We start from the raw sequence: 108,764 nt of genomic DNA, 5'->3' as shown, positions 1-108,764 counted from the left end.
ATAATTTCATGGTTTCTATCACATCATCATGCACCATTTTTTTACTTTTCCTCCACAAACCTCGGGTCTCGAAAGAAATCACGACCCCCCTATCAGTTAAATGTATTGTGAGAAGGGGCTGAATTAATGTCTTAGGCAATACTGAACCTTTAAATGTCAGCTGAAAATTAAATGAAAATGAAATTAACTAAGTGTGCAGTATAGTATACAATATAATGTATAAAATATTCTGAAAAATATATGTCTATGTGAGAAAAATTGAACCTGTTTGAACCGATTTTTCGTCGACAGCATGATATTACACTTATTGCCTTTGGATTGTTAGTGATCACCTATGACCTTCAAAACATTGTTTCGACACGCTTTGTTCTCTACACACAATTAATTTGACACATTGTATCAAATTAAAGGCTGTAGACCAGCCGACGAACTATTGTAAGTGTTGAGGGAGAAATGCAATCATCTTGTCACATAAATGTCGACCTACACTGCAGTGGAAAAGAGCTCTCATATCGGCCGGAGGACTTTAATTTCTACCATTTTTGAACGATGTAAATGATTGCTTTCAGTTTAAGTACATGTAGTGTTCGAAATACGCACTAAAAAATAAAGGGATTATCATCCAAAGCCCTTCCCTCAACCCATCCATTGTGTTTGGACTCATAGACCGTCTCAATACATAAAATTATAATTATATATCTTCGCCTCTAGAGTCCAACGTGGAATCTTATATGCGCGATATTTAATAGGTTTTGCTTATTTGTTTTACCCCAGCCAGAAATAAATTGTTGGCGTCCAATCGATGCTTTATTAATATAAATGACAATTATCAGACGCATGGGCTCTTCTCTTACAACGAAAACAATCTCATCTTAACCGGGCATATCTTTGTGTCCGCGATGCACGAATATGTCCATTGTTTTAAAGCAAACATAACGATGGAAACTTGCCAGATAAGGAAGTTGTCAAGGCCTGTGTACCGCAATGATGATTGAAATATCCGGGTATAATCAAATCATGTAGATTTATTATCATTCCTCATATCTAGGTAGACAGAAGAAATGCTCCAAATATGTTTTGCACCTGTAATCTGCATTCAGTTTCTGCCAAGTTTGTATAATCGTAATAACTTTTATGAATTGTTTTGTTCAGTTATTTACATGTAACTAAGAAACATGGAAGATAACTGATAAGAAAACAAAAACTAAAGTTAAAGATTTCCATGGTTAGACCGTGGGAATCGTGACAAGACACATATTTTCAAGACTCGACTTTACGGTAGCCTTGGCCGCTGTTTGCCAAAATACTTCTGCGAATAGGCCGAAAAGCCAATTTAAGCATACTTTGCGGGTTTCGTAACGTTTCCTTGCATGCAATATTCTCGATGCAAGAAAGATTATCGACAATATAATGAATATCACTAAAAATCGATTGATACAGTTTAAATAAAACACTGTTTACAATTATCATCAGTAACAGTTTCAAACGGGTTACGTCGTTTATTGAGACATAAATCTTTCATGGCTAAAATGTTTCACCTACTGCTGTTATAAAATTGTAACATGGAATAAATACATATTTTACATATAGTTTGTTGATAAAAATGCATTTTTATAGGGTTGTTTTGAAGATATATTGCAACCAGATGAATCATATATTCTCAGGTATAGATAGGCATTATTTGTTAAGTCCATAAAATCTATATTGTAATGATATGTATGATTATGTTTTTCTAAAATAAAAATGTAGAGATTTGCGGAGCACCGATAAAACGTGCATGCTGATAGTAATTTCCCAATGCAAACCACGACATGAGACTACGCTGAACTTGTGTGGCCGCACAGATATTTTGGTACCGACACTGGTTGAAGAATCCAGAAATTAAGGGAGTCGCATGCATTCAGCACTGCCTGTATTACCTATCTGAATGGTCGTCCCTGTCGGTATACACGTGTGATAATCTGCGGGAACTCTATGTCCGATCAACACTTAAAACCTTTTGGTGTAAAAACAAAGGTTTACTTGGTGAAATGCCCAAGATTCATCGCAAGTTCTTACATATTTCGTTAAAATGCACTTGTCATAGAGATTACCTGGATAATCCGTTTTTCCATTTTTTCAATTTTATGTAAAATCAATATGTGCACATATGAAATTATTGTCACGAAGGGAAAATAGCCGTCAACCCTAAATTTTTAACCAAATAGAATACTACGTAGACTGGTACTTCAAGATTTTCTTGATGATAAGTTCATTTGATGTATTTGTTTATTTGTTTAGATTGGTATGAAACTGCTTGAAGATACAGATCGAGGGCAGCACTGTCAATTACTCATCAGAAGTATCGTGTATTACCTACATTCACCTAATGCAGACGAAGGTACGTGTGATCTAATTTGACTTAACGAGTAGAGATAATAATAAATACTTGTATGTATGTTTTGAAGATAACAGTTGGGCTCTTAAAGCTTTTAATTTCAATTCGAACTATCATCGGTCTAATGCCATCATTTGCACGTAATGAAAGATTTAAGACTTTGTGGTAACGATAGTAATTTTTGTTTTCTTTGGCGTCACTCATTCGCAGAAACTCTCGGAAAATATAACAACATAACCGAATTTTCTAAATGGTGAGTATAAAATGTCAATTTCTACTCTGATTGTAAACTAATAACACGTGACTTGAATACAGAACATGAGGGTACATTTCAAATAACTATTTTGCTATGACAACTCTGCCTTACTTTTTTGCACATTTGAATCTACTTTAAATAGCAATTTTCTCTTGTCTATATTTTTATTTTCTATCTTGATATGCTTTCATACCCTTGACATAGAAATTGATATATAAAAGGTCGCTGATTATTGTTTTCAGGTAAACTGATTATGGTAGCTAAAGTACTCAAGAAGTAGTCTCGATCGATCAATAAACGATTAAAAAATACGTCATTTTACTTTCTATACAATATTAATTAAAATGTTTAACTCTGTACAATCGTCGCTTTTTCAGGTTTTCTTTCATACTTTCTGACTACGGCGAGATCCACACCGTCTACTATCCTGAAAATGACCAAGCCTGGGTGATCATCGTGAAGAAACTGCTCATTGGGGCCTATTCTGCCAAGCTTCATTCGACAGAGGGCACCCTATCCAAAGGAGTACCATGGTCCTATCGAGTGAATGAAACTGGCCATGAAGGTGGTATAATTTCTTTATCGGAACAGTTTGACACCTCGGTCACTCAAATGATTATTACAGTGATTACTGTATCATTTCATACAATATTTAGACAATTTTGGGACCAATCCTGACGGGTGTAGCATGCTAGCAGGGTACGCTTACCTATTCCGGACACCTGGTACCACCACAAACTATCAGTGGTTCAGGATGTTCCTACTTAAAGTTGTAAATACAAATGTCTCAAGGACCTGGTAATGTATTACCTTGAATGGAAATTATTATTAAACCAGTTTAATGTCATATTACATGCCGTTACCCTCACTCCCCAACTATCCAAGTAAGCTAGTGCATATGAAACATCTGATTTTAATTATTTTGCGAGAATTTCATCTTTACTATGTCCTTGGAAACGCTACCTATCTACAAATATTATAATCTTTTATCATATTTAAATACTCGTTTTACTCGCTCAGCGATGGGTTATATTATATCGGTGTGTCAAGTACGCCACTAGAATGTGTCGATCTCATTGCACGAGAGATTACGCCGGTTTCGGTAACATAGTAACGAACCTGTGACAAAAACGAGTCTCTCAGCAGGCATAAAAGGTTATTGCTGGGACTACAGCGTTTCCATAACAGTATAAAATACAAATACATGGAGATGATTAAAAGATCAGTTTCAAATTTAGATTAGATTTTTTTTGAGTGCTTAAAGGGGCAGTCCTTATTCCCTTGTTCTTGCATTGAACTCTTGTTGACGTTGAGTATTTAAACGATGTTAGCTCTTACTTTTCCATAATTGTATTTTTATCAGGTGGGTCAATTGCTTTTAGATAAATCTGATAAACAACCCGCTCTGTAAGCACTGGTAATAGAACATTTAGAATCCGCTTCGCAATGACAGCGATGTAACTTTTGGTCGTCTGCGCGACTTACGCTTCACTGCCAATTACGTGTGCCAACAATGTGTCAACAATGGCATTGTCAATGCTCGCTCCCGGGTGACGATGATTGTTCAATTTTTATTCTCCTTTCTCAATTTGGATGCTTAAACCGCAGATAAAAGATTACAATATAGGAAACACAAACTCTGATATAATTGAATGGCGACAAGCAGGTATATTGAATTGCCATGCTATTGGGTACAATTCGCCAGTAGTAGTTTGTGCAACATGTCGAACTTTGTAATTATTGTATTTTCGCCTGCGTCGAGATATACTGCGTCAATGATAAACGGACATTTCATCATTTGTTTCCTAAATATAATGTATTTCTTATGCAGGCGGGCACGAGGCGATATACACGGTCAAGCAAGTTGATAAGGGTCTGCTGTTTCGAAAGACCAAGTACGGTCACGTGGTCCCGCGTGCAAACGCGTCTCTCGATAAGGTACGTACCATTCATGAAAACGAAAAAGCATCAACACTTTTGGTGGATACATGGCAATAAGTAATTTAATGAACTGCTAAGAGTATAATGTAGGTTTACAAAGTAAACTGTGACAGAAAGTTAATCCTTAATATCAAAATATTGCAAACATTACAACGCAAAGCACTGTGGCTGTGAAGCGCATCTTGCTAGATACATTGAAGTCTTCCTTATTCCCCTATCTATGAATCTGCTCAACTGCGAACACTGTTTCTGTTGACAGGAAATTTTCTACGAAAATTCACTGCAATTACCGCATACTATCAACATACAGGAGCATTTCACGGCACCAAGAGGAGATGATTGGCAAAGGTGTGATAGCTAATTTAGTTTTATTTTATCTAAATTCTAGTCCGTTTTCAACAACATTATTGGACGTTACAGTCATACATGCTGTATTGACAGCATTTTCATATGAATTTAGGAGCTGAAGTGCAAAAAATACTACAGGCAGCACGCACATACACAGACAGACAGGCAGACATATATAAACAGACAAACAGACATTGGACATTATAGTCAAACATGCTGTATTGACAATATTTTCATTGAATTTAGGAGCTGAAGTGCAAAAAATAACTTACAGGCAGCACGCACATATAGACAGACAGACAGACAAACAGACAGACAGAGACGGACAGACAGACTGACTGAGACAGGCAGACCGACCGAGAGACACGCCGGAAAACACATCAGTCGTTACAGGTAATTGAGCCCTTAGAACGAGGTTTAGGACAGGGGTTTGAATGGTGCTGGTAGTGGAAAAAGGTGCTCTGTAGAGTTGTTCACTTTATATATAATATACAGTTTGTAAGTAATACTTAGTTTGTGCATGATTTAGGCTTGATAAAGTGAGGAAATGTAATGGTGTGAATACCTAAAACTGGTATTGCATATACGAGACTCAATATTAAATCCTCCTCCTTCTTCTTCTTCTTAGGGGAAGCGCGGGGTCACAGGAAACGAGTACAGGTGAAGGCCCGAGTACCAAAAACCTAAAGGTAATTGAAGGAATTGAAATAACAGAAAGCTACTTTTAATTGTAACGACAGTTAACGGTTTGTTTGATAAAATACCATATTGACAGCCATTCGAACAATATATTGAAGGATGGTGAAATTACGTGCTCTCGATTTAAAAGATAAAGTTACCATGACAGCAGCCCTTGCTAACACAAACTGATATTTTGGATTGAGCGATCGTGTGTCAGTTGTGCGTTTATAAACTTTGTTTCGATGTGTTATTGCTCAACAAATTCTCTGGTAATAGAGGACCAGTACAGACTAATATAAAATTGCAATCGACATGGCGATTCATAATCACACAGAACAAAATGAAAATGAAGCGATTATAATCTATAACATGCATTCGAAAATATCTCGCAGACGCAGAAACACCTCGTCCCGACATGCATGCTAACTCAGAGAGCACAATAAAATACATCGGGCAATCCACTCAAGACTTTTATCACGTCGAAAATGAGCTAGATCTGAAAGAGGATACCCTAAAAGTCGACACAGTAAGTCATTTTAAATGTATCAAAACCTTTTCTGGAGAGTGAGAGTTATCATCTGTGCATGGAAGGAGTTCGACTTGAACATCTAATAGCAGTACTTCGTTTGAGCTAGATTTATTTCGTATTTTTATGGAACACAACGCTGACTGAATTGTACTCGTATGGTAGAAAGGAAAATAACATTGTCAGTGAGGTATTGATGTATATATTGATCGAAAACGAGTAATAGGTGCCAGGTTGTACATGACTAGTTGACAAGAATATCAGGCTTCTGACGAAATCAACCAGGTGGATGCGTAATTTCGATATATGTGTAAATATACTTTGGGACAAGATCAAAATTTGCAAATGGTGGCAAAGGGACTTCATTAGTTACAATAATTATGGTCTCTATTGGATTCAATACAGCATGTATCATGTGTATCTCGAGTATACAGTATTCACATTTTCAACATTTCATATTGGTTTGAAATACTTTTCTTGCAGTTTCCAATACCGAGAACTCCATTGTCAGAAATTCAAATGGACATCGAGAGTAACATGACCTGTATGCAGATGCATCAACACTCTCGTGAGTACAAATTGAAATAAATCAAATTAAAGGAAAAGTATAAAAATTCTGTATTCATCACAATTTTGCTTTTTGTAAATTATAGAACACCTGTATCACGAGAAAATATATTGCCATGATAAAATAATTGATAACTAAAATGACTAAAAGCTCCGCTATGTTTAGATTTCATTTTGCAATACGCATAATATTGATTCAGAACAAGCTCTTGAAGTCAGTCCCCGTACACAAAATGTATGTATGTATGTATGTATGTATGTATGTATGTATGTATGTATGTATGTATGTATGTATGTATGTATGTATGTATGTATGTATGTATGTATGTATGAATTAATGCATGTCCGAATGCGTACGTAAGTACATAATGCATGCATGCATGTACATGTATGTACGTATGTACGCAGAGTGTAGGTATGTTCATGTTGTTCGTGAATGCATAACGATGCATAATTTATGACTGAAGCATTCAATTACTTCCATACGTCTTTCACATAGAGCGAGAGAAGCGATCTGGTTGCTTTATGAATATATTGAAAATGGTACAAAGTCTTTCTGATGATGATGTCATTATCTTCGGAAAACGCCACATATTGCAAGGTTCCCTGTCAGTTAATATGACGTCGAAGCGGGAGATAGCCATCGATGTTTTAGGAGCTTCTGCAACGCGCATAGCCCAGGATCTGCTCGTCGACCTGGTGCTGTTGTCCCCGTCACCGAACGCTACTCTGGTCACGCGAGCACTGACCCATTTTGTTGGATTAGACAAACCGCCCTCTAGGAAGTCAATTCAGGCAATTTACAAATTGGCATTTCAAAAAATCGATCCTTCTGAGGGTAAGTATCCCTTGGTATGTATAATAGTTTGTTGGCAAGCAAAATCTTAAACTGCTTATGAAAACTGTTGTCATATGACATTCAATTCTGTGATAATGATTATCATGTGCAATTCACAGCATGTATGTTTTCATATCCTTATTATATAGAATACATTTTTTTATCAATTTGTTTTGGATGCGCATATTAATTGATGTTATGACAATATACGTGTATTAGGCTTAATTTAATCCCATTATTAATATGAGGATATAAACAGCGATTTGAAAGAATGTTAAAACATTAAACGCAACTATGACGCTATTCTAATCCTAGAATCTAACAACAATCTATTCCCCCATAGATCTTGCAGAAGAAAACATCGTGCACAATCGTGCCGTCCTAGTGCTTGGATCTGTTGCCAAATGTCTCCGGTCGGCTGATCAGGGTGATGACAGGCAGAAGGGTGATCAGATCGTGAGAGAAATGGAAGATCTGCTGGGCGTTCATGGTAATCTCATAAAATTTTGACGTTAAAGTGTAGACTCTTGATCGTAAGAAAAGTCACATTAGATGACTGCGGTATGAAATATGAATATATCCTCGTTGTTAAAGTATTTTCCTCAATCCCGTTTTCTCGTTGATTTATTTAAAATTATCAATAACTTTTTACATGGTCTTCGTCCAATTTTTTTAAAGTGTTATCAAAGTTATAAATAAATCAATTTGTGGTGAGATAAACCTTAGAACGATTTCATCATCTCGACCGATGGTTGTTTTTGTCTTTACAGATCCGTGGCATCAACGTCGAAAACGAGCAACGCTCACACCAGAAGACTTCAGGGATTTTCTCGAAAAGAAGGCCACCCTGATATATTCTCTGGGCAATGCAGTTTACCTATCATCCTTTGAACACTTGTTTTCTTATTTAAATGACTCTGAAAGTCACCCGATGCTGCGAAGAAGTGCCGTACATGCTATCTCAAGGTTTGAGCTACAAGAGGTAATTAGAGAAGTAATCAATTTTTCTTATATAACTTATCAATTTCCAAATTTTACATACTGGCAATAGTATAATCCAGTAATTTTTAATGAAGAAAAATGTCTTGGTTTTATTGGCGGTTTGCCTAACAAAGGCAGATAAACATAAAACTTGAGTAACCGACATACATACTTAAGTAATTATATTATTATTGTTTGCATGAGGCACAATATATATATATATATATATATATATATATATATATATATATATATATATATATATATATATATATATATATAATATATATATATATATATATATATATATATATATCTATCATACATAGGGGAGGGAAAGAGAAAGGAAACTTTGCAGCAGTAGCTTGGTATGGATACAATACTTCAAACTTAATAAATTTACTTCTTGTTATGCCATGTAAAGGCTGTCGAAACTCTGATGATGTCTGCTCTATATGACGATGATAAGACTGTTCGTCATCTTGCGCGTATCGAATATTTCCGGCATCCATTTGTCATCGAAGATGACGAAATCACTGGAATGTTTAACAGGTAGGGTCAGATTATGTTATTTAAAAATGTACATAATGCTATCGAAAAATATCTGAAGGTTGATGAGGGGCTTTCCCTTGCACATGGGCTGTCAAGTATCAACGTTTCCGCCATCGTTTTTCAAAACATCCCGTAGATTGTTTTCGAAGAGGCGCCCTTTTCCTAAGATGAAGTTCTTAAAGGTGTGATTTAATCTTAGACTATTATTTTAAAATTTCGCCATCTTTTTTTTCACAAATTACACAGAAACGTTTCAAGGGCAGCCACTGTACCAAGACTCGAGCGAATTCGCCGCAGCATTTTGACAAGGCTGTCGTTTGACTTTAAATTGGAAATTCCCGGTATTCATTGGACGAAATCCGTCGGGAACAAAGACATCGGTGCAGACGTAGGCTTAATTCTGAGGAACAAATTTGAACTCAAGATAAGTAAGTACCTAAATGGGTTCATATACCTTCTGTGTGCAACAGTAACGGGGAGTCATCACATATTTGAAATCGGATTTATCACATACATTCAGTCTTTTGGTCTAGGAATACTACTTAACCATTGGCCATTTTTGATACCTTCATATCTAATCATTCGCAAACGTCTATACCTACAGGCCCATCGGAAGGCCACGCAGAGATTGACATTTACGACCACGCGTATGCCAAAGCGCACGTTGGTTTCTTCAATTGGGAGTACAGCCTTCTCGACGCAAAAGTTTGCTTTTATGGAAAGGTTGGCTACAATATCAATATTTTACAGGTAAAGTTTGTAAATCCTCAATTCAATTTGGAATCCTAATCATATGTTTTGCTGTCTACGTCTATGCTAAACTTACTAGTGCTTCTCGGTTGAGTAAAATTGTTTACCGGTGTTTGGGTAGCGAAGGCTTTCAACGGCATTTTGCAGTTGTACCTTAGCGCTAGGCTACATTACAATACCGGTAAATCTGCTTACGAATTAGTAAGAAAAAGTAACACGCATGAGTGGTTTTTTGTTCATCAGATGCAAATTAAGATATAGTCGTCTTAAAAAGTCATGTAAAGCGTTTTTCCTGAGCTGAGCAGCTGGGTCGGAGTCCGCATCAGAACTATTAGTTTTACATGATTATCATTAACACTTATGATCCTTTCGTTACAGGAATTCGGATACGAAGATATAGCAGAATTAGCTAAGTTATTCGATGAAGTAGTCAATGACATCATACCACCATTAAAGCAGTCGATTGTCTCATTCAAAGAGGCACTCGCTCCAGACTCGGTACCGATCACCGAGATATTTCGGGACCTAATAGATGCAGTCAGAGACCTCCCAGTTCAAGTCGGAGATTTCAGAAATGTGTCGAAGGATGCTGTTTCAATGATTGGAAAATACAGAGGTCTTCCTGACTCTGTTTATGAGCTTCAAGAGGTCATTCTTCGCCTATCAAGTTTGTTCAGCGCTGTTAAGACCGATGCAATGGACCTTTATCACGTATGTTTTACCGTTCATTCTCTCCTGAATTGAGCACACAAAGAAATTGAATGAATTATATCATGAATCAAATTTGACTTCTGTTTCACTGTCTTTAACTTCTTGGGGTCAATTTCATAACAAAGTCAGTGTGTATACAAATGTTGATGCTCTTCCGATTTGTGAAAGGAAATGAGAAACAGGAATGTACTTTATGGTGATTTATGGGTGATTGTCGATCATTGAAAGCCTTCACTAAAGTCTTCTTTGTTCGCAGGATATCAACGAGGCAGTTACAGTCATTTTGCCCTGGGCTGCTGAACAGATACAGAAGTCACTAAAAGCATCTTCAGACGCCCTGAATGAGATGTTCAAGTCTCCTGTGTCTTCTATTAGAGATATCTCGAGATTTTTCAGACTGTAAGTATTTGAGCAATGGATCCATGTGCATTTTCTCAGCTTATTTGTTTATAAAAGTCCCTAATTACAACCTCTGTATCATTTTCGACCTTCTTTTGGCATCCTGCTTCTTTATCTAGTACCCGTAGGATGTGTTCACGGTCACAATGTCTGTGTACGTCAGACTGTGTAGAAAAGTGCTGTCATATAATTACCGCAGCGAGTTGATTAGGTTGGTAAACTGAGTCTCTCTAAAAATACGTCTATATGCTAATTTGATATTGATGGAGTCACTTTTTATCCAGCACGTGTATCCCTGATATGTCACTTAGAGAACAAGATTCTTAGGGACTTGATAGAAACTAAAGGGAAAGGGCTGTTTTTCAAAATGATGCTGCTTTAAAAATAGTGCAAGAAAAAGTGACACTCCCCCATTTTTATTGCAAAAATCAGCGACCCTCCCTCAACGTATCATAGTGCATATCAATAAAATCATTTCTCATTTGACCTTTGAACTTTCAGCGAATACTATTACTCATTACCAGTAATCTCTTTTATGCAAGGTTTCAAGTAATTTGATGACAAAAGATCACATTTACAATAAATAATTCTATCAACAACATGCAGGGCAATTCGCTACTCAAAATCAAAAGGGACAGTCGCTGAGTTATAGCTTGTCTTGTAATTGTACGAGGAGCACTATTATTGTCTATCAAGAGACGTATCTAAGCCTATACGTCACTATTGAATAACATTTAACCATAAATGCACAGATATAGCAAATTTTGTCGAGGGAAATGTTTTGTAGTTTACTCCTAGACTACAGTCCCTTAAGTGTCCATTTAAGCAAAATTATTCTTATTCTTATTAGATAATATATATATATATATATATATATATATATATATATATATATATATATATATTTATATATATATATATTTATATATTATGTATATATGCCAACATCTGTGTAACTCTCTCATAGATTTCCCTGTTTCTTTCCCTTTGTCTATTTGCCTCTCTGTCACACTTCGTCCCTTACTCTATTTGTGTGTCAGTTTGTTCTGTGTCTGCCTGTCGGTCTAATACATCTCTGTTCCCAATATCTCTTGCCCCATGTGACCAAAAGTAAAGTCAACCATATAATTTACAAGGGAGAACACGGCGTGACATGAGTCTTTGTAACACATTCCAGACTATTTGAATGATTACTCCTGATCAAGAATACAATTAAAATGTAGGATGTAATGCACTGCCATTGTGTGGGAAATCTCTAAGTTACACGAGACAGTCTGGTAAGAAATTTCATGAAGATTGATCCTCGTGAAAAGCATTAGACTGACCATTTTAATTAAAATCATTATCATATGAATTTTTCTTAGCATTAAAGAAGTCATCTCAGCCCTTGTGAAAGAAGTAATCAACAAAATTGAAGCCGCGTTGGCCTTTAGTGACGGCGACAAACCATTCTGGTTTGACCTTGACGCACAGATAGACGTTATATGGAATGATCTCCAAGCTGTTGCGAACCACGTCGAGATAGAGAATTCGAAAAATTGGACATCTAGGGACGACGACGCCATCAAGCAACTCACAGGGATATCAGAAGTACGTAAACATACATTTAAATTCCCCTACCTTTCTGAAACATATAAATTACAAATTTCTACGTCCAGGTTCAAAGGTCTTGGGATGGAATGTGACAATAGTGAGTCTAAGGTTGTTACAGGTTTACATTCCATTCAACTGAAACTGAATAGCAAACATTTACGGTAACAATGACGTCATCACTGAAATATCTTAAAGGGTGTGGCTTTCATTAGATTCCCATGGCGAATTCTTACGAACGGCTGTCCGTTCGATCAGATATCACGGTTCATAAGTTCACATAATTCGAATCTGGTAGAAATATTACACTACACTAAATACGTGCCTTGTAAGATCAATGTACTGGTATTGTGATTGATGCTGTCTGAAGCCTAGATGATCAATTTCTGAATAGCCTTGAGTTTTAGTGATTTTAAAGTCAGTAAACCACATAACAGTCTTGCAATTATATTACTGCGCCATTCGATCTAGAAAATAGTTTTATTTGTCACAGGTTTTTGTGTATCATCGAAACCAAGATAATATTGCCATTTAGGCCTACATATAAAGTAAAATTGAATCGCCATAAAAGTATGTGAGAGAGGCATATTTAAGTATCATGAACTATGTGCCCTCGAGGCACACGGTCATTTTCTCTCCTGACGCAGAGCAAACGGTCACCTGCCCGCTTACAATTGGTCCCTTTAACTTACCAGTATATTGATGGCGAAAATAAAGTGATCTGATTGGTCGAGACGTGAAAATGACAGTACTACATTCGCTATATAGCACAGGTGTAACGCGCACGAACTCTCAGTCTAATAAAATAATCCTTTTGACATTTCATGCGGGAATGTACTGTTGTGATGTGATAGAAATAAGCCATCCAGGTAACGAGTATACCGCTCGGTTTTGGCGAGTTCACTCCATATATGAACCGCTGTCGCTCGTGCATATATATGGCGTCGTGAACTGGTCAAAATCTCATGGTAGTCATCGCTCGGTGTAGTTTATCGCCTATGATTACTTTTGAAATCTGTCGTGTGGACGGTCAGACTCGGAGCTTCGGTAGCGGTAGGTAGATGAAGTAACAATGCATTTGAGATGCAGATAAAGCTATTTAGGGCGCCGACACCTTGTTTCGTTACTGAGAGTAATGAAAACGTAGTATAGCAGGTCTAATTAGACAGGAATATACAATTGCAAGATGTAAATGTATCGTATATCTGTGTCAAGTATGCATCTTTCTGATTGCAGAAAAGCTCTTCCTGCTGCATTATCATGTCGATATGCTGGTGAAAAAAACGGATTCCTCGGCCAGCATAGAAGATTAATGCTGAAATAGCTAGCCTTTAGATAACTGATAAAATTTAGGGTTAGAACAGATAAAAACGATAACATATTATGCGAGGGGATTAGTAAAACGCATCGTAAAAGTATTGAAATTAAGCAAGAACTCCGCTGCAGACTGGTATACACGAGATTTGGGTTCACTGTACGCGGCGTATAGCACAAGCCGCTAGCCCAGTGCTATGCTGCAGCTTTATGTAAGGCGTTCTTTGTCCTGATAAATCATAGAAGTTCAAGAGCTTGGCACATTACGAAATTATGAATATCAACTTTTGTCATTTTTGTCTGTCATTAAACTAAGAGACCGCGCGTTGTTAATGGTATAAAATCAGATATTTCATGAAATATCTGCATGCATGTCGTGCGATTTGTATTGTGGCTATTTTTATGAGCGTAATGTTAATTCAATAGTCTACATAATGGACCTTACGACATATTTTGAATCGCCCATGGTCACGATCGTGAGGACCACACTTATCAACGGCCATATGTATGGTTGACCTTCCTCTAAAGGTCATTGACGTATAATGTAAAATTTTGTCATTTTTATTTTGATGAAAATACAACTATCTGTTTAGCGTCGGAAAGATGTAACGCTACCCTGATAACACTCATTCAATCATTAACTTTAACGGCACGATTTTTATGTCCGACATTTGATTCACATACCAAAAGTTCAAGAAGTCGAATGATGATACTAGCAACGTGCTGATAATGCCTATTGGTGAAAAATGATATATGTATCAACCGTATACGTGTCAGCATAAGGCGAGCATTAAGTAGATTAAGTCAATAGATGCGACTGATATATTCTTGCCTACGAGGACACATGTTAAGTCATGCTATCGAAACCATGGATTTTACACGTTGTTTTTTCCACAAATTCATGCGTTCTGATAGTGTCAAATGCACATTCCTTGCGAGAGATCTCTGAAACATCGATAAGTTTTAAAACATTTCAGAAAGTGAAATCAATATTACTGTTGTCAAAATGCTACATTTAAGGTTGGAAGTTTATCAATGAGTGTCAAGTACAATTAAGTATTAATTACAGTCGTTGACTTACCGATCAAGAGAAACTATTAAATTGTTGTCCACTAGGATTTAGATCTTTACAGTAGCAATGTTTGGGGTACAGAGGCTTCGTAACTTTAAGTCAGCAGTTTGTCCGCAGTTATATCGACATTTTCGCAGTGGTGTCCTGCAGGTCGTCGTTGTAATATAAGATCCAGTCCCATGATGGCCTTCTCCAACGTTGACTATGTTACTTTATTACCGTTCGCGTACATTTGTCAAAGAGCTGCCAAAGGAAAGGACCAGCAAAATGATAAGGTCCATGATGGAAATTGCTCGTAGAACTGATACGTTGATATTGTTGACGGTGTAGTACGAGGGGCGTGGAGCTTCATTTTATCATATTCAAAGCTTTATAGAACTTGTTTGCGCCGTAAGGTAAAGTCCGCCAGCGACCCAAATAAACTTGATTACACAGTGTCACATGGGTGGCGCTCGTTATAATATCGCAACAGGAAGCTAGGTTCATGCTAAGATGTATCCGCAGGAACAGAATATGATTTGCAAAAGTACAATTTCGTTGCAGAAGCTGATTCAGAACATTCAACTTTTTGTTACCGTTTCAGGAGACTGTAAGAGAGCAAATCATTGATGATGTTCGTGGATTGGTTGAAATCCTCGCTGAACCAACTGACAGACTAAAGAGTATTTCCGAACCGTTTCAAAGAGCCTATGATGCAGTATACGTTCTCGTCGAAACCTTGAAGAAAGAGTATGATAATTTGCGTAAAACGTAGGTACTATATACGATTATTCTTTAAGATACTTCTAAGAGACGAGAGCATATTAAAAGCTAATGCACATGCGCACAATAATTCCTGATTGTAATAATTCACGGGATGCAACGCATTTGTCACGAGTATACGAGTCACCTTGTACCATTCTCCGTTTAGTCTTATCATAATCAAATCGCTGGGAGTATGTTTTTTTTTACTCAACATTCGACATTTTGTTGCAAGTTGCTGAGCAGCGTGCATATACACCTGTCAGTTTCCGTATCATAGAAGTACAATGTAGCATGCGGCCAGTGCCAATTGGCGATCAAGTACCGAAATAAAGGCAAGCAACTCTCTTTCCTCCCCTAAACTTCAAAGTTTTTTGTCATGTTTTACCAACGGCCCTTGAAGTTATTAACGTAGTTCATTGAGGCCGACACATCACTTGACCCACAGGTATTTATTTGCAAGTTCACTTGAACTTGCACAACTGGAAAACATGACACAATGTTGTGATGCACGTTTCTAGGGTGACAAACCCATCAAATTAAACGGCCTTATTTTTCATGGAAGGTTGCATTGCGCGTTTCGAGGGGCACAAATAGAGGGCGCACTATATTCTGCTCAGATTTAGGTTGCTAAGAAGCAGCGCATTGCCGCAAGGGAGGGCTACTCATCTCTGCGAAGTGGTAAATATCACAAACGAAAGCAAATGCAGAAAATATGAAATAAAACGTGAGGTATAAATAGATCGAAGGAATAAAAAGCATAAAAAGCAAAGAATAGCAAAAAGCATAGCAAAGCATAAAAGCATAACAAAGCATAAAAGCTTTGATAAAGTTTTTGGTCCTCACCGAGTCCTGGTAGCAAAGACAATAAGACGAATAACCTCGATGAGGACAAAGTAAATCAAAACTTGCATCTTTTTAGTCATTAACCAATAATACTTTGTCTGGTTATTCATTTCTTGGACATAGTGTGATGTTCAGGGTTGATAGGAGATTAAAGTATAAGTGTACTCACAAACATGCTCTTTCGTTGCTTTCTTTATATGTACGAAGATATGATTCCGCCAAATCGCTTATTGACAAAGTCTTTGGGGTAAAAGCAGCGAAATCCTTTCCTCGGAAGATCGCGGAAGGTTCCTGTGGCGATGGCTATTACCCAAGTGAGATCGGAAACACTCCTCCTGGCATTGATTTAGAAATTGACGTTGGAAACGAGGCAAGTGTGGAGTCTAATTTTTCATCCTTCTTTTGAGTTTTTGTTTTTAAAAGACCTAAGCTAATAATGACACAAAATGGTTGAGTATTGGGGTTACACTATTTTAAACGCTGGGAAATAAAAATTACATGTACAATCGGAAACAAGAATATTGACACTGACATACCATCCTACTAGTATCAAGGGTTGCATGCTATGATATCTCATGCTCAGGGTGTAGTATATAATTAAGCAGCTGTACCTTGATACAATTTTGTATTATCATATCTAAAATTTCCCTATTTTGTCTGAGTATGTTACAACTTTTGTGTGATATTTTTACAGATATTTTAAATGTTGTATAAGTGACTCAAGGCATTATATATCGAAAAGGAAATAAGCACGACAGCAACGAAATTTTATTCTGATCGTAGTTTCAGTAATTTTAATTGTTCCTTCTTCTTCCACAGCTTTCTGCACCATTCACCGGCACAGTCACGCAAAGTGGACCTACTCAAGTGATCATTGAACTATTTGAAGAACTACCACACACTGAAATAATTATCGATCACGTCGACGTATCGAAAGATGTTCTTGAAAGTGGGGAAGTAAGAATTGAATGCGATACATAAATTTGCACGCATTGTGTATGAATGTGCATGCCTGGTTATATATGAACATGTGCATTGATGCCGTCTATTTTCTACTCGAGCGTCATCTTCTATTGTTCACCGATGAAATATATCCTAAGATATTAATGTATACTATTATTTTGTGTTGTAATTATTCAAGTACTTTGCTAATCTTTGTTTCATGGTAAAGGAAGCGAAACCTGTGAGGTCACTTAACTTTGTCAATTCACCATTGTTAATGATGACATTGCGAGTGAACTGAATGTAAACGTAATCTCATGGAGGAGAATTCAAATTTGTCTGGCGGTTTGAATAAATCTATATATTATCATTCAGCAGAATTACTACATATTAACTTTATCATTTCAAAAGGGGTTGACATTTTTGCGACTCGTGAAAATTTGTTTGTCATCACAGGTGTCCAAAGGTCTCGAATTAGGTACCGTTACTGACTCTGGCTGCCGCCCAAATGCGATACATCTGGCCATGAGAAGAATAGGTACCGAGGAATACATAGACCCAACTGAGTACATTGAAAATCGTGATATGGATACAAGTACTGTCTATTGGAATCAGGGATGTGACGAATACGTACTTATCCTTAAGGTATATAGGGAGCTATTTCTCTTCTTATCGTCATGAACTATTTTTTATATTTCAACTTTTAAATATTCTTAGAGCAATATTGAAGATATATGTTACTTTTTTCAGAACGATGTGATAGCAGGTCCTAAACCGTTGGTGGGAGGAAGCGTAATGTCAGATGAAAGTCCAGAACGCATTGACGAACCAGATTTAAGTGATCTCGGCCACTTCGGTGACTTAGAAGAGACGGATAAAGAACACCAAGGTAATCTTATTAGCCATTCAACATGAGGTCATGCATCCTTTAAAATGTCAAAAATATACGGTATGTACATGTTTGTATGTAAGGATGGATGTATGTATGGATGGATGGATAGATGGATGGATAGATGTCTATCGATCTATCTATCTATCTATCTGTCTGTCTGTCTTTGTGTCTATGTTTTTATGTAATGTGTGTTTATATGTTTGTTATATCTATGTAAGTATCAATGTATCTATAATCACCCATGTTAGTTTGAATTGATGATAAAGAGGGTTTCATGGAATACTATAAAGTGTCACGCAACAACGTCCGCATACCCATGATCTTTCAGATATTCCAAAATTTTCAACTGTACAAACCAAGAAGACGAAGGACAATAGTATCGAAACAGCTTTCGACTTGCATGTGAAACAAGTCTCAGAGTTGTCCTTGGAGGAGGCGTTGGAACTTCTCGATGATGTCGGTCAAACTCATATGAAAAAGCAGCTGGAGGATTTAATATCACAGTTACAGGTAATGTTAAACACAACAACTGTGCTAATACTAAAAAAACATTCCACTCGAACATTTTCTCATACCTTATTAGTCGGAGAGAATAATTATCGTTTTCAGACGCCGTTCAATTACTCTGTATATGTAATTGTGGGAACATTTAAGAACTAAGTTTGCATTTGTATGGTATTTTATTACTTAAGGATTCTGGTACAATCTGACGTATATGTCATTTTATAAACTATATCAGAGTTGCCTGTTGTCCCATGATTTCAAACGACCCGAAAAGATGATATATGAGGAGTTGAGTTTATCCTCGAAGACAAGAGAGGTCGAATCTGGAAATTCATCTCGATCGATGCTTCAGTGGCAATATCGTCAACCGCAAAACAGTAAGTATCACACTTTGTGCCGTTTTTAAAGGTATAATGTGCCCCAGGGATAGATATTCGAACTCTTAGATTTGTAATTTTGCTTTCTGATGCACCACTTGTTGGGTCTCATTTTAAAAGTTTTGGAGCAAGAAATAAATAACCTTTCTAGTGTTCTGAAAATTTTAGTTTCAGAATTATCACAGTGATGGCGGTCATTTTAAAATTCAAATATCAGTAAATGCTAGGTAATTTGTTTCTCTAGTTCCAAACTCTGCACGATGACCCCGATATATATTCTCGATTAGGTAAGAAGTCATTGAATATTTCATAGAGAAAAGTCTGAGCAAAAGTTTAAGTCCTTCTCGTTAGAGGCGCGCACTACCTCAACTTAATTTATATCGAATATTCGACGAAGACGGTCTATAAAGTGAGATGTTTTCTTCAAAAAAATCAGATAAGACTTATGTGATATCAATTATTTTAGAAGAACAGGTAAAAACAGTGATCAACACTTTGTGAATTACTGACTGCGAACTTTCCACACTCACTGAACACGTACGATAACTTGTATGTTTATGTTGTATTTCAGGGTGTTCTCATCTCTGGACGTACCTACCCAGTGAGACTTTCTGTAACTTTGATATCGACTGTTTAGGAATTTATTGCGACGTGGAAATGGATCTCTTCTACTTCCCCGTGCATTTCCCCGTCTCACTTCGCGTTCAGAATTGTCAGTTAATTGCCGATCTTGCAGGCGTCGAGGAGATCTTTGATATAATTGATCTAGCTTCAGGTCAGTGCACATTAAAGGATACTTAAAACAGATCAAGGTCTGCAGCTGAGCTCACATTATAGCTTCTTTAATTGGTCTACGATAAGTTTTTATATTTCTTTATAGACGCATAAAAGTGAGCAAGACAAAAAACTTGGTCTTTAAAGGATTTAAGAAACTATTTTAAGTATTAAGTATTTTAAGTATTAAGTATTGTATGTTACAATGTAACTGCAACCGTCAGGTTATACTGATATGGCAACCCTTTTATTCTACACCAGAGGGACCTGTTGAGTACAAGGATGTAGCAATGGATGGCATAAAGATCTTTGAAGATGTCATACTTGAATATAGTTTAACCGTGGCAATGAATGACACTGACAGTGAGAGTCACTTGGCAAAGGTATGAACACAGCATTACAGCTTTGGTGTATTTCTTCCTCGTGTGGGATGCTTGCCTCTCGCTCAAATAAAATAATATAAAGTATATTCGAAATGTTAAATGCAATATACGGGACCCAGTTTGGGTGACGAAGTATAGATTGTGAGCCTCCGTTTCCACATGTTTTTGATCGTAATATGTTGTTTATATTTACGCAGGTGATGTTAAAGGCAAGAATTTGTTCCAACATCTCAGACTACTGCCTAAGCCAGGTATCAATATTCGAAGAACTTACTTTAGTTGTTGACGAATGTTCTGAAATTTTGAGACCAGTGGAAGATCCACAAGGTAAGTATTGATCGTGTTATGTATAACAAATTCATGCAACTCAAAAAGACGAACAGTGTTACTAATGACCCATTCAAGAAAGCTTCAAAGTACACTCATATGAAACACGAGGAAAGGCCAACAGTAAAATCGGTGCGTACAGGATACATTTTTGATATCGTTTGAGGCGGTAAATATGAAAATAGTATTTGAAAATCCAAATAGCATCTGTTATCCATGCCAACAATTTGAGAAACAGTTTAGTTTCGATTTCAAGAAAAACAAGACAGTATCGACTTAAATTCCTCTGACGAATCGGTCGATGTCAAGATAAGTTCCCTTGGGAATTCTGCAGGCTTTTGAAATGTATATCTGAGGTCACCTTATTGTCAAATTGTCTTCCAAATTTAACAACAATTGATAAGTTGTATCAAATGAATTTGATATTTAGTGACATGGACCACGCAAAATCATGTATTAGTTTTTCAACTCTTTACGATATGTCAGCTTTTCATTCATGTGAAATACGAGATTGAAATTTCATGCCAAATTTGAACCATTTAATAGTATTTGGTAGTGTTCGGCAAATGCAAACACAAGGCTAGCGTTCACCGTACCAACTTAAAATACTTAAAAAAAGGCATGCGTAAGTCAATTTCTGACCCGGTACAGACGAAATTCAGTGCAGGTTTTTAAGAATTTGTCTGCTTGATCAATTGCTTAAACCAAAGAGGCGACATTGTTATATTTTTCAGATATTTTCCAATTATCTCTCCGACAATTTGAAGATCTGTTTGACATAATAGGTCTAGATGATTCCTTGGTTACCGAGCTGATGAATGACATGGTAGACTCTGTGCTCTTAAGGTAATAGAGAAAGTGACATCATCCCGCCCAACCTTTTATCGCCAAGCTGAAGTTCAAACCCTTTACTGTGGCAATCTGCGATTTCTGCGATTGAAATTTAAGATGAAAGGTTGGGTAGATTGTGATTGACGAAGATCAATGTGAATCTGTATAACCTTTTCTTTATTCTGCTAGCATGAACCTGGTAAAAGAATACAATACTTTTTGTCACGAAATGCAAGGATGGATAATTTACTTTCTTTGTGTAAGATGCCGGAATGCTTGGAAATTTACAGGTTGGGCCGCTGTGCAGTTTTATGATGCATCTTGCTAGCAATTGTTCTTTGACTTTTGTTGTAGAAAATGCGAAACAATACATTGGAAAAACGGATATTAAGTAAAGTACATTTATTTTCTAAATCGGAGAAAAGAAGTTACAAAATTGAAGTGTGCGAAATTCGTCTTCATCTGCTTGCAGGTCTCTGTACTCACGAGGACATCAATTTTCCCAATAATTTCTGCACCATATAACGTTAGAGTCTTAAAGTAATCTACTGATACATTCTTATTGCAGAAATTAGCCTCAATAGACATTAAACTCCTAGATGACTACAAAAACGAGTTTTATAGGTTTGATATCAAGCTGAGCGGATTTGTAACTTTTGGTCAAGATGTGAAATACTTCGATGTAACCTTCAGATTTCCTATAGGATTCTTTTTTATCCATTTCGGTGAGTGTACATGATCAACTATATATGTACTTCATACACTCCTTGTGGACTAATGCAGACAGGTAAATGCTTAGATTTGCCAAAGACATTATTCAAAGTCATGGTAAACATCACCGTGATCTCTTAATAGTCATCTTCGTGTATATAAAACGTATGAGAATGTTTTTCAATCACATATTTTCTTGATCTGTTCAAGTGGTGTTTTTTTAGAGTTTGCCTCCATTATTGAATTATATGACACAATACATCTTGTAAAAGCACATCGCAATTTAATCTAAACATCTATGCCACTCTTTTGCTCAAAGATAAGTATCACCAATCTTTATCGGCATTTTACAGGCTTTGGATGTGGAGGGCCTTATGAAGTCATGATGTCTGCCGAAGTTGGCTTGCTATCGATGGCTCCTCGCGTAAGATTGAAGGCGTTCATTTTTAAGAAATTCATATTGTAAAACGACTGTGCATGGTTATATGCTATTAAACAGCATATACTGAGATTACATCAAGAATTAGCTAAGGCTATATTACAAGCATTGTCAATGTATTCTGCGGAATTTGAATTCTATTATGTTACTTTTAGCTTAAATATGACTGTAAAATAATGATAATGATGATGATGATGATGATGATGATGATGATGATGATGATGATGATGATGAATTTATGCACCGGAAGACGCTGCCACACTGCAATTAAAGTGTATAACGATCTTCTGAAGCAATCTTGATCATGTAAATCAGCGTTGTAAGTATTAAAGATGTACGAGCCCTTTTATAATGACAGCTTCGGAAGCCCTGGCTTATGTTCGACAATAAACCGAGAAAAATATCCTTTCTTCATTTTTTTCCCTTTCCGTAGCACTATTAAATAATAGTATATTACGTATAATCCCTTTAGGTAACAGTGACACCAGCTATAAGCGCCGCAGTGTCGGGAGCCTTAGGAATGGGTATACCCTTTTTCGCCGTAGAAATGAGGATTACTGGTTATATTCTGACAATTTCATTTCCGACACAAGCACAGCTTCTGTTCTTAAGGTTTCCGATGGAATTCCAGTAAGTGCAACCTATATAGAACTTGATGATTTGGGTAGTCCTTAGCGGACTTTTCAAAGGTCCCATGCAAGAGACTGCATATTTTAAAGCAAACGGAAAAAATCGAAAAGAGAACAGGGTTCCGTAGAGAAAACGAATTATACATTGTAAAATATAACAGGGGACTGTGTAGCAAATGCGATAAAATTTATTTCTTTATTTAACACAGACGCTATTCAAGGTATATGTGGAAACGACAATCAATTATTTTAAAAATGACTGCTGAACAAATATAAGGATGTTGTATTTCCATATATTTTGCATTCATGATCTTTTTAATCATGACAAACGAATAAACCTGGCAAATTAAGCAACTTTGCTTGTGATATCGATCTTTTAACGGTTCGTTTCATAATGATTACTGACAGTGCCGCTGAACAAGTGTAGACTACAGTGCATTTCAGATGAATACCACAAGCCAGTGTCTGAGATAGACACGTCACATGTATAATATTTGTGATTATTTTGGTATCACAACATAATTTGATGGTTGCCTACTCATTCATTAATTGCATTAAACCATCGTGGGCAACTCTTATATTTAGCTTTGTTTAGTAACAGCAGCTGAATGTTGCAATACCACGAATTTTACTGCACCTCACATAATAGCATGATGCAAAAGTCCAAACACCTAAACACTCCTTTTAACATGTATTCTATTAATACGAATAGAGTCAGTTTTACCTTAGAACAATATCTTCTAACAGCTACACAGTATGTCAAGTGCAATCAACCGATTCGTCAGTTTTCTATCTAGACAGACCCACCGTATGCTAATTTACCATAATTATGAACGAGGCGGTAACTTTGAAATGGGCGTGATACCTAAGCCAATCGTGTATATTGTACATGCATCGTATCTATCTCACATTCTTAGTATAGTGGTATCAATCTGAATTGTATCTTTCCTTACGATGATGCAGCAGATATATTCGAAAATTAATAGTAAAGTTTTTTTTAATTATGAAAACCCTCCTTTTCGTGATTGCCAGTTTGTAGCTTTGAACCTTCTCGGAACACGCTTACACTCATTATTATATTTTTCAAACAATTATCAAGAATAGTAGGTGATATGATCGTGATAGCATGATTTCCTTGAAGGAGATTTTATAAGAATGTTTTAATCACATGACATTGACTCAGCATAACAATTTTTGTGCGTGTACCTGCATTTCAAGGTTAATGGTTTACATTTACAGTGAATTTGATTAAAATTGTAGCTGGTAGACTGTTACTTATCATCGATATTTAGTCTTTGCAGAGTTTATACTTCTGGAAAAAACCTTTAAACAGTAAAATTCCGGCTTCATTAGAATATTGCATTTTAAGACTAGGCAGTGGTTTACCTTTTAAGTTCCATCTTCAAGATTTCTTTATATATTTTCATTGAAAGTCCTTCTTTGAAAGAAATATCAACCTTATTATTTCTTATAGCACAAGGGTGGATGTCAATCTAGTTCCTTTTAAGTTAGAACTCCGAACTCTTATCATGATACGGATTAAGATACTTAGGATTGAAAAGTCTTGGATCATCATCAACATTCTTATATGGAGTTACACAACACCAACGGTCAGTGGGAATATATTGAACAAGGGCGATTTGGAACCAGACGATACTCCACCATCATTTACGAAGGTTTCAAAGGAAAAGGTGAGATACAAAATATTTTTCTGTGTGTGAAATATAAATTACAGGTAGTTACATTTAAATTGAAACGACAATGCAAGATCAAAATGTTTATCTATAACATTAAACATCCTGTTCTATACATAGTATAGAACATGTAATATTAAGCGGAAATTCAATTGACGGATCAGTTTGAGAATATTTTTAGCCTATATTGTTACCCAAGGCAATCTATAATAAGTATTAAACTATTATCTACGATCCACGCAATATAATCTCTATTATAGTACCAATTAATGTTATTTTGAGTTCAAACCCATTGTAAACACAGCAGATTTCAATCCTGAAAGCAATATGAGGACATGTGAAGCAATGCATTTTTGATATACACTTAGGATGGCAAGCGTTGACCAATTTTATCGATAACACAATATCTAGTTGCCTATTTCCAGTGTTTTTGTAAATAAATGCTTAAGGTCAATAGACCGACTGTCAATGGTGAGAAACAAGTTAAATTATATGAGTCTGCCATGCTGTAAAGGGACATGTTGGCAAGAAATTTATTGAGGCATCTTCTTTATAAAGTCGCACGTTTATAATTATCTGAAAACTACTGATTTACTGTTATCTTGCGCGATTTTCTAATATCATGTCGGTCGACTACGTTGCTTCCATATCGATAGGAATTGACCATACTCAACAGAATTGATACATCGGATGACGTCACTGAGTGCGACGTTTACCAACTTCCTGGCAGAGATTATATCGACCCGGCATTCTCACTTGAGGTAGCTGTCGGCGACGAATACAGCGAGGTGGAATTGACATTTTGCGTTGGGTCTTACAAGAGTGGTTGTGACGTGTTGAGGGACCAGCCAATGGGAGGAGCTGCTGTTGTCATCGCTGAAGTAAGAATATAGCTTGTATTTTATATTGACACGGCAAGATGCTCTGCCGAAAAACATATTTTTTTTCAATGGCTTACTAACAAGAAAATTAGGTTCATCCTCAAAAATAGTTCCAAATGATTCTCAAGACCTAATATTATTCAAATGATTAATTTTGTTTTATTTCAATCATTATTCATTAAACAGCTTCAATTAATTATTCATCTTCCTCCGATTTTCTGAACCAGATGTTACCAGGAGGAGTCGTCACACACTTCACTGTGACAGCAACTGACTCTGCTAATAATGCCGCCATAGCAACATGTTATTTGCCGACGTATGACGTATCTTTACCCGAGGGAAGAGTCACGTCCGAATTCCAAGCAACTAGCAGGCATGATATACTGAGGGCTAGTGCTGTGGTGTACGATGACAGTGAACTTAAGAGCCAAAAGGTGAAGACTGATATAAATTGCAAAACTTACAATTTGGTTAATGTAAAAGAAAACCAAATATTGTGAATGACCAAGGTCAAGCGTTTCAGACCAACATGATTATTTGAATCCGTAAGAGACTAAGCCCACTGCAGCAATTTATGTAGTTTTATGCATTTTTGGAAGTTGTTTGTAGGTGTACCTCAATGCATAATGTTTGAATGTGTATCCCTTACGTTCATATTATTTCTACCATAGGAAGGAGTAGGCTTTGGGTATGGCATATTTTCGGATCAGATTGTACCTTGGACTGACGTACACGTCGGTGGAAAATTCGCGTCTGTTGCTAATCAAAATGATGATCCACTGACAGAATTTACAAGAGAAAGGCTAGGCCGTCTCATATTGTCCCCTTTCGAGGTGGCATCCTACTCCAGAGTATCAGACTGCGCTTCCCATTGTTTAAATGTGATATCCACGACATGTCTCAGCTTCAACTATGATTTCGGAACCAGTGGTACCTGCGAGATACTCTTAGGTATAGAAGGGAGTGCTGCAGAGCTTCATGAGGTTTGACATATTTCATCGTTTCTCCAAATTTTCAAATTTACTGTAATTTAACTTTTAGTATCAGAGAACAATACTTATCTCATAATGTTCAATTGCAGATAGATAGACGGATAGAACGACAGATAGATAACTATCTAGCTATCTAGCTAGCAAGACTAAGTATTGTTAGACAGACAGACAGATAGACAGACAGACAGACAGACAGACCCTCTTTATCATCAATTCAAACCAATATGGGTGATTATAGACACGTTGATACATACATAGATAGAACATACATATAAACACACATACATAAAACATAGATAAATACAAAGACAAACAGACAGATAGATAGATAAATAGATAGATAGATAGATAGATAGATAGATAGATAGATAGATAGATAGATAGATAGATAGATAGATAGATAGATAGATAGATAAATGCATCCATGCATGCATGCATGCATCCATACATCCTTTCATCCATCCATCCATCCATCCATCCATCCATTCATCCATCCATCCATCCATCCATCCATCCATTCGTCCGTCCGTCCGTCCGTCCGTCCGTCCGTCCGTCCGCCCGCCCGCCCGTCCGTCCGTCCGTCCGTCCGTACGTACGTACATACATACATACATACATACATACATACATACATACATACATACATACATACATACATACATACATACATACATACATACATACATACGTACGTACGTACGTACGTACGTACGTACGTACGTACAGACAGACAGACAGACAGACAGACATGTTTGAGGCATATCTTAGGCATCCAATTGTATACTTGGCATTTTCAAGACTTTTTGCTTCTTATCTTCATCTTAGACGACAGAGGGTACTGTTTGTTAGTTGCTCGTCAAAATGGTACATTGCTTCGTCAGGTGTGCCCCAGGGTTCACTCTCAGGGCCACTACTTTTTGTTATGTTTATTAACGATATTTCACTGTTAGATATTTCTGCAAAGCTCAGCTTGTATGCCGACGATGCCAAGATCTATCGCACCATCACATCCCTCGCTGACTGTGTCATGTTACAGCAAGATCTTGACAAATTTGCACAATGGTGTAACAACTGGACACTGTCACCTAATATCAGTAAATGTAAATTTATCAGTTTTACACTTAAGAAAAGAATCATTTCCTCTCTTGATTACTCCATCAATGGTACCCCTCTTCAACGGGTCTCTGTTGTCAAGGATTTGGGCATTTACCTTACTTCCAACCTTAATTATTCTTTTCACATCAATAACATTGTTTCAAGAGCCTTCAAATCTCTTGGTTTTATTAAGCGTCTCTGCCAGCCATTCAATGACATTTCAGCAATTATTCTCTCGTATTTTGTTTATGTAAGATCTATTCTAGAGTATGGCTCTGTTGTGTGGTCACCCCACCAGCAGGGCCGGTCAGAAAAAATCGAGAGAGTACAAATTAAATTTGTGAAATACATTTGTCGCAAACTCAATGTTCACTGCAGTAAATCCAGCTACCCATTTTACTGCAGAATTCTGAACATTCCAAAGTTACACAATAGAAGACTAACCCTTGACATGTGCTTTTTGTACAAAATAATTCATTCACATTATGATGCTCCAGATATTCTAAATCAAATCTGCTTTTATGCCCCCAGTAGAAATTTACGCAGGAAACCCCTTTTTAAACCAGACTTGTGTTCTGTTTATTGCAGAAAATTCTCGACAGTGCCCAGATGCATGTCTGATTTTCATGATATCTCTTTTAAATGTAATATAGATATTTTTTCTACGCTGAGTAGTTTTAAAACTATTTTATCCAGTCATTTTAACAGTTCTCCTTTTTGATTCGTGTATGTTTTTTTTTAATTTAATGTATCATGCTACTTTTATGGTTGTCTTGTACATTTGTCTTGTGATTGTGTGACTTTTTTGTTTCGCAGATCTGTTAGTGGGTTTGCCCGTTGATCTGTGTATCAAATAAAATAAAAAATAAAAATAAAATAAAATAAAATACGATGAATTTGTCTAATATGCAATTGCAGCCCCTTTTGTGATACATCATGGTCTATCACAAATACATGATAACATCAAGAAGTTTTACGTCCCAGAACCTAATCAATTAAATACGATGTTTACTTCTTACTTTTCAGTCCGGGAGGTTTCATTACTATGAAAGGCTTGGTGTTGGGCATTCACTGGAGTTCTATCATGACGACTTGTTACTACGCCATGGTGATGTATACTACATGCAACTACAAGTAGAGAATGACCTTGGTAAGTAAATATATCACCTAATCTTATTTAGCTACAGGATTGATCTACATTTACCTCCCCTCTTTGTAACCCCTCGAAAGTTTGGATTATAATAATTATCATAGTCATAATATGTTGATAATTCGTATAGGCATTAGTTGTATTCCATTGTCGTTCTAGGCTACGAGAACATCATATCGTCAGAGCCAATAATTGCTGATTTCAGTCCACCGAATCCCGGTATCATCGAGAACGAGTTGATCGACCAGATTTCAAACGAACCCTGCTTAAACTTTGTGCCAGATGAATGGCAATTTAGATGTGTTGAAACTACAGAATTGGCCAACTACAGGTAAGAATACCATGGTAATGCAAAATTGTCTTTGAACTTGTCAAAGGAAAATGGCGCATAGTGGGTACTGCAAATATTCTAAACTAAACAGGCCTTATAACCCTTTTTGGTAACTAACAAACTTACACTTTATGGTGATTTGTATATTACACTGCGCTCTTTGCGTCTATATAAAGACACATAAACCCATTTCCCTTCGAATAAAGTAAATATTGTTTTTAATTTACTTCACAGAATTATTGTCGACGGAGACGGTTCAGCATGTGTTTTCAATGGGCATACCCCGTACGTGGACTTGCTATACACAAGAGCAAATACATACGTATCTGGTAATTGCTTACGTCTATTTAATTTGTTCGTAATCTGTTTTTACACAAACCGTTGCTTTAACATTGATACAAAAGATGAAAAAAGTCTACACGAGAATGATAAACCCATACAATAAAACAATACATGCTACATGTATGCTTTTATGTTGTGTGACGTCATGATATGCTGTTTCGCATTTATTGTAAATAAAAACATCCTGATAATCGTCATATCTTTAAGCTTTGCTCGTGACTTTTACTGTAGCAAACTGGGATGGTTTCCACGACGATGAGACTGGTATCTATGGTTACACTTGGACAATCGGTACAGAGCCGTGTTTAGACGATATCCACCCACACAAAGACCCGCATGCCCATTTATTTGATGAAAGTGAGTGGACACACATCGGATTGGCGGACTCCTTCGAAAAAGAACTGGCGGGTAAGTGTAACAGTGGCTGCCACGTGCAAAACACACTTATAGACTATAAGATGATATGTTGTCTTATCAACATACCATAATTCATTGTTTTATTTTGAATACCAACATTAATATGTTTGTAAACCTACTTAACTTAGAAAATGTCACTTAATGTTGCAGTTTATTTGTTTTCTATTTTGCGTGGTTCTGTTTGGATCGTAATAATGAAGTATGAAGTGGGATATTTTATACCACCTATGCATCTTAGCCTAGTGAGATTGTTGACATAATTTATATTGTGAAGAGTGTTGGTAGTCTTGCTTATTTCAGTTTAGCTACTGTACTAATTTTCTTTATTTCCAAAACACCCTGGTGTTTTCTACAGATGGCAAGTATCATGTGTCAGTTCGAGCAATAAATAAAGTGGATTTCGGCGGACCCATGGCGACAACAGTGTGCCATTCCATTTCGTATACAATTGACCGATCTCCTCCGCTCGTTCATGAAGTCACAGTTCTCGGATATGATGAAGATGATTGTATCATAACAGCAACATACAATCTAAGGTTGGTGAATGTTAATCTCCTGTTTAGAAATAAGCTCAATATTTTTTATTTAATTTATCCATCCACGTGCCCCAATTTCTTAGTTATTGCTGAAATGATTTCATTTCGACAGATAATATTGGCATGAATATGTGCTGCCATTCATATGGTCACCTGGCGGCAATTTGGTCACACTGGCTTATGTCTACCGCTATGACACGGATAGTTCTCAACTGGTATTGTGCAAGAGCGATACACAATTATTATATCATGGCTCCACTTCAAACTTTATTTGACGATTTTGTCCAATATCGCTTCCTTGCGGCCATTTTCTTGTTTTTTATTAGTATCGGGTGCCATGCCAGATTCACTCAGACACGGCACAATGACTAGGGCAACCTGCATACTATACTTGTCTGTCGAGATGCGACAGTATAGGGCAACTGAACAATGTCCAGTTTGTTAAAAGAAGGCGTTTTTTCGTCGGTGCCATTCCACAGATATGCGACCACAACTGCTTTGTTCAAAGTTGCATCTACATGCACAAAGTATTTCACACATCTATGGCCCTGGCAACGTATCCGAAAACGAAAATGTTGAATATGGTGAACTGCTAGATTTTGAAAGATACTTCAATGCTTTCATCTGGTGATTGATAAAGGATTACGCACTTCTACCATACACATCTTTATATTTTAGTACTTGATTGGTAGACACTTAAGATATTAAGTCACGACATATTTGTATTTGCTTGTAGATGGCAAGGGAGCCCAACTCCTTGGACTACAGTCGCGTTCATTAGTTTTGCCTCGCGTTTTAGTCCCCCCAAGTAAAATGATTGTTGGCGTCTAACGATAAGGCGAGAAAATTCCGTGTAGCCTTATCCTGCGTCAAATATAGCAAGTTTTACAGGCCATTTGACCATTATTATATTTCTTCGTCTAAATTAATTAAAACACCAATCAGATTTTCACCGAAAGGTTTGATTGTCGTGGATATTGTTCAAACCTATTGCCAAGCGGGACGGGAGGTCCAAAATATTTTGTGTTTGTTTTGCATTTCAGTGACGATTTATCCCACATCCGGGAAATCAGTTTTGGTCTTGGAAAAGTCCAAGAGATGTGTATTTGTTGGACTGGAAGAGAGAAAGCAACATTACCCACATTGCATATCCATTTTGCGTTCCTGACGGCGTGCCTACCTGGGTTAAAATTAGAGCCATGAATCACGGTAAGGATCGCCAGACTTATTTTATATCACGAAGATTGTTTTGCATTCAATAAGTTAAACACAATACAGTAAAATGACCAATCATATATAGGGAGGATATTATCAGACACTTATAGACTTGATGGAAAAAGAAAATTGATATATCTACCCGATATATACGTTGCTTCCCCATGTAACTGACTCTACAAATTACAATGATAATTTGTAGCGTCATTTTCACGTCGTGGAGAATTAATCATAAATGCAACACCAACGCATAAGGTTGTAACTCAAAACTGAAAGACGTTAACCTTTTCTCAAACGTTACTAAAGAGGCTTTTAACAATTTTCTTTTAGTCGAAATAAGACTAGGGGGTCACTGTACAACTCATAGTGATTGTATTTTTGGTATTTTGGTACTTAAGGAAAATACGTAGTTTTGCAACAATAAGACGCAGTGTTCTTCATTTTACTTTAAGAACTTGAATGAGACAAGACAAGTAGTAGACCAGCAAAATATTTTAACTGTTCGATAGTTCGAATATCTGTCCCTAAGGGCATTCTAACGCATTGAATGTAGTAGACCTATATTATTTGCAGATGCCACTATTAAGGCGAGGCAATTTTATCCAAAGGACTTCAGTCCCTAACCTTCGTTCTTTCACATTTATTCCTCCTCGATTTAGTTGAACTAACCACAGTCGGTCATGCAGAATCCCCGATCATCGTCGATACAAGCCCTCCAATTCCGGGAGAAGTATTTGACGGAACAGTACTTGATCACGACATTGATTACCAGTCTTCACCAGACGAGTTATGCGTCAGCTGGAAAGGATTCTACGATGAAGAAAGTGGCATAGGTATGACCGGGATAGCTCATCATTGCTAGCCTTATGAATTTCCATTTATCTCAGTCTCGAGCCCCTGCCGTACAATTAGATTTTTGTTAATGTACAACCAGACGATGCAACATTAAGTTTTCAAATAACCGTTATGTTATTTATTGGAAGAAATAAGGTTTACGAATCTTCGTATTCTTATTGATTTCTTCTCTTCTTCTCTGTTCCATTTATCTACAGAGAAATATATATGGTACGCAGGCGTCACCCCGGGAAGTAACGACACTATTGAAAGCATTGAACTAAGTCACTCCGATTCAGAGCGTGCAAAAGTGACATAGAGCTGAAACACAACGAAAGATACTACTCAACAATCGTTGCGTTCAATGCAGGCCACAAGAAGTTGAGAACAGCTGTCACAACAGACGGCGGTATGTTACGTTTTTTTCAGTATATACATGTTCTGCTCGTAGATCAACAAAGAACTTTCGTGTATCATCACATCAAGGTTTGTGCATAGTTGTGTGAGTTATTTTGCAATTTCGAGTGTGACTTTGTTTAAAATATTTCAAAAGCATAAACATATTAGAATCTCGGCTTCATGTTTAATAGTACATCTCGAAGGCTTATACCTCAAGTGCTTGTATGTCAAGGTTTGACTCTATCAAGAAGCCAAAGTGAACGCAAACTTTACTGTGGAAGTACTGACGGCGTCGCGTCACATGTCACACTACAAAAAAATGCACCAATTCGCAAACAAAGTTGCAGAATATGGCAGACGAAGACAAAATTATATAGAAACTTATAATTGTTATCCAAAGAACAAGGGTTTAAGTTTTTCACTTCATCGGGTTCTCTTAGTATTGCGACTCAATGTACAGTTATTTTCAATTCCGTGCTTTATATGAAGTCATATGATTTGTTCTGCTGACAGTGCTAGTTGACACGACTCCTCCAGTAGAGGGTTGGATCATTGATGGTTTACAACGAGAATACGATATGATATATTCACCTGTCGCAACGACCGTATCTGCTTCTTGGGACGATTTTGCAGACCCAGAGTCTAATATAAAGGAATACTTGGCAAGGATATGGAGAAAAAAAGAGGGAAAAGGTACATAAATATTGTGCTGGCGTGGACCAAGATGTATATTTATTGTTAATTAATACAAAGTTTACCGTTGCTAGGAACCTTTAGTTATATTAATATAACATGAGAAATTCTATGTCTATATGACATTCTATCGTCTTTATAGTTGATTACACTTTTCTTTTCCCCAAAACACAATTGAACTAATTGTGGGATAATTTGATGGTAAAGTAAGGTCGTTTTAACTTCAAATGTAAGCTCATAAGTTATACACTTGTTTTATGAGTAATTTGTAATATTGCAACATTCAGCTATATAACAGCTAACACTTTTGAGAAATTCGAAAATTGTTAAGATCCAGTTATCCCAAATCAGTTTCAATCCTGTTTCAAACATCATGTAAGTTTGAAGTGCAGAAATTCGTACATGAATACAATGTCTAGCGTACAAAACTATATATTACTCTTACTATATTACACTTTGGCTGATATATATTTTCCATCGATAAAATCGTTATAGCTTTGATTTGCATACTCGACTCGGACGTTTATTTAGAAGATTCCGTGCTTAAAAGATAATTTGCCTGTTGCACATCGCAGCTGGCTGCCATACCCCCATAATTCTTAATGAATACAGTGGCAACAGAATATATGAGTTATGTGTTCCAAAATAAGGTTGCATCCAATATGCAAATGTCATGTTGCAGTTCCTTTTTATATCTAGGACTACGTTAAATGTCGGTACCAGCGTTTACTGATAAGTTTCACCCCATATTTTCCCAGGAAATCCATCACAAGCTGAAAATATATACTCCAGGGGATCTTTGCCTGCCGAAAGCAATTCTATAAACTGGCATCATTTTCATCTCCATCATGGTGATTATGTTTATACTGAGATCGAAGCTATAAACAACGCCCTCACAGGAACCAAAGTGGCTTCTACTGGATTCATAGTTGATTTGACAGAACCAATTTTCAACTTCATTGGCGATGGTGATGCAATAGGGGTTGATAGAAGCTACACAGTAAGTGATCTATTACTGTTTAATTGAATAAACTAATAACCAATAACTATGTTTACAGCGGCTTCGGAGAGCAAAACACTACATTTGACCTCGATAAATAAGGTAAAAGAGCTTATGGTCAAATAATAAACGACGCATATGTAAGGCTTCCATTCTACCAGATATGAACTGAAAATGCTCACGTGTTTCATTATATACCGGTTATGTGTAAATTTGAACCTTTGCCACATGTTTGCAACTTCATTGAAAGTATTATGATCAACAAAATGAACAATAATCACCGCCGATTAATTCTAAAAGGTCATGAAGTATACAAATATGTAGTTAGCTGAAATAAAAATATTAAAGTTCTTTGACTGCTGTCATTGTATCACCATTTTATATAGCAAGTGTAATTACCGTTGGCCAAGTCCTTCAAGCCATATATGCCGAGCTGTGAAAGCTCATTAGGTATGCAAATTATAAATTAGCTGACATGAAAATGTGAAATGACTTTCGATATTGTTTTAAACTGGTATAATCATCATTTACATAGCATGTTTTGCCAACTTTGATCACAAGTAAATCCCAGTATATATCCCTAATAAGCAAAGTTCATTAAATATGTAAATTAGGAATTGACTTAAGTAAAAATGCTTAATGATTGTCAATAATGTTGTATTATGGTATCTGCAATATATGTAGCAAGTTTTGTCAACTTTGGTCAAGTCAATTCTGATGTATATCTCTAATTAGGAAAGTTCATTAAATATGCAAATTAGGAATTGGCTGAAGAGAAAATGCTTAATGACTTTCAATAATATTGTATTATAGTGTCTTTAATGTACATAGCAACTTTCATCAATTTTGATCAAGTCAATTCAGATAAATATCCCTAATTATGAAAATTCATTTAATATGCAAATTAGGAATTTGTTGAATAAAAAAATGTCTTTTGACTTTCAATAATGTTATATCACAGTATCTTTGATGTATATAGCAAGTTTCAACAACTACAATCAAGCTATATCCCTTAACGGGAAAGTTCATTAAATATGCAAATTCGGAATTGGCTGAAGTAAACATGCTTAAAGACTTTCAAAAATGTTGTATCATAGTAGCTCCAAATACATGTAGCAAGTTTCATCAACGTCGGTCCAGTCAATTCAAATATATATCCCTAATTAGCAAAGTTCATTAAATATGCAAATTAGGAATTGGCTAAAGTTAAAACGGTTAATGACTTTCAATAATGTTAAATAATAGTATCTTTAATATACATACCAAGTTTGGTCAAGTTTGATCGAGTCAAATCAGACATATATCCCTAATTAGCAAAGTTCATTAAATATGCAAATTAGGAATTGGCTAAAGTTAAAACGCTTAATGACTTTCAATAATGTTAAATCATAGTATCTTTAATATACATACCAAGTTTGGTCAAGTTTGATCGAGTCAAATCAGACATATATCCCTAATTAGGAAAGTTCATTAAATATGCAAATTAGCAACTATCTTTCATGTCACCCCTTAATGCTTCCCAATGCTGATATATCTTGGTGTGATCAACATTTGTAGCAAATCTCATCAAATTGTGTGCAGTCGTTTTTAATGTATATCCGTTTTTTCTAAAATCATTAATTATGCAAATGAGCAAAAAGTATGCAAGCCACACCCACCAAAAACTAATCAGTTCTTGCCATATGCTAACTGAATATATGTACCAGATTTGATTCTGATCTGATAAGCCGTTTTTGAGATATCTGACCAACAGACAGACAGACAGACAGACACACAGACAGACAGACAGACAGACAGACAGACAGACAGACAGACATCGCTGCGACATATGCTCACGTGTGTAAACACGTGAGCAAAAAATGGGGTTATCTTATGAGGTGGAATGAATTTGTATTAGTCCAATGAATGGATTGTACCATCGGAACATTTTTATGTCGTCTGTAGAGTACCTTGTTGAAAAGATAATACATTCTTTTCATGTAGGAGAGTTTAACTCAACTTGCTGCTAACTGGGACTGCGAGGATCATGAATCCAGTTTGGATCACTACAAAGTCACAGTCTACCAGACGTACGGAGGATCGCGAAGGCAGTTTTATCCAAATGATGGGTAAATATGATCACTTGTATTTTCTAAGATTCATTTGTACTTCTAATCACTAAAAATAATGTTAAAGAAGTTTGAAAAGAACGTTGTTAACATATCATTTGTAACAGATAAAGTAATTCTATATGACATGAAAGTTATAATGTACACTCTGGGGTTTCTTAGCTCAATGATGATAATGATAATTAGTGGATGCATTTAGTTTTGCAGTCGAATCAAAACGGTATGGCTGTCTGTCTCAGTCATCATGAAAGCATGGATGTACCCCCAGTCTATATTTACCAAAATTGTTCCATTTTGCGTTTTTCAGTGAATCACACGAAATAGTCGACGGGGACACAGTTGTATGGCACTCCCCGTCCACACTGAAACTTATCAATGGTGGCTACTATAGTATTCGAGTATCGGCGGTCAACGGAGCAGGTCTTGGAAGTGTTCGAGATACTAGTGGCGTTATCGTTGATTCGACTCCTCCTCAGGTTCGGACATCAGTTCTAAGCTCTCTATAATATTCTAAGATACTGTAAAGTTGCGCGTGTGAAGAGAGAGCGTTACGCTACAGAGAGAGAGAGAGAGAGAGAGAGAGAGAGAGAGAGAGAGAGAGAGAGAGAGAGAGAGAGAGAGAGAGAGAGAGAGGTTTGAAAAGTACGGTCATCGTGAAGGGGAACATACTTATGATATATGCTAGTGAGTCATTTGTAGCTATTATACAATGAGTTTTGACCAATTTTGACTGTTTGATATTTATGCTCACTACATCAATAGATGTTGCAATTAAGCATCGGGGTGTTGACAGCTGACGAAGAGGAGGAGCTCATTGACGGCTACGTCATGCAAACAGACACAGAAGGCATCAGGGCGTATTGGGAAGCCATAGACTTTGAAAGTGGTATAATGGCATATTGGATTGCAGTCGGGACCAGTGGTGGTGAGTATTAACTTTTTTCACATCAACTTACGTGAAAATCTTGTTACAATATCAGTGCGTGTGCATACGTTCATGACTCCGTCCTTAAATTTTTAAGGGGGTCGTGTTGGAATAGGAAGAAAGGCTTGTCGTCTTCACAGTTCATTGAAATCCACTATACGACTACATACGACAACATTAATGAAAGTTATTTCTCAAGGAAAAAATACAATGTACAGAGGTTTTTTATTGATTTTCCAAATACTACGTCAAGTACGCTAGATTGTGCCAAATATCTGTTTGCTTCTGACAATCTCACAGGAGCAACAGATGTGCAAGACTTCACAAAGTATGATCCTACCAATGGTGGCTACATTGACGATTTGGTTCTGAAGAAATACAGCGATGAAGAAAATCCTGGAACGCTTTACTTTGTCACGTGTAAAGCAGAAAACGGTGCCGGAACGATATCAGAAGCTTTGGTTTCAAGGTGAGCGCAATAAAATATCTACCTCAGAAAACTCTGGGCCCTCTACACTAACGTGTGAAATGAAGATTTTTTTCTGAATTGCATGACCCAGGAAAGTATCGCTATTTTAACATGATTTTTCACCTTCCGCATCGCACTGAAATTGCCAATTTGGGAATTTGATTCCAGTGCAATCAAGGTTGTGTCTGCTGACAAGGTCGGTTTCGTAACTGATGGCCCTGAAATCGAGACGAATTATGAAGTGGAGCAAATGGCTGTAGACATTGACTATCAGAAAGAGATTGGCACAGTCACTGCGCAGTTTACTGGTTTTGAAAGTGAACAGCATGGCATTGTTCACTATGAGTGGGCTGTTGGAACAACGCCAAGATCTGACGACGTTCAGCCGTATATCAGTGATGGTATCGTCACAGATGACGAGGGATACCATGTTGGCGAAGGCAAGTTTACCGACGACTATATTATTTAACTTATTTTGAATATGAAGTTCATAGACCAAGCACAAGTATAGGGGATTGTGAATCTAACATTTACTTCCTGTTATATCTCGTCCAAAGTCATCGTATCTCTTTCATTAGAGCCAAACGAGGCAATTCTCTCGTACATCAGCTGTACGCTGCGTGATTCGCGTCCTTACGATTGGTCCGTAAAAGCGGGTTTTAAAACGTGCTGAAGTGTGTGTATGCTGTTAATAGTGTTGCTTTAAGTCTGGCCTAATGCATCCATATGCTATTAATTTTAATGACTCTATAAAACACAGAATATCCCGTGCTAAAATCATCATCCTTAAAACTGCCCCTTATATTAGTTTACCAAATTCTACATTGATATTCTCGTCCCCAGCCTGAGTAGCATTACTCTCATTTCGAACATTGCGCCACCAACGTTAAAAGTGAAAAAATATTAATAAAATTGTTCCAAGGATCAACTTCGAAAATTTGAAAGTTATTATTATTCGTTATACAGAATTAAAAACTCAACACATTGTACTACTACTAAATGTATCTTCTTTATTAAAACCTTGGGGCCATTTTATTTCCTGTCCAGGCATAAGTAGTTCAGGAGCGGCGCAGTCCCTTCTATCACTTGTTCATGGGAAACAGTACTTTGCAACAATAAGAGCAATCACTGGTGCTGGGAATGTACTGGATTCATCATCAGACGGATTCACTGTTGACGTCACTGCTCCACATATCAGCATACACACTTTGGAGGGAAGAAATGAGAGTGACCCGGCCACGGACTCTAGCAAGTATCAGGTAAAATCAATCAAAAGTCATCCATTTTTCGAATTTTTAACAGAAAAGGGAGATGCGTCTAATACCTAAAATGTTAATACCTAGGTCTTCCTGGTTATTCTGTAAATTGAATGGCCTATAAGTTGATATCGTATATGGCAAGGTCGTTTAAAGCGCAGAAAATGTAAATGAATACAATCTGCAAAAACAGAATCGCCAACATAGCCAACACAGTTTATGATGTTGCAATGTACGTCATAAAAATAACAACACGTTTTTCATATCTTAGTGAGAACAATTTTGTGAAAGCTTATTATGACTGGAGCATTTTGATCATTTTAGTCACACTGATAGTATGTACTTGCTATAAACGAGAAATAACCAAAATGACTTATGAAGATTAAATATTGTTTACATTTAGAAATCAGAGCAGACGATAGAGTCATCGTGGACCATTTCTGAAGAAGAAAGCGAATTAATCCACACTGAGTTCTGTTACGGCAGTTTCCCTGGTTCATCTGACATTTTTAATTGCACTGATACTACCGGAATTGATCAAACACCGAGTTCCATGGTGGAGCCAAATGTACAGGGTCTTCCCAATATACTGACACTTAGGACAACCAATCAGGTATAAATCCACTTTGCTGAATTCGAAGTACGATAACATTTATCGAATTTCGAAAGATTTTGCGTTATTAAGTTGACCTTCCACTAATTGTTGTCGAAGGCAAGTTCTTAGATAATTGTTTTTTTATTATTATTAATGGCAAAATTTACATGCTGTATAAATAAATATTCACATCCTGCGCTTTCTTCACAAATTCACAGGTTGGACTAATGGCAGAAGCACACTCTGACGGCATTACTGTTGATACAACGCCACCAACGCCGGGCAACATCAGCTGTCCACAATCGATAAGAACCACAGATGATCTGATTTGTTCGTGGGGCAACTTCAACGACATGGAGAGTGGAATAGCGCACTACGAAGTTGCATTGGGTTTTGCTGAGGGTGACGACGCTGTCTACCCTTCCACAGTGGTTGATTCCTCCTTTCATGAATATAAATTCAATGGTAAGTTATTGTTATTTAAGTTGTAAAATGGCTGCGCGATTAGAAACGGTAAACAAGGTGACCAAAATGATGGCAATCTCGAAAAACATTCCAAACTTATTTTTTAAGAATACGAAGTGCGTCATCCAAAGCCTACCTTTACCATTTTTATTGACGCTTCCGCATTTAATTGTTTGCAAGAGAATAATCATTAAAAGAAGATCCTTAACTTTTTATAACAATTTCACTATTCTTGTTCCACGAAGGATTAGATTTTTTTCTTTTGTCCCACGTATATTGAAATTCAAAATATTACCAAACTTGGCAATATAACGTCTAGTGCACAATATACAATGTAATGGTTGACTATTGAATTCAAGTACAAACTAAAAGTTAGATTTCAACAAGTCGAACAGTGGTTAATTTGACATAATGTTTGGGTAGAACACAAAGTTTTCATAATGCAAACCGTCTGGTCAAAAGTTACAGGTAATATTAGAGCTTTCATTTCGGAAAGTTTGTAGTATTACATTTTGCACGGGAGGGTGGCTTCCTGTATTTTATCAACGCCTTTCTTCTAATATTCGACAGGTGCGTTTCTCGACGTGCAACACTACGTAACACTGATAGTCACAAACAATGCTGGCGGCGAAACAAGGAGTTACTCCGACCCAGTTTACGTGGACGACACTCCGCCTATTCCAGGCAGTGTTGTACATCTAGACGGCGTCGATGAAGTCGATTACAGTGGAAGCCCATCTGTGAAATGTGACGCTCTCAAAGACAACGGTAAGTATAACCTAAATAAAAAGTGCGATTTTGATATCACCGAGGTATACTACGCATCGGGCTTTGCATGGATGGATCAATTTTGTTATCGTGGTCAAAGGCGTGATCCGCTATAGCGCATCATCCTTTTTATTATTATCATTATTTTAATAATTCTGAAATATAGATAATTCATAATATAATTATGATTTACATAAAACTTAAAGCACGCAAATGTGTAATTAATCTCCCTTTCTTGACCTTTGTCGCTGCTGTGTAAGCCTATATGTATGCATGTAACCACACGTACAGATGACGCTTTCCTGAAATTCATAAAATCGTCAATTATTATTGTCAACGAGTGGTTATCCCATCAATTTTTGAGGGTTTGTAAAAGAGACACACCAATACGTGTATGAACTGTAGTGACTAAAACACTTTCACCTTTTTTGTATTCACAAACAACAAACATCTGATGCATATATGTGTCTTCCACAAAGACCAGTCTTCTCAGAGTGACAAGCTGCCCCCGGGGGTGCTACCTAAAATATTCACCAGAAGCTATATAGCTTTTCGTTTAACTTTTCTACACAAACAGTCACCATACTGTATCTACATATTTATTATTACAACTCTTGAGTCAGTGTGTTAACGAAAATAATCTTTTACGTAAAAACTATAGATTGTGCTACCAACGATGCAGTCTGTCAAAAATCAGTGGATCGATTATTTGTTGCTTGGGAAGGCTTTGATGATCCGGAGAGTATTGTCACGAGGTAAGTGTAAATATGGAAGCGTGATTTTTACGATGATATATGCCAACTGACCAGATATACAAACTGACCCTTCATCATTTCAGAGGTATTGTGGAAGTGTCACCCTGAGCTGATTTTTATAAACAACCTAGCGTTCCTAAATGATCGGAATTTCATTCGCAATTATTACTCATGATTTGTTACTATGTATTGGCTGTGAGTATTGTGATAGAGGGAGCTGTACGTACAGCAATGACTGGACAGTCTGGCTTCATACGGTATTCATGACATTGTTGAAACACTCTCGGAGGCTTTCCGTAGGAAATAAAACCATGTTTGAACTAATTTGCTCGTGGCACTTGTAATTACTTGATTCTGCATTACAGATACCAAGTGGCAGTCGGTACAAATCCGGGTACAACGGACATACTAGACTTTGCAGACGTTGATGTGTCTTTAGGGAATTTTGCTTTTATCGATGGAGTTGATTTGTATGACGTCAGACGGGCATTTGTATCTGTCCGAGGATACAATCTGGCTGGGATGCACACCACAGCGGTATCAAATGGTGTTTACATCAGTAGGGTAAGCGCTGGCCTAGCTCCACTCGAAGGAACTTATATCTGGGATGGACGACAGGATTCTGATGTGTAAGTAGCAGCATGATGTTCTAGGGCGAAGGGTTCATTTTATTCAAAGTTAAAAATATTGACTCTTTTTGGCATGGGAAAACGTAAAAAAACAAACAAACAAGGTGTCAGATGTATATGCACTAATTGGCTGTTTCAGTAAAGAAGAGTTAACGTTCAAGTGCCAGAGTGAATATATCACAGAAGTCACCACTGAATTTAATCCTTCATTTCGATTTTCAAATGACAATTTAATTTTGGACTCCGAGGTTTACTATCCTAAAGATCACTGAGAGGTGACAAGTTTTTATGAACTTTTATGTGTAAATCAAAATGGGTACGTTTATATTAGTCTTGTTTTCCTTTCGTTCCTTCTGAAATGCTCAGGCTCTGAAGACCGGTCCATATCTTACCTTTTAGCTAGTTCTTCCAACATTCTCAGTCGCCCTCTGTCCACCCTGTTTGTATGATGTGTGGTATTGTAGACAATCGTTGTCGCATTTTCACGACTCATAGCTGCTACATTTCAGTATAGTTAACGGTTAAAATGTAAGAGGAGAGACATTTATTAGTCAGAAATTATACAATACTCTATCTTTTTTTGAAACCACAGAGACTTTCAGGACAGCAATGAAATGCTAGAGGCTCAGTGGAGTTTTCAAGGAGACCCTTGTCCGAAAATTCACTATGAATGGGCGATATTTAGATTCGATGGCTTGCGAATGCAGAATTTCACAACAACCACGGATGGTAGGTCAATATGTTTTACATGCCACAGAAGCAAAAAAAAGCAACTTAAATTTAATAGTATATATTTGACTTTGACAATTCGCCAATTATAATGTCTTTTTTGCTGTTCGTATCAACGTTGCAAAGATCGTTTGAAACATTATTGCAATAATTATTGTAATGTATTTTACGAAAGCGAAGAGCGTTCCATATCATATATCTCTAGATCTGTAATACAGTAAAGTGAAATGCTTGATCTGGAAGAACGCCTATACGTGGAAAAGATCTACCACAAGTCACATTTTTTCTGATCGAACACCAGATAGTCGCATCTCTGTATTTTTATTCCATGACTAGGCACGGCTTACAAATACATGTTAACGAGAAACTTAATTATGTGTTCTGACTTGAAGTAACGACACGTTCTGTCTTCTACAGACTTCGGAATGAACGATGGTCTTGACATGAAAAATGAAGAGTCATATTACTCGGTTGTGAAGGCTACCAACCTCCTAGGATACACTGAAGTCATTAGATCTGACGGAATCACTATACAGCTGGAACCTCTGTTGCCTAGAGATGTGAGGGATGGTGACGTGTACGGGATTGACTTGAACTTTCAAGATTCGATTACGTCACTGTCTGCCAATTGGGAACCTTTTGGTGACCACTGCAGTGGGAGCTATGCTCAAGGAGAGGGTAATGATTTCTAATTTTACAAAATCCAATCCACGAGAAATATTCGACAATAAAGAGAACCTTCCTCGCCCGGAAAAAAAGAAGCACAAAGTCGGCAGCTTGTTACATGCTGGGTTATCAAGAATCTGTTTGCAAAGATACTAACAGTATTTCTTCGATGTGGTTCAAATTAGTATATATGAACGGGTTATGGGTTAACAATCAGTATATCATTTTAATGTGAATTATTTTCTCATGCCAGAAACCTCAACTAGCCAGACAATTGATCACTATGAATTGGCGATGGGTACGGACAATCGGTATCCTGACACAAGAGAAGACATCCACTCATTCGTAGACATAGGATGCAACGTCTCATACACCTATGACAATCTGCAGCTTGTCCCTCGAACACAAACCTACTACGCCACCGTGAGGGCGTATAGTGTATCTTCATCGATGACCGAGGTGACCTCCAACGGTATCAAGGTTGGCTACGGTGGTGAGGTAGTGTCGGAAGGGGAAATTACTCTACAAAGGTAAATCCAAATCCTTTCTATTTGCACTTGCCACAATTCTACATGATGTATTCTATTCTGACTTTCATTTCAAAAGTATTACTGCACTCTAGTTGTTTCAAAACAAGGTGGTTTCAGTATTTGTTTCAATACAACATAAATATTTCTCTCTATTCCTTATCATAGATACATATCTTCAGTGGACAAGGTATCTCTGTCATGGGCGGGTTTTGAATTTGGAATGCCTGTGATGTTCTATACATGGGGAATTACTGGTATCAAAGACTCTCCTTTAAACATGTCTTGTTTTGATTTAGTAAGTTTCAACGTTCTCATTTTGAAAATTAATAAGATGACTTGCCCGTATTTAATGCTAGCTTCAAATCGTTCACGAAACAAAGTACACAGAATAATATGGAAATCCTGATTTCATGTATACATCTATCGAAAGAAAGATTGATAGAAATATGTAATCTGTAAATTCAATTAATTAGAGTAGCAAAAGTACATTGAATCAACTGATAGATAGGAGAACAATGATTCCTTAATCTGAGTTTGATAGATTAAAGAATTTTAAAGAGTACCATAACTTCTGTGCCACAGCAAAATTTCCACGAAACTGATGAGGGTGGAACAGACGGAGAGAATGAAGACCTATTTGACATCCATCCTTGGACTAACGTAGGAAAAGACACCATGGTGGAAGCTACAGGGCTTTCATTGGCCGACAAGGAGACGTACCGTGCAGTCGTTATGGCGACAGATGAATCTGGTTTTTGTTCTCTGGCCTTGGCTGACTTCACTGTAGACTTAACACCACCTGTTCCTGGTCATATTCGAGTGGGACCCTTTACAGACGAGGTATGGGGCAATTGGGAGAACAAAATTATGTAATATGAAAACGTATATTCCGATGTGTATATTGTCTGTCTGTATATGTGACTATGTATTTATGTATGTTGTACGTACTTACGTACGTACGTACGTACGTACGTACGTACGTACGTATGTATGTATGTATGTATGTATGTATGTATGTATGTATGTATGTATGTATGTATGTATGTATGTATGTATGTATGTATGTATGTATGTATGTATGCATGCAAGTGGACGTGTCGGTTTGCAGATATGTGTTTGTACATATATATATAACCGTAACACAGAGATTAGAAAAATACTGCTTTCGATATTACTATTTTATATTTCATGTATTGTATGATGAAACACTATGTTTTCTTAAAAGGCTGTAACGTACATAACTCGTGGAGATTTGCTACCAGTTGCATGGAGTGATTTTTACGATGACGAAAGTGGATTAGACAAGTACTCACTATCTCTCCATGACGGATTATCCTGTGATGGTAAAACTGATCCAGTACTTTTGATAGACTTCATCGATGTCCCTGCCAATGACACTAGCTACACTTTTGTCGATCTTGACTTGGAGGTAAGTATCCCAATAAAAGCTGTGGCGCATGGCAAGTTGAACATCGGGTATATTACGCTTCCCAGAATTCGTTAAAGTAGCTGGTTAAAGGTAGAAGTGTCGTAATGAAGTCTTGCAAATGCATTATTTCAATACTTCATGGTTTTCAGTGGTCACAATATGCACTTAATGTAAGCTAATTCAGGCAACGGTGTATATGAATGGCATAATTGGTCGTCACAGTTTAAGCTCATGTATATTGTTTCATTTCGCAGACCAATCGGCCATACTACGTTCACCTACGGGTGACCAACACAGCTGGCCTGTCGACCACCGTGGTGTCTCAGCCTGTATTTGTGGACCTGACAGACCCAACTGCTGGTGTCGTAAAAGATACGGACGACTTTCGTGTAGACAACGACTATCAAAGTTCAAAAACGTCTCTCGATGGTAGGCAATAGTCTAAAAACACTTACATATATGATATAAGTGATATTTGTCCTGTAATTTTTTCACATATTTAATGTTTATGAACTATATTTAAAACTATGTCCTGTTTCCAATTTGACAATCTGAGCATGTAAATCGATATTTTAAAATTCCTTTTGTGCATTGCAAACATTTCATATTCGTCATAATTTTTTCCAGGTTTCTTTCTGCATTTACCGACTTCGGAGGGAGCTGCATGTCCTAGTCGGGTCGTCAGTGATGATTTCACTGCTGACGGTGGTTGGTTTGCTGTCAACAGCCAAGGTGTATGGGGAACAAAGTACGAAGATACCGTGATGTTCACGCCAAACCAGGTACATCAGAACAACTCAGTCCTATAGTATAAGGTTAAGCATGGCTTCGTTTTCAAAACACACACATTGTGTCACAAGTCTTGCAACTTTATCAGACACGACTGTTAATGTGACTCATATATGTTTAATCACTTTTCTTGTGTTTCTGTCTCTATTTACATAAAAGGTATCAACCGGAAACGCAAACGATGAACTATTAATCACCATGACACGTGACGTCACCATGGATAGAATGCTCGCAGGTGCATATTACCAAAGCCGTACGGATGTCTCTTCAGGAGGAAGATATTCGGTAAAATTTGTCATATTGCATATACTAAGACAGCTTTAAAAAGCAAGCACTCAAAATCGTATTTTTGCAATGAAAACCACCCCCAAAAATCAACAATGTACACGAGATTTCGAATTCAAAGAGTGTATTTTTCTATGAATATCATGCGTTATTACATTGTTTACACCGCCAAACTGTGAAGCTTACATTAAAATTTCAAAGTCTAAAATTCTAAACGTGCGACGGTCACTGTAAGCATACATTTTGTGTTCACAAATATTAGCATCCAGATTTAGCTTTTATAGCATTTGTTTCCGTCATAACTTCAAGAACACAGAAGACACGGAATATGAAACACATACAGTTTTAATTGAAAAGACATGATTCTTTCCGTAAGAAATGTGAAATTGGATGATATATGTATATTCGACAGCTTGACATCAAAGCTGCGTCGGGGAATTTATCGAGTATCACCAGCATTGTGTTCTGGGATGGACCAGATGGTGTGGCTGGCGACTTTGAAGTTCCTTTCCTTGCTGAGGACTGGTTGGACGAAGAGCGCGAGTACGATGATTGTGGAATGTGTTGCAACCAAAAGAAAGAATTCGCAGACGAAGGTAATACATTTACAAGTTAAACCCTATGTCTGTCTGCCTGTCTGTCTGTTTCTCTGTGTCTCTGGCTCTCATTTTCTGGGTTCTTTAACGATCGTATGATATTAAGTGAATTCTTCGGTAAAAAAAGTGAATGTTTGGTACAGAAGGTTCAGAAATAATCGTGAAAATATTGATATGTTTTTCAAATTTGTAAATGATTGTTGAAAATGTATTTATTTGTACGGAAAACGTAAAGTACATTCTCATTAGACTGTTGACAGCTCCTCGTTTTTTTCTTTGCCGAAAAAGCTGACGTTGAAGATATGTTATGTGCCGTGCAGTTTGCTTCACCCAACAACCGAGACTTGGTCTAAGTGTCGACTTCATTGATGCGAAACGTATGAACTGCACTAGCCGTCAAGCGGGTATCCGGCAGTCGACATTCTACTATAAATAGATAAATTAATAAAGAAAATTATATTTCAGATATAAATTGCCTGTGTAACTGCACAGAATATTTTGAAAATCTTGAGCCGACTACACCAATGCCTACTACTACTACCAGCATGTCGACAACGGCCGTACACACTACAGCGGTACCCTGGGATATGGTCCAGGACGACGATCCAGATGATACATTTCAAGGTGACATTGAACTGAAGTCTATCGTCTACCAATCAATGGGAATTCAGATTTATCCAGGTAAGACTGCTTCTCGTTAAAATTCAACTATAGAGTTATTGGCAGTCAGAATATGGTTTTATACTTGCTAGTCACTAATTCGATGTCAATAAATACATGTAAATGGAATATTCTGCCGACTGAGAGTAATCGACACCTACCAACCAATATGATACGCTCTTACTGCATCGGTCATTTTGTTCTGTGCAACGTTCATGATATGTGAAAACTGTTAAGACCGTGACTCTTATTCAAAGGCATAAAAGCATTTCTACGTTTCTTGGAACTATGTTCAATGTCACTGAACATTGTCATTGTCATTAATCGTTGACAATGATTAATGACATTCGAATAAGTTCAATATCTCCCATGCTTACGCACTATGCTAACGTTAATATGAACATTTGAAGCATGTACATGTTGCATTTATTCATATAGTATCGACTGTGCTGCGATGAAAGCTGTTTATAATTAACCCCCGCATTCTGATAGCTTACACTGTCAAGCCGCACCTCGTAAACAAGCAGTTAGTCAGCTGCAGATAAAAAAGATACAACAAATTGGATTTACTAAATATCGCTCTAGCTGCTAGCTCTCCTTTTTCTTTTTCTGCATCCGGATTGTGTAACTATTCATGTTCGCCATCACATCTACAAATACGTAATGCGATTATCCATTCAATTTCCACATACCCTTCACTTGCATAAGCGTGTCTCATGTTACCGCATAAATCCAACATTTGTCTAACCGTATCTTAAACCATCAATTTACCAGAGAAGTCACAAATTACCGTAATTTCTTCACAGGCGCAGAGAAGAACGGCGAAGTGAAACATTTTGTAGGACTGTGGTTCCGATATTACAACAACTCTGAACCAGAGATGTATGACATCGCTGAGTTGGACTTTGATCCTTCCGAAGCGTGGCATTCGTATGTATTGGAAGTTACAGCAAGTCAGGTATGGACATCAGTTATATATGTACATATCTCTCAATGCTTTTTATGTCGTATATTTTGAATCTACATTATATACATTTAACATTTTGTAAGTTCAGCGATTTATTTTCAGTATTGAAAACGAAGTAAGTGGAGGCATAAGTAAATCGTTCATATCCTGTCATTTATATTAAGTATTACATGCACTTATGATATGCTTTCTAGATTGGATACATTTAGTAGCATGATTATATTTGAGAACAAGGTACTCTACACTTAGATTACCATACATTTTGGCATTAACTAATATCTGGTCTTTACATGCAAGCATCGAGAAACTGTGGAGGTACGTTAAGGGCCTTACTGCAACTCAAACTTGTGACGTTGTTTTGCGAACCGACATCTGAATACATAGTACGTCCATAGATGACTGTCATAACTAATCACGTGATCTCTTCGCAGAATGAGATGACACTCGAACTGTTTGTTGATGGCACAGCATTGTCGTTCATGGTTGGACTTGAACCCTTCTCCATGGATCCCAAATTCATTCTATCTGTGTGGAACGCCGAAGGCAAAATTTCTCCCTTTGACGATGTATTCACTCTTCCGGAATCTACGGCCTTCTTCAGAAACATAAGGTAAACCCATATGTTAAAGTGCGTATGACTTGGATAGCAGTGAGATGACCAAATCAGTTTGTACAGAGTTGCCCTCGGGTGACTGACTTGTGAAGTATTTTGGCACTACTTAGTCAGAGAAACTTTGTACGTGCAAAGTTTTCTCTATCATATATGCAAGCATTTAACCAATGGATCCCATTTTTCTGTTTTACACAAGCAACTGTTTGTCCAAACAAATTTAGGTGACGCTTATTTTGATCGTAGCGATGTCGGAGTTACTATGTTTCACTTTTAATGCAAAGTTCAACTCGACAATGCAGTTGTTACAGCCGTAGGGCATCATTATGGTTCCGAAAGCGTACGAAAGATCCATTTCTTTGTGTTCTGTTTTCTCATGAGACACATGGTTTCCAATTCACAAAAAGTAAAACTCTTTGTCACAGTTTTACCGTCGATCAAGCAGTGGGTTCATTGACATCAATGATAGCAAAACACATTCTTACACATGTTGCTTATAACTGTCAACAGATCCACTATACAAGAACAGAGTTTGCCTTACATTTATTATATAGTTATATATGCTGGTAACGATCCACCCCAATGTGATTTATTCATTTTAGTTTTTATTTCAAAATAGACATATTTTCACTTACTTGTGTCCTGTAACAGATTTCCACCATCAGCCGATGCAATGTGTAGATTCGGTGATCCATTTCGTAGTGGTGACAACCCGATCGTTGCGTACTTTGCCGGTGTTGGTTCTGAACACCTTTTGGATGATGTTGTTCCCTTTTATGAGGTAAAGTATGTTAATAATGCACTGCTTAGTTATTCAGGTTTGAACTATATTGCAATTCTTGTCTATGTTGGCAATACTGAGCATGTGCAAAGTCACTTCACTTGTTGATGCAGTACGTTCTATACGTCTGCCAAGTGACTCATCCACTTATTTTCCTTGATAACATTACCGATGGTCTACAATATACCGCTTGTGTTCGCTTATTTAATTCTTGTTGAAATTTCGAAAATTATGCTTATTTCCATATGTGTTCAATTATTCTTATTTCCTGGACTTGTTAAATGTTGTTAAAAGGAAATTAAGTTTATTCTGTTGTGGTTGTTCTCTCTATACGCAGGTATACCGACCATGTATACCGTGCAGTAGCCAGTGTCTCGGCGAGTCGTGTGACAGCGAGTGTTCGCAAAGAGACACGACTGAATACCATGTCAAAATGACTGACCTCGCTCTGAATACAACAAGAACTATCGAAGAAGATGGCGAAACAGAATCTGTAACTGCAGTGTATTACTTTACGGTGAAGGCTGTCACAGGTAAAAAAATTATAGTTTTTCATTATAATATGTAACAGGTCTGACCTGAGAGCGAGCGCAGCGTAGTATATCGTCATTGATGTTTTCAGGCAATAGCATGCTAATTTCTGTGTTTGATGCATGATTCATAACTTACCCATTGACTCGTTGAGGTTGAATTGTTGTCAATTGTTTTCTAGAATAACATTTATAGCAATTTAACTCGGAAATGCCAAGTTCACTAACGAAAATTATTTAAAACTGGTAAATTATATGATTCCGATCAGTTTATTATATTAAACAGGGAGGGGAACAGAGGCAGTCTAATGTAAAACACGTACTTGATATTCCCGTTGGTAGCACACTATTTTTAATTCTCGTGTGAGTTGACCGTTCGTTCTCGCGAGAGTAGGCTTGTTTCAAATGGCGGCGCCTAGTGATGACCGATCCGGGCCTTCAAAAGTGATCGAAAATAGTCATTTTGAAACAAATTTCACACTTTCTTTGGAAGAGAGAGATTCTTTTGTCGGCAATACACATTGTCAAGTAGTTTTTGTGGTAGATAATATCTTTAATTTCACGCAATCAGTGTAAAAGTATTCAATATGGCCGCCTCCATGGAACTGTGCTCTCTTTTCAAACTCGTAGGTATATAGAGATTCCATTCTAAATTTCTTGTACACGCATTAGTCTTAATGCTCGCTTCGCGAGCGGCCTTTGGCCGCTCTCGCTGCGCTCGCTATTAAGTACCTAACCCCCCCCCTTCCCACACACGCTGAAGACCCAAGAAATTTATTGCTCAAAAACAACTCAATAGAATACGCATTTTGGACTGGTTGTGGCATTCACTGGTCGTCACTCATGTGAATTCTTTGATGAAAATAGATGACACTAGATTTCCCATTACGCAAAATTTGATGATAATGATGATGATCGCGTATCTTACCGCATACGCGCCGATGCGCGACCCAGCGCCCACCCTTAATGTTAAATGAAAGTTGCAAATCGAGGGAACAATAACATTGCAAAGGGTCTTTAATCATATTTTCACTCACAAGGGTCTGGAAGATATGCCCTGGCCTCGTCCGATGGTATATACATAGATGACACACCTCCCGTGTTTGACTATCTGTACCACGTTGATCTGTCATGGTCGGAAGACGAACCAGTGACTTATCAAGGCTGTAACTCGACTATTGCTGTACGATGGGATGTGTACGATATTGGCAGTCAGGTAAGCGAGATCTAGTGCTGACTCATCGCCGACAGGGTTTCATTCCACGTATCCGTCTATTTTAAATGACCAAAGACGTGTATCAGATCGGAAAGAGTCAATGCAGGTTTTGCCAAGGCAGCAATTGACTGTGAACGGGCGTTCCGCAACCCCGACCTTCGACCCTACACCACAATGCACATTGGTATCGACACAGACACATAAAAACACAGTGTTTCTATTTGTCTGTGGTATAGGTCGCGGAGCGCCGCAGCGCCCGCGAACGACCGAAATCGCCAGGCAAAGGCTACTGTATGAAGTGTGGCGATATCAGCCAGTTACCAACACAGAGAGTACTTTTCGGTACAGATAGTGGCTGATCATCTACCGAACGATGTATCCATCGTTTTCGGTATACATGTTAGGGTCATAATTGGTTTATTTAAAATCGCTAGTGCCGATGCTTTACAGCACAGAATCACCAACAGAATCTGCGTATTATTTTCAGGTTGAAGAATGCAAATGGGCCATAGGAACTTGGCCGAACGCTACAGATATCCAGGAGTTCGTGTCGGTTGGACTTGATAACTTTGTGTGGAACGATGAACTTCTAGGGCTATTGGAAGATGAGAAAACTTACTATGTGACGGTGTGGTCTATTAATAGTGCTGGACTAGTCACGGTCAAGTCGACATCAGGTAAGTGATCTAGTAACTGCAAAACCGTTCATTGATATCCCGGCAGTTTATCTTATCTTTCTAGTCGATTAGATCGAAAGTTTCCATGTGTGATCTAATATGATTGTCCTGGACGATGCGAATCAACTCATTACCAGCATTGACGAGTGATCTGCTTTTCTCAAAGTGTAACGTACCTTGGTATAATATGAACGATAAGGTACAATTACAGTTATTTTTATGGCATTACGATATGATTAAATTCTTCTACCTGGTTAAATGAACACTATGCTCTATCTCAGGAGTTGCCATGGTACTATCACCACCCGATGTCACAGAAAGCAATACTACCTCTCTATGTGGAGACAGCGATTCGCCACCTTCTGGTCTATGTGGTGATCAGTCCAGTACTGGTTTGACGTGGACAGCTGTCGACGATGTCTCCGTCGACGCCTACTGTAAGTATAAGATACGAACAGTGTGCTTTGTATACTAGCACTCAGTGCAATCTCTTCAAGCGTTGACATTACAGTTTAGCCACGAATCTTATTATCCAAACTCTCTCTCTCCAGATTACTCAATCGGGAGTTCAGAAGGTATGGTGGACATCTTTCCGAAGACTCAGGTCGGCTTCAACGAATCAGGAACAGTTACTGTAAAAGATGGGGCCATTTACGTCGAAGACGAACCCATCTCAAACATATCAGATATCAGAGAGGCTGCTGAAAAAACAGGGGGCGCAGATCTCGATGATGACACAGTTTATGAAGACAGGTTTCATATGGAACCTGGAAGGTAAATTTTCTTCGAAAAACGATGAAACTGAATACTTCTCCCTTCACTTATTTGTTTCATCCCGTTGAAAAACTGCATGTATCGTTTCTTAAACTTAATTCTTCCACGACAATGTACGTATTATTTATTCTGTAGGACTTTGGTGTCTAGAATAACAGTGTGCACGAAGGGTCACCTCTGTGAAGATATGCAATCCTCGAAAACGACAATAACGAGTAAGATTGTACTTGAGAACACCTACAACCAGAAAACTGATCATAGGCTTACTTATGTTTATATTTTGAGAAACGTAAATAATGAAAAAAAAAACAGTCATAAAAACATTTAATGTACTTCTGACACTTTGCGAACATGAATATATATATATATATATATATATATATATATATATATATATATATATATATATATATATATATATATATATATATATACTGAGAATCTAGGAACTTGTAGTTGTCACTCTACAGGCTGTTTCATGCGCTAAGCAATCATCAGGAGTGAAGGTTTGGCGGCAATTGAACTGTTTATATTGTGTTGCAGGTGGGCATGCATATTCAAATAAGCGGTTGTGGCCAATGGCAAGTCAGTTATTACAGAGGAGGAATTTGCTGCGGTGTCTGCATTTTGAGAGGAATTCAGCACGTTTGTTGAGGTTGATTTGCTATCTGAATAAATTATATGGAGTTTTACTGTTATGCAAAGGTTGCAGCGTTTGGTTTTATTTGAATAGGGGGAGCTCTGTCGATAATTGACCATTTGATATCGTAGTTTGGGCCGACTCGCAGCGATTTCGAAGCTGTTATCCAATTGGTTGGCAGAATCGTACCGTTATAATGAAATAATACAAATAAACTCCTAAGTTGCTGTGAATAGTGACAATCGACCAATCAGATATAACCTTGCAAACACGCTGCGAGTCAGCCGCGTAGTTTCTGTTGTTGTCTTTGAGCTTCCATATGAATTTTGAGAGCTCTGTGCTATTTCTGTGCTTGGGAGTTTTGAAAGTGTACTTGTGATACGTGTATCTTTGTTTGAAGGTTGAGTCCGTGAGTCCAATGTAGTGTTTCTGATCGTTGCTTGTGGTGACAGTGGCTTTGTATATTACTGAAGAGGTGAGGCAGTTTCCTGAAAGTGGACAATCACGGACTCACCTTCAAACAAAGATACACGTATCACAAGTACACTTTCAAAACTCCCAAGCACAGAAATAGCACAGAGCTCTCAAAATTCATATGGAAGCTCAAAGACAACAACAGAAACTACGACATCAAATGGTCAATCATCGACAGAGCTCCCCCCTATTCAAATAAAACCAAACGCTGCAACCTTTGCATAACAGAAAAACTCCATATAATTTATTCAGATAGCAAATCAACCCTCAACAAACGTGCTGAATTCCTCTCAAAATGCAGACACCGCAGCAAATTCCTCCTCTGTAATAACTGACTTGCCATTGGCCACAACCGCTTATTTGAATATGCATGCCCACCTGCAACACAATATAAACAGTTCAATTGCCGCCAAACCTTCACTCCTGATGATTGCTTAGCGCATGAAACAGCCTGTAGAGTGACAACTACAAGTTCCTAGATTCTCAGTATTACCGCCCTGCAGAAATGCATTGATCACTATAGTTTGCCTGCATTGACAAGCAAACCATTTTCGTATATATACATATATATATATATATATAGGCCTACCACTTGCGGGCGCTCATTTTGAAGATTATGAACTAAATAAAGTCTTCACTGGCTTATTTTTGTTAAATTGATTTCGAAAATTTATTTTCGCCCATACAGATAACGCAGGGATGGTGGTTATTTTAACTTTCCAGTACCAGTAAATATTTCATTCGTTTGTCTAATAGTAAAATTTGCACGAGGACCCGTGATTTTTATTCTTGATTAAAGAGAATGGATGAAAGTTTCCCTCAGGAAAGTTTTGGCAAAAGTTTAAGCCTTCGATTTTAGTTTTTGCTGTCCTCAGGCTGTGTTTTCGTATGCTGCACATGTAATTGAAATTTACTACAGAGACACTACTAAGCTAGGTTATTGACTAATTAAAAGAGTGGGGATTTGGCCGAGTGGTTTTGATTGCGATGCCTTTGCTAGGTTACCAGATGCTGTACGTTGTGGGTTCCAATCCGATCGAAAATCTGTTTAATTCCCCCTGTTTTATTTCTACTTTTGAAGGAGCGGAAGATCATCTGTTAAAAGCAGAAGATGGTTTACAAATCGACAAGGGTGGTGTGAAAACTCTTCATCAACACGGTGACTCGGTCAAATCGGCAGGTTTTAAGGAAAATGGTGAATGCTTTTTATTTTCGCATCCAAATGTACTCCTAATTACGGACCAATATACGAATAATAGAAATGTTATACGTGTGATGGCACAATTACGCTTCAAAATTACTGGTTTGATCGTTATATGAAACAGATGTTGTTTGGTCCACAGTTTCATGCTTCCTCCTTGCCAAAGCCCACGTGGTCAAATGTTTGAAATAGATTGATTTTTTGCCTTCAAACCACAAATGATGTCATATAAATGTCTTTATTTCGCCTCCAAATACCTTTGCAAAAACAAATGGTACCCCTGACCTTATCTAAATTCCAGGCCCACCTCCATCGAAATGTTAGGTTTCCACATCTTAGGCGGAGAACCATAATAATGGAGATAAGATTGATAATAGAAGTTAAACATTACAGTTCTAGCAGTCGCGCTATCTGTGACAATTCTTTTATCTTGCCACACTACACTTCACCTTTTGACGTACACATTCTCTCCATTCCGTTGCGAGAAAAAGAAGAAAACTCGTAGCATTAGAGTAAGCTAAACGTGATTGTGAATTTTCAACGAACTCAAAATAGCATGCTATATAGATAGATAAGTCGAAGAAACGTCTGACCATGACAACAAATATTTTATTGATCAGGGGAAACGGGAGAGAACGTGATTGTCGGCTTGCTGAATCATGATGACGTCACTGATGAGTATGTATCTGACGCGTCAACTAGTTTCACACCGTACATAGTTGACCCCGAAACAACGATGGCTGACACAGACAGGTATCTGCACAGAAGGTATGCTAAATATTCATGGCTTGGTGTACAGAGAATTCGGTACGCTGAACACTCCTGCACTTTACCATCGTGAATGTTCCATTATGATTTGGCGATTCCTAAAGACTTCGATTACGTTTCAGCTGCCGAAGAAATCTATTTTGTCTCCTTAAAAAGTTAATGTGACATAACATTTTTTTAAGAATTTTATCAATGTATCCCAGTTAATGTACGCATTTACCAAATGTATCGCAATCATCACAATTTAATTACACAGAATTCGCAGTATCATTGGACCAACATTTTACGTCACAACTATTGGTGGCACGCCGTTAACAGAACCCTTCGAGTTATCTGTTGGATATGATTCGTCTTCATTTGCCAGCGACAGCAGCGAAACGGAGCCGGCGATTTTGTACTGGGATAGCGGTAGGTCCGGTGTAGTATTGTTCTTGATATTTCTCAAACCGAAATAAAAATGTCAGCATTAGAACTCGTACCATGCACCTAGATATTGGTAGACAATTAATTACAATTTTCAGATGGCAAATTTATCAAACTTTAAAGCGATTTTGATACTGAACACTGTACATTTTAACCGTCAACGTTAACTTTCACGAGACATAGGGGTTCGATACCAGACTGATACTAAAATTTCTCTGTTTTCTGCTATAGAGATGCATCAATGGAAAGATGTAAGCCATACTTGCTCGGAAAGTTTCGGAGAATACAAACACGACCAAGAAAACAATCTGTTGACGGTACAGGTAAATACCGTAAGAATCTCCTTTCGTAATATTTTGTTCAAAATCACCGGTCGTTATAATTATTTATGTGACAGCTGATTTTAAACCTAGTACCATATCATACCATACCATACCATACCATACCATACCATACCATAACATAACATAACATAACATAACATAACATAACATAACATAACATAACATGACATAACATAACATACTGCTTCAATATTTCGTTCAGGTGTGTGCAACAACGAGCGTAAGTGAGTCATACACAGGGCGACGACGGAAAGATGTCAACCAAGGATTCTTTTCTGGTCCCACTGAATTTACATTGGCGATCATAGGACCGTTCAGCAATTCTCCTCCTGTGTTTACCTCAGCCTCTAATCTATGGATGTGGGAAGATGGAGGCACTCTAAGATATCAACTTACGGCCTTTGATGCGGATGATGACGTCATAACGTTTCATCTCGATCCAGCATCACCGCATTCTGCTGAGAGTGTGAAAGTGTCCGCTGATGGTGAGTTCACGTACAGGCCGTGTCTAGATTGTTACGGCGTCGACTATGTTACAGTTATTGCACGAGAAGACAGAGATGACGACTTTGAAGAACTCTCGACAGTCTCAACCATTGAGATGGATATAAGGGGAGTTAATGACAATCCGGAACTGCTGTTTTCTGTCAATCACAGAAGTGTTCTCAACAACGATCACAACGCGCCAACAACAACGACAGCTGAACAGCGTCATGCTGATGATGACTTCTACCTTGGACTTGAAGCTGTTGTTGGAGCATTTGATCCCGACACATCTGACGTGCTTGCATTAACCTTTGATCCCCCAGAACATGGTGAACTTGTAATTGGATCGCAGCACACCCAAGTTACCTTCATTGATGGTGACTGCAGTGGTCCAATGAACATAACCGACGAACACCTCTCTGTCCAAACACCCGACGTACCAATAGTCGTGTTTCCTTGCGGACTCGTGATTCCTCATCATCGAGACAGACTGGCTTGGGTTTTTAGCGCCTTAGAGTACACGCCTTTCGTTGACTTCACTGGTAAAGACTCGTTCAAAATCAATGCGGTCGATCAAGACGGTGCATATTCTCAGGTTGCCATGATTGACGTGTTTGTCCTTGTCAACCCATGTATGAATGATGGAATATGCACCGGAGCAGAGCATGATCCAGATTGCTCCAGCACAGAGAGAACAAGTGGATTCGACGGGTATTCGTGCAGCTGCCCTCCAGGTTTTACTGGAACACTGTGTGAGACTGAACTTAGCTTGTGTTATTCAAATCCATGCCCTTACAACTACACATGTGTCGATCTGGTAAGATCCGTTATTCTCCTCTAATAGTTATTCCACAGTAACCGATTTTCAAATTTAACAAGGCGACATGCTAGACTTCAGTACCAAAAAATGTAACAGGCTGGCTTTCATTCATGTGTAAGATTATTTTGTTTAGAAACGTCCGTAAATTACTGAAAAAAATTTTGAATTTTTAACTTTCCTTTGTAGGGAGAAGCTCATTCTTGTCATTGTGAAAATGTCAACTGGCCATGTAGCGGGGCAACACCAGCTTCGTACACTGCTTTGATTGGCGTTGTATTTGTTGTTATCATCCTCATCGCACTTACAATCATTGGATGTCGCAGACTTCACCAAAAGAAGAAAAAGATGACGGTTGTTGCGTAAGCACTTGGTACTCTCTCTGTCTTTTCTGATTTTTTTCTCTTAAGAAAAGGATTCTAGTAATCCTAACCTATTCCATAAAATTCTTCGAAAATGTCTTTCCTCCGTTTCACTTAATACTGCAGACCTGAACCAATCGAGACAACATGTCACCTAGTTTTGGGCGAAACGGAAATGAAGAATTTGACCACAAGATCTCCGTCTCCCGCTCAAGACGAACAACAAAGTATACATGAAGATCGACGAGAACTCGAAACTGAAGACACCACGATCGTGTCTAATGCTCAAGAGGATAATTGTGAACTTGAAGAGGAAGAGGAAGAGATAGTTGAGACGATCTTCCTGGAAGCAACACATTCCAAAGAGGAGACACAAGTTGACAAGAATGATGGCAAGGTGGAGGAGAGTGCCATGGTGGCTACTGGCACAAACAATAACAATATGGTAAGAGATCTGGTCTTGATATTAAAAGTATTTCCTATTATTTGCTCATCTAACTATTCCAATAAGTTTACTGAAGTTCACTTCATGAAAGATTGTTTTTTATGGTCATGACTTCCAGATACCTCATCAAGGAGAGAAGCTTGAAGTAGCTCCCATTACACTTGAACGATTTGGATTCGTCAACAGACCATTCGCGCCGGTATGTTAACACTTTACTGTTGTCTCTCCATGATCATTTCTACAAAGCTTGCGATAAGCAGGTTTTTTAAATGTAGTTGGTAATTACAACGCTGAAATGACTTCATACATTCTCTACTAGGATTCAATTGCCGGAAGACGGAACTGAATGTCTCTCACTGCAAGCCACTCACTGCAAGCCGCTATTGCGCGCAACTTCAAAACTGGCGTAATTTCTGTGTCATCAATATGAAAGTAAAATATCCAACGAATATCACATAATACCAAAATTGTCATTTTATCTTTCAGAGAACTGCATGGGCACTTGCTGGCAATGATGAACAACCTTAACACTGAAGATCTTGAAACAGAGGCCTAAGCTTTGATTTGCCGATATGTAACCTCACTTTTAGTAGTTTTGCAAGAATATTGTTACCATTGAGTAATTCATAGTTAACAGAAAATTTTTATTGATTGTGGTGTTTGCATATATTTGCCATTCTAGAGAGTAGCCCGCTTAGGTGATCTGTCCTGAACACTTTCTTTAACCCTATAGATTTCCGCTATAATTAGAACAAACACCGGTTTACCTATTCAAATGCCGCACTTCACTTTGAACTTGACAGATAAATAAAGAAACGTGTCGACATTACATAACCTGAATGTAAATTAGTCGACATGAATAACAATTTCATTGATGATAACTGTAATGTTTTCAAAATTTGACTTTTTAGCTGTCTTTGCAATTGTGTCTAGATGTTTGTTGACTTTTTTATAATTTGATAAATGCTATAGCACTTGTGAGTACTGATTTATAGGTATATATGCATATTGAGGTCAAAGGTCATCGAGATCATGTGACATTTTGTCAAAAAACTCTTCCAATAGTTATTTGTGTGTACCAAAAATCAGACGTCTAGTTCTATTGGCTAGCCCATTATTAGGTATGAGCATAATTAACGAGGTACAGGATATATCGCCATAAGGTCCCCATCATACCGAATATGACGGGTATAACATTTGTGGTTACTGATTTATAGGCAGATATGCATATGTGAGGACAAAGGTTGTCGAGGTCACATGACATTTTGTCAAAAGACATCCCTCCTCTACTCATGCCTGTGTACCAAAATCAGACCTCTAGGTGTATTGTCAAGCCAAGAATTGGATATATGCATAATTAATGAATTGCAGTATGGTGTGAGGGTCCATTTGAATTGGCATACCTGGAATTGTTCAATTGACACATGCCCTTGAAATTTGCCATGAAGGAGCCTTGCCCTATGGTCTACAAATACTGTTAATCGAATTTTGATTGATTACTTTCATGCAAATGAGATTGATTTAAAGGTTTCAATCGAAGATGATCCCTAGATCATATGACCAGTCGGCAAGTCAGCATGGTAACAAAAATGTTAAATTAGGTGTTTAAGTTTTACACATATGCCAAAGTGCAAGTCATTTCGTACGACAGTCTTGAGTGGGAGCCATTATGTATAAAGCATGTCCAAGAACATTCAAGATCATGAATCATTTGTCAAAATAAATTGGTCTTATACTGGCTCATATGAACCATGAGCCAAACCTGTAGCCTATGTATAGTTCCTGAGATACAGGCATTTTTGCATAATTAGTAATGGAAAAATATAAATTTAATCACTTAAAATCATCTTCTCAGAAACGGTAAGGTCTTGAAATTTTTACTAGTCGCTTAAAGAAAAATGGAAGTGACACGGTGGACATATTGGCCTCATGAAAATGAGAAATCGTTTTACTACTGTAAGATATATTTAAAAACATTGCCTAAACTAAAAGCATAAAAATGATCATAAATAGTTATTATAACATGTTACCTTGTCTCCTAAATTACTCTCGTAAATAGATCATCAACATTAAGTTTGCACAGAATCCATATCCATTTTTGTGCATTTTGGTATTTTGTATCTTCTGCAAAACTTCATTAAAGTTTAAGTAAATCATATCCTTGACACCACTGAATTGTACGCTGAAAAAATAGTTCTAATGCTCTTGTTTGAACAGAATAGTCATTTATTGGTCAAGTGAAGGAGAAGTGGTATGATGGCCATATTGGAGTTATGTAAATAAGAAATCTTAGATGTTATGATACATTGCTTACACTAAAAACGCATTAAATAATCAAATTGCTTTAATAAAATGTTAATAGGTATCACCGTAATTATATTTGAAAGAATGTTCCTCAGGATTGTCCGAGGCTATAGGGGTTCTGGTAAATCTTAACCGAAAGAATATCAAAGTCCGAATATAGCCATCCTCGTAAGATAAAATAATATTCAAAATTTGAGAAGTATATGAACATTTTGATAACACTATGCTGGCTTAAATACATTAACGCCCTGCATATCAACAAGCGCTCACGGTATACCGTTTTAATGGCAACAGACGTTCAGTTGGAGAAGCAAGTATTCGCCGAGTATATATTTCTGTCTCAAGTTTAAAAACAAGTAAGCGCGAAAACGATGAGAAATTACTATACCAGTTACGTTTTATCGGATTTGATCGGAAATCTAGTTCTTTGAGTTAGCAACTTGCAAAACATTGTTCAGCTCCTGCCACTATGAAGATTGCAAAGAACTTTATGAATACCAAAATTCTGTGTTGTAGCTTTCAAAGAGGCCAGCCTCGTTCGCAGCAACTATTGTAAGGTAGTATTTCAACGACGGATCCACACCAGTCAAGAGATAATCCGAGGCGCGAGTTTCAAACCATTTAAGAACATTACTTCCTCCAGGTACCGAACTGATTGACAGCTCATAGGTGAGAGACGAGTTGCTGATGAACAGTTCGGTCCAGTCTAAATGTACTGTGTTGTCGCTTAACCAGACGTGGTTGACGTCATGACCTGATGAATGATAAAAAATCAATAAGCTGCGTTAGCTACAATGCTATCAATAGCTATGTAAGCGGAAATAGTTTGCAAGGTATAAAACCGAGGCTAAAACACTGTTTAGATGAACACCACATTATTGATAATATCTGCTCAGCATAGTCCATTGTCAATCCATCAAACATCATAGCACCAATCGCTTTGATGTATCTACTAGCATTGCTTCTCTACTTCAATGTTACAGTATTCCTTTCTCTATAATTTACCTGTGAGATATGGCGGACACGTCTCTATGGTGACATTCGATATGACGGGGTCACTCTTAAACCCGCCATAGTTAACGGCCAGTAACTGTATTTGATAGGTTTCATAGGAATTCAAGGAAAGACCCTTCAACACCGCAGTGTTTTCACCTCTTTCTCCGACTGTCCTCGAACCCTCTAGCGTCTGCCCTTTGTCGGACATCAAATTACACTAGAAAAGGAATAGACGCAAATGAGAAAATAATTTTTAAAAAAAGAAAGAAATAAAGGTTACATTTTTTGACCCTTAATAATTTGTTATATACGAAAGTACATTGTAAATAAGATATTTTTTGCGAGCAGTTTTCATTAATTCAAAAACACAGATCATTGTAAATCTCACCTCGAAGTTGGATATACCGGACAAATCGGAAAATCCATCCCATGCAATGCTGATACTACTAACTTCTTTTTGATGATTATCCCGCGCATCGTACACGGTTGGGGAGGAAATGACGACACGAAGCGTTGCATCACGGGAGTGAGGTGCCTCCTTGACGATGGTGACTCCACTGGACACAATCTCAGTAACAAGCCCTGCGAAGTTTTTACATCGCACAGTGCAGTACACTGTCTCTGCATGATGTAGGTGATTTTCAAGATCTACTGAAGCAGAATACAAGGTTGCTGTTCTCGTGAAGGGAGATAGGGTGAAGACGATGGTGCTCTTCCTATCAACCATGAAAGAGAACAAAATTAAATACTGATATGAATATATATATATATAATATATATATATATATATATATATATATATATATATATATATATATATATATATATATATATATATATATATATATATATATATATATATCCAGTTTGGTAATAATTATTCCGATTTACAACGTTCCACATTCAGCTTCTTCTGACGTCAGACGTAGGTTGGTTGTTAGGGTGGCAAACGCAGATTTCAGTTGTTGGCAAAGTTCTTGCATAGAGGAAAATGGAGTTCGTGGAGTAGGTTCCGAAGACGTTTAAGGGAAATAAAGTAACTGCACATAATCATGTTATTAAAATGTAGACACTGACAATGATGATTTTGGCGGGTAATTTTCATCCATCTTCTGCCACTTCTAGTGTCGCCAACGGGTCCGTAAACCGGTGAATCACCGGTCGTAAAAGATGAATAATTATCACTAAACAGTATGCATCGAATACTGAGAGAAGAATCTACAAAAAGTTAGTCAAGCAAAATCGTTAAAATGTAAGCATCAACAGAGGATGAATATTTGTCCATATCGATCTTACCTACAGCCCATTCACAATATTCAATTCCACTCTCTTGGTCACTAACCCTCCAATGCACTGAGATCACAGACAATGTTTGGTGAGTGAGGTCTTCATCTTCATTAGGACCATCCTATTTAAGATATGCACACGCAGATATGGTAAAGCATACTCGACTTAAATAAGTGAAATTGTTGAAATATTATACACATATTGACTGGCCATGAGGGCAACGGCATACGTCTGTACCCCGAGGGACTGTGAGTAACCAAAAAAACAGACTCTTTCCCGAGGCCGTAGGCCGAGGGAAACAGTCTGTTTTTGGGGCTGACTCACAGGCCCGAGGGGTTAAAGACGCTATGCTGTTGCCCGCATGGCCAGTCAATATGTGTTTTATAACACACCTCATCCGTAGCCATGCATGAGAACGTAATATACACAAAACTTGTCGCATGAATGATGTAGGCCTAATGTGTTGGATGTAGGCCTAATATGTTGAAGTTGTTCGGCAAAAAAACCCGTTTTCCCGACAGGGTCGCAATACTTCTGCAAAACGTTCAATGCACCTTTGATTATCGTTTCCGTTCGTTTCGAGTCCTTGTTGGAAACCAGAGCATTCAGTTCTTCTTCAGAAAGTCGGATAAACCGAGAAATTTCTCGACTATCGTTTCGCTCGTCCGCAGAAGACACCTTTGTTTACATTTCAGTTCGCGCATGCGCCAATGGTTTTTTGACGTCAGCGGGCATCATTTTTCGGAACTGATGCCTGGCAAGCAACAGTTCCGACAAATGATTCCCGATGACATCGTTTACGTGGATCAGCACCAAAAGAACGCATCCCACGTGACTATCAATTGGCGAATTATAACACAGACTGCGGATGAGGGGTGTTATAATACTCTTTAACTCCTGAAATATTATACCGGTCCAGTTTCACATGACAACTGTGCAACATTTTAGACTATAACACACCTCATCCGCAGTATGTATACTTATTCGCCAATTGATAGTCACGTGGGATGCGTTTTATTTGTGCTGATCCACGTAAACGACGTCATCAGACAGCATTTGTTGGAACTGTTGCCTGCCAGGCATCAGTTCCGAAAAAATGATGCCGACATTGACGCATGCGCGAACCGGAATGTAAACAAAGATGTCGTCTGCGGCCGATCAAAACGATAGTCGAGAAATTTCTAGGTTTATCCTACTTTCTGAAGAAGAACTGAATGCTCTGGTTTCAAACAAGGACTCGAAATGGATGAAAACGATAATCAAAGGTGCATTGAATGTTTTGCAGAAGTATTGCGATCCTGTCGGGAAAAACTTTTTCTTGCCGAACCACTCCAACGTATAAGTACATGCGACAAGTTTTGTGTATGGTACGTTCTTATGCATGACTGCGGATGAGGTGTGTTATAAAACACATATTGACTGGCCATGAGGGCAACAGCATACGTCTTTAACCCCTCGGGCCTGTGAGTCACCCCCCAAAAAACAGACTGTTTCCCTTGGCCTTCGGCCTCGGGAAACAGTCTGTTAATGGGGTGACTCACAGTCCCACCGAGTACAGACGTATGCTGTTGCCCTCATGGCCAGTCAATATGTGTATACTGTAATGTTTCACACTCTATCCATTAATAGCATAATGCTCCATGATGTGTTGCCACAGATCGAAGTGACGACCTTACACTAAACTTGTCATGAAGCTGAACCTACTCACCCCGATACAGCAAATGTCTGGAGGTGTGATGTCAACCATGATTGGTTCAGAGTAGAACACTGCAGTCAGATCGGCGGCATTCTTTGCAACTACGGTGACGTAAACTGGTAAACCATGCGTCAATGAAAGGTTATTTAACAATACTTGAGACGACCGACCAACAGATCGAAATTCTTGTAACTGTATCCCTCCTACATGAAATGGGTATGAATATAGGAGGTAATATGTGAAAGCACAACATTAATATTTACCTGCGCTTATTTTTTAAGGTGTACACATTTTATGAGCAAGAAAATGTTTTAAAAATTTCAAATCGGAAAAATGATTTCGTAGGATAGTCGTAATTATCGGCCCCAATTACAAGGTTATACTTTTTCAATGTTTTTTCGTGTTATCGTTGTTGTACTCTTTACAGTCTGAAGAGCTTATTTTTCAATGATCGCATTGAAGTTAAACGAACTGGACGAGCGATCACACATGTATGTGTAGTACGCAGTTCTGGTCTATTACCTTTAACAGTACCAATTGCGATCATGTAGTCTACTATCGGACTTTCTGGGTCAGTTATAGTCCAGCTTGCATGCAGAGAAAATTCCTTGCCATCTGTACGCAGATGCACATGGATGGGATCAGGTGATTCGATACTCTCTTGTTTAGAGTTTGATTGCAGGAGAAAAAGATGTACGTCATCTAGTGAAATACCTGAAAGGAAATGGGAATGAAAATGATTTTAGCTTGGCCGGTCGACATATAGTGCACTTGTAAATAACGTTTTACATTTTTATATGCAGATTGTGTATATTAAATAGCTGCTACTGGTAATGTCGGTTTCGTTGACGTGATAACAATACAATGTGTATACGGTAAATGTGAATTTATGACAGTGACTGAATGCTATAATTTGAATTATAATTTCGCAAATATAATAATCGATTATAATACTGGCCATTACAGCAAACGAACACTTAGCGCAATTCAAGCGATAAGTTGTGATTGAAATTCTGCCAATCATGCCTCTAACATGTGTTATAGTCATTTGCCTAAAAATGATCAATGCTAGCAAAACATTAACACAAACAGAAGAAGAGGTCATAGCTAAGTGTACGTGAATATCTAACATTTGAAGAAGTTATGGAAACAGTAAAAATATCGGTACATAAATCTGACATTTTACAAATTAAATAAAGCAAATGCATCTTCTCAGTTTTAGTGTATCTGATTTGGTTTATTTGCATTAGTTCCAAATTGGTGATATTCAAAACGAGAAAAAATATAGCTTACCATTTTTGTCTCCGAAGGAGCCAATAGTAATGTCTGATAACGCTGCTGGAGCTGTGAAGTAATAGACATGCTCGTACCAGTCCAACTGACTCTGAGTCCTGACACTTCTTTGGAACAATTTGAAGACTCGTTGTACACCCGGAAAGCGAATATATCCCTCTTGCGAGAGAAGTGAAGTGGTCGACCCGGGCAAATGACTCGCGTAAAAGGAAATTCTGTATTTTCTGCCAGCTGTGGTTATGACAGTCTGTGACACGCTACCATAGATATTCATAAAGGCATGACCTGAGTTTGCATTAGCTCCGGAACCAGTGAAAACATGTCCCGTTCCTTGCACCTGCCACGCTGTCGGCAGACAGATGATTATTTCTGGATCATTGCAATCTATCTCGTTGACAATGTGCCCATCGTGTGTCTCAAATTCTTCAAATGAAGGATTACCGATCAAGTTCGTGCCCTTGACGATGCTTTCTACCGCCTCCGGGGCTGTCGTATCCACGGTGATACCGTTTGAAAAGGCCGGTTTGGACGGAAGGCCGGCAGCGTCGACAGCCGTGACCTTCGAGAAGTAACTTTGACCTGTAGTTCAGAAATATTTCTCAATGTTAATTTTAAATCAAAGGTTAACAAAGAAAAGATTCGGACAACAAAATTACTCCCTACACTGTTGAGGTTTCATTATAACATTGAACTATTCTATATGGTCTATCACAGCGTTTTGAAGAACCTGCGTAAGTACACGGTCGCATCAAATATTGATTTTCATTTCGGCCTTTTTAATATTACTATAATAAAATGCTAATCGAATTGGTAAATATTTCAAAAAGCACACAAAGTGCAAGTAGCTGCGACTGCACTTTTCCCTTTTTTCAATCACAGCACAGTCATCAAACTAGTGCGGAGAACACATTTGAAAACGGTATATAGACATTCATCACCTGCAACAAGGCTTTGCTCCATCGATATCGCCTTTGACAGATAAAGGCCAACGTCATTGCAAGCAAGAATGTCTTCTGCTCCGGGCGTGGTACCAACACACCATATGTAATGATGAATTGATGACTGCAAGTCAGAGAAACCATGCCACGACGCAGCTACAATATTGCTCGAGTTTTGATACCCTGAATCGTGAATTCCGAGACCGTCGTGCACCACGCCGACCTCTGGCGGCACTGTATCAATCTGGAAAAGTAACAAGTTTTCTCATTATCAACGGAATAACTTCAATGCAATTGCGCTTGCGCATAACTGCACTCAAAACCATGACTTAGATACATGTTTGTAGTCTTAATCGACGAAACCATTTCGACAAGTTCGAAAATACACTCAATGAAAAAGCTATTATATTCTCACCATGAATCCATCAGATGATGCAATCGATATTAGTCCAGCATTATTTACAGCCTTGACGTTGGAGTAGTACTTGAATCCTGGCTGAAGATTTAACCCGGTCAACATCACTTTGTATTCATCTGGTTGCTGCGTATTTGTACTGTAAGATATGACATCTTCACCTGGAATACAGAATGATGGTAAGATTTAACATGAAATGCGCCCGCTTAATAAATGTGAACAAAGAACGTCTTCACGCAATGTCTATGTTAAATTCAGATGTAAGCAAAACTAAACATGTTACTAAGGTCATTCAACTGCACGTACCTCCAACATGTGTTCCGATTGACACTGAGAATTCTCTGATATCAGAATCCTTATCTGAGAAGACGTTTCTCCATGATATTCCGATGTATGTTTGTGATGTCGAAAAGTCGACATCAACCAGTTTGTCGAGGTCGAGTACATCTTTAACCTATCGATGGTCAGAACACGCGAGTAAGAAGATAAAGTATACATAGTTAGGGTAAAACACCAAATAAGATCAACGAATTCATAAATTTGCAAAGTACTGTTCTAAAGAAATATCCAACTTGTACCTTACGAGACGTTGATATCGCTGGCGGAGTGGTGTCCGATTTTATTCCGTCAGATGTAAATATGGCGTACCTCATATCGTCATACCATGCTTTGACGTAGAAAACATACTCCAATTTCGTATTCAGAGATACTGAAATGCAAGGATATGCGCGTTGATATATGTCTACCTTTGTCTTTTGCATAAATATTCATTCAAGGAGCCAAAGAAAAGTAAGCATCGGTAGAAAAAATATAGCTGACTTACTTCCTTTAATGGTAAATACAGCAAGGGTGTCAAGACCGGCCTCGTGCCATATTCTGTCAAGCGTTGGATCTAACAATCCTGTTCCCGGCGCCGCGCCTTTGCTTCCAACACTCCACTCATAACGTTGAATTGATATACCTACAAAGGGTGATTATACTGTCATATACATATGCTATGTAATGTGATATTATCTATGAAACTTTATCTCATCGTTTGCTTTTTAAAATCATCCTTTTAGTCATTGGCACTTTAACCTTTACACAACCACGAATTCCCAAAGCCCGTTGTTGTCAATGATGATTGTTGACTTGTTTATAGGGTGATTGGGTGAATGTGTGACGGGTTTGTAACATGTATAAACTAAATCCTAAGCACACGAACATTTACCTCCTTTTCGCATTTATTTGCCTGGCTGAATTGTGTCATATGGATATAGTTAATAGTTGTATTAGTTATCGAAATGGAATAATTACAATTTTTGTCAAAAATGATAGCACAGTCCCAATGGTGTTTCATCATTGGCAACTGATGGCAGTATTGTTAATATGCGAACACATGTAGAATTTATTGTGATTACGTAGACATTCTATCGCCAAACTTTAAACTCAATATTCGCTGTGTGACGATTAAATATATATGTTTCAGTTATAAATTGTGGTTCATCATCGCATGGAAAACAATTGCGTAGTAAAATTAGACATTGGGCTGAAAACAATAGACTTTTTAACCCATCTACACACAGGAAGTATTCATGCATTTTGCTTGTGACAAGAATCATGGATTAATTATGTTGGATTAGAGATATGTGTAATGGTCCTAGAAGAAACTGTTCTATAAGAAAGTGAGTGCCGACATACAGCGATATTTGATTGTATCACAAACAAATTTAAGGCATGTGTATGTTATTGTTCATCGAGCCTATACTAAGTTACAGCGAAGTCATGCACTCTATTCATCCGTAATCATCATCATCATCATCATCATCATCATCATCGCCATCTCCATTTCTTACCATTGTTCAATATTCTCCATCTCGCCGATAAAGCACAAGTTGAAGCTGTAAAATTGACATCTTGAAAAGCATCACCAATTAAGTCTGTATCTCTGTAGTCAATTACGTCGAAAACCTTGATCTGCTCATACTGATCACTTCCTGTCGATAGAATGTTCAACCAAAACTAAGGAATGAGCTACACAATACCATATTCAAATTAATTTTTTGTTTGAACATACAGGAATAAAGTAAATCCCATGAATCTGAAAAATGAGATTCAAAGCTCTCTGAAGAGCAGCGACAAAGAACATTTTTCGTATTTTACTTTGAGAGAAATGAGCAAAAACTTACATACTCAAATTTCATGGTGATTTCAGTAATAGAAATAGAAATATACCAAATATATGAGGAATCAGGCCAATACTTCAAGTTTTTACAATTTTTTTCTTCTTCTATGATTATTTGTATATTTCTGCGGCTCACACATTTATTTTAACAAATTTTGATCAGCAACTCACGACACATCTGCACACATGGAATCTCTAGCAATTTTCAGTTTTTGCAACATACATACATACATACAGGCGTACATACATACATACATACATACATACATACATACATACATACATACATACATACATACATACATACAGACATGTATAGATACATGTACATAGATATATACATATAGATAAAGACAGACAAGACAGAAACACATACATACAGGCGTACGTACTGTACGTGTGTATATGTGTTGACTGACCCTGTTTTATACTATAGTAAATGAGCGTTAATGATGAATGATCATAAGAGAAGACACAAGTCCCACCTGTGACGTCAGAGCATTCAAAACCTGTATGGTCACATGGTTGATTTTGTGGTCCGCATGTGCAGTCACCTTGACATGTCTGTATGTCACATCGTCTCAATAACGACAGAATTCCGCTGTGGTCATTAGATTTTGTCACCACAAATGTTTCGTGGGCCTCATAGCTCCGTAACCCAACCTGAATGACATTATAATAAAGATCGTGGATATTAGAGATATGTTTAAAAACTTGAATTGACAACTTTGTTCCAATAAACAATTCAAAGATCTTATGGAAAAGCATCGATTATAATGTAATGGGCATTACAATGCAAAATTGGTTTTTTATTGTCAGGGAATCAAACTAGTTGATTGCTTATCGATGTGCACATAATAGAGTAATGTTAATCGGTGAAAAATTACTATATTACAGCAGCGAATGTGAAACCGTCAAACTATAACTCACCTGTTCATTCATTTTAAAAAGTCTCCAAATATTTACTGTACCTCATTGACTGCCCACAGTGAACAGTAAATGTATTCGCCTGGAACAAGGTCTCTGTTGATATCGATAATTGCCGTTTGTATGCTACCTTCATCGAAATGGGAAGTCCCATTAGAGTGAGGGACTTGTACTGTGATATTCTGCATGGAAATAAACGATGAACACAAGAGTTGTGTTTGCTGTTTTCAAAGAATGTTTCTATTGTCATATCCGACTTGATTGGTCTAAATTAGGTATTAGGCTACTTTAAGCTCGTCTATAAACTGCGCCTAATGCACATTATTGTGATGCCAGAATGCGCTAGTTCAAGTCGTTTTCTGATTCTTATTTCATATTTTACCAAACTGAGTACCTTTGGTAGACGGAGTATATGTAAGGCGGGAAAATGCCTATTACGTTAACTCTATGGACACGACAACGTCAAATAGTGAAGGGTGAAATAAGCTTAAGACAAGAGAAGTGGATTGAACTCGGCAACTTCGAGGCATAAGATTCTGTGTCAAATAAACACATATATTGATGCCTCACTTACCCCAGTCACATCACATGAAGCATATCTACTGCCTACACCAACATGGTAATGTCTTATTCCTGTGTGAATATCGGCAAATCCTAACCAAGCTAGTTTAACATTTGCCGAGTTTTGCCCCTGGCTTTGATGATACGTCATCCAGCCTTCCTGATGACGTGTTAAACCAGCCGCGTGGTCGGTCTCCACAGCGAATGTGCCAACAGTTGGAGGACTCGAATCAACCTGAAAAAACAGCAGGCAGCTTTTTTATAGATTGGCAAACAAACTGTTGGATTTATTATTATCTTGAAATTAAAACACTGTAGAAAACAAGCAGAAAAAGCAGTGATCTTTACAACGTTGAGAATGATGTACATTAACCTTCAACTTCTATTGGAAATATAGGCGTATGTTTACATAATGAAACATAGCCATTATAGAAGTTATTCTTACCAGGATATCGTCCGTATCGCTGGAAGTACAAAGTTTAGCTGCATTGCATACTATCACGTGGACAAAGTAGGTGTTACCATCGTGCAGTGATAGGTTGGTGAACGTATACTGGTGAAGATTGCCTTGAACCTGTTAATAATTAGAGTTACATTGGTGTTAAATAGGAAATTACAAAGTCACAAGTGCCCACTCATAAGCTTTACATACAAACACACAGCAACCTATACATGTTTACATGAGTAGTAATTTTTTCCGATTTATAATAGCTGTACCTATTTCTGCTGCACAAATATGAAATGTTTACCTTCACAGACGGAACAGTCATATCAGACTGGCGATGAGTGGAGAGAGACAGCAGCTGAGTTTCTATCGGACTGTCAGGATCGTAAAACTCCCATGATACCGTGAGTAGTGAAACCCATACCTGAATAAATACGGAATGGGTTACATGTAGATTTCCCAGAGACAATTTAATGTTAAAATTATCGATATGAGCAGCCATCTAGACTTATTGACTGCCTGCTTCATGATTTTTTTTTCAGATAAGAAATGTTACCATAAAAAAACGAAAAAACTGAAATTCATGATTCGAAAATAATTCATGATGAGTCAAGTGTATGGTCACGATACATGTTGTACCTGAGTTCCATTAAATATTGATCCCATGGTGTTATCACATCTAGGCTTCTTAATCAGGGTAGGCGGAGTGTCGTCGACGATAATCCCATTAGATGACTGTTCAGTAAAGAGGCCTAATAATAAACGACACATTTTATTGCCAATAAATGTTTAGTTATCAGAGGTAGGCGAATCACTTACGCTTCAGGAACACAGAGACTGGCATTCACACATCACTTCGTTCGTGTTCAGAGGACCCGCCTAGGACCTGCCTCAGAAGCTATGGAAACACAACTTTAAACCTATGTATGGCAGGGAGGATGGACGGTTGCATGGTCACAATCTTAGTTTAAACCCTTTCAGTGTTGTCGAAAACAATCGTTTAAATTAAATGATATATGGATACTGGAAAATGAATATACCTGCTTTATTGAATGCTCTAACGGTAACATAAATCGGGGTGGCAATTTGTAATTGGTTTGGTAACTGTGATATAAATGCCTTCTCTGTCAGATGTAATCTAGTCCTTGGTAAAGTATCGTTACCGCCGGGTGTTGTTCCTGCTTGAAGTTCGTAGTGTGACAGTTGAGAGTGAGGATCGTGAAAATTATACCAGTGAGCCGACAGTGATGTCCTAGAAATCAAGCAAAGTTGATTGTATAAACTTACAAATAAACTTATAGAAATATGTATTAACATTCATATATTATTTTATACGAATCGAGAACTTATTTTGCTGTATCCATTGTATCTTGCTGAATTTTCCTTATCAAAGCAACGTAAAGATTTGTGCATTGGCACACAGGAATAAAGATAACCAGAGACCAACGACGGTAAAAATACCTTCGGAAGGGGGTTTCAACACTTAAGAGCGAACACTTTCCTGTATTTACCTTGAAGACTGGAAGGCCTGGTCTCCGTGACTCACTCCGTCGTACACTTTGCCAGCAATGGGTGGAGAGTTATCTGGTATGATACCATCAGACGTTACAGTCGTACACAGTCCGGCAGCGTTACATGCAGTGACAGTTGTGTAGTATCTTATGCCAGGTTCCAAGTTGAGGTTTGAGAATCTCATTTCTAAAAGTATAATAAAAAGGGGTGTGTCTTCAAGAAAATGGTATATCTGTAAATGTTTTCAGAAATAATACCTACATGGCGACAAATACTTAAAGATACAGATACCTCAGACCTTCGTACTTTTGATATGCATACAAAGCATTACAGCTGAATCATTATATTTTCCGATCACGGGATAGAAGGTTAGTTTGGTAAAGCTTTTGACTAGTATCTATGATTTTTCACTTATCGTATTTTACCTAAAGATAATCCAACATCATCTCCTTTCATGACATCGTCACAATTCAAACAAGTTCCAATTTTCAATGAATATCCAGCGATGGAAGAATGCGGATCGTAGAAACCACCCCAGTGTACTGCAAGGTAGTCCAAGTGAGTCTGGCGAAAAGTCAAACAATCTATCAACTTATATATACAAATTAAAAAATTTGAGAAAAGATGTTTTGTTAAAGGTTTGCCGACGTATGACGTTGGAGGGATGTGTCCTCCTCATATCAATTACTGATGAACAAATTGAGAGCATCGATATCATGACGAATATGCTGTAGCAGACCTTCAAAACAATTTGAAAATGTTTACTTTTGCAATTTCATATCATGAATCTGGTGTAGACTAGATGGTGCTCAAGTTTGTGCAGCAAAGGTGACTTTTCCCGCAAAACATTATCTTAAGCAAGTTTTTTGAAGGTTGTTCGTCAAACTGAAACGCCGTACCTGGTAATCTTGATCGACATTCTTATCATCTCCATCATAGACGAATCCATCGCGAGGAGGCGATGCATCTACCAACACACCCCAGGATACGGCAGCGGTCGAAAGCCCCGCTCCATTGTAAGCCTGCAAAATCACATTAACCTTTACTATCTTTCACGTCGCACTACCTGTGTAAGTGTTACCTTATAAGAACATTTTATTTTACCTACTTACCGTCAAGGCATATTACTTATCACATTTCTCTGACTACATTGCTGATATACCTGATTTAAGAGTGGAGTGCTAATATATTTTCACCTTGTACGGACTAAATATAAAGCAATAGGGGTGCATTCAAAGTTATGCTGTTCAAAAAAATATGTCAAAAATTACCTCATAGTATTGAGTGTATCGCAATGTTCACTGTCAGTTCAATTCAATATCATTTTCAGTTTCCTGTTTTGTGCCTGAGCGCGAAAAAATCGATCATTGTATAGCTTGCTACAAATGAAGACTTGTATCGAAAATCAATGTTCTATTCAACGACATCTGAAATATCAATTGTTATCTAACGGATATTATACTGTACTTTCATCATACCTTGACCATAACATAGTTACTATGGCCTTCGATTAGTTCAAGATCCTCATCTGATTGGATGCTTGGCTGTTTTTCAGTAGTTGTACATGGATAAACGTCTGAATTCAAAGGGTTTGAGCCAACACACCATTCGTACTCAGCAATACCTTAAAGTGTTGTAAAATTTGAAATTTATGTCTCATGATAGTAATTTGTGTGACAGTCTATGCCGCTATTGGTACAAATAATTCACTGGCCTTTTTTCTTGTTATTTCAGTAATCTTCAGATTTAGACAATAACACATTCGACAATCCTTGGTCACTACAGACTTCCATTAATTGAAGCAAAATTTAAGTACACGGCCGACATTTCCTCCCCTTTTTCATTCTATTCCCTTGCATTTCATTGACACATTTGTCATGTTAATATTCATAATTGTTTTTGACCACTTTATTCTTTGTCTTATTTAATCAAAAGTCATTCAAAGTTTCAGTATTGTGACAATGCATACCGCTTTCGTCATCAGTAAACAAACCATTCCACGTTGCCGCTATGGATGACGTGGAGGTAAGGAAGTGACCGCCAAAGTCTATTGATCTGTCTGACGTCATCGGTGGAGTGACGTCAATTGTAACGCCCACAGAAACAGCTTGAGATGTCAACCCAACGTAGTCCGTAGCTACGGAATAAATTGTTAATAATCAGTTAATTTTTTTTTAATTAAATGCATCTTTTAACTGAATCTTAAATCTCAATTATTTGGCATGCTATCAGATGAACATTGATTTATATCTTCATATGCTGACCAGAACATATAGAAAATCTCATATTTCTCTATATGTGCTTCCTTATGGCAGATACGTAAATTTAGATGGAAGTAATCAATTCAAAGGCCGCAATATATTGCCTATATCACACAAACCTCTGGCAGCGGCATAGTATGTCAGACCTCCTTGAAGATTAAGACCGGTAACAACAACCCAGTTCAGTATTCCAACGGATTGGTAATCTTGCACGTCTACACCACCGGGAAATGAGCCTGTTAAAGAAAATTCAATAATCTTTCTATCGGATTTAAACTAGTAACCAGTATCTATACTCAAATCTAGCATAGACCCTGGTGTTCAAAACCATTAGTCTATACATTGGTATTACAAACGCGTTGACAATTACATAAAAAATAGTGACTGGCCCGCGATGTGTGTATTTTTTAGGGAACAAAATCTACAAAATACGCCATTATTTCTGCAGAATTTTATATCATCACTATTTACTCTTTGAACAACGTTTATTTAACCTGCGCTGAGGCAATATCGTACCTATTGCGATTTCGTATTTCTTAATTCCGGTGCCGTGAGATGTCCTTCCGTGTTCCTCAACATCGTAGAATCCTTCCCAGTGAACGATGAGTGACGAACTAGACGTCTACAGATGTGAAAAGGGAATGTGAAGTTAAAACGTATGACGAAGCAATGTAGCAAACAGGCCTTTAGAGTGATAACCATTTAGAATACACGTCCCTATGTTTGTTCACACAGTATTCTTTAGTTTCACAAATGCAGGACACTGTATACAATATGCTGAACTCCAGTCTTTCCAAATTTTAAAGACTTTAAGATACTAACGTAATTCGTATACAAATAAAAAGAAAGTTTTAATAACCTGATATTGCTGACCCTCTCTGCCAATTCTCACTGTACCAACAGTGGGTGGCGTATGATCAGCAACGATTCCATCCGAACAGGCTGACACTTCCGGTAGGATAACTTCAAAGTTGCCATCATACATCACTGTTTCATTAGCATGCATGCAGATGTAGTAACGCCAGCCATGTTCAAGTTGAAGGCCATCGACATTAACGTACTGCGACTGTAAGAAAGGGAAAAGCAGAACTTTGATGACAATTTGTTTCTTGAGTATGATAAGACAATTTAAAAATTCATAGTTTGCCGTTCTAGGATTTAAAAAAACAAAACCTACCAGTCAGCAAGGCAAAAAACAAACAAAGACAAAAAGCAAAAGAGTATTAACATAAGCTCATGTTTTAAATTTTTTTGAAAAATAAAAAAGCTTTTATTTGTGATAGTGTTAACTCTATGTTTGTTGTCTTAATTTTCTCAGAAAACCTAACAGCACGGCAAACAAAGCGCCTAACTTTCTGACAAATATTGGTACTGTTAGTAGAAACACAAAATTGTTCACTCACATTTGTTTCACCACAGGCCTCAACATCTGGCGAAGAGCATTCGTAAGAATCGTAAACGATTTGTTGCACCGGTTTCTGATATGCGTAACGGTCCAAAGTTTGATCAGAGATGACCTTCCAGCTGAAATTTCCATGTCCAAGGTTTGGCCACACTGCAGAAAGCTTGTGCTTTGAACGAGTGTACTCCGCATCTGAATTTTTCCATTCTGAATCTTCTGAGAGTTCCACATCTCTTTAAAAATTACAATCACGTGATGGAATTGCTACTAAATATGTATATAATAACTGTTTTCGGTTCGCATGCTTTACTTTCGTAAGATTGTCAGCAATACAGGTAGTAACAATATAAAAAAGTATAAATCTGGACCATGGACTCGCATTAATGCAGGTCAAATGATCCAGATTCTTAATTTCTACAATATTATTATTTTGTTATTAGAGTTCGAAACTTCGATGGCCATAATGATTATCGATTTGAAAAGGAATAAAAATGAGATGATAAAAACAATAATTTCTGGGGCTCATAAGAGACACGATGATGATGATGACGATGATGATGATAGTATGATTGTAGCGGCGGAAGCAGTATCAACTTCAACGAAAGCAGTAATGATATAGTGATTATAATTAACGGCATTTCAGTCCGTTTGGACAACATAGAATACTTAATGTTTGGCAAATTAATGAATAATGAATACCTGACATCCTCAATGCCATCGTCGTATTCTCCTACAGCATCGATAATGATGTTCTTTGTGATGTGACCAATCACATTGCAATCTTTTATCTCTTTGTAGATTGTAGAGCTGAGTCCAGCTTTGTTGTATCCACGCAATCCAAGTCGAAGACAATCGCTGAAGTCAAGTTCTACCGCGAGCATTGTGGTGTACTGTAACTATTAAATGGTCATGGAATTATATAGATAGAAAGGATAAGTTTGACTACAGGTCATGTGTGTAGAGCAATGGAGTAACATAATAATAATAATAATTTTTATTGACATTAAAAGTCTTTTTGTTAATTAGGTATTTATAAAACACTGTCTTTTACATGTAATTCTGCCAAGGTCAGACCGCATAAAAAGTTCACGGAAAATGATTAATTAATTCATTAAGTTCAAGTGAAGAAATTCATATTGACGCTTTGTTAGGGGTGTGTGATTATTGTGCGGTTATTTATCAGTGCCTGTTTTCCAATACTGCAATTGCTAATTAAAAGCAGTGTCCCGAAGTAACATGTGATAAATTATTGCCGTACTTGACCTGACATATGCGTTGAATCAATCCGTTGCCATGGTAATATCAGATGGCCGTCCTGTGTGTCTTCATCAGCTGTCATGACATTAATGCTCCATTCATAGTAATCGATTGCATCTTCCGTAATCTCCTCATCTAACTCTTCTTGCTGGAAAGATTTCCAGGTAAAACTCAGATCTCGCAGGGCACTAAAGAATATAATTCAAGCACACTTAAAACATCGATAAATATTATTCAAAATATATTAAAATCTCGGCGGCATACATAATCTACAAATATATTTATTAATCAAAAAATTAAAAGTTCTGCTATAAAGAGTCATCCATAACCTCACCCATCATAAATGACTTCATCGATTCCAAAAGGTATCGGTTGGTATGGGGTTACCCAGAATCCACTGCTGACAATAGGTTTAAAACATCCAGCTGGATGACAAAACTTCATGCTTGATCGGTATTTGCCGCCTGGTCGCAACGTCATACCCGTTACCGGGATGTCACTCTCTCCATACACAGGCATGTACTCGACGACAAAATCCCACATTTTCACAGTGCTTGAAATTCAAAATTAGTGAATATTATTATTATTACTTCCAAACACGTTACTAAAACTATAAACTGATGACTCCTACGTGCTCGACAGATAAGAAAAAAAAAAATGAATGGGGTCTCGAAAATGAGCAGTGTCAGGTATCTTACTGTCGTTTTAGACTTCTCACCTGTTTTGAATAAGCTCACTTTGTAAAGCCCATTTCAATTCAGTGATATAATCAGTCATGTTCTCGGGGACAGTCCAATGAGCGTTGACCGTGGTGACTGAGGCCTGGAAATTTATGTCATCTAAACATGATTTCCTTTTATCGTAGTCATGATGAATACTGTCACCAATAGCAGTGTCATTTGAACCTATGAATAGAAAATGCTAAATAAGGATAATGAATCTTATCAAATAGTTACAATAAGTTTTGTTTTGTGTCAAGTGTGATTAAATTAATGACGCAACGGTCTTTAAGAATTTCACTTTTTTTCTCGCCGTATACACATATTTGTAGAAAACGTATGAAGATCGAGCTCCTCGTATTATCGTACTTGTTATTTTCAATATGATTTGCATGACAGCATTCATCTTTGCAATCGGACTCTCATATACTGTCCTATTTGCTTACCACACGACTGACCATCATATACGTGAGCATTTGTCAGGGAATCTCCGTCAGATATTACCATGACTCCGTCTGAACTTACAGACACCGACCCAAGCTCACTCTCTGCTTCTACAGTCACAAAATATCTCTAAAAAGTAATGACAAAAGAGCAATATCAACAGCCCTCTTAATGATGAAACCAGCGAAATGGTGTTGGTTTCAGAATAAAAATATTTCATCTTTCAATTTTAATAATAATAAATAAATGCTTTATGCCCATTCCAAAAGGGCGTGAAAAATCCCCTAATTACAAAATCAGTGACATAAAGAAAGTGACGACATGTCTGGGAAAACGATGAAAATGGAAATATTTGTGAAAATGAAAACGAAGGATTCAATGTACATTAATGGCTGGTGAGACTGTTCTGAAGATAATTTTTATATTCCTGTTTAAAGCGATTATACTAGGTATTTCTCTTATGTTAGTGGGTATATCATTCCAGACCTTTGTTGCAGCATATGTTACGGTAAACTCACCTGCCTTATGTCTAATTTTTGCTATGGCTAAATGGTTACGAACGCTTTGTCTTGTACTATACATATGTCGAATCGGAAGAAAAACAATCTTTAAAAGAATCTTGTAGTCAATGACTTAAATCGCAGTCTTTAGATTATTTGATGTCAATAAGTGTCAGACATTTAAGAATGTTGTTTACAACATGCCTCACATATCGAACGTTGCGTCCCATAGGATACTTGTTGATAACGTTGCGGGCTGCATGGTTATCATTTGACTGAAATCGACCTATTGTCACTGTGACATGTCTTTCCCGACTGTCTGTCTGTTTGTCCTGTCTATCTATCCATCCTGTCTGACTTACTTGGTAAACGTTCAGTGTTAGTCCTTGGAAGGAATACGTTGATACTGATGAATCTACATCAGTAAAATTGACAACGTTGTCTGAGCCTGGGAGACTTCCAAGCGCCACTCGGTATTGAACACCCTGGTGAGGATGGGAGAATCCCGTCCACCAACAGTGGAAATCTGTTACGCTCGTCTGGAAGTCGATATCTTCAAAATTCTACAAGATGAAACATGATATGTTCAAATAAATGCTTTTACATTTGCATAGCGATTCAAACATTATTAATAATATATCTAGGCGAAAGGCATTGTGTCGACATCTTGCAATTATAAAAACAGTGCAATCGCCTGTCACTGCAGATTTTATAATTGTCTTAATTGTTCGAATCAGGTTTCATTTGCAGTTACTGTAACGAATACTTGTCAAGTAAATCCCAAAAATACATAACCAAGAAAATTGACACTTGACAGTCAGAATAAAGCGGGTTTTACGTAACAAAAGAGAAACGTACTAAGTCTTCCTGGATTCATGGTATATTCGTGGTTGTCCCTGCATTGAGTTTTTTTGAGAACTATACGCTCGTCACACAAAGAGAATAATTGGATCCCACACTCTAAAGGGGTAAGATGGAATATGGAAGAGTGAGCATTCCATCAAAGCCACTGGTTTTTGAGATTATCTTCCGGACGTCCCTTCAATACTTGCCACGATTTAAGTTATTGTATTTTGCCGTAGAAAGCACTGTATTTATGTCATTTCAGTTCCAGAAATGTTGTCCATATTCATCCACAACAAGTTCTATGCGAAAGTTCCTGCTGTTTTGCCTCTTACAGCATTACGTTTTCGCTCAGCAGCAGTTTGAATAACAACGTCAAATTGTGCTTCGGGTCTATTTTACAGTATTGTCACCGACTGGGAAGTAAACAAACCCGATTCACTTTGAAGAGTGTCGTTGGCCTTTGCTATTACGCGACTGCGCGTTCGTCAAATAATAAGTACGCGAATGCGCCAATCAGTATTCATCAAACGAAAATGTACTTTAAAAACTTGAGCGATGATATAGTGTCAAAGTGTGAGAACAGATCGTTCGAATAACACGATTGGAACAAATTTGGGATAATTGGATTTTCATGTCTTTCAAATTTCTCAAAAGCTGAATGTTGCAATATTGCATAATACTCATAGTGTTTAATGTAAAAAGAAAAGCAGATGAGATTCCTTTTGTAGATTAAATCGACATTACTCTGTCATCCAATTATCCCAAATTTGTTCCAATCGTGTTCAATAATGTTGTTTTTACCATCTTAGCTTAGCAGGCATGCTAATTCCCTTACCTTGAATGAAACTCCAGCTTCATCCGGTAAAGTGATGTCATATACAACCCCTTCTCTCGGTAACAAAACAATGTGTCTGTACGGAAGTGATGATGCAACCACGCTAAGGCCAGCCACATTGGTGACTTTGAATGAAATGTAATAGGTTTGTTCGCCGTGCAGATGCCAATCTAACATATCCGTCGGTACGGCCACGCAGCTTGGAGGGACTGTTACTTCACAAATGTCGATTTCAAGAGTTGATACGGGTACATATGGCATTATCCATGAATCACCCTGGATTTCACCTAATATGTGTGTGAGGAATGACATTAAACAAGTCAACGTCCATAACATAGTCCCCCACTTGATCAAATGTGTTTTGGAAGCTATGAATCCCTGTTCCGCGCAGATTGACGTACCCTGTAGTCAAAGCGAAATTCAACCTAATACAAAAAGGACTGATACAAAATAATTCAGGTGTACCAATTTCCATCATAATGAATAATATTGAGATTTTTAATATTTTCAAACCTCTTTGGGGAAAATGTGTTCTCAGAAATATGTTATAAGTTATATAAGTTAGTTCTTAGGGCCTTTAGTTGTCGAAGTGACACCCCTCATGAGTGCGATGACACGATAATAAGTTATTTCTCAAATTTATAATGTTCGTCGTACTCTGAAAAATCGACAAAACCCTTCGCCTTTTTCAGACTGACAGCAGATAATAACAGCTTGCCGCATGATACTATACCATAACGGGCATTTGTAAGAACTACTAACATCACGTAAGACATTATGCTGTAGTCCCCAAAGTTTTCAAGGGCGTAAGGTTATGCTTTGTATTGCACCTATATTTGGATGTCATGTCATATGACAGTGAACTCGCCATTGCACAAATCTGTTGTTTTTCATAGACTAAGTAGTTGTTCTTGAGGTACAAAAGAACTGAAGCATTAGATTGACCTACCTACGGCAACTTGATAATCTTCCAATGGATCTAAATCATCGTCATCATAAAAAGCGTCTTGGCTCCAACGGGCAACTAGGTAACTGTTTCCGTGATCATCGTCTTCTAATGTTACCGTGATTTCACCATCGAACTCAGGGGGCGTCACTTCGACAACCAAAGGCCCTAAGAACTAATTAGTATAAACAACCCAGAAAAACAAATGACACTTCCGAGTTCTGAGAAATTTCATTTTTGATTTGCATGTCGTCATCGCAATTGTTTGTCCGAAAATACATTCAAAGTCTGTGATCATTCTCTCATAAAACAGTGAGAGATATTCAGTTTCTTTATTATGCTGCAGCTGTTTGACAATTCCATCACGTTTTGCTTCTACTATGGAAACTCTCTACATCGTTATTATATATAATCCAGTGATATTTTTCTCCGTGACGTCATCGTATACGAGTGTTATTCACGGAACTGTATAACTTCGAGCCGAAGGCGAGAAGTTGCGCAAAGCATACACGAGTATACGATGACGTCAAACAGAGAAAAGATCCATGGCAGGGGTTTTATATTTATCACATGAACAGCCTAATTTTTCGTTTGATGTGGATGGATCAAAATTATTGTCGAAGATTGTAAAAATATCGGTGCGATCTGTGTTTTATTTCCCGGGATTACTTTCATTTTAATGAGTAAAACGGCCCATCACCCTGGAGATATGCAAATATTGACCGGGTACTTTTATTCATAAAATCCCGGCGATCAGGTTGAAATTTTGATACACAGATTGCCATCATTACCAACCGACATTCATGAACTTGTCAATCATTGTTTCTCGCTGTATCGACGCCAAAGGAAGTCAGCATCGGGCTGGTAGCTGGTAGGGAGGCTTCACTGCGCTTGCGCCTGGCAGCCATAGTAATCTGATTTATTTAGAATATTTTCATACATATTTATGAAGGGAAGGCAAGGCAACAACCAGATCGAAAAAGTAGAATAAGAACTATTCTAGGAGATGCCGTAGCTTTCAAAATATCACAGACTTACGATCTTGGCGATCACTTCGTTGGTACTCACAGTGACCCGGACTACGTACCCGGCCACTACGGACTGCGGCCTTCACCGGTCTCCGCCGATGTCAACTCGTCAATCCCGGTCTAGGTCGTTATTATTGACGTACTACGGACTTTGATGTTTGCAGTGACACATATCTTGCCCGTAGATACCTCCAAATTTTGTCACTCGGCGGAAACTCTGTTAGTCTGTTGTCTGAGCTAACTTTCGATAATACAATCACAGCGCTATTCTGCACAGTTCAGGCGCCGGCTCCATCGGGCTGATAGCTGATGTCTTCGCTATCTACAACACTACTATACTCTGCAAGTTTGTTTCCGATAGGGAGTTTACGTAATTTTTATGTGATGAATGAAATTTATCGTTCTTCGACGAATGACCGGATGTTTTGTGCTTTCTGTGTCGCTTTCCCCAAATTCATACGGTACGTATTTATTCATTTCAACTTAAGTGGCGGTTTAGCTTTCGGGTTTGTCGCCAGGTACGACGTATACATTGACCCGTACGAGTGGAGCCGCGACGTTACTGAGCTAGTTAATCGATCGACGACACCCCTATTCAATTCTTGGGAATAGCTGAGGCTTTAGCGACTCGAAAATTCTTTGACATGCTTTCAATGTCTGAATTTATCGCATCACCTTTTCGTAATAATGTCATGACAGCACGGCATCGATCGCGACAAATCGGTCTGCACGCAAGCGTCGCGACGTGCATGTATGTAGGAATATCCGTAGTATGAAAGGTACTGGTGTAGGAAAAAAGTTCCGGTTGCAATTGATGATGTAGAACAGGGGTAATTCAGATTTTTATCCGTCCAGTTCTACGTCAAACAGGTGGCGATTTAGGCCAGTTCAAGTGATAAAATAGAAAACTGTTTTATAGTCCCATTCTTTGGAAGAGATCATTGTCATTCTTTTCATTTCCTCTGTAAGCTCACGTTTCTTCCTTCTGCTCTTGTTTGGAAATCTGACATAAAGTTCAAAGTTTGAGCATGATTTTTAACTCCTGCCCTGAGTTTCTAATGAAATGTTTTTCATCTCAAGATGTTCAGGATGTTTCTATTTACCTCATTTGTGACTAATCCTGCTCTGTTGATGGCTTTAATGACGACATAGAATTCAACCCCTTCTCCGAGATTAGGATGATAGGTCAGAAAAGCGGGATTGGACTTGGTTGATGTGAATGGTAGGATATCAGGAATCAACCCTGAGGGCACACTACTCAGGCCAACTTCATAATCGTAGATGCCACTTTCTGCGTCTTCTCCTTGCCATTTAAAGGACAGCTGAAACGAATCAATTCATTAGTTCACAGGTGTAAAGATCATTTGATTAAAGTGGATTATTACTGCAATTATCACGTGCTTTGTGTATGTCTGTTTTCAGTTTTTATATTGACAAACCAGACACGCATCTGTTCAAAATAGTGTGTCTCAAATACCGTTGCATTTCCACAATATATAGGGCCTGTCTCACTAATCTTATGCAGTATCAATGCCGGGACAATGGAAGATACTTGGACTAAAACGTACTTGTGTTCGGATCTTCCTTGACCACGATTGGAACTAATTTGGGATAACTGGATTTTAATATTTAAATTTCTCAAAAATGTTAGGTGCCAGATAGTTGAATCTTGCAATAATACAAATTACTCATCAAAAAAGTGTGTAATGTAAAAAGAAAAGCAGATGAAATTATATTTGTAGATTAAATCGGCATTATTTTACCATCAAATTATCCCAAATTAGTTCCAATCGTGTCCTTGGCAGACCAGAAAAGATAGATGATAAGTGAACATAGTCAAAAGGAAAAACTCACATGGTTTTCTTTTCTCAAAAACGAACGCTCAGATAAAGCTCCTATCGACAAACATTCGGAATCATCAAGGATTATGGAAAGATTTTCTTCTGACCTAGGATAGGACCCAAAGTCCGATGCAAATCTTGATATATTCCTTTAAAATATTAACGTGCAAAGTGTAAGGTAGGGCTGATGAAAAGGTGTTAAGAAACCAGGTCTTCAGTATGATATATTCAAAACTCTATAAAGTAAAACAGAGAATGTAAAAGAGAATGTAAAACACACGTTTGTTTGATTTTCAGTGTACTGGGCTTCACTGAATGACACAAAACACACCAGTAAACTTACATGCACGCCTGTGATGCATTCTTTACTTCCTGTCTGTACCTCTGTTGGTCGATAAACCAGACTGTGCCATCACCGTCGTTCACTAAACCGGGTCGGACGAATACATCATCGAAAATAATGTCTGTTATGATAGGTTCGCTGACGTCAATCGTGACACCGTCAGAACACACGGGTTTTGATGGTTCCATTGCTCGGTTGTAGGCGATAACCGAGCAGAAATATCGACCAGGCGAGGGCGCTGTCCATTCAGCTTGGGTGGATGTTGCAGTAAATAGCTGGGAAAATAAATTTATAGACTGATTGCAGTCTCTCATTTTACTGGAATGATATACTATTACATTTTGAAAGATGCAACTTCAGTCCGAGCGATCGCTCCTCGTCTACTTTTTTAGATCAAAAAGACGAAACGTAGGAGTAAATTAAAGCCCGTCGGGTTTCAAAACTAAGCGCTATAATCAAGCGTTGACGTAGGGTGACAGCACTGGTTTTTGTCATTTTCTTCACGTAACACACTCAAAAACTAACTTACGGGACAACTGTTATTGAGATATTTTTATTAAAGACATGATTGCACCGAAAGATCTAGAGCTGCTGTGTTAGTTGTCTGTGATTTAATCAAATGTAAATGACAAAAATCCCTCGAAACCAAAACTCTCCCTCAGTGTGGACGGTAACAAGGCACTTACTGGTTCTTGGATAGGAAATTGTATTTCGTTGTCATACAAACAGTCCCTTCCAAAGTAGTAGGCGTATAACATTACGCCACTCTCTCTATCAAAGAAGCCGTCCCATGATGCAAATATCACCAAACTCTGCTGGAAGTCTACATCCGGATAGTCAGGCAAACTGTCATGAACACTGCCCTCACGAGGCGGACTGTTGTCGACTGTTATCTGTAAAATAATAATGCATGGCTCACTATATAGTTAATGTCCACAAGAGATTTTCAGCATTTACGAGGGCGATAAATTCAATTTTCAAGGCTGTGAGATATTTCCTGATGTGTCCCCTCGATGGAAATCGTTTTAGGCGTGTTATGTTTAAGTGAATATCTAATGATTGAAATGCAAGAGTAAGTTTTCATTCATACCGACTACGCCATTTTGAGTCTGTTCAGACAGCATATCTAGAGAAAAACACTCGTACCTCGGATCTTGCACTGCACATGAGTGAACGCTATCGTCGATATTATGATTAAGACAGTTTACCAATCTTAAATGCTGCAGTTCATTAATTGTAAAATCAGATGATTACGGAACTATTACAATCTTTGTTGCGAATAATTATGCAGTACAAATATCAAACGGCATCGATATCGACCAAGAAAATAGTACTACCTATATTGACCATAATACATGTACATATCATTCACATACTAATAATTGTATGATTACCGTTTAGAATACTTTATAACACGCCACATGCTCATTCCGTGTCGCGATTCGCTAGAATACGTCACGTGACGAGAAAATAGATACGTCTAATCCCCATCGGATCGACAAAAGTGACGTCAGAGGGTATTTTTTTGGAAAGCTATTTCCCTAGGGAAATAGTCCTGACCAAATTTGGAAAAGTGTCTGGTCACGTGACCGCAGTGTCGTCTGCAGCTTTGCAACAATGGCGGGTGACTGGAACGTGATGTGCGTCCGGGATACGTGACGACACATTCTCTAAAACATATTTTCCAACATTTTCCAACATTCCAACAGCGTAGGAACTTGAACAGCTCATCGACGGAAAAGATTAAAGTGCAACTAAGGATGTCGCTTGGTATGCTTAGAATATTTTTGAAAGAAAGTGGTACTACCACGTACAACTATAACCGCTGTGGAAACATCGCCCAGTAAACTTGTTACAATGGATTGTTGTGGTGCAAAATATCAAAAAACATTAAAAACTATATAACAATACAACATGAGCATGTGGTGTGTTATAAAACACCTATCATCGCTTTGTCTTTATTCGGGCTATAGCGCTCGTCTATTGAACCCCTCGTGGCCGTGTGTTACCAGAAACACATCGCTATAGCACTCGGCCTACGGCCTCGGGGAATAACGATGTGTTTCTGGTAACACACGGCCCCTCGGGGTAATAGACGGGCGCTATAGCCCTCATGACCAAGCAATAGGTGTTTACTAACGCACATAAGGAAGTGATAATTGTTAACTTTAGCAGAAGCACCGTTTTAAATTTCTCAGTATGAATCGATTCATTAAATACTTTTAAAATGTTGAGATATGAAAAATATTCTACAACAAACCTGAAAGTTACGAGTTGATTGCAACATCGCGTTATTGGTCACAGTCACCGAAAACACGTAATCGTAGTCGTGAATTCCGATCGGTATTGACATCAGTTCTTTGTTCATTTCGATGGTGAAATACCTGTAGTAACATTCACCCAACGGAATGCATGTACATTCAGGAGGGTTGCAGTCGTTTGAATCCTACCAAAATATACATCATGAATTTGAAAGACGGTACATTTGAATGACTTTTTACAGAAACTGGCGGGCCTTACCGCTGCGGTTAACCACCACGAACTTCAAACTTAGGTTGACGTTAAATTGACCATGGATATGGTGAGTTGTTTTTCATATATACACGAATTTGCATTGTCAGTGTAAATTTATAAGCCTATACACTTTTTAGCATCCACAAAAATAGTTTGCTTGTTACCATGTTTATGCTTTTCAGAAGCAACAGTATATAATAGACAAATGTTGTATGCACAAGAGTCACCGTTACTAAATGATCATGTATGGTCATATACTTACAGGTCTGACAACAGGAAGGTGACCTTCACCATGTATCAAGCTGTTGTTAGTCATGTCGAATAACTCCCAATGGACAAGTGAGAGACCACTGTGATCATCAAAAGCATCGAATACCACTCTGTAGAAAGTTTTTTTTAAATATTGCAAATTTAAAGCAGTTATATTTCATGTTAAAAGTGCTGTTCCGTGCATACAATGCAGAAAGAGCACAATGACCTTGCACTTATTGCCAAGTTTGAAAAACATCTTCCTTGTTTATGAAAAAATCCAAACGTTTCCATCTGGAAACTATGACAAATCATTATATGATTACACGAAACTGCATTGTTATAGGGATTTGGAAATACATACATCATTTCATACAGATCTTCTGAATTGTGAACAGCGAGGTAGTCAACTCCATTTCGAGTTAGGTACATCTCACCAATTTCAGGCGGGGTAGAATCTGAATGAACTGTGACGTTATCCTCGACTGTGTTTTCCATCACATCTGACCCCTTTATCCAGATTCTAATGGTATCGCCATCTCGATAATTAATGTCCAACTCAACTATTTCTGCCTAAAAGATGCAAAGAAATCAACGAATTTGTGCTGGTGTTTTTTAATATTAATGACATTGTTTCTGTTGGCGGTTATGCCTAAGCAAATAAGACTATCAAACCGTAAACTAAGCACCTACCTCAACATTATCCACAGAATACCATCTCGTAGGACCCGTCAAGGACATTCCTCCCTGTTGGTCAACCCCGAACGCAACCACAAACTTTATGATTCCGTGGGCGTTTGGTATTGCTTCGCGTGACCTAGTATCTGGTGGTTGTCCCGTCATTTCGTCATATGCCGGCAATATATCGAGCGAATAATCGTTGATTGCATCCAACTGTCCGGTATTTTTGTGGAATTCGTTCAGAAAGTGGCGATACCAATGAACTTCAACCTGCAGAGGAAATATGGAAAGTAACCTGAAAAGTATTCCAGTGAAATAAGAACTAAACTTATTCTAATAACGTGCTGATCTCAAATAATATAAAACTAAAAAGTGTTCGGAATATAGTGTATTTCATTACAGCATTTGTTAACATCCAGTCTTATCGTTACGAATGATTCATAAGACCTAGGTACGTAATTAAGAAACAATAATGTAGCGAAGTTCGAGTAATGCTGCTGTAAGCAATGTTTACTCCTACTGTGTCCGATATGGCCTAGGGAACTTTTCGATATATTAAAGATATACTGTCACTTTTTCCAATTTTGCCACAGTTACCATGGAAAGAGAAAATCTAACCGATTTCAGATTTTAAGCGGGTGGCCGCTTTTTAAAAACATGCCCTCACATGGGCATTTTGAATACAAAGGAACGCCCCTTTGACCATATGTGGGCATATTTAGATTACAGGTGACTGTATACCTTTAATGAAGTGACTAGTATATATCGCGTGATGTTGACCGATTTATTTACACCTGGTTAAGGGCAACACAGAAAACAATTAGGTAATGTGTGTGGACAGAATGATAATGGTGTGTGACGAAGTGATCGGGGACCGCAATTTCTGTGTACAGGACAGTGAGCGAACACTTGATAGCAATAAATGTCTTCTTGAGTATCACAGGTTAAAGAGGGAGAATAGAGCTTAATTCTCTCTTTCCTTTAAAGGTCCTTGTAGTAATTCTCAATGACATAGCAAAACATTATTAGCGTAATGTACATTGCAGTATTTGTCCAGGGGCAAGTATCACACAGCCGCCCGAGATATAGTCTTCGACTGTAGGAGTTGTTTCGTTCCATTTTTCAATTCCTGTTTCTTCAAGGGCACATATGTGACGACGTGATTGTGAGTGACGACGACAAGATCTTGTTGAAATTTTGCAACAATGGCGACGTCATGACTCAAATAATGAGAAAACGCAAAATTCCTTTGCTGAGCCTACGAAATGGACACTGCACGGAAACAGCGTTTTCAGCGTTTCTTTTCCTTGATTACCCAGCCTTGCCATACCGGGAACGTTACTCGGTTGATATTCGGTATTGTTCGGCAATGGTCGGTTACCCATAGGCACAAGGAATTATTCATGCTCGGAAAGACACGATTCAAACGTTGGGGAAAATCGTTCAGTGATCTTGGCTGCTCAGTTACGTCGTCACTTGTCAATGGTGGCAAAATAGTTACATCAGAAGATATTTCAATTCACAAAAGGTGAAACAGCCCTGAAAAACTGCGGTCAAATTCAATAAGTAGCCATAACGGTCAATTTTACTTGTGTTCAGCTAATCATAAGCCTGCCGCTCCGGTCAGCTTTGTTAGTACTTTTCACAGGGGCTTTGCTCCACGTCGTCTATTTTGCATCAGTTGATCTCTCATTCACAATTTGGAAATGGCATTGCCACTGTGGACGTCTTTTTACATTCATATTCAAACAGACCAAGCTTTGAAAGTGTGAACACTGCACTATTAATTAAATTAAAATACGATCATGGAGGTGCCTCTGTGATACGATAAAAGAAAGTGACGTACGAATAATTAAAGGAACAAGGACAGACGTGAACAACTTAAGTAACCGGAGTCTATTAATAGGCTATCAGATATGTTATCGGGTTGATTGACCCGATATCGGCAAAATAAACACTATCGGGCCCGTTACGCTACAAAACCCGTGCACTACATACAAACTGCCGGAATCAGCAGGAGCAGAACTTTATCTGGAAAACAGACAATTGAAAAGTGGATGGTTCATGTAAACGCCCCCGATTATGATTAAATTTAGCGCCAAGTTCTGGTAAACGTCGAAGTTATACATTTATTAACATGTAAAATGTATCTGTGATGATAAAACTTTCATTTGTGTAAAATCCTGTACACGGAAAGAACCTTCTTTTGTGCACTTGTATGGAGCATGAGAGATACAGGTTTCTCGCACTTACAGCGTACAAACAAGTTGAGAAACGTCAGTGAGGCCTGTCATTATCTAACGTCATATTTTGACCGGTTATATTTGACAATCATTAATTACTAAAGATTAATTCATATTGTTGGCAGTGCAAATGTAAAATATGGTATACCCTGCCAAAATATTTAGGAATCAGAAAAACCACGCAATTTGAGTGTTCAAAGTGACTCAGTTACTTGTACCTTTGAGTCTGATTTTGTAATCCACGTGTAGCTGGTGTTCTGAGCTGCTGATTCCACTCTTATAGGATAGTGACCAGTGTTGTCAATGTGAGGTGTGTTCACGTTGTCAAACATAAGGTATCTCATCGCATTTTCGGGATTTCCTGCCTTGTCTGTAACCGTCAGGAGAACGCAGTATACACCTGATAATTTACGAACGTTTGTACAAACAAAGTTCCACGATCAATATTACTTCGATTCGTAGTATAAATCTCAAATATTTTCTCAGACATATTGGTCTGAAATAATCATTCGCAGTGGGAGATTTTGACATATTTTAAATCACATACACAGGCCAACGTGTTTGTCCTTTCCCTACAGTTGAAACAAACTAACAAAAAGTATATATATTGTGTACTCTGGTCGTTTTATGTCACGACGACTCACATTTATTGCATCGGAACTTTCTTGCCATGTGGGCCGTATGCATCATCTTATGCTACAGCCATGTCAATGCTAATTAAAGCGACAGGATTGCTTCCAACGTTAAGCAGTCTATTGCTGTCTTTACAAGCTGGCTGTATTTCCGGCCCGCTGAGAACTAACTCTGAAAACAGTAACGCGATGTTAACACTTACTTTTTTGTGGGTTTGTAGCTTCCGTTAGGTATTCTAATTCTTTCATGGGCAGGATCTTTAGAGAAATACCGCTTTTTTGTTTTTGTGGAACGTGAGATAAAAAAAACCTGATGTTTTGGAACATGCATTATCACTCATTTTCCCAATGTGCCACAATCGACTCGTGGTGACACGGTCTAATAGAAAAAAAAATGTAAACTGGGCACATAAAACACAGAACATATTACAGTCTATAAGTTTCTCCTAAAGATACTTTTGCAAGTATAGATCTGTATACTCACCGGGGTCAGAGAGAACTATGGAACAGTTCGACGCAGGCGCAAAGCCGTCCCATGTTTCTGCAAGAGATCTGTCCTCAGAGCATGTCAATCTCCCATTGTTAGACTGGGTTGGTAGGATATGAATTTCGTAATGGTGGACTTGTGATATGTCATCCAACCAGCCAGACCAAGAAATGTCTATAGTTGGCTGAAAAAAGTACCTTAAAATATAGTTTTTTTTTCTGGGGAATAGTATAAATTACATCGAAAGAGTTACATTTCGTCACACTAACTTTTAAGAAATTGAAATGTACAGCTAAGGTAAAAGATGGAAATCCGATAAAAATAATACAGATGCCTATGTTATTAGGTAATTAATTATGTAAGTGTTGCAATTTGGTAATATTAAAAGCGTATGACAGATTACATTTCTTTGATACGCGACTCGTCGGTACGACATATCTTGGTATATAAACTTTGAAATGTCTTGGTGTTTTTTTTAATGTACTTGGTTAGTTTTTACCTCTTTTGTGTATGGTTGGTCTCGTTCAAGGAGACTGGAAGCGTCGCAAGACGTTTCTAGGAAGCAATGATACGGCTCGTCAAAGTCGAAGGTGAACGAAGCACTGGTGTTAAATATCCGTCCCTCGTAGTACGTGCGATCGGTTTGGTTGACATCCGGGAATCCTACCGTATCTAAGTAACCACCGTTTTTTATCGATGTGCTGAGCAAGAGTCTGCAAAGAGAAGATGCGTTCGGTTGTTAGATCAGTCTATGTTGTTGATACACAAGGCAAATAAAGTTCCTTGACCTTTTGTGTGCTGTCCCGCTTTTGTAATAGCTTTCAACTCCTTATATTCAATGTTCTTCACAAGCTTCTTTTGCTTTCTACATATTTACAAATTCACTGAACCTCTGGACGTACATAAGTGATCGGTCTTTCTGTTCAAATTTGGCGGTGATTTGTATTGCTCGATTTATTGCTGAACAACGGACCCTGAATTTTCAACACCAAACGAAAAATGACCCATAGCCTTGGCGAAACTCTCAAATATGACCTCCACTCATGCATTCAAAACAGGCAACTGAATACACACTCTGGCAACTAAGTGGACTGATGTCAATGGCATAGTTGGCTCCATGAATACCCACATTGAGTCAGCCCCATAAAACAGTTAATAAGTATTATATGTTTTGCGCACATCAACCAATTTTGTAAAATTGAAACGGTTCATACTATCGGTATTGCCCTTCCCGTCTTCAAGTGTCACTTTCATCACACGCTATATCACTATCAATACCACTGCTACATTATGGGGACTGTTATTCGGATGCTCATAGGACAATTACTCATAGGGCGTTGTGTTGAGCAACTCAACTTCAAGATTGGATTTGCTGCTTCTTTTGTTGCCATAAATTCAATATGTGCCTCCGAAATATTGGCAACTTGTGGTCTCTTTGATATGTTCCTCCAACGTTTTGCTCAGCTTCAATATTCGCAACGACTGTAATTTGCGCTGTTCACGGAGATTGTCACAAAGACATGAATAATATGACTTTTTGCAAGCTTAAGTGTCTCTTCTACATAATCCTCTTTTTTATCTCTTTGTAAATTATATTTTGTATTCATGTTATGAAACTAGCTCGGGTATTGTCTGAGAACAGCAGTCTTCATTATAGCAGTGATATCATAGCAAGAAATGAAAGTGATATTTGGGTGGGGAATGGGATTTTTTTACAATTTGCGTTATTTCAATTTGTAGACTTAAAAAAATGTGGTGTGGCTTATGATTGGCATTATTTGTCTCATTCTGCAAACTGACAATATTGGAAACAACGGTAATAATTATAAATATATATCACAAGGTCTTTATGTAATAAAAAACTTATAACTAAACCATAAAAATAGTTGTAGAGCTTTGTTTTCTGTTGACCTGAAACGGAAAATTAAAAATGAGGATGGCATAAACTATTGAAAGCTTTATTCACATCATACAATTCTGAATTGATAAATCAATTTCAATAGATCCAAACATGACCGAAAAAATAGATTAATAGCCTATAATAGATTTATAATACATTTTACTATTTGGAGTCATCATAGTCGATCCGTAAACAGCTTCCACGGATTAGTCAATCAGAAGTTGTTTCGTAGGAAACTCGATAGCTTACACCTTAGTTTATGTGAGTTGACATTGGAGAATTTATTATATATATATATATATATATATATATATATATATATATATATATATATATATATATATATATATATATATATATATATATATATCAAATGTTTTTATCTGCGTTTCGAAGACGTGGAAAGGGCAAAACAAAAATGGCTACGGTGCAACAATAAGTTAATATTGTCCTTCGGCTTGTGTGGAAACAATGGAATAGATATGGTATACACGTCACTGAAAGGGAATGAATTTTTGTGCACAGTCTGTTGAACAGCGTTTTGGTATAATTTCTAAAGTGAATTATTCAAACTGACATGTGTAAATACCAGTACTTACGTATCTCCATTCTGAAATACATATTCCGTATCTTCAGAAAGCAGACAATCGACAGGTAGTGCAACCGATGGTTTATCAGCAGAATTGTTCATCAGCGAACTGCATTCTCTCGTAACTGAAAAACTGGTATTGGGGTGTGAGGTGTTCCCGTTTTCGACTGTATTGTAGATAAAAAAGCGATCGTATCAGGCATCATTAGGTAAATTGACATTTGAATGTGACGAGGTCGACCGGCATGTTACGTAAGAGCCGAAATAATACCTACATGCGGCATCTTGCATAAATGGCTGAAAATCATTACCGTCGGTATATCATTATCTTGTACGAGGTCTAACTTTTGAGAGCTACCGGAGTACTTTAATACAACTTACTTGAAGAGAACAATTTGAAGACCGTTCTTGAGAAGATTACGCCTACTTTAAAGTCTTGTACATACACAGGCATTGTTGGATAGCGCTCCGCACCACGAAAGAATGTAGTCAATTTCATTTCGATGCGATTAATTCCCGGGTCATTCACATACTTAGTTTGCTCGTGCAATCTCATACATTCAGCTTCTACTTTGTCGATTACGTTTTCTCCCTCTACTCGCATGACTTGTGCAAGGCATTGGAGAGGTACTGCGTAATTGTCAACTAGAAAACAAATAATAAAATTAAAAATAAATATCATTACAAAAAATATATTTGATTCATCAACAAATCTCTTCACAGAAATGCAAGTATTACACTGACTATGACAAACGCATACTAGAGTCTCTATCTGTATGTCCGGGACACTGTCTGTCTGTCTGTCTGTCTGTCTGTCTGTCTGTCTGTCTGTCTGTCTGTTTGTTCGTACCTGCAAGGTGTGTCTCTGTGTGTCTTTAGAGGTAATCATCCCCGAAAGCACGCCATATTTACACTTTACACAGCTTTCCGTTATGATTAAGGTGCGTTAGATGTATGGAAACAAAATGTAAGACTTAATTTCCGGTAGGAAATTTAATTTTAACAGTCTCTAGGATTACATGGAGTTTTAATTTGGCGTTATATGAACGGTTAAACATACTTGTCAAACAGCCCTCTCCTGAAAATCCGACAGTGCAGTTACAAGTGCTTGGAGGTCCGTCTGGATGACAATCTCCCGGATAACAGAGTACATCCCTTGAAATCCATGAGCATCGAGCTGAAAATGACATCCGAATTCGAAAACTGATAATAGCAAAGCTATCAACTTGAATTAAAATAAGTGAGAGGATGATAGGAATTTTAAGTAACACAGTATAAAATACAAAGAACCATGTTGCATTATCATCGTAATCAATATCGAGTATGTTTAAATTAAATTAAATGTTTATTTGTTGTCATTTCATTCCGAGGTATTTGAATATCTTGTATCGGCTGTGACACGGGTTATGCAGGAATCTTTTCCCAGGAACTTCTTAACTTGTCAGCATTAGGCAGCATTCTATCAGGGCAATTTGAGTTAGTGTAATCAAAATCGCCGCCTGTATATCACATTTAGCCTCAGAGAGAGGATTCAAATAGTCTATATATTTTGTAATATCGCTTTGACTGATTTTTCTATACTTAATGTTTTGTTAAAAAATATAAATATATACAACCATTTAATAATTTTGTAAGATATGTTAATTTGCATAATTCAAGATGGCGACCAGCTGTATACACTACTTATATTAAATAGTTCAACATTCGCTTTCATCGTTTGTTTCGTCATTACGATTTTTCTTTGTTTTACAAGCTACTTTGCATAATTTTAAGGTGGCGGCCAGCTGTAAACTCATATTTATGATGAACGATGCAACATACACTTCTTTGTTTTGCTAAGGGTTGGTAAAGACAATTTAGAAAGCATATCCTACTACATAATATTTGAATGAAACGCTAATTTGTAATATTTCAAGATGGCAGCCAGCTGTATACCCTTCTTTATGTTGAATAACTTAACATTAAAAAATGATATGATTTCTTATGTTTTTTTGAGTAGTTGTTTTAATTGAGCATATTTCTCATTGTCTTTTATATTATACAGTACATATTCCCCTTGTTAAAACACGCATTTAATGTGTTTACAAACATACATAAATGCTGGCAACATTTTAGTCATTGCCGTTTTCATAAGTCACTTATTTGTCATGTCTGATGTAGCTCGAGCTCTGTTACATGCATTTAAGCGTTTCAAGCTATTATGTCAGAAAATAATGTGCACATAAAGTAAACCAGACTTGATTTAATTTATGGAAATCGGTATCCAAATATGATAATTTACGGTGCCTTACTTTTTCTAGTGAAGCATTAGGAACAAACAAGTTAACAGCAGTTTTACCATATGAAGTCTGTTTATATATCTTCCTGTAGAAATCTTTGATGATATACCGGCCATTTTGTTTATGCTAATCATCTCAAATTGCCCGAAGCTGACAGAGAGCCAGTTGCTTTCAATTTGATGATCTTGACAAGGAAAATCCGTTTTGAAAAATACTTTAGAAAACTAAACCAAGGTTTAGTAAAAAAAATAGACTTGGCTGCAGGACTAATATTCATCATAAATTGAAAGAGTAGCGTTTCCCTCTAAACTGCTTACTCTGTAAATGACATCATCTTAAAATGAGTATGGCTTTTATATCATTTCTTCCCTTCACAACAAAACTTAAACCAGTATCAATGTGGGGTTGTGGTCGCTGCATAGGGCTCTGTACGTTTGACAGTTCCTACACCGGAATCATGCTCATAATTCCATTTTCACAGGAATCATTTCGGTAAAAAGCGAATAATTACGTTGACACACGCCGTCCTGAACGATGTACGGATCAACCGACTGGTTTCGCGATAGTAGAGCGTATGCCTTCAAATCGCCACCATAGTCGTGTTCGCATTTAAGACAACGGTGATCGTCTTTGGATGTGCAACGTCGTTGACCTGTGTCACAGTTTGGAAGCTCCTCACATTCTGACAGATAAAAATGATACAGTCAGTTATTATTCCACAAATAGATTTTAGAATTTTTTAAGGAAAAACATACATTATTTAAAGATATTTTTCAACTCATGTGACAGTTGTGGTTCTGAAGTTACATTGCAGTCAATATCGTTTAGTACCTTTGCAAAAACGACTTACCACATTCCGGCTCTCCAGTGTCACAGAAAACTTCACATGTACCTAGATAGTAAGTATGGACAAGGCGATACTGCCATCTCGAGCTACTTCTGTATCCTGTCCTACAAACAAACATAACATGACGTTTTCAAGAATGAACTTCCCTTGACCTTAGTGGTATTGTCTTGCTAAGAGTTATGATGTCACGTATATGTGTCAGACTTTCTATTTATATATATATATATATATATATATATATATATATATATATATATATATATATATATATATATATATATATATATATATATATATATATATATATATATATATATATATATATACATTTGCTAATCAACTTAATACTGGTTCGGACGTTGCCGTGTGTACGGAGCCGATAAACTAGAGACGGAAAGTTGATTTTCGGCATTGTCCAGACTTCGAGCGGATAAAAATCAGCTATTGCTAGTAGAAAACAACAGTTTACAGTCAATGGTTGACAATTAAGAAGACAAAAGAACTTTTGTGTGAAATGAACTTAATTGAACTTTGCTGAGGATACAGTCATTGTAACGAAAGATGACTTGATAGGAGCTCAGATCCTTTACATGAGTTTTGAATTTCTGAAAAATTCCTGTGTGCAGAAAATTTCACAATCTTTTTGATTCAGTGTTTAATTAATCTTTAAGTTTACACGGGAAGACACTCTCTGGTGACGCACAAGACTCTGTAAGTACTAATACAAACACTTCTTGAAACAAAATCTTAAAGATCTAAAGATAGCTAAGAATTTGAACTTACCTATAGGCTGAACAGCCACTCCATCCCCAAAATCCACAATTGGTTTCATATTTCAACCTAATCGTTTCTTGGAAGTACGACCGTTGAGATAGGTAAGTATTTTGTTTGAGAGGACATAAATCTGGCCTGTAAAATACGACAAAATTGCTAACCATGCCGATGGTGTGAGCGTCTTTTTAATTTCAAAGTGTCCCTGAGATTAGCAAACGCACGCATTAACACATTAAGATATAACAAAATTATTACGGAGTCTTCATATCACCTGTAAGTCAGAATGTAAATAAGGTACAGTAATTGTCATAGTTTGCTGTGTTTTCACTTCGCAAAGAATTTTTCGACCGTATAAAAACGTATTTTACTACTTTCTTGTACGTAATCGATGACTCAATAACATAAAAAATCTTAAAAAGCAATTTTCAAGAGGTACATCTATATCATCAGCAAGAGAGAATAAGTCATGCATAGAAGGCGTGTAAAAATTGAAAACGGAAATTCATTTAAAGGAAGCAAGGAAGCGTTACTTAAACCTGACTTTAAGTATATCTATATCTATATCTATATATATATAATAGTGGTGAATGAAAACTGACCCATGCGGGACTCGAACCCACACCCCCCGTATACATTACGGATGCTCTACCAACTGAGCTAATGGATCAGTCGGTACAATATGGGCGGTCCTGACTCTTAGATGGGGCTTTTCATTCTGTTGAATATATATATATATATATATATATATATATATATATATATATATATATATATATATATATATATATATATATATATATATATATATATATATATATATATATATATATATATATATACATATATACATATATACATATAATATATATATATATATATATATATATATAATAATATATATATATATATATATATATATATATATATATATATATATATATATATATATATATATATATATATATATATATATATATATATATATATATATATATAGCTTACAGGTGTCCTCGTGGGAAATTACAATGCTTGATGCGGAAAGCAGAGCGTTATAAATAATAACACAAATTACTTCAAGAATACAAAGTTATAATATCTGCCTGAAACTTAAATGACACATATTATTACTATCTACCTGAAGGAATTTATTATAATATATATATATATATATATATATATATATATATATATATATATATATATATATATATATATATATATATATATATATATATATATATATATATATATATATATATATATATATAAGTGTTCTTTTAATTTGACATCTGAAAGAATTTTCACATTTCCATTTTTAGCAATATCATATATAACTTATTAACGCAAAGGAACGACACGGAGACAAGTGTTTGGTCGAAATCCAGGGTTATGCATGTACTGCCATGGCGGGGGCAACGAGAAGTCATGGCGGCCTGGATGGCGGTACCGGATTATTGGTACCGTGCATCGGGCAACGTGCTACCAGTCGCCCGCAGCAGACCCATGACAGTACCCCCCTGGAACTTTATTATGTAAAGTTAGCGATATAGAGACATACAGTATCTTTTATTGTGAGCTGCTAGCCTGCAGCGAGGCTTTTTTTTTAGTGGAGGGTGGGTGTGAATTTTGTGGTGTGAACTTGAGCGTGGCAGAAGTTGAAATGGACGATCTGTGGCTTTGATCATACTGATGCGCATGGATAATGACGGGGCAAGGGTGACGCAAGTTGTTTAGATAACGGTAAATTTGAAGGCGGTTGGTAGATAAGGTTACGTCTCCAGTGCATCCAGCAAGCAGTAGAAGTAGTGGTGCATGGTGACCCATACTTAGCAAGGTCTAAACCCTTCTCCCCGTGTCCCTCCAGAAGTTAACAATGATTATAGCAAAGCCATTATCACCCATTATATTCAGTATTGTAACAATCATGTTTATATGTAATGAATTGGAAAGACAAATCCAATGATTTTGTAACATATACCTAAGACGAATGTAATATGAACATTGAATGAATGCTTCTCCGATTAACAATCAATCCAATGTAATGACTTACTCTTGAGCATTTGCTGTATGGGGATTCAAACCATTGCGACTGCCAAATATTATTCCAATTGCTGCGAGTGAAAGCAGTGTAGGCTTCATCATATGCGCCCTTAGTGGTAAAATGGTGAATAGGTTCGTTCCTGGTCATAGAAGAGAAGAATATCATTAAAAGAGTATAGCCATCACAAGAGGTATAATAATTATACTAACATGGCAGGAATTAGATGAAATCTACTGAATTATATATCCCCTTACATGCATCAAGTTTCTATGATATAAACCTATGATATAAACCTTTCGATGACCAGCTTTGCCTGTTGATGTGTTTGTCTCACTTCGTAGCAGCGCCACGAGTAGCATGCTCGTGCCTCCGGCAGTTGCCTTTGGGGCTTGGAAATTCAGCAGCAAGTGAATCCCTTGAATTTACGCGTATTCTATGGTACTTCCCAATCAAATTAGTAGTGGTTGTAGCTTAGACAAATAAGGCGCGAGGGATTGGCAAAACACCATGCGCAATAGCCAAATTAAGCTTAAGGAAGGAATCATCAGATCTGCAATCATATGCTCGCGCTTACTCTTTATGAAGAAAAGACAACATATAACAATAGTAAACAAAGATTTTCATATAGCTTCGTATGCAATTCCTTCCGAACGCAAGTAAAATATATCGTAATTAATTGTCTCTACTGAAAGACATAGCCTGTAACTCTGCTAAGTGTAATGCATGTTACATGCATGTTGAATATTCAGTACACAAAATTTATACAGTTTCTCAAATGTATTCATTAAAATATTTAAACTTACTCATTCATTTTATCCAAATAGATCAGAGTATATTTGCAATATATAGAATATTTACGATATGAAAGTACTCTTTTAAATTTTAGGTGGTATTATAAGTTGTTTAGCATTTGGTTTTGAAGAATGTTTTCTCATTGAACCTTCTCGTGAGGATTTTCTCAAGTTTTACTTCTCTTGTTGTTGCCACTGTATGACACAAATTTCTTGCTCACACACACATATATTTATATATATGATAATTAGTTTAGTTTATTGTGTTGTGGAGTTGTAGAAATATGTTTCCCCACTTAATCAGTGAAAAAATGTATACTACTCAAACTGTGTTGTACTGATTATAGTTTGTCAAGAATAGGAATACAATTTTTATTGCAAGCTCTACTAGACAAGTGGTGTCAGGGAACTGAGCTATTTTGCCACTGCCATATCTATTTTAGGCTTGCTGCCCATTGGTACAACAAAAGAAAACTACAGATTTCGTTTGCCCCTACCGTGTTAGCTTGATACAATCACTGCTTCCCAACACTCATGTTATGAGCTCATATGTATTTATATAGGAACCCGTCTCCGATGGCATACCCCCTCAGTTTAAAATAATTCATTCAGAGATATTCTAGTGGTAGCAATACATGTTCACTACCAACATTTTCATTTAGAGATATTCTACCAGTAGCCATTTCTACAATAGATATCCAACCGACATCATGTCGGTTGTGGATAACCTCATGAATGAGCTCGAGGAGAATTTTGGAGAGTACATGCTTTGGCACTTACTAGACGAATGTCTCCCAAAAGATGTTACAAGACATCTCCCTCAGCCGCTTCTGTCAGAGCAGATCTATCACTCAGTGAGGATCCCAACTGATGAGAGGGTTGAGGACCGTTCATTTGATCTGGATATCCAGATGTCACACCGGGTGGGGGTCCCAGCCAATCAGAGTGTTGAGGACCGGCCGTTCGACCTAGATAGCCTGATCCCCCACCCAGTGAGGCTCAAAGCAGACGACGAGTGGGTTATGGCCTTTGACGACGCCAAAGCCGAGTTTGAGGTCGATGGTGCCACCACCGTAATTTCTACCTGGTGGGGTGAAAAGGGGGACAAGAACTGCATTGAGATTGAAGATGGAAGATATTTCAATGCCATGGAGGAACTGAATGCTAGCATGACAGACCAAAGGACAACACAGGTATTTGCTGCTATTCCAGAGGGTAAGTTGATTCTGATAATCAAGTTCCTGTGTGAGATAAACCATAGCAACTGGTCTGTTGAAGACCAATTTGACCCGGATTGTGCTGTCAGGAAGAAGGGGCAGGTCATCCTGGTTATCATTCAGGGCACTACGCCTGGTGTACTGCCTGGGATCGATAAAGTGTACTATTAGCACGCGTACCCTGTCACGGCAGTCATGTATGGCCTCTACCCCATCAGAAATCAACAAACTGCCAACCTGGCCTCACTAAGAGATGGTGACATAAAATGTGCAGCAAAGCAACCCGTGAAGCACTGTGAAGGTGCCCCAAGGGGCCAGGGGCTCGCACCCTAAAAGCAGAGAGGTCCACATCTATAAGAGCGATGTCTGGCAGGCCATCCAGGCCTACCCAGGGTGAGCTGTTAACAGTGTGGCTCTTGGGAAGTGGTTGAGATAGACGACTTACATTCGACCAGTTTGTACTCCAAAGCAGCCGCATCTACAGGAAACAAGAAGCCCATGAAAGGCTCCAGGAGGTTTATGACGGCCTAGGTGACCCATAATCACCGAGAAAGCTTTTGGCGAGAACCATGTGGCCAGCATCATGGCCAAGGAAAAGAACTGCTGGAAGCAACCCCAGCTAATTTTCTTCCAGACAATCAGAAAGTTTGTGTGAAGCATGGCCATGGCAGGCTCTGGAATTTGATGGACAACAACATGAGGGATGTTGTTAGCATTGACATGAAGACCTGCTATCCAGCTTCCCTCCCGGTGAGAAGGAAAAGCTAAAACTACTTCGCATATTTCTGACACCCTACACACTGCCCTCTTCCAAAAGACATTTGCACTGACTTTGCTCAGGGCCAGTAATGGGATTTCACTAAAAACGCCCACCCTGTTATCCCCATGGTATGGATAACATTTCGTCTAGAACAGCTGGGCCCCAACACAGCTTTTTACCTTCCTGACATTCTGGCCTTCTGACCACTCTCAAAGTCTGTTAAGTTATTGTCGTCTTTGAGAAACAGACTGAGGTCTGGCTCCAAGAAAACTGCAACCAGGGATGCAGCATGATTGGCAAGTTCACGCAATGCATCACAGTGGATGGAAAATACTGAACCAACGGCTGGTGACAGACAAAGGAGAGACGTACTTCCCGGTCAGAGACATCCGTTTATGAGACAGCCTAGTTGGAACACCGGTGAGATGCCCCACTTAAATAAGGAGTTCCGTCAATAGATGTGAGAGAGGGCCGAGGCAATCTTTTTGGCCTCTTTCGTGGTCAGGAGCTGATTAGAAGCAGTTTTGAAGTGGTAAACGATGCCAACAACAGTAAGAGCGTACTTGTAGGTGCGCTCGCCCACCTCATCATGCAGCAGAAACAGGTGGTCTGTTGGACCTTGTTTGTTGGCCAACGTCTAATTTTGGCTGCGGAATGTGCAATGGCACTGGGAAATATATCTGCCAGATGGCATACTGAAGCAACCACGTATTGGCCACATCTTCAGGGACCTTAGCAGTTGAAGCCAGTTTCTTGATGACTGCGAACCCTTTCCAGTGGCCATGGCAGCTGTAGGAAATGTTAGACAAGTTTTGCTGTCTGCTTACTGTCGGCCATTTGGAGACTTGGAAGATAATCAAACAGTTAAACTCGCTGTCAAGCGCCCTGAAAAAGATAGCTGGACCATCTCACACAATCGTCTGCAAGTGTCTTGTGCTTTAGAGATATAGAGAAATACGGCAAGTCCAACAGTAAGTCAGAGGCAAGTCCAGCAGGAAGGAGGAACACAACAAGGCTGTCGACAAGGCCTGCTGTGACATAGATCAATTCTCATTCTTTCTGTCAAGCACTGGGCGTGTAGTACTCTTCCAACTTTGGCTCACCAGCCATAAAAGGGACCGTACCCCCATCTCTTGCAAAAAGAGTTGCAAATCTTCATCTATCAAAGACAGCAGTCTTTCGGCCTCGAGTTCTTGGTTCTTTGTCTGTCTTTTCCATTTTGGATCCACTGCTTCTGCTCTATGTACACATCTCTGTCTCGATTGAATTTCTAAAACACCCTGTCATGCCTTTCTCTCTCCTCCTCGAAGGCTTCCCCCGGGCACGACAGTTTCTGGGCAAGTACATTGCCACCGGTGAAGGCGGTCATGTTGAGGATCGCCCAGACAACTGTCATCAAGACTGCCACTGCAATAATTTGCGCTCAAAGAGAGGAATCTTTTGGAATGATGCTTAAGCTCGTCTCATGGCAGCAGCTGCTGCCACAGCCCCCCCAAGTTTGAGGACTCTGTTAGAGGTGGTTTTATCAGTGTCCCCAATCTCTGTCTTCAGTATTTTTTTCTGAGCTGATGGAGTAGACGATGGTGAACCCTGCCAGCAAAGCCCCTTCGAACAAACTGGTAACAAAGGTCTTGGTGTCCATCCCACCATCACGTCCATAAATTATTACATTTTGTAAAGAGAATGTTGCGGAGCAGGTGCAAGAGGAGGAGAAGGAGGAGGAGGGCCCCTATGACCCGCTGCCTGTGCCACAGCTGGCAGGCGGGCTGGACGACAAGTTTACGTACGTTTTGCGTAGTCCAAACTGAAGCCTAGGGCAGTCAAAGTGACCCCGGCCACTCCTAGGAGAACGTAACAATCATTGTACCAAGTTTGGGAGCATGTGGTCTCCTGTGCTTCAGGACCACTCTCTGAAGGAGCAACACTGACCCCGTGGGTCACTTTCTTGGGTTTCCCTTGCTTTTTCTGCCGGCTGATCTCGGCTGATCAGCCAACATCTTCTCCGTTTTCTTAACCTTGGCTCTTCTTCCTCTTTGCTGTATCTACAGGCTCCACAGTCAGTGTTTCCATGGTCTGAACAGTTGTTCGATTGGCAACCTCCACTGATTCTGTTCTCTCAGGTAAAGCCATCCTCGTCTCTGTTATAGTAGCTGTATTTTATTTTGCCTCCTGTTTTTATGTCGACGTGTTTGGCCGTGATTGGCCCTGCACTGACAGCACTAAACAGTGTAAGCCAAGGCCCAAAAGCTTATTCATCTCACTCCTGACAAAAAAATCAGCATTGAGATCCTTCAAAAGCCCCTCCATGCTATCAATTGGCATCAAGCAGCCCAGACCCTTACTAGCCAAAGAATCAGAGGTTCTTGACGACGTTCTCACTCTCATGGACATTGAACACTGTCTCATAGATGGCGTAGTGTTTGCTTATGAGCCCAGGCTTCATTTTCTTGATGGCCCCTAGGGTGAAAGGCTTGCAAAGCAAATCATTGCTATGGCCAGCCACCACTGCACACTGCCTTTTCTATTCTGTGTGGTTCTCCTCCTCTTCACCTTCTAGAGGGGGGGGGGGCACTGGGTTGCATGCACATTTTGGACCATTGCTTCTATCCTTTCCACAAATATTATTGTGCAATGGTATTTGTACCCCCAAAAAGCCAATAAGGAGTAATGGCACCAGTATGGCCACTACTGTGGGGTCAATATCTATATAGCTTGTGCCGATGCTTCTTACTATAAACTCTGTATGGGCGCTTTAACAAGGGGTTCTCCACAAAAGCGTGAAGCTTGTCAAGCAACGATAGGACACTGCCTTCTTCTGCCCATTGGATTTTGGAGAGCATGGATTCATGGAATCTCATACACACCTTGAGTGTCTCCTTTTGAGTGAGTTTGTGGGCTGGAGAAATCAGAAAGGCCACTGTTGACATGCCTTCTAGTCCTACAAAGGCTGCAGGCAGGAGCGCCACAGCTTGACATAGATAAGGAGAACACTGGCGGCCAGCAACTCCTTGAGCCAGCACAGCAACTCATATGATTTCTTAAATTCCGCCAGTATGGACTCCAAGGATGCAACAAGCCTGTCTTTATCCATCGCCCTATAATAAATAATGAAATAACCCTCCAAGAGCAACTGCGATGGCCAAAACTCATGTCATTTTTGCTTCATATTTGGTGTTGGGCTCTAGATCTTCTGTGGGGATGCGGGCAGCACCCCTCCCCTGCATGTACAGGGGTCTGAGTTGGGGTTGCTGTGAGAGAGGGGCTTCCCCTGCAGGGAGCTTGTCACCCATGAGCCTGTCTGTCTTCCCAGGGGGACCTTCCATCTCATAGTCCATATGTTTTTCTTCACTTTGGCGTTGACACCTTCATTATAGCCAAAACTCATTTAGGCACCGGCATACTCCAACTCGTTGTTGTACCCAGTGACACTTCCAGTGATTATTAGCATCTTACTCGGCATCAGCAGGAGAGTCATCAAAACCGCCATGTCAGGCTTCACACTGGTGGCATTAATCGGGCCTTCCTACCTTTGGTTGCTGGCGACTTTGTCCAGGTTGGCAAACTCTCCTTCAAGGAGAAACCAAAATCTTCCCATGCATGTTCTGCACCTCCCATCTTGCCAATGATGGTGCTCCTGCATACAACTTTGTGAGCTACATATTCAGGGTTGAGGTTATTCGAATTATCAATTATGTCCCCGATCGCCTTATCTTTTCTGTATTGCCGCTGGCATCTTCTCTGAGCTTGGTCAGT

The 108,764-nt window shown here is 38.0% G+C and overlaps 3 protein-coding genes and 2 long non-coding RNA genes across 5 annotated transcripts; 3 read left to right on the top strand and 2 right to left on the bottom strand.

Annotated features, from left to right (window-relative positions):
• Window positions 1-2,582: 2,582 nt before the first annotated feature.
• On the top strand, window positions 2,583-5,605 carry LOC139146167 (uncharacterized). Its single transcript, XR_011555107.1, has 5 exons — window positions 2,583-2,630; window positions 3,011-3,198; window positions 4,465-4,571; window positions 4,834-4,922; window positions 5,551-5,605. It is a non-coding gene; the product is annotated as an uncharacterized lncRNA (long non-coding RNA).
• Window positions 5,606-6,004: 399 nt separating this feature from the next.
• LOC139146265 (uncharacterized) lies at window positions 6,005-32,814 on the top strand. The gene is made up of 37 exons (XM_070717672.1): window positions 6,005-6,129; window positions 6,613-6,697; window positions 7,196-7,534; window positions 7,878-8,024; window positions 8,305-8,516; window positions 8,940-9,067; window positions 9,314-9,495; window positions 9,672-9,817; window positions 10,196-10,528; window positions 10,785-10,927; window positions 12,292-12,517; window positions 15,487-15,653; window positions 16,698-16,860; window positions 17,310-17,447; window positions 17,889-18,077; window positions 18,183-18,321; window positions 18,653-18,834; window positions 19,064-19,205; window positions 19,777-19,980; window positions 20,241-20,362; window positions 20,560-20,689; window positions 21,424-21,535; window positions 21,710-21,719; window positions 22,089-22,245; window positions 22,585-22,655; window positions 23,143-23,300; window positions 24,774-24,990; window positions 25,650-25,874; window positions 26,102-26,308; window positions 26,546-26,857; window positions 28,988-29,111; window positions 29,271-29,442; window positions 29,677-29,771; window positions 30,016-30,192; window positions 30,557-30,737; window positions 31,781-31,839; window positions 32,612-32,814. The coding sequence occupies exons 1-37, from the start codon at window positions 6,019-6,021 to the stop codon at window positions 32,812-32,814; spliced, it is 6,108 nt and encodes a 2,035-aa protein (XP_070573773.1). The 5' UTR covers window positions 6,005-6,018.
• A 253-nt stretch (window positions 32,815-33,067) lies between these two features.
• On the top strand, window positions 33,068-62,404 carry LOC139145571 (uncharacterized). The gene is made up of 43 exons (XM_070716804.1): window positions 33,068-33,195; window positions 33,699-33,878; window positions 34,637-34,878; window positions 36,862-36,986; window positions 37,294-37,462; window positions 37,749-37,911; window positions 38,212-38,380; window positions 38,549-38,820; window positions 39,428-39,639; window positions 40,040-40,249; window positions 40,450-40,696; window positions 41,267-41,464; window positions 42,126-42,219; window positions 42,585-42,848; window positions 43,441-43,577; window positions 43,995-44,255; window positions 44,497-44,773; window positions 44,939-45,068; window positions 45,356-45,613; window positions 45,999-46,202; window positions 46,457-46,631; window positions 46,830-46,984; window positions 47,151-47,276; window positions 47,689-47,872; window positions 48,338-48,553; window positions 49,339-49,490; window positions 49,931-50,109; window positions 50,761-50,890; window positions 51,228-51,423; window positions 52,461-52,636; window positions 53,124-53,313; window positions 53,595-53,750; window positions 53,865-54,087; window positions 54,223-54,302; window positions 56,283-56,396; window positions 57,023-57,170; window positions 57,427-57,578; window positions 57,825-57,916; window positions 58,140-59,240; window positions 59,430-59,602; window positions 59,729-60,047; window positions 60,166-60,246; window positions 60,534-62,404. Exons 2-43 carry the CDS (start codon window positions 33,764-33,766, stop codon window positions 60,573-60,575), a joined length of 8,307 nt encoding a protein of 2,768 aa, XP_070572905.1. The 5' UTR covers window positions 33,068-33,195; window positions 33,699-33,763; the 3' UTR covers window positions 60,576-62,404.
• Window positions 62,405-69,282: 6,878 nt separating this feature from the next.
• Window positions 69,283-69,897, bottom strand: LOC139145572 (uncharacterized). The gene is made up of 3 exons (XR_011554959.1): window positions 69,800-69,897; window positions 69,555-69,685; window positions 69,283-69,430 (listed from the first exon to the last, which is right to left on the bottom strand). It is a non-coding gene; the product is annotated as an uncharacterized lncRNA (long non-coding RNA).
• A 2,205-nt stretch (window positions 69,898-72,102) lies between these two features.
• Window positions 72,103-100,260, bottom strand: LOC139146264 (uncharacterized). The gene is made up of 35 exons (XM_070717670.1): window positions 100,212-100,260; window positions 99,432-99,527; window positions 99,093-99,263; window positions 96,749-96,947; window positions 94,313-94,526; window positions 93,530-93,584; window positions 92,913-93,064; window positions 90,464-90,721; window positions 90,135-90,343; window positions 89,268-89,391; window positions 87,694-87,900; window positions 87,034-87,282; window positions 85,927-86,145; window positions 83,799-83,970; window positions 82,850-83,136; window positions 81,531-81,731; window positions 80,671-80,797; window positions 80,224-80,410; window positions 79,840-80,058; window positions 79,507-79,693; window positions 78,948-79,144; window positions 78,250-78,481; window positions 77,706-77,912; window positions 77,363-77,468; window positions 76,966-77,082; window positions 76,579-76,722; window positions 76,064-76,209; window positions 75,485-75,607; window positions 75,011-75,149; window positions 74,585-74,771; window positions 74,114-74,325; window positions 73,713-73,825; window positions 73,074-73,202; window positions 72,642-72,863; window positions 72,103-72,249 (listed from the first exon to the last, which is right to left on the bottom strand). Exons 1-35 carry the CDS (start codon window positions 100,258-100,260, stop codon window positions 72,103-72,105), a joined length of 6,003 nt encoding a protein of 2,000 aa, XP_070573771.1.
• Window positions 100,261-108,764: the final 8,504 nt, after the last annotated feature.

The sequence above is a fragment of the Ptychodera flava genome, chromosome 12, assembly GCF_041260155.1.
Source record: "Ptychodera flava strain L36383 chromosome 12, AS_Pfla_20210202, whole genome shotgun sequence".
Lineage (NCBI taxonomy): Eukaryota > Metazoa > Hemichordata > Enteropneusta > Ptychoderidae > Ptychodera > Ptychodera flava.
This window is presented reverse-complemented; position numbering and strand designations above follow the sequence as displayed.

What these genes read in the sequence shown, in the direction of transcription:
- LOC139146264 (XM_070717670.1), bottom strand. Translation starts at nt 100,260, where the DNA reads ATGAAACCAATTGTGGATTTTGGGGATGGAGTGGCTGTTCAGCCTATA. An exon ending in CAACGCATATGTCAGGTCAA is followed by an intron (nt 79,145 to 79,506) that starts GTACGGCAATAA and finishes ACCATTTAATAG; the next exon opens with TTACAGTACACCACAATGCT. An exon ending in GCGATACGGACGATATCCTG is followed by an intron (nt 72,864 to 73,073) that starts GTAAGAATAACT and finishes CTGTTTTTTCAG; the next exon opens with GTTGATTCGAGTCCTCCAAC.
- LOC139145571 (XM_070716804.1), top strand. Translation starts at nt 33,764, where the DNA reads ATGATATATTCACCTGTCGCAACGACCGTATCTGCTTCTTGGGACGAT. An exon ending in GGGTTGATAGAAGCTACACA is followed by an intron (nt 34,879 to 36,861) that starts GTAAGTGATCTA and finishes CTTTTCATGTAG; the next exon opens with GAGAGTTTAACTCAACTTGC. An exon ending in GATTTTGTACTGGGATAGCG is followed by an intron (nt 57,579 to 57,824) that starts GTAGGTCCGGTG and finishes TTTCTGCTATAG; the next exon opens with AGATGCATCAATGGAAAGAT.
- LOC139146265 (XM_070717672.1), top strand. Translation starts at nt 6,019, where the DNA reads ATGCATGCTAACTCAGAGAGCACAATAAAATACATCGGGCAATCCACT. An exon ending in CAAATTTGAACTCAAGATAA is followed by an intron (nt 9,496 to 9,671) that starts GTAAGTACCTAA and finishes CTATACCTACAG; the next exon opens with GCCCATCGGAAGGCCACGCA. An exon ending in TGGAAAAGTCCAAGAGATGT is followed by an intron (nt 31,840 to 32,611) that starts GTATTTGTTGGA and finishes TCCTCGATTTAG; the next exon opens with TTGAACTAACCACAGTCGGT.